This window comes from Notamacropus eugenii, chromosome 1 (assembly GCF_028372415.1).
Source record: "Notamacropus eugenii isolate mMacEug1 chromosome 1, mMacEug1.pri_v2, whole genome shotgun sequence".
Taxonomy (NCBI): domain Eukaryota; kingdom Metazoa; phylum Chordata; class Mammalia; order Diprotodontia; family Macropodidae; genus Notamacropus; species Notamacropus eugenii.
In genome coordinates this window covers 412,815,144-412,920,414 of record NC_092872.1, presented here as the reverse complement: position 1 = coordinate 412,920,414, position 105,271 = coordinate 412,815,144, and the positions used below count along the sequence as shown (strand labels likewise).

At 39.8% G+C, this 105,271-nt stretch overlaps 3 protein-coding genes across 7 annotated transcripts; 2 read left to right on the top strand and 1 right to left on the bottom strand.

Moving 5' to 3' along the window:
- The first annotated feature begins 25,298 nt into the window (after positions 1 to 25,298).
- On the top strand, positions 25,299 to 52,491 carry KIAA1191 (KIAA1191 ortholog). Of its 5 annotated transcripts, XM_072631077.1 has the most exons (9): positions 25,331 to 25,594; positions 26,477 to 26,587; positions 27,353 to 27,436; positions 28,467 to 28,547; positions 30,813 to 31,003; positions 32,995 to 33,112; positions 43,538 to 43,662; positions 49,865 to 50,114; positions 50,994 to 52,491. In XM_072631077.1, the coding sequence occupies exons 4-9, from the start codon at positions 28,508 to 28,510 to the stop codon at positions 51,197 to 51,199; spliced, it is 930 nt and encodes a 309-aa protein (XP_072487178.1). In that variant the 5' UTR covers positions 25,331 to 25,594; positions 26,477 to 26,587; positions 27,353 to 27,436; positions 28,467 to 28,507; the 3' UTR covers positions 51,200 to 52,491. The 5 variants fall into 5 exon arrangements, with proteins under 5 accessions (XP_072487180.1, XP_072487182.1, XP_072487178.1 ...); XM_072631079.1 differs by lacking the exon at positions 28,467 to 28,547 and having other exon boundaries at positions 25,299 to 25,594; XM_072631078.1 differs by lacking the exon at positions 26,477 to 26,587 and having other exon boundaries at positions 25,384 to 25,594.
- Positions 52,492 to 53,503: 1,012 nt separating this feature from the next.
- On the bottom strand, positions 53,504 to 79,882 carry SIMC1 (SUMO interacting motifs containing 1). The gene is made up of 10 exons (XM_072631075.1): positions 79,251 to 79,882; positions 73,316 to 74,122; positions 68,040 to 68,269; positions 67,679 to 67,748; positions 66,093 to 66,247; positions 62,567 to 62,713; positions 58,405 to 58,533; positions 56,761 to 56,917; positions 56,258 to 56,342; positions 53,504 to 53,967 (listed from the first exon to the last, which is right to left on the bottom strand). Exons 1-10 carry the CDS (start codon positions 79,635 to 79,637, stop codon positions 53,720 to 53,722), a joined length of 2,415 nt encoding a protein of 804 aa, XP_072487176.1. The 5' UTR covers positions 79,638 to 79,882; the 3' UTR covers positions 53,504 to 53,719.
- Positions 79,883 to 86,053: 6,171 nt separating this feature from the next.
- Positions 86,054 to 95,737, top strand: LOC140518727 (THO complex subunit 3). The gene is made up of 6 exons (XM_072631076.1): positions 86,054 to 86,477; positions 87,177 to 87,333; positions 88,638 to 88,842; positions 92,412 to 92,573; positions 92,869 to 92,969; positions 94,348 to 95,737. The coding sequence occupies exons 1-6, from the start codon at positions 86,211 to 86,213 to the stop codon at positions 94,509 to 94,511; spliced, it is 1,056 nt and encodes a 351-aa protein (XP_072487177.1). The 5' UTR covers positions 86,054 to 86,210; the 3' UTR covers positions 94,512 to 95,737.
- Positions 95,738 to 105,271: the final 9,534 nt, after the last annotated feature.

Here is a 105,271-nt window from a genome sequence, read left to right as displayed (position 1 = left end):
CTTTCTGAGTGAGGCACAACAGAAAAGTGGGCTAGGGTGCAAGACCTACAAGACAATAACATAGATACTACTTAGAAGAAGGAACCCAAAACAGCTAAGAAGCTTTAATGCCATGACAAATGCAGAGACAAAAGAAGACCTAAATAAGTATAAGATTCATGAATCAAAGAATAAAAGCATAGAAAAAGAAAGGGAAGATAAATAATGACAAGAATAAAGAAAATCTTTTTTATTTTTTTACATTTCTTTTTTCCCCACTTAATAGTATTTTATTTTTTATGTAAAGGCAGTTTTCAATATTCACTTTTATAAGATTTTGAATTCCAAATTTTTTTCTCCCTTCCTCCCTCCCTCCTCTACCCTCATCCCTCCTCAAGATGGCAAGCAATCTGATATAGGCTGTATATGTACAATCATATTAAACGTTTCTACATTAGTCACATTGTGAAAGAAGAATCAGAACAAAAAGGGAAACCACAAGAAAGAAAAAAACTTGAGAAAATAGTATGCTTCTATCTGCATTTACACTACATAGCATTTTCAAACATCATGAGTTTTTTAGAATTGTCTTAGATTAGAAGTTCCCAAAGTGGGTGATACTGCCCCTTGGAGAGTGATGGAACAATCCAAGAGTGTGGTAGTAGCCTTGGTGCAATTGAGTGGCATTGAATAAAAATAAAGGGATGATGGAAGCATAAAGAAATGAAGAGAAGAAAGTTTGGGAAAAAAATGCCATACATGTTTCATCTGCTGTGTAACAGAGTTACAGTCATAGTGATTATATTATTTTCCAGATAAACACACAAAATGCAAATTATAACAGATCGACTGATCAAGTCCACCTACAGGTCTTAACAAGAAAGTATTGGCAAGCAAGCATGTTGTGTTGTGTGTTGTCAGGAAGTCTAGCATGCATTAGCAAGAATATATGTATGTAATGACTTGTTTACAATATGAGACTATAAATAGTACACATTTATAAAATATAATTTAGATTATTTTTGAATTGTGTGATAAGCAGTTACCAATAGTACAAGTGTAATAAGTATTTAAAAATTTTAACACAATATTGTGTCATCCAATTTTCTGTTAATGGTTACATGACACAATATTGCATCATCAAAATTTCAATGCAGGAAAAATCCACATATTTTCAATAAATTATTAAATTTAAGATGCATCTTTTAAAAAGCATATATATTATATATATTTTTTGAAATGACACAAATTTTTTAAAAAACAGTAGTTAAGGTTGAAGAAAGTAGATTTCCAGAGGGGTTCTGAGTAATTTTTTTTTAAAGGCAGCAGTTGGCCAAATAAGTTTGGGAACCTCTGTCTTATATCATTGAGAACATTTAAGTCTATTAGCTGAGAAGAGTTAAGTCTATAAAAGCTGATCCTCACACAATATTGTAGTTACTGTGTACAATGTTCTTCTGGTTCTGCTGGCCTACCCATGAGCAACTTCACTCAGCATCAGTTCATGTAAGTGTTTCCAGGTTTTTCTGAAATCTGTCTGCCATCACTTCTTATAGCACCATAGCATTCTGTTACATTCATATACCAAAACTTGTCCATCCATTCCCCAATTGATGGGCAGCTCCTTAATTTCCAGTTCTTTGCCCCAACAAAAAAGAACTGCTATAAATATTTTTGCACATGTGGGTCCTTTTCCCATTTTTATGATCTCTTTGGGATACAGACCTAGTAGTGGTATTGCTGGGTCAAAGGGTATGCACAGTTTGATAGCCCTTTGTTCATAGTTCCAAATTGCTATCCAAAATGATTAGATTAGTTTACAACTCCACAAAAAATGCATTAGTGTTCCAATTTTCCCATGTCTCCAACATTTGTTATTTTCTTTTTCTGTCATATTAGTCAATTGGATAGATGTAAGGTGGTACCTCTAAGATGTTTTAATTTGCATTTCCCTAATCAATAGTGATTTAGAGCATTTTTTCATATGACTACAAATAGCTTTAATTTCTTTATCTGAAAAATGCCTTTTCATATCCTTTGACTATTTCTCAATTGGGGAATGATTTTTATTCTTACAAATTTAACTAAGTTCTTTATATATTTGAGAAATGAGACCTTTATCAGAAACACTGGCAGTAACAATTTTTTCCTCCCTTTCTGCTTTCTTTCTAATCTTGGTTGCATTGACTTTGTGCAAAATCTTTTTAATTTAATGTAATCAAAATTATCCATTTTGCATTTTGTAATGTTCTCTATCTCTTGTTTGGTCATAAATTCTTCCTTCTCCATAGATCTCACTGGTAAGCTATTCCTTACCCTCCTAATTTTCTTATGGTATCACCCTTCATGTCTAAATTACGTACCCATTTTGATCTAATCTTGATATATGGTGTAAGAGGTTAGTCATCTATGCCTAGTTTCTGCTACGTGATTTTCCAGTTTTCCCAGCAGTTTTTGTCAAATGATGAGTTTGAATTCCATAAACTGGAGTCTTTGGGTTTATCAAACAGTAGATTACTATAGTTGTTGCCTACTGTGTCTTGTGTACCTAACACAGAGGTGGGGAACCTGCAGCTTTGAGACCACATGAGGCCCTCAAGGTCCTCAGGTGTGGCCCTTTGACTAAACCCAACCTTCACAGAACAAATCCAGTCAAAGGATTTCATTCAAAGGACTGCACTTGAGGATTTAGAAAACCACATGTGGCCTCGAGGCCCCAGGCTCCCCACCCCGGATAACCTATTCTATTTTTTAGACAGTACCAAATAGTTTTGATGATTGCTGCTTTATAATATAGTTTTAGATTTGGTGTGACTAGGTCACCTTCCTTTGCATTTATTCATTAATTCCCTTGATGTTCTTGACATTTTGTTCTTCTAGATGAATTTTGTTAATATTTTTTCTAGCTCTATAAAATAATTTTTTGGTACTTTGGTATTGCACTGAATAAGTAAATCAATTTAGGTAGAACTGTCATTTTTATTATATTAGCTTGGCCTACCCATGAGCAACTGATATTTTTACAATAAATTAGATCTGACTTTATTTGCATGAAAAGTGTTTTGTAATTGTGTTCATATAGTTCCTGGCTTTGTCTTGGCAGGTAGACTCCCAAATATTTTATATTGTCTATAGTTATTTTAAATGGATTTTCTCCTTCTATCTCTTGCTGCAGGGCTTTGTTAGTATTATATAGAACTGACAATCATTTATGTGGATTTATTTTATATCCCACAACTTTGCTAAAGATGTTGTTTATTTCAAGTAGTTTTTTAGTTGATTCTCTAGAATTCTCTAAGTATATCATCATATCATCTGCAAAGAGTGATAGTTTTGTTTCCTCGTTGCCTATTCTAATTCCTTCAGTTTCTTTTCCTTCTCTTATTGCTAAAGTTTAAATATCTGGTACAATATTGAGTAACAGTGGTGATAATGAACATCCTTGTTTCACTCTTGATCTTACTGGGAAATCTTCTAGCTTATCCTCATTAGATATAATGCTTGCTGTTGGTCTTCGATAGATGAAACTTAACATTTTAAGGAAAACTCCATTTATTCCTATGATCTCTAGGATTTGTAATAGGAATGGGGGCTGTATTTTGCCAAAAGCTTTTTCTGTATCTATTGAGATAATCATATGATTTTTGTTAGTTTTGTTATTGATATGGTCAATTATGCTGATAGTTTTCTTAATATTGAACTGAAGAAAACAATTCCTTAAAAAATACAATTGACCAAATGAGAAAAAAAAATCCACTGAAGAAAACAATTCCTTAAAAAGTAGAATTGGCTGAGGGGGGCTGACCTACTCTAGGTCTCTCCCCAAAGCACATAAAATACCTGTAAAAAATGATTCCAAACAAATTCCAGAGCAGCAGAAGTCACAAAATAACAGAGTGAAAGAGATTTCCGGCCCAAGACAGCCTGGAAGGCTGATAGAAAGGGTCTCTCACACTGGTTTGGAGCAGAGAGCAGCCCAGCCTTGGCTGAGCAGTGTGGCAAGGATAGAACTGGAGCAGGCTTCAAGGCTCAGTAGCACCCTGGTAGCAGAATCCCAGGTAGCAGCTGTGGTACCCAAATCCCTCAACCCACAAATGCCAAAGACAGCTTCAAAGGTCAGTGAGAAAGTTCTTTCACCTGGTTGAGAAGGGAACGTGGTCTGGCCCCAGCCCCAGGGTGGTGGTCTCTGAGGCAGCAGCATCCATTTTAGGAGCCCTCAGCCTAAAGACCCTGGGGGAATGAAGGAGCTGATCTGGACCTCAGCCCTGAGTGATGGCCCTGGAGTGGAGGAACGCTGACCTGGTGGAGCTGGAAGCAGTTGTGGAGAGAGAACCCTACTTGCAGATCCTGGGCAGAAAAGCTTGTGGTTGTTCCCACACCAGAGCTTAGGCCAGGAGAGAAGTAAACTCCTTTCCCTTGATCGTGCCACCTTGGAGGAACCAAGAACTTACAGGTCCCTAGACTACACCCTCCACTTGACACAGGACACAAAAGTCAAGTAACAGGCTGGGAAAATGTCCAAAAAAGGGAAAAAAATAAGACTATAGAAGGTTACTTTCTTAGTGAACAGGTATTTTCTTCCATCCTTTCAGCTGAGAAAGAATAATGCATAACACCAGAAAAAAGACCAAAGTCAAGGCTTCTGCATCCAAAACCTCCAAAATAAATATACAGCGGTCTCAGGTCATAGAAGAGCTCAAAAAATATTTTGAAAATCAATAAGAGAGGTGAAAGAAAAATTGGGAAGAGAAATGAGAGCAATGCAAGAAAATCATGAAAAGCAAATCAACAGCTTGCTAAAGGAGACCCAAAAAAATGTTGAAGAAAATAATACCTTTAAAAATAGACTCACTCAGATGACAAAAGAGGTCCAAAAAGTCAGTGAGGAGAAGGATGCTTTAAAAAGCAGAATTAGCCAAATGGAAAAGGAGGTTCAAAAACTCACTGAAGAAAATAGTTCTTTAAAAATTAGAATGGAGCAGATGGAAGCTAGTGACTTTATGAGACACCAAGAAATTACAAAACAAAACCAAAAGAATGAAAAAATAGAAGACAATGTGAAATATCTCATTAGAAAAATAATTGACCTGGAAAATAGATCCAGGACAGACAATTTAAAAATGATGGGGCTACCTGAAAGCCATGATGAAAAAAAGAGCCTAGACATCATCTTTCATGAAATTATCAAGGAAAACTCCCCTGATATTCTATAACCAGAGGGTAAAAGAAATACTGAAAGAATCCACTGATCACCTCCTGAAGGAGATCCAAATAGAAAATTTTCTAGGAATATTGTAAAAAAATTCCAGAATTCCCAGGTAAAGGAGAAAATATTGCAAGCAGTCAGAAAGAAACAATTTTAGTACTGTGGAAATACAATCAGGCTAACACAAGATCTAGCAGCTTCTACATTAAGGGATTGAAGGGCTTGGAATATGATATTCCAAAAGTCAAAGGAACTAGGATTAAAACCAAGAATCATCTACCCAGCAAAAGTGAGTATAATACTTCAGGGGAAAAAATGGTCATTCAGTGAAATAGAGGACTTTCAAGCATTCTTGATGAAAAGACCAGAACTGAATAGGAAATTAGACTTTCAAACACAAGAATCAAGAGAAGTATGAAAAGGTAAACAGGAAAGAGAAATCATAAGGGACTTACTAAAGTTGAACTGTTTACATTCCTACAAGGAAAGATAATATTTGTAACTCTTGAGTCTTTTCTCAGTATTTGGGTAGTTGGAGGAATTATATACATATAGACAGAGGGCACAGGGTGAGTTGAATAGAAAGGGATGATATCTAAAAAAAAATAAAATTAAGGAGTGACAGGAATATATTAGGAGGAGAAAGGCAGAATTGGAATGGGGCAAATTATCTCTCATAGAAGAGGCAAGAAAAAGCTTTTCCAATATAGGGGAAAAGGGGGGGGTGAGAGGGAAAAAGTGAAGCTTACTCACATCGCATTTGGTTTAAGGAAGGAATAACATGCACACTCAATTTGGTATGAAAATCTATCTTACACTACAGGAAAGTAGGAGGGAAGGGGATAAGTGCGGTGTGAGGGGGATGATAGAAGGGTTGGCAAATGGGAGGAGGGAACAATTATAAGTAAACACTTTTAGGGAGGGACAAGATCAAAAGAGAGAATAGAATAAATGGGGGGCAGAATAGGATGGAGGGCAATATAGTTAGTCTTATACAACATGACTATTATGGAAGTTTTTTGCATAACTACACATGTATAAAATATAAATTGTTTGCCTTCTCAGTGGGGATGGGTGGGGAGGGAGGAAGAGAGAGAAATTGGAACTCAAAGTTTTAGGAACGAATATTGAGAATTGTTTTTTCATGCAACTGGGAAATAAGAAATACAAGGTAATGGGATATAGAAATCTATCTTGCCCTGCAAGAAAAGAGAAAAGATGGGGGAAAAGGGAAAAAAAGAGGGCAGATTGGGGTATAAGGGGTAATCAGAAAAATTGTGTCTTGGGTTGGGCAGGGGAGAGATGGGGAGAACACTTGCAACTCAAAACCTTGCTGAAATGAAAGTTGAAAGCTAAAAATAAATAAATAAATAAATGGAAAGTCACTTTTACAAACAAATAAAAAAAAAAAGTTGCATTAGCCAAATGGAAAAAGAAGTACAAAACTAACTGACAAAAATAATTCTTTATAAATTAGAATTGGGCAAGTGGAAGCTAATGACTCTATGAGACATCAAGAATCAGTCAAACAAAATCAAAAAATGAGAAAAGAGAAGAAAATATAAAATACCTCATTAGAAAAAGAACTGACTGGAAAATAGATCCAGGAGAGATAATTTAAGAATTATTGGACTACTTGAAAGCCACAATCAAAAAAAGAGCCTAGATAGCATAGTTCAAGAAATTATCAAGGAAAACTGCTCTGATAACCTAGAACCAGAGGACAAAATAGTCATTAAAAGAATCCACTAACCACCTCCTGAAAGAGATCCCAAAATGAAAATTCCAAAGACTATTGCAGCCATATTCCAGAATTATTAGGTCAAGGAGAAAATACTCTAAGCAGTCAGGAAGAAACAATTTAAATATCATGAAGCCTAACAGCTTTTATGTTAGAGGATGGAAGGGTTTGGAATATAATATTCCAGAAGGCAAAGGAGCTTGGATTACAACAAACCATCAGCTACCCAACAAAATTGAGCATAATGAAAAAAGATGGACATTCAATGAAATCAGGGGCTTTAAATCATTCTGATGAAAAGACCAGAGTTAAGCAGTGCAGTAGTAATTTAAATGGAAAGACCTTTCTCATTAATTAATAGGCCCATATGATCTCCTTAAATTGCCTGGAAGCCTGGATCACATGTGATAGGAGGAGCTTGCTGAAGAGGAGGAACAGGAAGTGTGGAGTAGGACCAGGAGGAAGTGAGTGAGGTCAGGTCAGAGGGTGAAGGACACAGGTCAACTGACACATTGTGACAGTTGATGATGAGAAAGCCCTGGCTGGAGGAGGGGAGATCTGAGAATGACTTTGCCCTCTGCCGTGATCATGTTTATTAACTTCTTTGTTACTATGACAGATTTTGCTTTCTGGTGTCTAAATATTTTTCTTCTGCCTTCTATATGGAGAATCTTTTATAATTTGCGATTGAGAACTATGCTGGCATATTCATAGTTACCACCAGTGCTGTGGATATTGCCTTGGCGATACAAACAGAAAATTCAGTCTTCAAATACAAGACTCAAGAGATGCATAAAAAGGTAAACAGGAAAGAAAAAAAAACCCCAAAACATATTATTCAATAAGGTTAAACTGTTTACATCCCTATAGGGGAAGAAGATACTAAGAATCAATTGGAAACTAAATAATCTAATCCTAAAGAATGAGTGGGTCAAAAAATAAATCATAGAGACAATCAATAATTTCATCAAAGAAAGCGGCAATAATGAGACAACATACCCAAACTTATGAGATGCAGCCAAAGCAATTCTGAGGGGACGTTTTACATCCTTAAATGTTTACATCAATAAAGAAAAAGAGGAGGTCATTTAATTGGGCATGCAACTTAAAAAGCTAGAAAAATAGCAAATTAAAAATCCCCAATTAAATACCAAATTAGAAATTCTGAAAATCAAAGGAGACCTCAATAAAACTGAAATTAAGAAAATTATTGAACTAATAAAACTAAGAGCTGATTTTATGAAAAAAACAATAAAATAGATACACCTTTGGTTAATTTGATTTAACAGAAAAGAAAGAAGAAAACCAAATTACCAGTATCAAAAATGGGAAGGGTGAATTCACCACCAATATAGAGGAAATTAAAATAATAATTAGAAACTATCTTGCCCAACTGTACACCAATAAATCTGACAATCTAAGAGAAATGGATGAATCTTTACAAAAATATAAATCACTGAAATTAATGGAAGAGGAAATAAAATACTTTAACTCCATTTCAGAAAAAAAGAAATTGAACAAGCCATCAATGAACTCCCTAAGAAAAAATATCTAACATGACAAAACAGGAAAAAGGAAAATATTAGAGAAGATGTGGGAAAAATGGAACACTAATGCATTGTTGGTGGAGTTGTGAGTTGATCCAAAACATTCTGGACAGCAATTTGGAACTATGCCCAAACTGCTATAAAATTGCACCTACCCTTTGACCCAGCAATACCACTTCTAGGTCTGTAAACCAAAGAGATCATAAAAAAGGGAAAAGGACCCACATGTACAAAAATATTTATGGTAGCTCTTTTTGTGGTGGCAAAGAATTGAAAATTGAGGGGATGTCCATCAGTTGGGGAATGGTTGAACATGTATATAGGAATGTAATGGAATGTTATTGTGCCATAAGAAATGATGAGCATGTAGACTTCAGAAAAACTTGGAAAGACTCACATGAATTGATTCTGAGTGAAAAGAGCAGAACCAGGAGAATATTGTACAAGTAACAACCATATTGCTCAATGACTGACTTTAATAGATTTAGAACTCTTTTCAGCAATGCAAGGATCTAAGACAACTGCAAAAGACTCACAATAGAAAATGCTATCCACATCCTGAGAAAGAATTTAGGAGTCTGAATGCAGGTGGAAGAGTACTATTTGTTCTCTTTTTCTCTTGTGGGTTTGTTTCTTCTTTCTCATGGTTCCTCCCATTAGTTCTAACTCTTCTTTACATCATCACTAATGTGAAAATATGTTTAATGTTAATGTATAAGTAGGGCCTATATCAGATTTCACACCATCTTAGGGAAAGGGGATGAGAGGGTGGGGGAGAAAATTCAAAACTCAAAATTTTATGGAAGTGAATGTTAAAAACCAAAAATGAATAAATTAATTCTTAAAAAAAAAAAAAGAAAAATTTCCATGGCCAGATGGATTTATGAGTGAATTCTACTAAACGTTTAAAGAACAATTAGTTCCAATACTATATAAAGTATTTGGAAAAATAGGTGAAGAAGGAGTCCTACAAAATTCTTTTTATCATACACATGTGGTCCTGATACCTGAAAAGGGGAAGAGCCAAAACAGAGGAAGAAAATTATAGACCAATTTCACTACTGAATATTGATGCAAAATTTTTAAATAATAATATAAATGTTCATGGACTTTGGAGCATATGAAGATGTTCTATTACTGTTTCATGTTCTCTTGCCTTATAGCAAAGAAAATTCCTTTTTTGCCACCACAAAGAGAGCTGCTAGAAACATTTTAGAACATATAGATCCTTTTTCTTTTCCCTAACCATCTTTGGAAATAGATCTAGTAGTGCTATGTGCAAGGTACTAAGGGTACATTGACACAATGAAAAACAATCCTTCCCCTCAAGCAGCTTACATTCTTCTGGGAAATACAACACATGAACAGATAAGTATCTACCTGTGTATTGGTAATAATGAAAGGAGCCTCCTCCTTATATGCTCCAACTGAAACACATCTTATTTGTGGAACTGAGCTGAGCTGAATTCCCCAGGTACTTCTAGGAACACTTACCCAACACTCAAAGCCTTTGACATAATGCAGCAATCCCTTGATCTCCTTGAAGGAAGCAGAAGGAAGCTGCTCCATCAAAGGAAGGATTAGTCCTAAGCAAAATAAACTCCAAGGAGGTGCAAAAATATTTATAGCTCTTTTTGAAATGGCAAAGGATGGGAATCTAAGAGGGTATCCATAAACTGGGAAATGGCTATACAAGTTATTGTCTATTGTATGTAAGTGTGATTGAACATTACCAACTGTTGAGGAATGAAAAGGATGGTTTCAGAAAAACCTGGGGACATTTGTATGAGCTAATCAAGAATAAAGTGAAAAAAACCAGGAGAAGAATTCATACAGTGATGTGTTTTGTCCTTTGTTCTAGAAGAGGACTATGATTGCCATGATTTGCAATTGAATTGGATTTGTACTCTCCAAGTAGTCCTGATGAACATCAGGCCATTGGACCCAGATGGCTCAGGAGAAGAAAGTGGGGTTGGTGACCTTGCACAGCCCTCCCTCACTTAAATCAAAGTCAACTGCAAGTCATGTCATCATCTTGATGTCTTGGTCCTTTTAGAGAAGGAAGGACAAACACAACCTGTGAGTTAGCAGCAGCTCCTCCCCTTTTCCTCCCCTCCCCTCCCATCCCCCTTTCCCTTTTCATTCCTCTCCCCTCCCTCCTCTTTCCTGGTGTTCTACTCAGAGGATGGTACACTCCATGGCCAAAAGTTGCCTTTTTCCCTTTGAGTTTACTGGCTACATTTCTTGCTCAAGATCAAGTCTTAAACCTAATTCATTCTGAGCTCATAGACTAGACAACAAGTCCCCACCCACCTAGCACAGAGTGGATGCAATTGCTAAGTAGTAATTATTTCTCTTATACCCAGGAACCCTGAGGGTCTTCCCTTCCCATTTTGATTTCTTCCCTTTTTTTATTAAAAGGGTCATCCCTTGGTAACTACTTAAAGAAGACTATTGATTGAATGGGTGTGTCTCACTCAAAGTGGGAATATAATAAGACCTTAACCTGAAAGGGCCAGGGTCTCACATTGCATCCTGGACCATCTGCAGTCATCCTGATGAATATCAGGCCCCTACACCCAGATGGCTCAGGAGAAGTAAGTGAGGTTGGTGACTTTGCACAGCCCTCCCTCACTCAAATCAAAGTCAACTGCAAGTCATGTCATCATCTTGTTGTCTTGGTCCCCTTCGAGAAGGAAGGGCAAACACAACAACAAGTAGTTCCATTTGAATCGCAATGTGCTTTTTCAAAACCTGTTTTTTTTCAGAGCTATATTTCAAGAAATCATAAGTGAAACTACATGAGACAAAAGAGTTAATTGTCTGTCTTTTGAAAAAATAGTAGTAGAATAAATAGGGAAGAAAAAAATCTAACCCTCAAATCCCAAGATACCTTGCAACTAAAAATTATATTCCTTTGTTTTTGTTGTCATCCATCAGCATTTATTGTTTAAGTTCAAGAATAGGTTATGAAGGAGGAGGAGTGGGGCCCTCCTGGAGAGGGAAGAAGGGAGGAGACGGGGAGATGAGAGCCTCTCATCTGTGTCTGCTCTAGACAGGGTTGATCTTGATTTCTGAGCCTTGGTCTAGGGCACACAACAAAGCACATGATAACGTGGGGTTCCAGGGGTACAAGTTTAGGAACATATGTGGGGGTCAGAGTTACACATCCAACCAGAGATGGGGGCTAGGATTCTCTTTGGATCAGCAGCACCACTTCCTTTTAGGAACTGAAGCATAGTGATAAGTTGTATCCCACTTATTTCAGCTCTCATAAAGCATTCTTTTAGTTAAAGTCTTTGTGCTAAAGAAGTCTTTCATTGCCTTTCTAACTTTTTGTGCTTTGCTTCTAGTTTCTTTGAACATGCACCCAACTTGTAAGCTACTTGCTCAAGAGCTTCTACTTGCTCCTCTGTTAAAGTGATCTGATCCAGATAAGACTGAAGTAATGCATATTTCTGGTTTAAGTCCTTTAGGTTTCTACTTATGTTTACTGCAATATTTTTTCTAGGCTCTATGGCCTCCTCAGCCATCTCCACCAAGGCATCATGGGCTGGGGAAGGGAAAAAGGAGAAAGGATTGGGGGAAGGATGGAGATGGGGGAGGAAGGGTAGAAGGAAGGGAAGGTAGAAGAGATGGGAGGGAAGGGAAAGGGAGGGGGGAAGGAAGAGGAGAAAAGGGGCCAAAATTTATATTCTTTTGGAGAAAGCATTCACATGTAAGGGTATGACACCCCACATGAATACAGGGACAGAAGGAAGAGGAGAAAGAGAAAGAGTAGCAGGAAAAGAAGAAAAGAAGAAGAAGATGAAGAAGAAGAAGAAGAAAGACCATTTAAATATGCCAAAAAGACATTTCATATTTCATTTTGGATGTAATAGGGAGCCACCGGAGTTTACTGGATTGGGGAGGAGGGAATGGGCACAGTCAGACCTGGACTTTAGGAAGATAATTTTGACAGCTGACTGAAGGATAGATTGGAGCCAGAAGTGACTTAAAATAGGGAAACCAACCAGCAGAATTTTTCAATTATCCTGTGTGATGGGATTTGTGATTTTCATATTAATTCATATGCTATCTGTAATGAATATACGAATAATTTAGATTTCTCAAGAGTTACCTCTCTGGCTCTGGTGTCAGACTTACAACACAACTTGAGATGATTAATCCAGCCCTTGACAATGCTCTCACTATTATTGCATTCTTGTGTCTGTGTACCTTAAGTGAAGTGAATCAAAGATTGTAGAACTTGTTTCCATCACAGAACCATGGTTCTGTGCCTTCAGTGGAGGGTGGTCATGACCTCCCCAAAATTTGAAATGATCAAATAATTGTTGTATTGTCCACCTTGTATTATGAGCTTGTCATGAGAAACCACTTAAGGCCTAGAAAATGATTGTTTGTAATCAACCTTTCCTACCCTTTCCCCTTATGTGATTTATGTATATAAGTTGTGCTTTTACTCCAGCTAAGAGAGCACCCCTCACTCTGAGACTGATTAATTAAACTGCTATTTGATTACTCGCACTCCTGTCTCTAGGCCTGCTTTGTTTGGCTCTGAGAATTTCCAGGTTAGAGACTGGCTCAGTAAAATCCTGGTACGAGGTGGTAAGGGCCTTCACTAGGGTGGTGACAATGTCAGAGGGGAGAAGGGGCCATATGTGAAAGATGTTCCAAAGGTCAAAGAGATAAGCCTGGGCAACAGATTGGATATGGTAGGGTATATGAGAGTAAAGAATCCAGTTAGACCCTTAGGTTTCAAAGCTGGGTGATTGGGAACGTGGCAACACTCTCCACAGTAATAGAAAAGGTTGAAAGAAAGAGTATTTTCAGGGAAAAGATAATGAGTTCAGTTTTCAATATTTTGAGTTTGATGTTTACTGGATATCCATTCCATGATGTCTAATGGGCAGTTAGAGATGTGAAAGTGGAGACTGGGACAAAGGTTAGGGCTAGATAGTGGATTTGAGAATTAACAGCATACAGATGTATAGTGCCAATGAGATATTCACAGCTCTTCCTACAGTGGCTATGAATATGCCTACATAATTGTGAATCACAAAATATAACCAACTCCACATGGAAGACAGAACCAAAACATTTATTTAAACACCAGAAAGCCGAATCCCAACACCATAAAGTCAAATCCATCATAGCAACAAAGAAAAAAAGAGGAGAGTTATAAGATAATAAGTAATGAGGATGGATGGTTCAAGTGAGGGTTTGGAGGCAGTAGGAAAGAAGCCAGTAGATGGAGAGAGATTGAAAATAATTGTGTAAGAGAGAGGGAAGGATAGAGGGGTCAATGTGTTGGATAAGACAGGATAGAATGAGATCACACATGCATGTAGAAGGGTTTGTTTTGGAAGGAAGAGGGCTACCTCTTCATGCGAGACAGGATAAGAAGGGAGATAGTGGCAGAAAATATAGGTGATGTGAAATGAGGAGGAAGGAGAAGAGGCAAGTCTTGGTGAATGGCCTCAATTTTTTCAGTAAATTATAAGGCAACAGGTATCTTCACAACTGAGAGGTTTGGAGAGAAAGGAACCATAGGAGGTCAAGGAGGGATATAAAGGTTTAGAAGGTTTAGAGATTCACCCACTGTTGTGAGTGAGATGGTGAGTTAATTAGGTAGGTAAAACATAAGATGAAGTAAAAGTATTGTCTTTCAACTATGAGGGCTCAGTTGAATTTGTAGTAGACCCAGTCAGCATGGTTTTATGCAACTAATGGGAGTGGGAGTGGGAGTGATCCAAGACTGAGAGTTGCCAGGACAAGATCAGTGATATAAGGACACTGGGGACTCAGAGAAGAGGAAAGTGTAGGGTTGTATTCGTTCATCAAAGAGTCAGCATGGTGAAGGTATGAGTGTTCAGAAGTTCCCAAACTTATTTGGCCTACTTCCCCCTTTAAAAGAAAAACTTACTCAGTGCCCTCCTGGATACTTACTTTCTTTAACCCTTTAATGGTTTTTTGAAATGATGCATCTTAAATTTAATAATTTATTACAAATCTGTGAGGTTTTTCCTGCATTGAAATTTTGATGATGCACTATTGCATCTTGTAATTGTTAATGGAAAATTTGATAATGAAATATTGTGTTAAAACTGTTAAAGGGTTATAACTTGTATTTTTTGTGTTTATTTGGAAAATAAGATCACTATGACTTTAACTCTTTCACAGAACAGATGAAACGTATGAATGGCTTATCAAAATTTTCTTCTCTCTTCTTTCCTTATGCTTCCACCATCCCCCTATTTTTATTCAATGCCCCCCAGGGGGCAGTATCTCTCCCTTTGGCAGTAGCTAATGCAAGTGTAATAACCTGGGAAAAGAATTGAGGGGTTGAGGAATTGGAGACTGTAGTGTGGAGTTGCAAGACAAAGGGAGAGGTAGGACATTACATCATTATCAGATAAGGGGATTTTGAAGAATAGGTAGTGGGAAATGAGAGTTAAGGAACTGGGAAGTTTGGGTCTTTGAGGGAATATCAATGTTTAAGTCTTCTGGAGTGAGGGTTGGAGTTTGCATCTGAAAGAATGACTTTTAACGAGGTACTGAACTCCTTAAAGTAAGAAGGGGAGTATCCCAGAGGTTTGGTAGACAACAGCTACCAGAATTTTGATTGGTTGGTGTGTGTTCGTCTTTCTTTGCCAAAGAAGACCATGCCATCAAAGAAATAATGACATGACTTGCACTTGACTTTGGTTTGAGTGAGGGAGGGTCACAAGCCTCACTTCTCCTCCAGAGCCATCTGAATCCAGGGACCAAATACTCATCAGGATGACTGGAGATGACCCAGGATGAGACAATTAGGATTAAGTGACTTGCCCAAAGTCACACAGCTAGTGAGTGTCAAGTGTCTGAGGTGAGATTTGAACTCAGGTCTTCCTGACTCCTGCACTGGTGCTCTATCCACTGCACCACCTAACTGCCCCTGATTGATAGTAGTCGAGGAAGTGATAAGGGCTGGAAGTGGGGTGTAAGACCCCACAAAGACCAGGGTACCAGGGACAGGTCGTCTGGAGAATTATTCATGGACTCCAGCATTGTTGAAGTCAAGGTAAAGATTTATTATGCTTTTCAAAGGGCAAGAGTTTTTAAAGAACCTGCAACCTTAAAGGCTACAGAGAAAGTCTGTATAGGATATTCTACAGTATCACTTATGCCAAATATATGAACTAGGTGTTTTGGGGTAGGATTAGGGAGTGCTTAGTTCTTAAAGGAACATGCACTTTGGTATCTACTGTGCAGGTATTTTACCCAAAATTCATCAGGAAATAGCCCAAGGGGAGGGCTACCTGGAGATGTGGTTTTAGGCCTCAAATGTCACTAAGTCAACCAGCTTCTCTTGTCAGTGTCTTATTAGTTAAGATTAATATAGTATATTAATACCATACAGGAGTAAAGGTTCGTCTAAGTCTAGGATACATATGATTGGTCAGTGACTAGTAAATGTTGTTATTGACCCAGTACACAGCTGGCTACTATAGCAGGAAGGGAGATAATGGTTGTTGCTAGGGCAGGCTGGGTCCTTGGATTGGGGAGAAACTGCCTGAGATAGTATTTCAGGGCTAGGGAGAAAAGTGATTTTTAAAGAGAAATGTGATTTTAGAATTGGGGCCCAAGTACATGCACCCAAGTACCCAATCAGAAGCACGGAAGAAGCAATAGGAAGCAAAGAGGATTCTCTCTTCCCTTGACCAGTGAGTGGGGGAATGAGTGAAAGTGCAGGCCATCCTGGAAAGGGAGGCCAGGGAGACTGTGTTATCAGGGGGTAGTCAGGTCTTATTGAAAGCCAGTATGTTAAAGATCGCTGAGACTTTAAGAAAGGTAAAGATCAGGAAGAGGCTTTTAGATTTGACGATTCAGAGATCTCTGGTAACTTGGAAAAGAAGAGTTCTAACTGAGTGCAGAGGGTTTAGAAGAGAGAGGAAAGTAAGTAAAGGTGCCAATTTCTCAAGAAGTTTAGCCACTAAAGAAATGATATCTAGTGGAAATAGTAGTGATGTGGATTGGGGTTGCTGGGAACCCCCAAATGGCATTATATAGGGCTGCTCTTGCCTAGAATGAATTCATGCACTCAAACCTTCCAGTCAAATGACATGATTTAGAGTAACATCGATAGTGTGGGCCAGGTTCCCAGTGAACCTAAAACTTAATGGGGGTGAAACTGATGTTTATATGCAAAAGGGACACTGATAGGAATCCGAATGGTTAGTAGTCTGGGGTGAGCAACGTACAACATTGAAGGGAATATCAAATCGGCTAATTAGGTGTTCTACCTGGGATTAAGGTAAGAATATACAAGTAGTATGAGATGGGTCCCAGAGAGAATGTGAAAGGAATGTCAAGTAAGCTGATTAGTTTATCTAGATAGGCTGAGGTGGGCCTAGTGTCTAGGGGGATCTGGGCTGCTGCTGTATGGGAAAATTCAGGGACTAGGTTGCTTTCAAAAAGACATGACCTTTTCCTTTTAGGGGTTCAGGTCCCATCACCCCATCAGCAGAATTACAGGATGTGTTGTTTTTTTTTTTAATGAGTGTTTGAAGGCAGCAGGCAAATAGATAGTAGGGAGAGATTGAGAATTAGATAGTGGGGATGATAGAGGGGGTAGTCTGCTGTAGAAGACTGAATAGGATCAAAGGTGCATGTGTTTGGCAAAGAGAAGGACCACTTCCTCATGTGAACATGTAGTGGGAGAAGACATCTGATCGATGTGAGAGAGAAGAGGTAGTTTTACAGGAATAAGGCCCTTAGTTAGGAGCTGGAGCGAGGCAGTGCCATAGAAAGCTTGAAGACAGGTAAAAATGTTTGAAATAGCCACTGTGATAAGTGGGACAATGAATAGATTAGGAACGTATAAAAAGATTATCTTGTGAAGAAAATTAATATTATGCTGTATCATACTGAAGAGGTTCAGGGGTGAAGGGGGACCCCAAAATACCAACAGTCTGGGTCGTGCTTGAATGAATTCGACTCAAGCCTTCTTAAAGCCAAAGAAAACATAGTTTATTAAAGATTCGCCAAATTGGGTTGCCTCTTAAGGAGCCTAAGCATTTGTAAGGCTTGTATTCCCAAGCGGGCCAGATAGAATCCCAGGTAAATCCCAGCTAGACAGAGTCTGAGCTGGATTGGATCTGAGTGCCTTCATGGAGACAAGACGGAACTTAAATACAGAAGAGAGTATAGGAGGGATGGGGGTGTGTGTGTGTGTGTGTGTGTGTGTGTGTGTGTGTGTGTGTGTGTGTGTGTGTGTGTGTGTGTGTGTGTGTGTGTGTGTGTGTGTGTGTGTGTGTGTGTGTGTGTGTGTGTGTGTGTGTGTGTGTGTGTGTGTGTGTGTGTGTGTGTGTGTGTGTGTGTGTGTGTGTGTGTGTGTGTGTGTGTGTGTGTGTGTGTGTGTGTGTGTGTGTGTGTGTGTGTGGTGTATATGTGTGTGTGTGTGTGTGTGTGTGTCTGTGCGGGTGTGGGTGTGGGTGTGGGTGTGGTAGTCCAGGGTGATGGGAGGAGGGGTTAGGAAGGGTCTTGAGGAGAAGTCCAAGGAGGGTCAAAGGCTGGAAATAGCTGGAGGCTCTCAGGAGATATCAGACAATGGAGTGTTTGGGTGTGAAGCAGGTGTGGCAATCCAGAGACCTAGATAGAGGCAGTATGTGGATGGATACAGATCTTGATGGGAGTGGCCGGCAGCCTGGGGAATGGGGTTTTGATGAGATCAAGGGTGGAGGGTGCAACAGAGACCTGAAATGATAATGAAAAACCCATGGGCTTCCTGAGACTGTTGGAACAAATGGGAAGACTACATTTGAGTAAGAAAGGCCAGATTAAGTGGGAAGATTCAAGGGGAGCTCAAGGAGGCTCCCAGAGTCTGAACCCCATCAATATTACTCTGAAATCCATCCTTTCCCTCATTTTTTCAGCTGCCCCCTTCTCAGTCTAGCTCACTTGGAAGTTCCTAAACGGTATGAGTAATATGACCACTTTTAGGCCCCAAGGGATCTGCTGGAGTTGGGCGTCATCCTACTGGAGGTTTGATTTTATTTACCAGTAAACAGAAACCACCTTGGGCTAGGCCTTCCATAGGGAATGACTTTCCAGTCCTTTTCAAAATTAGGGGTGACTAGCTCTTCAAGGAGAGGCCAGGATGGGGTGTTGGTGGGTGGGGGAGGAGGTTGGATCCTGAATGGGGTGGTTTTATTTTCCTGCAAAGATGACTAGAAGCCGTTGATGCCAATCATGCTTGTCTTTGTTCTAGCTGTACAATAATCCCAGTAATCTTAGTTTTGTTATTTTTCTCCTCCATTTGGCAACACAGGAATTGGAGAAATAGCAGGAGATGGTGGAAGCAATCCAAGGTTTTGAATTTGTCATGCATAATCATTGATGGAAAAGGCAGCAAGAAGTTTGTGACTTTTAGAAGTGAGCCTGTCTAACAAGCCCCCAGCAGTGAGAAACATGCTCACCTTAAACAAAGAATAATACCTGTTGGGAAATCAGGAAAGCCTTCAACAGTCTTTACGTCCATTCCCCCAGAATGGCTGGGTAGCCTCCCCAGTAAGGTTACAGGAAGACTACAACACGTGCAGAAAGATGGGGTTTCTTATACTGTTTCCCTAACTTTGGATCTCCCAAAATACCGTCCCCTGGCCATGTGACTGCATGTTCTCCTCTCTGATAGGCCCTTCCTCACACAGCTCCTTGAGCCTGCACTTTAGTGTCTGTCCTCTAACCTGTCCATGCTAGGTCACAACCCTTATCACCTAGGAATGTGGACAACAGAACTTTCTTACTTCCCACAGATGGGGTACAAGCCTAAGCCAAGACCATCGTCCCTTGGACCAGGAGGGTTTTGGTCCCATTTGTCTGAAGGTTCCTGGAAAGCCTTGCTTTGGGGGACTCCTTGGATTCCCCTTATTTGATTTAGCATTCTCTTGAGGTCCGGTTGGCCCAGTTGGGTGCTCCCTGTCTGTAATCCTTGATCTTATCAGGATCCTATTGTCTGGACTACAGGCCCCTCCCATCAGGATCCTCCTTGGACTTGATCTACATTCCAGGATGACTTCCCTATCAAGACCATCCCTGGGGCCCCCAGACTACTTGACAACACCTGGATTCTTTCCTTGGTCTTTTTCTATATTTAAGTTCTATCTTGCCTCCGTGAAGGCACTCACATTCAATCCAGCTTTGACTGTGTAGCTTAGATTCTATCTGACACTCTTGTTAATACAAGCATTACAAATGCTTAGGCTCCTTAAGAGTCAACCCATTATGGTGAATCTTTAATAAATTTTGTTTTCCTTTGGCTTTAAGAAGGCTTGTGTTGAATTTATTCGATCAGGACCCAGCATGTTGGTATTTTGGGGTCCCTAGTGCCCCAAACCTCAACAGTTTGAATGTAGAAGATATTGTAGAGTTGAATTGATTCACCAGGGGTTCAATATAGAGAAGGGAACAGAGTGTAGCTAAAATCACATGGAATGGCTTGGGCAAAAACTGAAAGGTAGAACCAGTGGAAATCATGGTGGAGAGGAGGAAGAGGAGTGTTAGTGATGTGGATAGAAATAGTACTCTTAGTGTTAAAAGGATTGATTTTGTGAAGCTCTTGGTTTATTTTCTAACCTGGAGGTGCCCTAAAATCTCCCCCTTACCACAAAACTTCCCCTTATCTGGGAGGGAACACACCATAAAATTCCTTGTCCCCACCCTCATCCTGGAGAATGGGATTTCCTTATCTCCCTTATCTTGTTTCCTTCATAGTCCTCACCCAGTGTCTTTATCTTGCCCTAGATCTTCAACCCCTGTAAAGAAACACTAAAGCCATCCTATATAAGTTGGGGAAAGTCCTTTTCCTATATCACTGCCTTTGTTTAGCTCCTTAGTAAACTTCAGGCTCACTGCTTTTGTGTCAATAAAACTCCCAATGCCTACAGAGAAGGTCTGTTAAGGTTCAGGGGTGCTGGGGACCCTGAAATACAGACATGCCAGGTCCTGCTCGAATAAATTCGATTCAAGGCTTCTTAAAACCAAGGAAAAACAAAGTTTATTAAAGATTTGCCACACTGAGTTGTCTCTTAAGGAGCGTAAGCATTTGTAAAGCTTGTATTGACAAGCAGGCCAGATAGAATCTCAGGTAGACAGTCTGGGCTGGATTAAACGTGAGTGCTTTCATGGAGGCTAGATGGAACTTATATACAGAAAGTCCGTGGGAAAGATCTTAGAGGTGGTCTAGTGGTCTGGGAGGAGGGTCTAGTCTTTTTGGCAAGTGTACAGTTGGCATTCGAACAACGTGGCCAGCCCATCAGAGGTGCGCTCTCTGAAATATAGTTTGAATACTTGGCAGTTTAGCTTATGTAAGGACTTCAGTGTGTGGTACCTTATCCTGCCAGGTGATCCTCAGAATCTTCCTAAGACAGTTCAAATGGAAGCAGTTCAGTTTCCTGGCATGGCACTGGTAGACTGTCCATGTTTCACAAGCTTATAACAATGAGGTCAGCACAACAGCTCTGTAGACCTTCAGTTTGATAGTCAGTCTAATACCTCTTCTCTCTCAAACTTTTCTTTTGAGCCTCCCAAACACTGAGCTAGCTCTGGCAATGCATGCATCATCCTCTGTCAATGTGTACATCCCTGGAAAGCACACTACCAAGGTAAATGAACTTAGCCACAGCATTCAAAACTTCTCCATTTGTTGTCATTTATGGTTCCACATATGGATGACGTGGTGGTGGCTGATGGAGCACCTGTATTTTTTTGGTGTTATTAGGCCAAAATTAGCAAAGGCAGCAGAGAATTGATCCATACTTTGTTGCATCTCAGCCTCAGAGGCTACATTGAGTGCACAATCATCTGCAAACAGAAAATCATGCACCAACACTCTCTCCACTTTGGTCTTGGCTTGTAGCCTTTTCAAATTGAAGAACTTACCATCAGTGTGGTAGTTGACCTTGATGCTGTGTTCATCCTCATTGAAAGCATTTGTCAACATGGATGAAAACATCATGCTAAAAAGCATGGGAGCAAGCACACAGCCCTGTTTCATTTCCTTGGTGACTGGGAAGGCATGAGAGCTTTGTCCATTATCCAGAACCTGGGCAAATATGCCATCATGAAATTGATGTACAGTATTGATGAACTTCTCAAGGCAACCAAATTTTGACATAATTTTCCATGAGCCTTTACGACTAACAGTGTCAAAGGCCTTGGTCAGATCTACAAATATTGTATACAGACCTCTCTTCTGCTCCTGGTATTTCTCCTGGAGTTGTCAGGCAGCAAACACCATATTGACTGTTCCTTGGCCCTTTCTGAAGCCACACTGGCTCTCAGGTAGATGATCATCTTCCAGGTGAAGGATCAGCCTATTAAGAAGGACTCTAGCAAGAATTTTGTCAGCAATGACTAAGAGAGAGATCCCCTTGTGATTGTTGCAGGACAACCTATTCCCTTTACCTTTATAGAGATGGATAACGGAGGCATCCTTGAACTCCTGGGGGATAACGTCCTCTTGCCACATAACTTGGAAAATTTCAGTCAACTTTTGTATGAGCAATGGTCCCCCTGCCCTGTAAATCTCAGCTGGAATAGAATCAGCACCAGGTGCTTTGCCACATGAAAGGAGGCCCTTAAAACCTCTTCTTCAGTTGTAAGTTCAGCTAAGGAGGGATTGACTTCAACCTGAGGTAAACAGTCAATGACCTCAGCATTGATTGATGATGGTCTGTTGATAACACTATGGAAGTGTTCATCCCATCTCTCTAAGATCATGTCCTTATCACTAATCAATGTGGCTCCATCAGCATTGAGTAGTTGTGATGCACCATAGGTTTTTGGTCCATAAATAGCTTTCAGGGAATCATAAAAACACTTTGGATTGTTACTAACAGCATAAAACTGGATTTCATTTGCCTTATTTATTGAGCCAGGAATCCTGCATCTCTCTGTTTTACTTGTACTTTGCTTTTGATGAAATTAAATGCTGCCTTCTTGGGGGTGGATGAACTATCCCGCTGGTAAATCCTGTGGAGTTCTCATTTTTCATTTAGCAGCTTCTGAATTTCCCCATCATTTTCATCAAACCAGCCTTGGTGTTTGCAAGTGTTCTGACGCCATATCTGAGAGCTCCCCAGTCCTTCTCTGCTCCACTGTTGCCAACTATGTGTTGGCTCAACTCTCCCTCCAAGTCAGCAGCAAACTGTTCACCCTCAGAGAAGAGCTCTAATTTGTTGACATTAATTCTTCTGGTAGTCATTTTGCTTTGGGGGTGACACTTTTGATGAATGTGAATATTTAGCCTGGAAAGGATAAGTCTGTGATCAGTCCAGCACTCTGCACCACACATTGACTTTATCACTCTCACATCTTGTCTGTCTCTTCTCCTTACAATCACATAATCTATTAGATACCAATGTTTGCTGCGAGGGTGCATCCATGAGGTTTTACTGCACTTAGGTAAACAGAAGACAGTGTTGGTGATGAGAAGGTCATGTGATGCACAAGTCTTTAGCAGTGAATGACCATTGCTATTGCTGTTTCGAACTCCATTCCTCCCCAGGATTCCCTGACAAATCTGGTAGTCTGAGTCTACTCTAGCATTAAAATCACCCAGAATTATAAACTGGTGTAGGGTGTGTTCAGGGAGGACCAGTACTAGTACCAGTACCTTTGATGTGATGGCTGCAGAGCCCTTTTCGGGGCTTTTTCCACCTTTGGTGTCCCCCTGTTCCACCTAACTTTCACCTGTGGCTCCAAGAAGCTGCAGCATGCCCAGCAGCCACACCCCCGGTAAGCCGTTTAGGCCCACAGGCCAAACTGTGATGTACTCAAGGTTGTGAAACAGTTACTGATAATTAGAAGGTATCAGACAATGGAAGATTAAGGTGGGAAGTAATCAAGGCTGGGCCAGGTTAGGTTAAGGGCAATAGACTTGAGTATGAAAGATCAGATTAAATGGGGAGATTCTAGGGGAGTTCAAGGAGGTTCTCAGAGTATGTACCCCATCATTTTCACCCTCCTTTAATCGTTTTGTATTTACTCTTCTGTGTGCCTGTTATAGCTTCTCCACCTGGTAGGCTGAGTGTTTAAGAAGTGGCAGGGAGTGAGCCTCGGACAGACGCACTCTCTGGCTCTTGGCCCAGCCAGTGTTAAGGGTGGCCAAGCGTTGTTACCAATGTAATCAGAGGGGTAATTGTCGGGGTGTGTCCGACCTTTCGTGGCCCCATTGGGGTTCTCTTGGCAAAGGTACCAGAGGGGTTTACCGTTTCCTTCTCCACCTCATTGTACAGATGAGGAAACTGAGGCAGACAGGGTGAAGGGATTTGCCCGGGGTCACACAGTCAGTGTCTGAGGTCGAATTTGAGCTCTGCTCTTCCCAACCCCATCTCCTAGCTGCTTCGGTCTTACACCGTGATATTTGGGGGTCTGGACCACGGCGTTGTACGGGAGAAGTGAGGGGGAAAGAGCGGCGTGGGGAGGGGCTCCCCAATCCGCATCCCGGGCTGGCTCCGGTTACTGGTGGATCCCCAGACAGGAGGTGCTGGTCACACTGTAGGATCGGAATAACCCGTTGGTACCGTGGCTGTCTCTTCTGGGGTCTCCCCGTGAGCACGTGAGGTGACTTGCGGAGATGGCGTGCTGAGAGAGAAACTGCCTGCCTGGGGAGAGTTTTAGGGGGTGGTGATCTCCAAGAACGGGGGATCCTGATGGAGAACAACGGGACTGTGGAAGGAAGTCGAGTCTGGGAAGGACTGGAGGAGGCATTAAGCCGCGTCCCTGCTGGTCCTTGGGTATCCCCGTCACCTCCCCTCTGACCTTCTAACACCGTCCTGGTTCTTGGCTCATCTCTTCCTCCATGTTGATCGCTGCAACTCTTATTTCTGGACAGCTCCATGTATAGGGATGATGATCCAGCTCCGAAGCTCTCCGACGGCTGGAGCCTGGAGGATACAACTGAGCTCAGATTTACTTTCTGAGGTCGGTAGACAGTTATAATGTCACGGCACTTTTGGACATCATCTGGGTCAATCTGTTTGATAGATGTGGACACTGAAACCCAGAGAGGTTAAGTGACTTGCTTGTCACGCACAGCAAAGACAAAATTTACACCTAGTTCCTTCAACTTTTTTTTTTTGTTGCAAATTCATTGTTAGCCTGTAGGTGTCATAGGGGCAGCCAGGTGGTGCAGTGCATAGAGCACCAGGTGCAGGAGTCAGGAGGACCTGAGTTCAGATCTCACCTCAGACACTTGACACTCACTAGCTGGGTGACCTTGGGCAAGTCACTTAACCCCAATTGCCTCATCCTGGGTCATCTCCAGTCATCCTGATAAATATCTGGTCACTGGATTCAGATGACTCTGAAGGAGAAGTGAGGCTGGGGACCTGCACAGTCCTCCCTCACTCAAAGTCAAGTTCAAGTCATGTCATCATTTCTCTGATAACAGAGTCTTCTTTAGCAACAAAGGACGAACACACGTAGTTGAATGGAATGGAATTGAGTTGTTGAGATGGAAAGTGTGGACAAAGGTGTCCTTTGCTTCTTTTTGCATCCCGAGTATTCAGCACATTGTTTAGTACACAGTAAGCGCTTAATAAATGTTTATTGAAGGAACGAATAAATGAAAGTTAAGGATAAAATTTGAGGGGAGGGGTAAGGAGATGGGACTAGAGGGCCAGGCAGGTAGAAGTCGTGACTTTTTACAGCCGCCAGTAAAATCAGACAGCAAGCCTGGGGCGGGGTTTATTTCATTAGGAACTACATTTCCCAGAGGGCTCCGGAGAGACGTCTACACGTTTCCTGCGCCTCCTCCTTTCCCTCTTCTTCCCCTCCCTTCGGAAAGCAGCCGGCCACTTCGCGTCCCGCCCCAAGTCTCGCGATCTCCACGGCTGTTATAAGGCCCGGCTTGCCGACGCCGAGTTGCTTCGCTTTACTTCTCCTGGCTGAGGTCCCTCTGGGTCTTAGCTTGCGTCATGGCCTCGGTTCGCTCGGTGCTTGGGCGCTTAGGGAGTGACGGGGTCCTAGAACCTTGTTAGTCTCCGTTTCCTGTCCGTGGCGGAGCCTCGGGCTGCGGACGGTCTCTTCTCCCCCTCCTTTCCTCCATCCCACCCCCTCCTCACGGAAACCCAGCTGGTAAGAGATCCAGGGCAGGCTGGGGGCGGGGCAGGGAGGGGAGAAGGACTGTCTGGGGAAGGCGTCCGTGTGTGGGGGGGGGTAGGGGTGTGATTCTGGGGGCCTTGTGTTGGGGGTGCTGCGGCGGCTTGGGCCTGGAGGGTTTTGTGTGGCCGTGGGGTCCTGAGGTCCGTGGCTTAACGTTCGTAATGGGAACTGTGTAAATGGGGGATGGAGGCTTTGTGAATGAATTGAGGGACGCTGTGAGGGGTGGCAGGGGGTACGGACGGGCACAGGCCCGAAGGCCCGGTAGGTATGGTGTAAAGGCTCGACCTGGGAAGTGGGATGGGAGAAGAACTGGTGGTCTTGTTCATCGTGCCTAGTTTACCCTCCTTCTTGGGGTGGGGAAGGTAGTCTGTGCTTGGGAGGGATGGGAAGGGCCTTAGGCTTGGAAAAATGAGTGGAATTGAAAGCTTTTTAGTGTGGAAGCCCAGATCCCTCCTTGTAATGTCCCAGACCAGGCCCAGGCCTCTTTTTATTTTTATTTTTAAGGATATCTCAGTACTTCCCTCAACTAATCCCTATGGTACATCCACACTAGGGCAGTTTTAATTACTGGTGGCTCATATGGTTGGAATGGCCTTGGAGGTAACGTGGCCTTTTTGTAGTTCTTGAATCATTGTTAAGTCCAGAGTCATTATTTTGAGATTCAGTGATTCATTCATCTGTTTTAATGGGTTCTGTGGTAGAACTGTGTTAGAGCATTTTTCAAAGACTGTTGTAACTATAAGTAAACAAACTATAGTGTTTACAGAATTTGTGTTTTTTGGGGGATGTGATGTCAGAATGGGGTTGTTTTTTGTGAGAGAACTTAGTAAAGGAATTTGTTTTGCTTAATTCTAGTCTGTCGATCCTCTGCATCACCGCTGTTTGGAATTCTTTGCTAGTCCATCACTATTTGCAGAAAGTTCCCTTTTGACAGCTTTCTTATCTGCATAACTTCCATAGACTTTGGTAAGCAGATGTTCACTTTAACTATTTACAGCGTTCTCTTTTAATGTGGAGGAGAACCATTGAAGTTAGACCTTAGACTTAGCTTAGTTCAGGGGCCCATAGTTTCCTCTGGGAGATGGTCTTCATGAGTTAACCTTGGCTAAAATATCACCTTTACAGCCATCTCAAAGGTGATAAGCTTCTCCGAACCAAATCAGGGCAGGGCAGCAGATGTCAGTCACTGGACAGGTACTGCCTGGAATAGCTTAGAGTAGGAATTGTTAATGGACAGATTTCAGGGGTGCATGAACTTGGAAACTTTAAACATTTCCATAATTGTATCACATTGCAGTTGGCTTTCTTTGATTCTGTGTATTTTATCCAATTAAAACATACAGAGAAAAGATTCGTAGACATAATCAGATTGCCAGAAGGATCTGTCTATTGATGCAAAAATTTAAGAATCCAGGTTTGGGCTACATGAGAGATGACCTTTCAGAATGAGTACATTGATTAGCATCAGTCTGCCGTGGCTTTTGTTACTTAAGAACTCAAGAATCACACCATTACCATGATCAGGCATCAAAGGAGGGCTTTGATTTTTAATTATTTCTAGTAGATGTCTTACCATTTTTTCAGGGAATTATCTGTAAATGATGTGTTTACATTGTGTTATTCTCAAACTAAACTGTGTTTGTAGAAGTATCAAGTAATTTTTGTACTATTTCTTGTTTTCCCAGCTTTCAGTATATGAAAATGTACTTTATTATTTTTATTTGGTGACAGGGAATCAGAGTTCTGGATATCTATCTAGAGAAACACCTGGATCACAGTCTTTCATGGCATCATCCAGAGAGCCAGATGTGCCTGGTAATTTCAGTTTTTTCTAGTAAAGTCATACTTTATCTGTTCAGTCATTTGAAGTAGTATGAAAGGAATAGCTTCATTTGAAGCTGAAGTTCTATTTGTAAACTGTTTTTAGATTTAACATTGGTATTTAAAAAATCATCTTAGCCATAGAAAAAGTGGCTATTCTGATTTATATTCTCTCACAGACTCACAGAATGTTACAGCAGGAGGAGACCTTGGAGATTGCCAGTCCAAATCCCTCCTTTTTAAAATAAGGAAACAGAGGCCCAGGCAGGGGCATTACCTGCCTAAGGCTACATAGCTGGTGACTAGCAGAAGTCATCAAGAACCTAGATTATTGACTTTCAGCTGTTATTTTCCACTACACCAGGAAACCTTCCTTCCTTCATTTATATTTGCATTAGGGAACACCAGTCCCTGTCCTCGGCCTTCTGTACTCTTTAGAAAAGGGGGAAACCCAGGGTCTGAGAGCTTGTATTTTGCTAGTCTCCTATGAGTTTTTGAATATAGAATAAGCGTTGGTGAGGACTGAGGTCAGAACTGAGGGAATGAGGCATGGAGAACATTGAAACAACTTGTCATTAGCAATAATCTGGATTTGGTTAGAGGCAGTGAAGTACACCTGTTCATAGTCAGGAAGATGGATGAAGTGAACTCTTAAAGTAGACCCTTTGCATCCGTTAGTAGGGAGATCTTAGAGGTTTTAATCTGACATGGGGAGAGAGGAAGAATTTTTTGTCAGCTAAATTTAAGATTTATGGCTGTCAAAATTTGATCCATAAAGATTCATTTAGAAGTATAGCATTTGCTAATTCCGAAATGAGTATTATTAAACAGTCATTCATAATCAAATTCACAAATGCATTTTTTGGCCTAATGGTGACGGAAAAATTTATGCTATTCTGATTGGTTATGAATTAGCTACTTTAGTTGATGATTGGATTTTTCATTGTTGCAATTTCTGCATCTATGCTAGACCAGTAATTAAATTCTTGGATCCTAGTGTCAACATCTTTCCCTTTGTTATCAGGTCAGCAGGTATAATTAAGTGCCTGCTATGTGCTTGATCCTATGCCACTAGACCTGTCCAACTGGGGAGATACAAAGAAAGGTAAAAAACGGATCCTGCTGTCCAGGATCTCACAGATAGCAATGGGGGAGACAACACAAAAATAACTATCTCCAAACGTGATATATGCAGAATAAATTGTCAATAATAAACTGAGGAAAGGTACAACTTTAAAAGGGATTGGGAAAGCCTTGTAGAAAGTAGGAATTTAGGTAGCACTTTAAGGAAGCCAAGAAGGTGGAGATGAGGAAAGATAGAATTCCAGACATGGGGGACAACCAGTGAAAATGCATTTGGGAAATGGAGTGTCTTGTGAGAGAAACAACAAGGAGTTCAATGTCACTGGATGAGAGAGGGGAAAGAGAGAGAGAGAGTGAATGAATGAATGTGAGTGAGTGTCTTGGGGTGGGGTATAAGGTTTAAAAAGACTGGAAATACAGGTATTATATAGATTTTGAATGCCAAACAGAATTTTATATTTGATCTTGTAAGTTATAGGGAGCCACTAGAGATATTAAAGGGAGTTTAGTGGTGTATATGCTGACAGTACCCTGTTAATTGTTTTGCTTTTAGTGCTAAATTTAATTGTTTTTGAATATAAGATAGCATGGGGCAGCTAGGTGGTACAGTGGATAGAGAGCTTGCTGAACCTGGAGTCAGGAAGACTCATCTTCCTGAGTTCAAATCTGGCCTCAGACACTTATTAGCTATATGACCGTGGGCAAGTCACTTCACCCTTCATGTCTCAGTTTCTTCATCTCAATGAGCTAGAAAAAGAAATGGTAAATCATTGCCAAGAAAACCCTGAATGAGGTCATGAAAAGTCAGACATGACTGAAAAAGACTGAACAGCAAATAAGTTAGCATTGTCAAGTAGTATCAAAGACTGTTAAATAAACATTTGGGTTATAATGTCTTTTACAATTCACTCCAAAGTTTACCTAACAGTGCATCATAATATCGTAGTGCTGGCAGGGACCTTACAAGTCATCTAGTTCAAATCTTTTGTTTTACATGAGCATTATTTCCCTAGTATGGAATCAGCTCAAAATTCAGCTTGGATTGGTTGCATGTTTTTCACTCTTGCCACTGATTCCCATAATTCCCTCAATGACCACTTCCTCTGTGGATACCCTGATTTATATATTTTCATAGAATCAAGTTGTTAGAACTGGAGGAAGCTTAAAGTTCATTTGGTCCAATCTCTTACTCCTAGACATAGAGAAACTGAGGCACTTCTCTTCTAGCCCTTATTATTACTGATTAATAACTGTTGCAGTTATTATGCTCTGTAAACTGAAAAGCAAGTAGTATCCTGTACTTGGAAATCTGTTCACTTTCCAAATGCTTATTGGGTATCTAGGTGTCTTGTTCAGTATAAGATCAAAGTTAACCAGTCATTAGGCAAATTCATCTTTTAATCTAGAATTTAAGCAAACAATCTTAATTTGAAGAGCAGGTTAATTAAATGAACCTTGTATTCCTGGTTAGAAAACTTATTTGAAACCCTACTGAAGCATGAAAGAGGAAGCTTTCAGGTGGGAGTAACCTTGGAATTAGGTAACAGTGTTGTTGCCTTTTATCTCAGCCTTGCAAAGTTCAAATCTAGCAAAAGATTCCTCCAATTTGTGTTGGATCAGTTTGAAATGTGACAGCTTTTACCAAAAGAAGTGAATTTGGAATGGTATTGAAATGTGTTCTCAACAATTAAAACTAGACAGTGCAGTGTTATAGTTGAAAAAGGTTCTGATACAGACCATGCTAAATACTTATAGGTGAATAGAAATATTCACCAAAAGCAGGTGTCAATTTTTAGTAATTCTTAATATGGCTTTGATAGCCTTAGGGAAAGAAATACTTATTATGGGAGTTGGGAAATCACCTGCATTTAGGTATAGTGATCTTTGATGAGGACATTTTATGTTACCTGTCACGACTTTTGATAAGTTTTTTTCTTGTGGACATCCTACCATATAACGTTATGGGATTTAGAGTTGGAAGGGACCTTAGAGGTCATCTAGTCTAATTCTCATTTATGGATGAGGAACCAGGGGCCCAGAGAGAGGAAGGGGACTTGTGTTAGGATATTTAAGTAATATCAGAGTTCCTATAAATCCTCTAAACCCCCTTTGTCTTTACACTCTGGTGTTGCTGCTTTGTGGCAACATTTTGATTTTCCGTTTTTCTTTCCTCTGCTTTGACAGTAGGGAGAATCAATATATTAAATTTCTTCAAAATGGAATCTGCCTATACGTTAACCAATGTACTACTACATGTGATCCTTATTATGGACATCTCTGTTCTTAGCTATTGAGCACAGTACAGGTGGGCTTCTAGGCAAGATGTCTTTGCCAATTGGAATGCATCGTCGGGCATTCAGTTATGATGATGTCCTGGAGGATCCCACACCGATGACTCCACCTTCATCTGACATGTGCAGTAAGGTTCTGTGGAAAAAGCCGGTCATCCCAGATCGGAAGTACCAACAGCTTTCCAAGGTATTTAATAGCTGTTGTTTTATGTAAAACTTATAGTATACCTCTGTCCTTTTAAGAATGGGAGAAATTTGAGGGTTAGAACAATTGGGAAGTGATATCATAACATTTAGGGCAAACTTGAAGCATGGAGCATCTATTGTGTGCAGAACACCACCAGGCACAGGAGATAAAAAATTTAGTTAAGAAGCATTCCTTTAGGGCTACTAGTCTGTTTGATAGCTAAGACTTATACACATTATTGTAATACAGTATCACGTCATGAGTACATTAGAGAGGTGCAAAACAAAGTTCTCTTTGGTCTGAGGGGGGAAATTGGTCTCAACCATGGGGAATCAGGAAGCCTTCCTGGAAGAAGTGACATTGAAGTGAACTTTAAATAACTAGGAACTTAAGTTAAAAGGTTTAAAGTAGCTAATTGTATGCTTGGGACAAAATTTGAGCAAAGGCACAAAGGCAATAGAGTATAGGTAATGTTTAGGGAATAGAAAGTAGTAGAAGCATATTACAAAGAGGTAAGAGTTGAGAAAGGTGAGGTGGTTCCAATTGTGGGTGACCTTGAATGGCAGGCATGGGAGTTTGGACTTTGGTTGGTAAACCATGGGGAGGTGCTGAAGAGGGTGGGCCAGACTCATTTTTCTAAAGTCAGTTGGTGAAACTGGGGTTTTACCATCTCTTCCAGGTTAGCTTTTTCCTTTCTATTTGTTATGTATCAGTAAGTCTTATTAAATCCAGAAAGGTTGCTTTCAGCCTGGGCAAGTGTTGCCTTTGCATTTCAAGGGTGAATAATTGGACTAAGGAGGTAACTATTGGAGTCTGACCTGATCACAAAGAAGCTGTTTTGGATTAAACAAGTTTTGTGCTAAAGATACAAGAAGTACAAGAAATTCTGCTTATTGGATGTCAGCTGCTTTTCCAGACTCTTACAAAAAGTGAGAGATATATGGAAACAGAACAAAAAAGTATGTCTGAGGATAGCTTACCTCTTTGCTTCTTGAGTAGAAATCAAGCATTTTGAAGACAAGGTCACGGCTTGATGATTGCACATGAGGGGATGGGGAAGATGCAGTATAGAGTCACTCAGTTTGGTAATGACATCTTTAACTTTCAGTCCTTTGAGAATGAGAACTGCTTTGGAGTACCTGTTACCTGCTTTTCTGCCTTTCCTCCCTTCATCTTTGTCTTCTGGAGGTTTGTATGGAGGGAGAGAATCAGCCCCCTATTCTCTTCCTACCATTCTCCCAAAGATTTGAGCATTGAGATAGGCACTTAGAATATGGATATCTTCTGCCATTAACTTTATCCTTTAAGGATGAGAAGACCATAGGATTTAGAGCTGGAAGGAATTTTAGGTATCACTTTGTACAGCCTCCTTGTCTATAGGTGGGCTTAGGTGGTTTTGCCCAATAAGGAGACAGACATGGAAATAGTTTTCTGATTCCCAGGATACTGTTCTTAGCCTTTTAATTGAGTCCTTCACCTAAAAATCTTAAATTAATGTTCTTAATGATTTGAGTATACGGTTTTATAGGTCACCCAAGCCTATAATATACTTCTAATTATGCTTTTTGTAATCAATGGGCCTCTCTCAAAATTTTTTAATCATTGGATGTGGGCAAGTTAGCTGATCTTCTTTGGCTGTTTTCTTACCACCTGCACACAGTGCAAATTGTCCATTGATAGAATTTCCTCAATATCCTCTCCCACCTTCCTTGCAATTCATTTCCAAAAATTATGGAAATTCTTAAGATACAGAACTTAACATGGTCAGAATGTGTATATGTATATTTACAGTTGACTTAAATTTCTAAAATGCTGATATTCCAATTAAAGATTTAAAATTACAAGTACATTTGTTTAAGACTCTGTTCTGGTTCTGTTTTTGTATTTATGAAGTAGAAGGAGGTACATTTTAGTAAACCTTGCAAACAGAATTTGTGACTTCATTTTCTTCCTTGTCCATTTCAAAGTGTTTCCTCACCCTTCCTGCACAGGTTGAGGAAGGAGAAAATAGTTTCTCCACAACCCCCTCAGCTTCCAGTGACCAAATGAACAAGGCCCCAGTGGTGAAGGCCAAGGCTACGCACGTCATCATGAATTCTCTAATTGCAAGTAAGCAAGTGCTCTTAACATTTTGTAAGAGTTTAGTTGGGGAAATGGGGGTGGTAGGTGGAGGTCAAAATACCTGAAATGAGGTTCAGGTGCTACTCCCCAGTGCTTACACTTTTCCTAATTTGGTTGTTACAGAAGGAAAACAGTTATATTCTATAGAAGGCTAACTTTGAGTTAGCATCTTCTAAACTTAGTTTCTAGCATCTTAGCTGATGTACTCAGATGTTTGTGTTTGCAGTCTAGCCAGTATATCTATTTTTAGAAAATATTTCTTTGAATTTAATTTTTCTTTTAGGAGAAAAAGGATATTTTAAAATTGTGTCCCCTCTTGTCTATTAGGCATAGATAAATAGTTGAGTCATGGGACCATGGGATTTAGAATTGGAAATCATCCTAACCCTTTCATATTATGGGTTTAGGAAACTGAGGCACAGGGAGGGGGAGTAATTTGCCTAAAATCGCACAAGTAATAAGCAGGGAGACTGGGATTGGATCTAGTTTCTTTGATTTCAAATTTAGTTTTCATGCTGGTGGTTGGGGAGGTAGATTTATGCTAAAGCTATTAATTACTGAGTACATACTGATGTTTTATCTCTATGGTTTGCAGAGCAGCCTAGTTGGAGGTCCTAGCTTTTTAAGAAGTTCAAACCTAGAGATGGCTTGCTTTTTATATTTTCATTAAGATAGTTATAGAGGGTAGGTTTAGTTGCTTGGGAGAAGTCAATAATTATTGGACTGGAACTTCGCTCTTCTGTTTTTGATGTTTATTTGCATAGACTTGGTTTAGAGCTTTGTCAGCTGCTTTTTTGAAGTAGGAGTAAGGTACAACAGAATGCTTCCTACTCACTGATTTGCACAATATCATTTCTCTGGTCTCTTTCCAAGGTCAGAAACCCTTGTTTAAACAGGTTAGGAAAACCACCATTGGAATGGTAGCAGGACTTAGCAGTGGTTGGAAAATTATCTAAAGAGCCAAAATCCAGTATCCAGAGGCCATGTTAGCTTCTTAGATCATGCACATTGACTCAGGCCTAAAGTCCTTGCAAATCAGTGATTACTTTTTGTAAACTTGTGAAGGCTGTTCCAGTGTTGGTGGAAGAACGGTAGCAGTTTAGCACAGTGTGTGTAGTATGTATCTAGTAAATAAAGTTCTGATGTGGGCATTGTGAAGTGTGTACAGTGCCAGGACTGGTAAAGGAGACCTTGCTAATTATTACTGATACGCTTTCTGAAATTTAGTGAATAGGATTTTTGACTGAAAGTAGCCTTGGAGCTTATCCAGTCTAACCCTGGTAGTTTATAGCCTAGAAATCTGAAGTTAAATAACTTCCCCAAAGCCTCTTAGGGAACTTGAATTTGAACCCCAGTCTTGTGACTCCAATATTCTTTCTACTATCCCATGGTGCTTTGATAAGAATGACAGAAGTTTTGACTAGTATCTCTCAAACTTTTCCATGGAACCTTGGTGTCCTCTGCAGTGTGAATATAAGGAGTTGAATGAGCCATACTAACAAGGCATTTAAAAGCTTTTTGGCCAGAGCAGGGCCTTTTGAGTGTTTAGGCTTTTAGTCTGCCTCCTATTGTTATCCTGTACTCTAACTTTTGTGCCCAGTCCCACTGAGTCTGTTGTTCATCCACCTACCCTTGTAATCCAACCATGAAAAATTATCCAGCCCTATTATACATATGCATGTACATGCACAGCCCAATCCCCTGAAATGTTGTTAGACCATAGCATTCCAGTGCTGTCAATGTTGGCAAAGATACTGGAGTGCCATTTCCTTCTCCAGTAGTTTAAAGCAGCCAGTGGTTAAGTGACTTGCCTAGGGTCACACATCTAGTAAGTGTCTATGAGTCAAGTCTTCTGACTCCAGGCCCAGGACCCTATTCCCTGAGCTGCCTAACTAGCTGCCTGTTAAAAGGTGAGGTACTAAATTGCAAAATACTACAACCAATGCCTGTCCTCTGTAGGAGACAGTTAATATAGTGTACCAGCTTCTTGGGTGGCTCATGGATTTGATTGTGGACCTGTGCTTGCCTCCCATTGCTGTATTTCAAGCACACAAGTGCTTTGTGACCAAATTACTTTGGAAAGCATTGACCTAGGCCAGTGCCCTCCTTCTGCAGAATGGAAAATTGAGACCCAAAGAATTAAAGTGACTTGCTGAAGATCACAGATTGGGGCTCCAGATAGTGTGAAAGGAGTTTTAATTTTTAGAAAGATAGTCCAGGATCAATCACCACATTACTATGAACCTGGGTTTCCTACATTTAAAATATCAAACAGTCTTATTGTTTCTTTGTTTGAAAGGACAAAAAGGTTCTTGTTAGTTATTAAATTGGGGTACAACCAATTACAAAGTTTATGTGAAAATAGAAAGTCAGATTTAGTGGGTTTTGTTTGCAAAATAGACTAGTTAGTGCTTTAGCAGCCTTGATTGTGTGTTCTTCCAAGTCTGGGAATACTAACTACATTCATGACTAATGTCATGGAATATTTAGTCTAATAGAGAATACAAATGTTGAACCTGGTTGAAAAATTGGAGTCAGCTGGCTAGTTTTTCTTAGACACTGCTTTTGGGAGAATGTGTCAGGATGTTTCAGGAAGACTTGGATTTTAGCTAGTCATATTATTGAATCTGGCAACTAACATGCATCCTTTGGAATGTGACAGAAATCCTTGCTACTTGAAGTATTACAATACTTAACCTTGGTGAGGACTGTTTATATATTAGATTGTTCTCTTGCACTACTGAAATTGTTCTTGTTAATCCAATCAAAATGTTCTTGTTTTCATATATACTTGACACTAGTTGTGTACTTGGCTTTTTGGGGGGGGGGGGAGGGTTTTGTTTTTGGACCATACCTGTGATTCTGTCTAGGTGGGAACTGCTGGTATGGAAGGTTCCTCCACTGATTTCGGGTTACTAACTTCCACACCTCAAGAGTCTTAAAGAATTGCTTGCTCAGAGGCTCAGTGACTTGCTCATGGTGAAGTGGTCGGTGTCTGTTATAGCTAAGAGTTGAACCCTGGTTGTTTGACACCAAGGCCAGAGAAAAACATGTAGTAGGTGATAGATTTATTTATATATTAGAATCATGATTTTGAACTGAAAACAACCTTAAACGATAATCTTGTTCACCCCCTTCAAATTATATATAAGGAAATGAAGACCCTGAGGAGCAAAGGGATTTCTTCAGGGTTGTAGTCACTCAATTAATAAGCATTTATTCAGTACCTTCTGTGTGCCAGACACTGTCCTAAGCTCTGGAGATGCAACGAAAGTTAAGATAGTCTCTACTCTCAAGGTGTTCACAGTCTTATGGGACAGACAACATACAGATGATGTACAAACTATATATAGGAAAGTTACAAATAATCAACAGAGGGAAGGCTTTAAGGGGGGTCAGAATTAACTTCTGTGGAGGTAGAATTTTAACTGGAACTTGAAAGAAGATAGGGAAGCCAAGATGTAGAGATCTGGGGAGAGAACATTCCAGGCACTGGAGACAGCCAGTGAAAATTCCTGGTGTCAGGAGATGAAGTGTCTTGTTTGAGGAATAGCAAAGAGGCCATTGGCATTGATTTTAGAGTACTTGGAAATGAAAGGTCTAAAAAGATTGATAAAAGCAGCTAGGGTATAAAGGACTTGGAATTTTGTATGTGATTTGTATATGGTAGTGGAAATAGGGAGCCACTGGAGTCCATTGATTGGGTTGGGCATGAGGAGGTAGCTAGCATGCCCTGTGACATGGTCAAGCCTAGGTTTTAGGAAGATCACTTTGGTAGATGACACTTGGGGCAGACTGACAAACCAGCAATTGGACTATGCACCAGATTGATGGCATTGTTGGAGTACAAACGGGGCATATTCAAAAGATATTATGAAAGTAAAATTGACAGGTATGGGAGTGAGAGAGTGAAGAATCCATTGTAAAAGGAGAGAAAAGGAAAAAAACTCATAACAAATAAGCACAATGAATCTACACAACAGCCATGACACTCCTGTCTGTGTCCCTTTTTGCAGTTCATCGTCTTTGAGTTCATCATTATAGATTCTCTGGAAACATGATTGATCATTGCATTGATCAAATGCTTTTAAAAATATTGATATCTTTTGTTCATAGGTCATCTAAATTTCTTCCAGTATCTTCTTCCTCCCAGACATAACAAACAAGTATGGGAAGAGGAAAAAACTCCAGCAAAAACTGTTTAAGAGTTATTAAGTCTTTTCAAAGTTATTTTTCTTTTTAATGTGGCCCTCTTTATCAGTTTGTTAAAGATGACAAAAAGAGAAATAAGAAATGTTGGGGGTGATGTGGGAAAACAAGCAAGTTAATATACTGTTGGTGGAACAGTGACTTGGTATAGCCATTCTGGAAGGTATTTTGGAACTATGCTCCCAAAGGTATTAAAATGTGCATTCCCTTTGACCCAGTGATACCACTACCAGTACTTTACCTCTAAAGATCAAAGAAGTATATCCTATATGTACAAAAATATTTATAGCTGCTGTTTATGTGATGGCAAAGAACTGGAAATAAAGGGGGTGCCCACAAGTGGAGGGAAATGACTAAACAAATTATTTAAATGTATAGAATATTTTTGTTAAAAGACATGAAGAAGGGAATGGTTTCAGAGAAATCTGGAAATATTTGTATGAACTGATGCAGAGAGAAGTGAGCAAAACCAGAAGGAACAGGGAGTAAGCATTTATATGGTGCCTAGTCTGTGCCAGGCACTGACTGCTAAGCACTTTGCAATTATCTGTTTGATCTTTATAATAGTCCTGGGAAGTGGGGGCTATTATTATCTATCCTATTTTACAGTTTAGGATACTAAGACAAACAGAAGAAGTTAAGTGATTTGCCCACGGTCATACAGCTAGTTAGTGTCTGAGGCTGGATTTAAACTTAGTTCTTTCTGACTTCAGGCCCAGCATTGCTTCACCTAGTTACCTCTAAGAATTGTTTTAGGGAGAACAATATAACTACAACTTTGGAAGATTTAAGAACTTAAAACAATTGATGTCTTAAAAATGATCAAGCATAATACAACACATATTCCTATTAGAAACAATAAAGACCATAGGAATAAATGGAGCTTATCTTAAAATAAGTAATTTATCTAAAATCATCAACAAGCATTATCTATAATATTAAGCTAGAAGCTTTCCAAATTTTTATCATAGGTGTGAAGCAAGAGTGCCCATTATTACCTATGTCATTCAGTATTGAACTGAGAATGCTAACTGTAGCAATAAAGAAAAAGAATTTGAAGGAATTAGAATAGGCAACGAGGAAACAAAACTTTATTATTCTTTGCAGGTGATATGACTGTTTACTTAGAGAATCAACTGAAAAACTAGTGGACAACTAGTTAACAATTTTAGCAAAGTTTAGCAAAATAAACCTATGTAATTCATCAGCATTTTTATGTTTTACCAACAAAGTCCAGCAGCACGAGATAGAAATTCCATTTAAAATAACTGTAGACAACAAAATACTTGGAAGTCTATTTGCGTAGACAAATTTCAGTCGTATCTAAACAACTTGAAAAATATTAATTGCCCATGGGTAGGCTGAGCCAATATAATAAAACAGTAATTCTACCTGAATTAATCTGTTTAGTGCCATACCAATCAAACTACCAAAAATTATTTTATAGAGCTAGAACAAATAACAAAATTCATCTGGAAGAATGAAACGTCAAGGGAATAAATGAAAAAAAAAAACATGAACAACGGTAATCTAGCTGTACCAGATCTCAAAACAATTTGGTACTAGCTAAGAAATAAAAGAGGTGGATCAGTGTGTGTTCGTCCTTCATTCGTTGCTGAAGAAGACCATGCTATCAGAGAAATAATGACATGACTTGCACTTGACTTTGTTTTGAGTGAGGGAGGGCTGTGCAGGTCACCAGCCTCACTTCTCCTTCAGAGCCATCTGAATCCAGTGAGCAGATATTTATCAGGATGAGGCAATTGGGGTTAAGTGACTTGCCCAAGGTCACACAGCTAGTGAGTGTCAGGTGTCTGAGGTGAGATTTGAACTCAGGTCCTCCTGACTTTTGCACTGGTTCTCTATGCACTGCACCACCTAGCTGCCCCTGGTGGATCAGTACAATAGATTAGGTACACAATAACATTATAGTAAATGACCATAGTAATCTGGTACATGATAAACCCAAAGATCCAAGCTTTTGGAACAGAAACTCATTATTAGACAAACTGTTGGGAAAACTGGAAAACTGTATGGCAGAAACTAGGTATAGACCACCATCTCACACAGTAGGCCAAAAAAGGTCAAAATGGATTCATGATTTATCTTAGACATAAAGGGTGGTACCATAAGCAAATTAGGAGAGCATAGAATAGTTTGTGTCAGATCTATGGATAAGGGAAGAGTTTATGACCAAGCATGATATGGAGTACATTATGAAGTATAACACTGATAAATTCTGATTATATAAAAGTAAAAAGCATAAACAAAACCACTGAAATGAAAATTAGAAGGAAAGCAGAAAAGTGGGGTGGGGGGAATTTTACAAGTGTCTCTGATAAAGGCCTCATTTCCCAATATATAGAAAACAGACAAATTTCTAAGAATACAAACCACTCCCCAACTGAAATATGAACAGTTTTCAGACAAAAAAACCAAAGCTATCTGTACTCATGAAAAAATGCACTAAATCACTATGCTTAGAGAAATGCAATTCTGAGGTACCCACCTTACACCTTCTGACTAATATGACAAAAGGGAAAATGATAAATGTTGGAGGGAATATGGGAAAACTGGGACACTAATGCATTGTTGGTGAATTTGTGAACTAATCTAGTCATTCAGGAGAGTAATTTGCAAATATGCCCAAAGGGCAGTCAAAACTACCCACTGTTAGGTAAAACAATGCCACTGTTAGGTCTGTAGCCCAAAGAGATTTTAAAAAAAGGGAAAAGGATCTGTATGTTCAAAAATATAACAGCTATTTTTGTGGTAGCTAAGAATTGGAAATTGAGGGAACCCTCATCAGTTGGGGAATGACTGTGGTATATGATTTTGATGGAATATTATTGTGATATAAGAAATGACAGCCATAATGATTTCAGAAGAACCTGGAAAGCCCTACATGAACTGATGCAGCAAAATGAAGGGAGCAGAGCCAGAACATTGTACACAGTAACAGCAGTGTTGTAGCTATTCTCAGCAATACAGTGATCCTAGATGATCTCAAAGGACTTGTGATGCAACATTCTGTCTCCAGAGAAAAAACTGGTATTATCTGAATATGGACTGAAGCACATTATTTTTCTTTGTTAAGAGTCTTGTACAAAATTAATATGGTAATGTTTTACATGATTGTGCACGTATAACCTATATTGAATTGCAGAGAGGGCAGCTAGAGAGGGATAGATAGAATTGGAAACTCAAACTTAAAAAAAATTGTTAAAAATTGTTGTTAACATGTAACTGGGGAAAAATAAAATTATTATTAAAAAAATAATCAACCATAATTCTAGAAGACCAGTCATGAAACATAAGCATGCTCCTCACCTCCCCACAGAGGCATTGGATTAAATGTGTAGAATGAGACACATTTTTGGATATGGCCAATGGGAGAGATTTGATCACTTGGCTCTGCCCATTTCTTATAAGGGTTTTGTTTTTCTTTTTTTTCCCTAACAGGGGAAGGATATGGCAGGAAGAGAAGATAGATGCTTAATTGAGAAATAAATTATTTAAAAGTTGCTATCCTTTTATAAATTGTTCTCCTTGTTTTCTCTTTCTGTATCAGTTTATACTAAGGATTCTCTAAAATCGCTTTCATAGTTTCTTGCAGGATGATAGTTTTCCAGCAGTTTATATACCACATTTTGTTCAATCATTTCTCACTTGTTTAAAACGCAATCTAAGAGCATTTCCTGAAATAGTTTTGGCTTTTCTTTCCCGTGTTTAGCCATTCTGCCCAGAGGTAGAAGCCTCCTTTTCAAACTCCTTTTCCCTACTAACCTGCCCTTCCCCTATTTGCTCTGGTTGTGTTTTCTGTATTTCTGCACCCAACTCTTTTTGTGTATGTGAGTTTAGCCTTCTTTTGTTTCAGATAAGAGTTAGGTTGTTCAGATAAGAGTGAGGTTCACTTGATGCCTCTTTTCCCTTCTTCCTCTCTTCATGTTGGTATACCCTTTCATGGATCTGAATTTTGAGAAATAACAAATTTTACCCTTTTGGTATTCTTTTTACCTTACCTTTCCCCTCTTCGTACCTTTATAGACACAGTCTAGCCACAGAACCTCATTTTTTTCTTATTTTCCTATTCACTCTCTTAATACCTTAACACCTTAAGGTTCTGAAGGGATACTTGTTTCTTTCCCTCTTTAGAATAGTAGTATTACATCATTATATAAGTTTTCATTGCTTAAGTAACTTTTCTTTCTGTGTTTCTCTGGATTCCTATGTTTGTATTTCAAAGTTCTACTTAGTTTTGATCTTTCCGCCAGAATGCTTGAAGGTCCTCAGTTCCATTTAAAAGTCCATCTTCCCCCTAAGCCCTCCCCTTCCCCTCTCCAGTCATAGGTTTGCAGGGTAGGGTCTTGGTTGTAATCCTTTCTCTTTTGCATTTTGCAGTATTCAAAGATTTCATATTTTTAGTGAAACTGCTAGGTCTTGTGTGAACCTGAATATGACCCTTAGATACCTGAACCGTTTTCTTTCTGGATGCTTGCAGTATTTTTGCTTTGTGGGAGCTCTGGATTTTGTCAGTGATGTTTCTGGGATTTCTCCTTTTGGGCAAACTTACTATGTGCCAGGGACTGGTCCTAAGCACTGGGTATACAAATACAAGCAAAAAAGACACTCCCTGACTTCAAGAAGCTTATATTCTCATAGGGAAAGACAACATACAAAAGGGAGATGGAAAGGGTAGTGGGACAGATACCTTTGGAAGGATGGTGTCAAAGTCTGCAATTCAGTGGCTGAGCATCAGTTTTCATTTATGATTTCTTTAGCTATGGTGTCTGCTCCAACTGCACCCCCCAAATCATGGTTTTCAGAGAGTCCAATGATTGATTCCTAAAAAAATCTCCTTGACTTGTTTTCCAGACCAGTTTTTGCTATCAGCTTTTATATTTTATTCTGTTTTCTTGGTTTTTGATTTTGTCTTAATATTTTTTGATATCCCATGGAGTCAAGGAAGTCCCTTTGGTTTATTTTAGGTTTCAGGGGGTCCATTTCTTGGATACTTTCTCTTTTTATTCTTCCAGTTCTTTCCCTTAGGAGCTTTAATTTCATTTTATATCTTCATTTCTCCTAGGTATTTATGCAGTCCTTGTAGAAAATCCATTTTCTTTTCTTTGATTCATCATTGTTTACAGTTGTTACAGAGTTACTGTCTTTGGGGATCTCTAGATTTGTCATAATTTTTGATACTGTTTGGTGTTTTATTTTCTCATCTGTCCAACTTTAGTGCCTGAACTGAGGTTTTAGTCTCCACTTCCTATTGTTTCTTAGTCTTGCTTTGAAAATCCCTGGAGTCTTGTACTCATCTCCTATGGGGTAGGCCCTCCTGGATCTTTTAGTTTCACAGTGTTCTTAAGGTCCCTCATTGTTGTCTCAGGACAGAGTGTTGGGAACTTCAGTCTCTGGCTGTGTAAGGTTTTTGTATGAGGTTTTCAAATTTAGTGGGGCGTTCTCAGGAGAGACTTCTGTTCTTGCTGCCCAGGACATAGCCCTGTCTGTCTTTAGTTCTGCGAGAAGGCTGTGGCACCTTGGTGCTGGAGAAGATCCCTCTTTCCTGTTACCCTTGGGTTTCTGGCTGATCTCTAGGATGGAAGAAGTCACTTAGAATAGTTTCTCCTAGGATTTCTTTTTGTTTTTTCATTATTTAAATTTTATTTCCTTTTTTTAAATTTCATATGACCTAGTAAATACCTAGTAAAATTCACTTTTATCCCAACGTTCATACTAACATCACTCTGAAAATCCTGCTGTGATATCATATTTATTTACCCTCCTCATTAGATTATTCAGTCTGGTTTTGCTGGGAGCCTCCTATTCATGAAGCCTTATTGGTAGCTGCTGAAGAAGCCCTTTCTTTTTTAAAAAAATAATTTATTTTCAATTTTCCACAATCACTTCCATAAATCTTAGATTTTCCCTCCCTCCCCCATTTCCTCCCCATATGGGTTCTACACATGCATTCCTAGATTTTATTTTTTCTCTAGAAACTACCTCACTGCTTTTGAGGTTATTGGTATTAAATTATTTTTAATTTCTTTATTGATAATAGTGGAAAGACTGGGGCAGGTTGACTTATCCTCAGTTCTAGAACTTTTTTCATTAATCACTCTTCCAGTGTGCAACTACATTTTCATGGCTAATGTGTGGGGTACCTTTCTATTTATGTGTGTGTAAACTTGTCTTCAATTTCAGAGCAGACACAAGAAAGCATCCAGCGCTTTGAGCAGCAGGCAGGGTTGACAGACGCTGGATACACTCCCCATAAAGGCCTCACCACAGAAGAAACCAAGTACCACCGTGTAGCAGAGGCAGTCCATGTGAGTACATAACAGCATGAACAATTTAGAAATTGTCACTTGCCTTTCTTCTCATCTCTACTTCCTGGTGTCCCTCAAGTCCCACCTAAAATCCCACCTCCTACAAAGAAGTGCTTTCACTCAGTAATTATTTTGTTTTTCCTGTATAGATCTTGTTTGTATGTACAGTGTTGTTTGATGTTGTCTCCCTCATTAGATTATTTAACATAAAAAAATACAGCATGTTATTTCATATAACAAACTCTCATTTTTAGATTGTTTTAGTTTTTGACTCATAGCTACCTTGTGAGGAAGGTGGAAAATAATCATTCCCATGTTATGTAATATAGTATCCCAGCATTTATTCTGCAGAATGCAGATTGACTTGAAGTCAATGGAGGATCATCTTTTTCGGGCCAAATTTGTTGACGTGTCACAGTATCTATTGCCGCTTTCTCATCTCTTTCTAAATGAAATTGTTTTTTAACCCTATGTCATATTATGTGACTTGGTACAAAGATTAAATGTTCACATCTAGTTTGTTATCATTTTGATGCGGTGGATTCACAGGACTGCTACGCAATTCAAAGTAACTGGATACGTTATTAAAATCTCAGGTAGATAACATTTGTTGGACTTTTGAGTTTTCTATAATACTTGATAAAGGAGAGGTAATTTATATATAGAGCTCAGTGGTGATTTGCTGGCACAGTGTTTAGGAATGGGACTAAGGAAAATGGAAGGTTTTCCTTTGAAAAAAAGAAATGCTGTTACATTTTTGTAAAAAAAAAAAAAATTATTCCTTTCATGTTTGAGCTGAAAGGTCTCCATGCAAGCCTTGTCTAGTAATACAAGGGCTTAAATAGTAATCTCATTTGATCTTCACTACAAATATATTCTGGTATTCTTTAACTCTTAGTTATTAGACTCTTTGGAAATGCCCCCAGATTGCCAGGTAAGATGGCATCAGTCAAGTAAAGGAGCCTGTCCTTGCTTGACTTCAAACTGATTGTCTAGAGCAGAGGGTAGGGAACTTTTTTTCCTCACTGAGTACCACTGGTGCAGATGAGAAATTAATTTAGAACTAAGTATAAATAAAAATGCCCAGCATGCCCCACTAGAAATCTTTTTAATTCATCCACTTTAAAAATGCAGATTAATTGATGAATTTCTATCTTATATTATGACTATCCAAGGGGCATTAATTCCATTGATTCCTACTCTCATTGTATTATGGAGGTGACCCTGGGGTTTCAAATGTAGTGCTAGAGAACTACAAATTGGCAGGTCAAATGAAGGTTGAAGGGCTTCAGGTACAGAGTTGGCAACATTTTTGTCTCTTGTTCATCCTTGTTTTTTAAATAGAAAATACTGCATTCCTGGTCTCCTACACCCCTTTACCCCCACCCTTCTACCCTCTTTCTGGTACTGGCTATGTTTTCTTTCATTCCCCATATAAACTAGGAGAGAATAGACTTATTACTGTTCCTCACTGTTCCTTAAGACTCTCAACCACCATCACTCACAACATCCATCAACATCATCATATCCCTTTCCTAACTTCAGTTGTCATCTCAAGATGTTTTAAACCTGCTTCTAGTAATCTTCACTAGTAGACTTATTAATTTTCCCTCAAACAACTTCTCCCAGCACCGTCAGCCTCCTCGTTTGCCTTAGTAGTTCTACATTAGATCTCACTATGACCTATAACTGTACTACCTCTGTCCTACCAGAACTCCAAAAATTTTTCTCTGTGATCATATCCGTAATCCATAGGGTTTAAGCACATTAGGTCTCAATTAATTTTCTTTTGTCTTGTAGTATTTATTTGTAGATATATTCATCTCGTCTGAACTTTTGTGAAGGATGTAGCAATAGAATACCAATTAGCAGATTTGCCATAACAGCAGACCTGTTATCCAATTCTGAGTCATGGAATGGGGGCAGACCGAGAAGAGGACCTGTGCCAGGGATTTAAGTACCAGGTGTCAAGTGGTCATGGCTTTTAGGCTTTGTAGAGCAAGAAGGAAAGCTCAGTAGTAAGATATAGCTAAGGGTCTCTAACCCTTGGAATGGAGCTGGGTCTCAGTTCTGGCCTCCAGCCTAGTTTGAAACCTGCATCCAAATAAAGAAAGCAGAAATCCCAAACCAAAGGGAGCCTGCAGTTCTGTCATTCCAAACCAGCAGAACTTTCCAGTTGGCTGATAGAGGTCAAGTTTGGCATTCTACTGGAACTTGTGGCAGGGGCAAGTTAAGAAAAAGGCTGGAAGAATGAACAGAATAAAAATAAAGCTATTATGAAGACAGATGCTAAAGACACAAATCTAGAAGAGAATGACTCTAGGTATCTAAAAGAAAATCCTCAAAGAACAATACAGTTTACAAGTTCAACTAGAATCCCTGGATAAATTAAGGGATAAATTAAGGAAGAATATAAAAAAGAGATAGAAAATGTTTTATAAATGAAGTGAGAATTCTAGAGTGAAAAAAATAAGACATGCAAATATAATGGAATACTATTTTACTGTAAGAAATGAAGGGTACTATTTCAGAAAAACTTGAGAAGAATTGATGCAGGAGTGAAGTGAGCAGAATCAGGAGAACATTTTGTGTAATATCAACAGTATTATAAAGATAACTTGGAATTAGGGATTCTGTTCACAATGACCAATCATTGCAGAGGACTCCTGATGAAACTGTTACTCACCTCCTGATGGGGAATGGACTTACTGCAGTTTGAGGACATTTTTCTATTTTGATATGACCAGTGTGGGAATTTATTTTGCTTGACTGTTTTCTTTCTCAGTGGGGGTAAGAGAAGGTGGGAGTTAATAGTTGACTAATAAAATAACAATCACTAAATAACAAAAGTTTGTTGATTGTCTAATGCATTTCAAGGTTTCCTGTAGATCTCTTGAGATCTGAAAGATACAAGGTGCACAGAATCTGTCTCACTGTGACTTTTCAAAACATCTGTTGGTCTATCTTATCTATTTATCCATCTATACATCCAGCTATCCACTAATGAATTGAGCATCCCATTGCATGTCAGTCTAGGCAGTGTGCAGTAGCATTTTTTGCTAGCTGGATTGCTAGACTTTCTATTGAGTGACTATGGATCTTGTTGACATTGTAGCAGTTTGTATGGAATACGTCTTTTTGGACTTTGTGCAGGATATCCTCTGTGACAGTGGTGCACACCTTTGGTGAGCATTTATTTCCCTGTTCTATGACTTGCATGGATACAGAGGATCATTGAGCACAACTGTCTGATTGCAGCCATCATGGAATCCTTATGTAATGTACATTTTAAGTACATAGGATATCTGCAGTGAGAAATCAAATGGCTGTGCCTTATTCTACTTCTAAACCAACTCATTTTTCTGATTCAAAGCTGGTACTCTTTGGATAGTTGGTGAAGTTTTGGCTTTAGCAGTTTTTTTTTTTTTTTTGTGATTTTATTGGTATAGGGGAATCTCCTACTTGTGCAGTTCAGCCAATTCTCTGCAACTTTTAGGCTTCAAAGATTGTCTAGTGTCTTAAGTGACTGGTTACTTAGCCAGTATATGTCAGAAGTGGAACAGAAAGTGTTTTGGGCCTTTCTCTCTGTCTTTTTGATAGCTTTCTATCCATTATGACAAGTTGCCTTTTTATAACATTAAGTTCTTAGCCAGTTTGTAGGACTGGGTGAACTGGCATCTTGGCCTGAAATTAAATATTTTACCCGTGACCCTTGTCCCAGCTTAGCTGTTATGTCCACTTACTTCCCTTCTTGTGAGTAGTACTTTGTTCCCTGCAATTGCCTCTTTATAGTTGTGTAACCTATTACTCATACAGTTTTTCCTAGTTAATCATGAGATCACCTAAAGTGGCATTTTGTGCTTGTAATGCATAGGATCTGGAACTGGAAGGGACCTTGGAGATTGCTAAACCCAACTTCATTACTTTACAGATTAGAAAGCTGAGACCCAGAGAGGTTAAGGAACTTGCTTGAAGTTACATATGTAGTAAGCACAGCCACAATCTGAACATAGCTGCTTGACCTCCAAATCCAGTGCCTTTTGTCACTTTACATGAATTGGAAATTGGTGCTTTTGCTTAATTTTAATTTGCTTAATTTTGCTTAATTTTGAACTCATTTTTAAATATATTCACTGAGTCTTCCTCTTTACATTAGGGCCAGGCTGTAATCACTTTTGTTTTCTTTATTTTTAAAAATTTTTCCCTAATTACACATAAAAACAACTATCATTCGTTTTTTATAATTTTGATTTCCAAATTCCCCCCCCCCCCCCCATTGAGAAGGCAAGCAATTTGATGCGGGTTGTACATGTGTAGTCATGCAAAATATATTTCCATATTAGTCATGTTGTGAGAAAAAAATAATAACCCTGTGAGTCAGGTCATACAAACGTTAGCCTCATTTTAGAGCAAACTGATTTGCCTGAATTCAAACAGATTGTAAACAGGAATCCATTCCAGGCTTCATGACTTCAAGTCCAGGACTCTTTAATATACCACGTTGCCTTTTGCATTTGTATTTCTTTAATAAATGTTCTCAGGAAGTGCTTTCCAAGAATCCTTTTCACTTTGGCTTAGATGGCATTTTCTTTTATTCAAATACTTTCCTGTCTAGAAGTATACATTTTTACTTAGTCTCCTAAATTGTGATATGTAACCCTGCACCTCCATTCTTGGTTATCATCCCCCTGTCCACTCTTGACACTTTTCATTTGGTTCATCAAGTTCATTGGGCACTTTACTTCCAGATACTTGTCTTTGTCCTTAAGATGTCTTAGCATTTTATCAATATCAAGTATTCTGTTTTGAACACAGCTCTCACCTCCCCTCCCTCATCCACATATTTCTGTAGCTGCATGTATATGCAGCTGCAAAGTAGAGAAACTTAGTATTTGCTCTCAGACTTCGGATAATTGCTTCTGTGGCAGTACCAGGACTTTTATTTTATAGACTTAAATCTTAACATTTCTTATTGTTTAATGTGTAACATTGACTTTGCAAAAAATGACTTTCATGCCTCATAAATTCTGGATTAACTGATTGGCATACGTAATGACAACTTACTTTTGTAGTGCTTTTAAGACTTAAAAAAAATTTCTATTTTAAAAAATTACTGATATCTTTTGTTTTACATAGTTTAAATTTCCCATTGTATTGCTCTACATTTTCCTCCCAGATAAGCCATATAACCAGTATTTTCTTTATTTAAAAAAAAACCAAGATGAGAAAATACCCCTTCTTCGCTCCTCTTTCAGGTTTTTAAAATGATTTATTATGTTTTCTGATGTTTCCTTCCTCTTCTTTTTCTTCCCTTTAGAAAATCATTTTTTGTGAGATGGCTCTGAGGCAGGAAGAGGAGGGATGCTAGGGAAAATTCTGGTGATGTTAAAAGATGCCAAGAAAAATTTTATTTTAAAAAGAGAAAGAAAATCAGCAAAACTGATCAATATATTGAAAAATTCTGACAACATATAGTGTTCCAAGGATGTGCCTCTTTGCAAAGGAGTGGAGACAGACGTCTTCTCACTAGTTTTTCTTTGGGGCCACTCTTGTTCTTTTTTAATTTTACAACATTCGTTTTGATTGACTTGGTTCTTTCAATTAATATTGTTTTCTTGGCTCTGCTTACTTCATTTTGTATCACCTCATCACAGATTCGATTCTTTACAAAAACGTGGAAGATGATGCAAGCATTAACATCCCTATTTTATGGATAAGTAGTAGAGGCTCAGAGGCAGAACATGTAGCATAAAAAGCACCATATTTGAAGTCAGTCCTGGAGTCAAATCTTAGCCTCTACTCCTCATTGCTTGTGTGACTCTGGGCAAATTATTTAATGTTTCGTAGCCTTAGTTTCTCATCTGTTTAGAGTGGGGAGTAAGTAGTTGGATTGTACGACCTGAGTTACCTTTCAGCTCTGAATCTTAGGGTCCTGCGAAGGAGAAATGATCTGCCCAAAGTAAATGGCAAAGCTGGGATTGGAACTCAGGTTCTTTGCCTTGCGGTTAAGTGCTCTTTTCCTTGCTCCATCAACTTCAAGATGAGTATGGTGTGGGGAGTAAGCAAAGAAAGATGCTTTATTCCAGACCATAATTTCCCATGTGGACTTGAATTAAGCTGTTAGCTTATACTTCTTTAATAAGGCTTATAAGTAGGTGTAAATTTTTTTCAAAGGATTGTGTTTTTTTCCTCTTTCAAACAGAAATTGAAGTTACAAAATGGAGAAATGACAAAAGAAGATAGACTGATTGCTTCAACCCAGTCTTCTCCAAGTAATACACCCCATTCTTCTCCCAAGCAAAAGCCCAGAGGCTGGTTTACTCATGGATCTTCTACTTCCTTACCTGGCCTAGATGTCAGCAGCATGGACTCTGGAAATGGAGATAGAGACAAACCCTCATCTGAAAAATGGAGCCTTTTTGGACCAAGAACTCTTCAGAAATCTGACACTGGTACTGTGTTGAGGGGGTCACTTTTAAGAGCTTTTCTGTGATAAGAAAGGAAACCTACATAGTTGGCTGTCTGGATGGTTTCCATTCTAGCCCTGCTCAAAGTTTATTACCATTGGCAGTAAAATTAATTAACTTAATAACTGCCAATTACATAGTACTTAAGATTTGCAAAGCAGTACAAGTTTCTTATGTGACTACTTAAGACCAAAGGGCCATAGAATTAAGAGCTAGAAGGAAATCTTCCAGGGATAATCTAACCAGGGGTAGGGAATCAGAGGCCACATGGCCCCTTAGCTGCTCAAGTATGGCCTTTTTGATTGAATCCAAACTTCAGAGAACAAATCCCCTTAATAAAAGAATAGGTTCCCTCAGGTTCCTCACCCCTGATTCTGAACTTGCTTACTTTCTTTTATGTACTGACAAACTGTGGTTGATAGTGTCACTTACCCAAGATTGCACATTGTAATAGGAATATTAAAATCCTTCCAGGACACTAGTGGGGATAGGAGTGGTATAAGTATCGTTTAACACATAGGGAGTAGGTAGGAGATAATGTAGTCTTAACCTTAACCTAGTGTGTTACTTAATATTTAAATGCAGTCATAAAGGGACACTTAAGAGAAAAAAAAAAGAGTATTTCCTTATGCTAGTACTTTCTGGTGTAGTTACCTTCCCCTTCCTGCCAAGAAGCACTTTTTCCTCTTAGTTCTGAGGTGATGGGTAGTCACCAAGCTGTATAAATGATCACAAAGGACTTAAGTTTCTTTGAAACTTTCTAAGATGGTTTCTGAATTAGTTTTCTAAATCAAACTTTGACTGCATTTATAGCTATAAGTTGTTTTTGTCCTAAGATCATTTCCATTTCTGTGTTTTACTCAGGTTTCAGTGTCCAGTCCTACAGAGGTACTCAGAAGCCATCACCAATGGAGCTCATTCGGGTTCAGGCTACTAGAACTGGAGAAGACCCAGCAACCTTCAAGCCACCTAAGATGGACCTTCCAGTGATGGAAGGGAAGAAACAACCTCCACGAACCCATAACATCAAACCAAGAGACATGAATGTGTTGACTCCTACAGGGTTCTAAAGTTTCTTTTTCTTGTGAGCAAAGTTGTTTTCCCTGGTGAACTCACTGTTACGTAGAGAGAGTATCTTAGACTTTTCTTTCTCTTCCTCATCCACCTTGCACTTGACATAGGAAAGATGTCATCCATTTACAGTTCTACTGAGGATAATATTCCTGGGGAGGCAGTGATTGTTTCTTTAAATATTTTTTGCAAAGCTTGAATCATTCTAATGCAGAAAGTTAATTCTGTAACATCTCAAAGTTAGTCTGAATGATTTCTCAAAGTACAGTTGACTACAGCCAATTACTGATCTACAGAACTAGACTGCAGGGGCAAGGGAAATAATTAAAATCTAGTAGACTTTGTTCTGCATATTTTATACAAGATAATTATCTGTTTGGTGCTTCTTTTCTTTGGTAAAGAAGATTCCTATTTTCCATCTTAGTTGTTGGTAGTAACAGCTTCTTAGAGAACACTGTTAACTCCAGAATCAAGGCACTGGTTCAGGAGCCCTGTTTCCTGCTTTCTTCTTGGCCTAGAGGGGCAGTAGTTTAACAGGAAAAGTCTGTTGGAAGTTTGTTGTCTTCTGTTTTGTGACATTATGTAAAAGATATTTAAAAGGTATTAGTCTTTTGGTTAAGGGCTTGAAGCAGAAGATTTGGTCTGCTATGTCCTACCAGTGAACTTTTCTTTTCAGAAAGGATTGTGGCTGGTTGCTGAGTGGTGAAATCATTGCTGCCTCCAGTAGATGAATAAGTGGTCTTTATTCACTTTAGCAATAGGTAGCACGCTAAGCTCATAGAGACTAAGAACTGATTCTGTTAAATTCCTAAGGGAGATTCGTGCAATGTTTTGTGCTGTAGAACAGCTGAAATAACTTATTTTTTTAAAAACTGAAGTAAGCTCAATATAGTCTTTAGTGATTTGAGGTAAATCATCCTGTGACTTTTAACTTCCTCCCCAAGTATTGGCCTGAATCCTATCTTATTAGAAAAGGATGAGCTGCTGGGAGAAATAATAAAAGCTTTTGTCTTTGAGAACTTAAAACTGAACCCTGTCCCCTTATTCTCCCTCCAACAGATTGACTGAAATAATTTTATTACCTTTTTACATCTCTGTACTCATTGTTGGAAGCTGATTTCATCACTATCTCCTACTTACTGGTTTTGTTTTGTGGCATGCTCCCTTCGATGCTGTTTCAGAGGAAGAAACACAGTATCCAAGAACACTTGGGCCCTTTTATTTCATGTGTATATACTATTCCTTTTAAATGTGCTGAACTTGATTTGAGAATAAAATTCTCTGGATTGTAGGTTTCTGAAAGGGGAAAAAAAATTTCCTTGTGCCAAATAGTGGGGAACATAGGCTTTATATCTGGAGGACCTTAAATTTGATCCAACCCTGTCTCATTTAAGAAATAATTTGCCCATAGTCCTGGGAATTGAATCTTTTATTCTCTATGGTTCTTTGGCTTATAAATGCCACTGTTGCGGCTCAGGGATGGACTGATCAGTCCATCTGACCTAGCTGATTCTGAAGAAGCTCAGCACTTAAAAGTGTTTTTGTTTTTGGCAGAGAGGCACATCAATTCATGTGGTCACTTGGATGGAGCATGGATATATCTTGAAGCTATACAGATAGAATTAAAGGAGGCTGGAACCTAGAATTTGTTTACTCTGCTCTTACCCACTGGTGTGGCCAGGAAGGGTCCTAGTTAATTTTTGAAACAAAACTTCAAAACCTTTATAATTTAATCTATTTTTTTTTCTACTGCCCACCATAGTGGCTAGTCTTCATGAGATGTATCAGACTTCATGATTACATGTCTTCAGATGGCAGAGTCCAATAAGGAGGCCCACATGTATCCTTCTGCCCTAAGCAGGGCCTGGATGTTTGTATTCTCAGAACTCCATTGGGATTGAATGCTTCTCTTGACTGTAATCTATAGATCTGCTCACTGCCTTTTCTTGTAGTCTTAGGGCAGTATAGATTATAAAGATGAAACAATTTATTCAGGGGAGTATATAATTTAGAGTTAGAACCTCAGATCACATCATCCATTCCACTCATCTTGTGGGAGGAAACAGGCCTGCAGAGGGGAAATGTCTTGTTTGAAGTCACAAAAGTAACAAGCAGCAGAGCCATGTTCCTCTGATTCTGAAGGAAACACTCTTTTCATGTTATCTCCTTTTCCCCCTGATGTGGCAGATGAGGGAATAAAACTAGCAAGGTTTAAATGAGGATTTACATCCCCAAGAAACCAACTCAGAGACCACACCTAGCAGGAAGAAAGCTTTAGCATAGAAAATTCCTTAAAAAAAAAATTACACGTGAGAATTTATTATAAAATACATATAATTTGTATATCAAAATCACATTTTGGAGAGTGGCTATGATGAATTCACTGTTAGGTGAGAAAATAATTGTTACAAAATTAGACAGGATAGGTTGCAGTGATCTACTACTAACTCCTTTTTCTGCAAAAGCCACTAAGGTAACTAGTTGTTGACTTGGGAAGTTGAGAGTTCTCAGCCATCGTACTACTGGAGCCTATTTTCTGGCATGAAGTTCCTATTGGTTGCACAGAGGATAAGTAGTTTGAGCAAGAATACCTTCTCCTGGAGCTGGGGTTCTAGGGGCTCCCCAAGCTCTCGGGCTAGTCGGACTTGGAAAGCCTCAAACTCCACTTCCACATCCAGTGAAGTGATATCATCGCCTTCCTGCAGATGGGGCCTAATCCTTTTGATAAGCAGTTCCTTCCTTTCAATGACCGAAGTCCTCAAGTGCTCTGGAAAGAGAAATAATTCAGAGTGTGAACTATCCAGGACGTCAGAGATGTGGAATATCTCTCCAGGACATAAATATTCTCTGGCCTTCAAATTTCCAAAATTTGGCCTAATCCTAAGGGATCACAAAGGAAGCTGGATCATTTGAGTTTAAGGTGCCACCTAACTTTAAATTCTATGCAAACAGCCTTAGAGATCATTGGGTAACGCTTTTTTTCTGAAAGAAAAACCAAGACTCAGGAAGCAGAATAATTTGCTTAATGTTACACAGAAACAGATTCTTCCACTAGATTATTGGACTTGGTCTGGCCCAAGTTCTCTTTGGTTTCTCAAGACCATCAGAAGTTAGGAGGAGTGTACACAGAGAGAAGTTCTAACCAAAGTTTTTCTTCTGCCTTCTCTTGAACTGTGGTGGTGGCAAAGCATAGCATTTGTTTTCACTTGGCTTTCATAAAGGCATGGTGCAAGATCATTCATCTCATGGCACCTGTGTACCTAGACTGGTGTAGATGAACAATACGATACAATAAAGTATAACTTTCCTCAGGTAACCTAGAACATACAGATTAAATAGTATGTGTCTGCCTTAGTCAAACACAAAGGCCCTCAAATGTGCCAGGCAATGTGCTAGGGATACAAAAAGAGGCAAGACAGTTCCCACCCTCAAAGAGCTCATAGACATAATGGTGGAGACAATATGCAAACAAATATACAGAACTATACAGGCCACAATTAACAGAAAGTACCAGAATTAAGAGAAGTTGGGAAAGGCTTCCTGCAAAAGATTAGATCAGGAGGAAGAACATGCCAGTCATGAGAAACAACCAGAGATGGAGTGTCTTGTTCATAGAACAGCCGGGCGGCTAGTGTCCCTGAATTGAAGCGTCCGCGTTGGTAAGGTGTAAGAAGATTGGGAAGGTATGTTATGAATGGCTTTGAATGCCAGAGGATTTTCTATTGGACCCAATGGAATCCATTTCATCAGTGGAATTTATTGGGGGCAAGGTGAGCTGTCATATGATCGGACCTGTGCTTTAAGAAAATCATTTTAGTGCCTGAATGGAAGATGGATTGGAGTGAAGGTAGGCTTGAGGTTATTGTAACAGTTTAGGCATGAAGTGATGAGGGCCAACATTATTCAACACTGCCAAAGAAGAGAAAGGTGGTATTAAAGAGATGTTGCAAAGGCCTTGCCAACAGACTTGTATGGATATGGGAAGTGAGAGTGAGGAATCCAGGATGACTCCCAAGTTTGTGGGCCTGTGGGACTGAGAATATGGTATGCCCTGTACAGTAATAGGGAAAGGGAGCGTTGGGTGGGAGAGAGGGAGGAATAGGGAGTGTTTTAGGGTAAAATAATGAGTTCCATTTTGGAGGTGTTTAGTTGGATTGGATATCCAGTTCAAGACATCTCTGAAAGGCAGTTTGAGATGAGAGACTGGAGTTCAGCAGTGAGGCTAGTTGTCTTTTCCTCTATCTTCCTTAAATCCTTGAAAACTATGGAACCTCTTACTTGCAGCTGAAACCTATTTCATTTAATCACTCACTGATAAGTTGTAGTCCCCATGATGAGTTTGTGTGCTTAGAAAAAACATGAAAGAGGTGGGGCTTGAATAAACAAAGAGGAAACATTTCCAGGCAGGGAAAAGGTACTTGTTCTTTCAACAAATATTTTTATTAAGCACATGTATAGGTCTTGGGGAGATAAAAAGCTTAAACTCACAAGTGTGGCCCTTTAAAGTTTGTAAGGTGCTTTCCTTGTAGTAATCCTATGAAGTACAAATGTTCTCTTCATTTTTACTTAAGGAAATCAAAGCAAAGAAGTGACTTCCCCAGTGTCATACAGCTAAAACATTTTAAAGCCAGGTCTTCTGAGTCCAAGACTGTTCTATGCTTTGCTCTACATTAATCTTTCCACTGAGGCCAGCTTTGATAGAGGACTCACTAGAGAGAAGGGCAGGATTTGCTCAAACTGGCAAGGCTAAAACTTGTTTGTAAAACAGTGACAGTCTTGGGGGAGGACAAAAACATGTTTTGAAGGTCAGGCCTTGGTCAGTTCCTTCCCTTTTCTTAGTCTTGTTTCCTTATCTGTAAAACAGGAGTAGGAAGGAGGGAGGAAAGACTAGATGGCCTTTAAGATCCTTTTTAGAAGTAAAGCTGTTAATTGAAGTCCATATCCTTTATATCCTGAATGGTTCATATTAATAATGCCCAGAGTCCGCTTCCCTGCCTAGCTGCCCTTATAAGTTTTTGTGCCTCCCACAACCTCTATGTACCAAATGGGCAGCTTACCTGTTAATACATGCTGATAACTAGATAGGAGAAATTGCAGATGTTCAACCAGCTCATCCCAACTCTGCCACTGGCATGTATCAGACTGAAGGAAATAATTAAGAGCAATTAATTACAATCCCTTGTGATTCAGTGCTTCCTATTTTTCAAAGTACTCAAAGTTTTGAGGGACAAAGGGGACAGGGTTGAGGGTGGATGGGAAACATGCAAAGGGCTACCATATGGAGGGGGAATTAGACTTGGATTGGCTCCAGAACTAGAACCAATGGTTAAATGTTATAGGAATGCAGATTTTGGCTCAGTAGGTAAAATTAGCTGTCCAACAAGCCTCATCACTGGACAAATACCAGGCCATGTGGTAGTGGGATACTTCAGGCAGGAGTTAAATTTGGTGACCTCTGAGGTTGCTACTTCACATTATCTTAGGCAACAGTCAAGCAGTCCAGTGTCTAGGCAATAACTGGAATGAGGGGTTAGAAAGAGTTAGAGGGATCACTAGGTACCTGATTCTTGAGCAGTGATGTTGAATGATTGAGGAAATAGAGGGTCTGGGCGAGAGAAAGTGGTAGGGAAGTAGGCTCTTCACAGCTATGGAGGAATAGAACCTCTAGTACTTTGCAGCGCAAGAGATGACTCTCCATTGTTTTAAAGAAGATTTCCCTGCAAAGGGGGATTGAGAGAAAAGAAGAAAGGGAAGACAGGAGAAGAGGGTATATGAGACTGTAAAAAAAAACATAACCAAATCAGGGACAACCTGAAAACAGGATAACAATAGGCCTGGCCTATTACCCCTAAGCTACCCACCATCTTAATTCAGTTCACAGGGGCACCTTGATCTCAGAAGCTACTGGATTGGATGCTCTAAAGGTACAGGAAATTATGTCATTCATTTGTGTATGCCTAACAAAAATACAGACACCTCTATACAAGATGGCACTTACATAGTGAATCAAGTGAAACTACTGTCAGCCAATAAAGGACCTAAGTTTCAATTAGTTTTTAATATAATCGAGATGGGTGACAGTGGGCATGAGAGAGATGATGTCCTCTGTCCTGGTTATCCTGCATCTGGAGCACTGTATTTAGTTCTGAAAGTCTGGAAAGACAAGGTGGAATATCTAATGTGAATTCAAATTCTTCCTCCAAACTTCCTTCAAGGTCACTGCCATTCTTCTAGTCCTCCCAAGTGACATCCTTCTTACCACCTCTCTTAAGTGGCTACTTCCCTGGTGCAGGCCCTCACTGTCTCATGCTGGATTACTGCAAGAGCCTGCTCTGCTTATCACAAGTCTCTCCCCCCTCCAGTTCACACAACTGTAAAGGTGATGTTCCTGGAACCCGCTTCTACATATCCCTCTCAATGAATTTCAGTGGCTCCCTTTCACTTCCAGGATCAAATATAAACTCCTATTTGGCATTCAATGGCCTTCACAACTCTTCCTTCTTCCCCTATCTTTAGTCTTCTCCGTGCCCCACCATGTATTAACTCTGTGACCCAGTGACATTGGTTGCCTTGCTATTTCTCAAACAAAACATTACATCTCCTGACTCTTCGCCAATTCCCCCTATCTGGAATATTCTCTCTCATTTCTGCCCCTTGGTTTCCTTCAAGTCTGAACTAAAATCCCTCTTTCTCTACAGAAAGCCTTTCCTGATCTCTGTGAATTCTACTGCCTTCCTTCTGTTGAGTCTTTCCAATTTATCCTGTTGACATTGGCGTTTGTATCCAGTTGTTTGCATATCTCCCCCATTAAACTGTGAGCTAGTGGAAGGGACTAGTTCCCTCCCAACTCTGTTGGTGGAATAAGTCAGAAGTGGCATATGGAGTGGAAACAGGACCTACAATAAGGAAATGTGGCTTTAGGCATGTTCTGTCACTTATAGCTATATGACCTTAAGACTAATTACTTCCCCTTTGGGCCTCTGTTTTCTCATCTGTGAAGATGAGAGTAGTTAATACTTTGTATTATTATTTGTATTGCACTGCACAGAGCTTTTGGGGAAAGAAGTTTTTATAAAGCATAAAAGACTACAGAAATACTCGTTTTTAATATGAATTTTTCCTTTCTAGAATGCATAAGGAAATCAATCTGAGAAAAGTAAGGTTCCAGAAATATCTAAAAGAATAAATAAAGAAAAATTCTTACCTCTGGCTCCTTTCAGGAATGGTAAGAACGAATTCAAACATCATCTTTGCAATTTTATTTGAGCTGCAGGTTGGGGTCCTGTCCACCTCAACAGCCAGAGACAGCATTCTCTGGAGATGTAAAATTACCCTGGGTTCAAAGTACAGGGCAATTAGGAGATACGTAAGGGCACAATTTGGAGGCTTTAGTAATTAGTCTTAAACTCAACTTAGTCATCTTTGTTCCTAAATCTGCTCTTTCAGATTTCACTATTCCTGTCTATGGCATCATGATTCACGTAGTCTCCCATGTTCAAAACCTTGAAATAATAAAAATTCACATTCACTCTAAAGTTTACAAAATATTTTACTCACAGCAACCCTGGGATGTAGGTAGTGAAAAAAATTATCACCATTTCATAGATAAGGCAACAGTGACTCATAGAGGTAAATAACCTTATCAGAGTCACACAGCTAGTAAGTGTCAAGAGTTAGTTGAACTAAGATATTCTATTATGCTGTAATGACCCTTCTTTCTAACTCTTCAGTTATTAAATTCTTTTCATTATGCATCTTCCATATTTGACCTATCCACTAGCCACCCTTGTTATCTCAACTAACTTCCTAATTGGTCTTCACCACTACTACACCCTACTCCCTCCTATTCCCTATCCCATCCACATATTTTTATATATTGCAGACTAATTCCTTCATTATCTTCATGTCTACTCAAAATATGTTCAGTGGCTTCCCATTTCTTCCTAAGACAAGTTCAAATACTTCTGTTTTTCTTTCACAGGGAAAGATAGGGAGAGGTAGCATGCTAGTGGAAAGAGCTGGACCAGACAAACATGGGTTAAAGTCCTGATTTTAAAGAGCTACTTTTTGGCTCTTTGATTATAAACAAGAAGCCTCAGTTTCCTCATCTGTAAAAAAAAAAAAAAACATCATTTCAGTGGGTTGTTTTGAGCAAAGAGTATACCCTCAAGTGAGAGAGCAATTTTATTCAAGGTCCTTCACGTAATCCTTTCCAGCTCTAATTTCTATGAAGTCAATATTCTAGTCAAAATTCTAGGTTTATTCTGTCCCCTAAAAAACAAAACAAAAACCTTAAAAAAAGGTTTACCTTATATAGCTTATATACCTTTTAGCCTCATACAGGCCCCTATTCTTAACATGTCCTCTCCCTAAACTCAAAACTCTCCAAATCTAGCAATCACCTTACTACATTGCCTCTCAGCAAATTTTTAAATGTCAGCATATTCATTTGAAGTTCTCTCCTCAGTTAATATGTATGACATGGAAAGAAAGTGGGGTGGGATGAATAAGTGAAGTCTTTACAGGTAACATAAATGATTAAAAGTACATGAAGCTACATGAAAATGATTGAAAATTTATCAAAGTGCAGTAGAGCCAAGATAGCAGAGTAGCAGGAATTCCTTTCCAAAACTCCTTTAGACAGATCAGGAAAACATAGCCTAATGGGAAATTCTAGGAAAAGCAAATTTGTCCAGCTCAGGTTGGCATGGAGAGACAAGAGGTCTGTGGGTTGAGAATGGGGCTATGAACAGGGCAGAAGCCACTGAGACATGTCAACTTGAAGGACTTGTGCAAGGTGTAGGAACTGGCAGCTCTAGAACACTACGCATGGCTGGGTCACTGATGCACGCAGACTGCAGTTTCATCACAGCAAGCTTCTCAGGTGGCTGATAAAAACAAGGTACAGTAGCATCTACTGTTGCTCAGATGCAAGCCCAAGTCAGGAACTTACAGAGCTGAGACCATGGGGGCAGCAAACAGATCAGATCATTTGGGGAACATTAAACTTTTGGATGTACAGTTTGTGCTGACTCTGACCCTCCCAAGAAAGCAGCTTCGGGACCAGTCTAGCCTTTCTCTCCATAAGTGCTCAGGAACAGACCTGCAAATCAAGGCTGAAGTCAGAAGGTAGTCTGGAAGAATGAGCAAAGAAAAAGAAAAGGCTATTATAGTGACAGGAACACTTATGACAAACTCAGATGAAAAGAATGACTCAAACTTCTACAAGCAAAACCTCAAAGAAAAACATAGCTTGGAAACGAATTCCTAGAAACAAGGAAACAGGAGTTAAATGTTTTTATAAATGAAATGAGTGCTAGAGGAAATATCTTGGAAAAGAAAGGAGAGCTATGGAAAAAATTGGAAAGAGGATTAAGGATTAGGACTGCCCAAGCAATAAACTCCCTGAAAATTAGAATGGACCAAGAAGAAGCCAATGACTCCACGAGACAACAAGAAACATTAAAACAAAGTCAAAAGACTGAAAACTGGGGACAAAAATGTAAGATGTCTCACAGCAAAAATAACTGACCTGGAAAAAACAGGGAGGAGAAAAACTGGACTACCTAAAAGCTGTGGCAAAAAAAAAAAAAGACATCCTATTTTTAAGAAATCTTAAAATGTACCAGATTTTCTAGAACAAGGAGGCAAAGTCACTGGTCACCTGAAAGAGCCCCAAAATGAAAACACTATAACCAAAATGCAGAGCTTCCAGGTCAAACAAAAAATATGGCAAGTGGATAGAAAGGGAGAATTCAAGCATAGAGGAAACCAGTTAGAATCATACATGATTTATTATTAAGGAACACAGCTTGGAATATGATATTCCAAAGGAAAAGGATATAGGCTTACAGCCAAAAATTAACCTATCCAGAAAAAATTTGTATCATCATATGGGAAAAAATGAATTTTTAAGGAAATAGAAGACTTCTAAGTATTCCTGATGAAAAAAGCACAGCTGTGGAAAAACCATTCAAACACAAGAGTAAAAAGAAACAAAAAGGCAAACACAAATGAACAATCATAAGGGACACATTATCTCACATAATCAGGGTGCAAGAACAGATAACTAACAAGGAGAAGGGGGTGAGGGGCGGATATTCAAATTTCTTATCTCCACTGGTTAAAAGACATAAACACACACAGTTGGGTACAGAAATACATTTCACTCAGGGAAAGAGGGAGAGTGTAGAAATGGGAAAAAGATTAAAAATTAAGCAAAACAAACTAAACATAATTTTGATATGAGAATCTGAGTACCCATCAACTATGGAACTGCTAAAAAAGGTGGTATGTGGTATGTGATAGAATATTACTAGGGTGTAAGAAATCTGGGAATCTTGTACGTACTGAGTCAGAGTTAAGTGAACAATTCATACAATGACAATGTGGTACAAACAACTTGAGAGTATGGGGAACTCTGATTAACTTAAGGACCAAAGAATCTAAAGGACAAAACATACCACCAAGCTCCTAAGGTAAAAGATTCAGTGAAGAATAAAACGTATGTGCGTATGTGTGTCATTCTTTGGAGGTGGGGGAAGAAGGAAAATTAGAATGCTACTTATAGGGAAGCAGGAGTCCTAAAGAATAGTTCTCTCTACAAGTACTCATGGTGGTAGAGTGGAAATAACTCCTGACTTCAAGTCAGGAGACCTATGTTTGTATCCTAGAGGGATCTAGAAGGGTTAGAAAACCCTTTCTGGCTGTGACCCTGGGCAAGTCACTGCAAGTCTTTTAGTCTCAGTTTCTTCATTTGTACAATAATGATAATACTGACATTAGGCAGTATTATCTACCTGATCTTTGAAAACTTTAAAGAGTGATGGGAATGTGAATTAATAGTGCTCTTGTTCAAGAGCTGGTAGCTGTAGCACCTTTCTATTGCTCCCCAAAACCAGGCCTACCTTAACCACAGAACTGAATGGTTTTATAAAGAAAGTCTTTCTGGGAAGCAAATTGTATTGTGGGAAGACACAAATCACAACTGGATCATAGGATTTAAAGGGGGAAGAAAACACTTAGAACTAAGAACTAATTTTACAGAGGAGGAGATGGAGGCCTGGGGAAGTAAAGAAACTTGCCCCATGTTACAAACAGAGCTATTTAATAAGAGAGTTAGACTTTGAATTTCACTTTTCTGACTCCAACTCCCTGGTCTTTTCACCATGCTACCCCGCCTCACTGAGGACAAACTGTGCTTCCTGCTTGAATAGAAACATACTGAAAGATTGTATATGGGATGATTTGGGTAATTTAAAGGGTCACAAAAAAAAATCATCAGTCTCCTACTGTGAGAGAAAGCACAAGCTCTCAACAATATCTCCCCACTGTCTCAGGAAAGGTGGCGCCTTTCTTTCCCTTACAATTGACTCTTGCTCTTTCCAGGGTTTTCAAGTTGGTGGGGGTGGATGTCCTTGTCCTGTGGGCTTCCTGGGAAGGATTGTTGATGGCCTTCCTTCTGATCAAACCCATCCCCAGTCACAGCTTCGACCAGCCAGTGGATGATATCCCTGCAATAGAAAGAAAAGCAATCCCTTAGCAAATGATGTGGCTTCTTATTGGGTTTGCACATTAGGAGAACTGCTTGTGAGGATCTTAATGACTTAAGATCATTTAGTTGCTGTGTAACCTTAGGTAATTTACTTTGCCCTAGAGGATGAAATATGAATCACAGAATTCCTGAATTGGAAGAGAGCAAAGACCACCTGACTAGTTAACCAAAGATCCTTTCTATAACATTCCCAGTGAGTAGTCATTCATCCTCTGCCTCATTCTGAAAAAAGGGGGGACTGAGGACCAATTTAGTTTTGCTACACAATTTTGCCTAGGACAATAATTAGCTAATAATAATTATATATAATCATACAATTATATATAATTAATAATAATAAGCTAATATACTTAGGTACATTAATAACACTAATATTTATAATTAATAATACTAATATACTTGTTAAGCTTCTGAAGAGGCAACAATGGTGTCAAACTCAAAGAGAAACAGGCCCTTGAGCCACATACTGACTTAGCAAACCATAAATTAAAATTATCTATGTTTTTATTTGTTTTGTTAAACAGTTACATTTAAATCTGGTTTGGTCACTACCTGGAGTTTTATAGCAGGCTAGGGAACTTTACTTCTGGTGTAAAGGCACTGGAGTCAGGAAAACCTGCTTCTGACACATACTAGCTGGCAAGTCATGTAATATCTCAGTTCCAAAGGCAACTCTCTAAGGTTGTAAGTTGCCAATATTCATTGCTAGATGGGCTCCCTTGCTGAGTGATCCCTATGCTAATGAAACTGCAGGTTAAAACAAAAGTGGCTGCTAGCTACGGGTTTGTGGAGATTCAAAGATAAATAAGGCAGGTTTTCCTTGTCCTGAAACACTTTATACATCAACAAATGAATGCATTTATTATCAGGTACCTAAAGATCTCTATGTGGGGAGGCACCTGAGCAGTCTAGAGGCAACCCATTCTACTTTTGGAAAGCTCTCAAGTTAGAAATACTGATGGGGAGAGGGCAAGAAGGGAGGCTGAGATGTAGGATATAAAAATATAATTCTGTATGGATGTAGATCACAACTTCAGTATACAAATAAAAAAAATTATGTGAAATAGAAAAACATCAATAGACTCAAGAATCAGGAGATTTGTGTTGGAATCCCAGCTCTGCCATCTAACTCTGGGTAATTCAATTTCCTAAGCCTACTTAGGCTTAATCTGAAAATATTACCTACCTCATGTCAGAGGGTGGCTGAAAAAAACATACTGTATATTGTAAAGTACAATATAAATAGGAGCTATTGTTGTTAATATTGTAAGAACATGATAAACTAATCAGATTGTCAGTGTCATTAAGTAGCACTACATTTTAAAAAAGATTGCTAGATGTGTAGTCAGTGAGTTCAAACTGATGCTTTGATCATGAACCTCAGTTTCCTCATAACGGAGATAATACTAACTCTCAGTACTAACTCACCTCATATACCTGTGAGAGTTAACCAAGATATGCAATGTGCTTTGCAAACCTTAAAGTATATAAATGTCAGCTAGTTTACAAAATTAGTCCGTAGTCACTTATGAGAGAAATGGCATGGCACAGAAGACTTCATTAAGCTATGAAAAATTAAGAACTGTGGTGGGATGACAGTGAAATGCTAAGAAATAAGGGAACTAAAGTTCAGAGAGTGAATTGTTCATGGTCATACAACTAAGGTGATAAAATCAACATTCATACCCAGGTCCCCTTTCCATTCCAGGAACTTTTTCTGTTATGTTAAAATTAGATTTGGACCAGAAGACCTCAAAGGGCTCTTCCAACTCTGAAACTTTATACTAGGTATTTTTTAATTAAACATAATTTGTAATTAAATATAATACATATGTTATCATGTATAAAATATATAAAATTATATGAATATAATTAAATATAAGGATGGACTTTCTGATAAACACCTGCCAAACAGTGTAATGAAGGGCCTTATGAGGCAGTGAGTTCCCCATTCCTAAAGTATTATCACCTATACAGGATATTTTAGAGTGGATATACTGAGCATCAGTTTGGACTTTTAAGGCCTTTTCCAACTCTGAGATTTCCAAATTACTTTTATTCCATTTGTACTGATTACCAAAATGAGTTTGGATGTATGGTGCAAGACTATATTTTAAAGTATGCTGTCAGCTACTACTAAAATTATATTCAAAATGTGCTAACTTCTAAGTCCTAATCTCTTGTCAGTCTTCAGCATATTAGCAACCACACTAGCACAAAGAGTGGGCTGCTAGCATAGGTTCTTTGATCTGCTTTTCTAAAAGAAACACAGCTTTAAAGGGGTCAACAATCTTACTTGAATAACAGATAAGTAGAAAGGAGAATAGAAAACACAAGCAGAGAAATTAGAGATTCAACAGAAAGGGCTCCAACTATCTGAACAAAGTAATACAACCACCTGTATATACCACCAGACTGGGAAAGCACCACCACCACAACTATTCAGATGTTGGTGCGCTGTTAACAACTACTCAGAGTCCCATCCAGGGAAGCAAAAGGTCCTTCTCATGAGTGAGCCCCCAAAGCCAAACTCACTTGGCCCCTGATTGGCTCAGACCCAGTCGGCATGAAACCTACGTAACTCAGAACAGCTGTAAACTATCAGAGTTCAAAGGAGATCAGTCCTTCAGATGCTCACAATTTAGCCTGAGCCTGGGAAACTGACCTCAGGCAGGTATGCAACAAGAGTGCTAAAAATTGTATGTCTTTTGAAATTGAGAACTCTGCTCAGCATTATGGGCTTATGTACAAAGGAAATGACATGATTACATGTTTATCTAGCAGAGGGGCAGATATAAACAAAAGATATTTGGTATGTTCCTGAGATGACATTTCCATCTACAACATCCAAAGAATGAACTTGCAAAGACTCAAATCAATCTTGTTGCTACTAAACATTGTTGTTGAAGTAAAGTGAAATTGTTATGATCCCTTACATGAAGGTCCTAGAAGGGAAGGGAAGGGATTCAATTTCATAGAAAGCCTGTGTGTTATACTCTTAACTTTCCTCTGGTTCATCCAGTAAGTTACGTGGGATCTGGTGTGTGGGATCCTGTCATCATAACACTTCTTTTTAGTACTGAGGAATGAGACCATATCCTGGAAAAGAACTAGTTTTTCTTAGATTACTCACATCTGCAAAGGGAAAGGAAGCAGATCTGACTATGTGATTGAACAACTATGGATTTATTCTCTAGAAGGAAGTAATTCCCTCTGTGCAAAATTGGTTCCATGAATTCAGAGGCCTATACAAATTAAGTTTCTTCTCAGTGACTGCTCTCTTCTAGCCTACTCTCCTATCCTAATGGCTGCTTCTAAACCACAATGTGGCTAGTTACCTGATGTTAAGGGGTTGCTTATCACAGGAAAGCATAGTACATGCAATGGACTGTTGCAAGTGATGCTGCTGACGCCTCAGGACCTGCTGAAAATCGTCTTCCAGGGTCTGCACTGCATAGCGCAAAAAGAATATTCGGCCAGGCAGCTCTTCCTCCTGTGGGGAAAGCATGTGGTGACATGGGAAGAGAGCTCTTTCTTGCTTATCAGATGAAAAAAATGAATCATAAACCAGGGCTCCCCACTAGCCTCCAAGCTGTCTAAGGTCAGGGTAAGTTACCTGTAGTAGACCAAACCAGACATCATCAGCTAAACCACACATGTAGCAGAGCTTTGCTCTTCACTGAGCAGCCTGTGGGCCCTGTGATTTCATTGATATGAGGAACTTCATCCACCAATGCACACTGATAACTTACAGACTGGGGGCACTGAGAAGTGATCACAAAGTTACTATGTGGCAAAAGTAGGATCTAAATCCAATTCTTCCTGACTGAGGACAATTCTTTATCAGGTAGGGCCTTATTTTAAAAAAAACAGAGGCAGAAAAAATCAAAAAGCTCCTTGTTTATAAAAAAAAGTCTCTAATTTTAATTAGTGTTAAACACTCCCTCCACTACTATACATCACAGCACCTCACAGCGTAGACAGTTTCTTGAGTTGCTGTAGTTAAAAAAAAAAACTGTACTCAAACCAGTCTTTCTCTGTGCTTATACTTGAAGCCTTCCTGCCTTGACAGAAGAACCAGAACTTTGCTACTAACATAGCTCTGGAGAGGCTGGGGTGAAAGTCACATTAGGAGATGGCACCAGAGAACTTTATTAAAGAGACCAGTGAGGCTACTGTTAATGGCCTCCTATCCTTTAAAGCTTCAGGAACCACTTTCTTGACTCCAGCTTTTCTCAGCTCAACTTCTTTTCATCTTTCTTCCAACCACTCAGGCAGACCTTTTATTACAGCTGTTGATAACAAAACTCTGTCTAGCGATATTACTAAGTTTTGGGCTCTATATCAGGACATATCCATGGGAAAGGTAAACAATGGTGTGGAATTGGGGTAGATTCCCCAGGGTGTGACTTTGCTCCCTTGTATATGACAAGGCTGTTCTAGCAGACCACCTTGTTTACAAACCTAGAGGATACTATCCTCCTTATTTAAGGACTTTGGATTTAGTGGCCTCTTGATTGGGAGTCAGTGTACTCAGTGCTCAGCCTCAAAATCCACAAAGCACAACATGGACCAGAGCCCACAGGCCACAAGAAAAAACTTATAAGTTCTCATCCTGCTCTGACATTCTGTGCTTCATTTCATGGCTCTGCATAAGCCTAATAAAGAAATTTAGGGGCCAGGGAATTGTCTAACCAGGCTAACATGAAAAAGTCAAAGGATTTTAGATTTTAGAGTCAAAAGTAAGCTTAGATGTCATATTAATCCCAGACCCTCATTCTTTAGAAAAGGAAACTAAGTTCTAGTGAGATTAAATGACCTGTCTAAGGTCACACAGCTAACAGGTAGAGGTGGGACTTGAACTCAGGTCCTCTAAGTCAAATACTCTGTGTACTAAAACAATTCCACAAGAGTTGTCACATACCTGTTTTTCCATCACATAAGTGAGGAGCTTCCAGTCCCACTGCACAGAGGCAACACTGGCAGGATGTAGCCTAAAAATCACAAGTAATGTTCATTAGAGTTCTGGAGAAGAGAACTTCCTTGACAGAAGAGGCCTAGAAGATAATGTGAGGAAAGGATCAGCTTCTTTACTTATTCTCAGGGCTCTCCCATTGACCTCCAATAAATACTTACCATCACATTTCCCCAATTTTACCCTCCCTGGATCTAAAAGCACATCACTATCCAAACAGGACAGTTGTATCAACAAATTCAATGCAAAACCAAGTACTAAATTTTGGGCCCCTGGAAAACATGTTAAGATAATCTGCAAAAGTTCCTACTGTTGAATTTTCATTAGAAGCATGTAGGCCTCTTTCATGACAGCCATACTTCCGGAACCTAGTAGGATATTCTTGATGACATGGGATACAATCTCCTTGGGTGGGTAATGTTGGGGGGACACAAAATCCATGAGGAATTGCAAAGTCTCTTGTGGGACGTTTTCTTCAATGGTGCTGAACACCATTCGAAGTCTTCGCTGGGGAATGGGTTCTCTCTTTTGTTTCTTGTTCTGTAGAGATAACGGAAAATGACAGTGTGGGTGGTTTTCAGGGTAGAGAAAAACAACAGTCAAGACATTCTGAAGAAAGTAAAGGCCTATTTAAAAGTCATCTTCCAATAGACATAATCCTAAACTGTAAAAACCAATAGTTTGTACAACCCACGGGAAAACTGTAACTTCAATATCCCCATTAGGGAAGTCAACAGTAGAGAAGTGATTAAGGTTTGATGACTGTTTAGAAGGTTCTATGTTTCTAGCCAGTGAAGACTTCCCACTAACCATCTAAGGAAGGAAGAAAATAAGCATCTGTTAAGTGTCTCCTACGTGTGAGGAATGGTGTTAGACGCTTTGCAAATATTATCTCATAGGTCATATATATACACATACACATACATACTTAGAATTCAAGTTTTAAAAAATTTACATTTCTATACGAACATATCATTTTAAAAGTGCTTTCTGAAATACCACCCTGAGAAGTAGATTGTGTAAGCATCTTTATCCTCATTCTGTAGAAGAAGAAAACTTAAAGTGGGGGGAACTGGTGATAGGGAGAGAGCTGATGGGTAGTGAGTGATGAAAATCAAAAATAAAAGCATTGCTGAATATATATAAACAGAAAATAAATGGGAAAAATCTTTCTATCAACTTTCCCTGATAAGGTTTGGTAAGTAAGTTATATAAGCAACCAACTTATATCAAAAGATATAAAGAAGGTTTTTTAAAAAATTTGCAAACTATTAGGAACCATATGAAAGGATATTCCCAATTATTAAGAGAAAGGCAAATAAAAATAACACTGAGGTTTCATCTCATACCTCCCAAAACATAGCAAAGATGATAAAAGATTGAAACAGTAAATGTTTGAGGGGTTGTGGGAAGAGAGGCACACTAGTGGGGGGAGATATCAGTTCCATCATTTGGGAAAGCAATTTGGAATTATTCAAGTAGGACAAGAGATCCCATTACCAGGCTTATGCCCAAAGTAGGTCGCTGGTAAGATGAAAATGTCCTGATACACAAAAATATTCATAGCAGCCCTTTTTGTGGTACCAAAGAACTGAAAACAAAGTGATATGATCATCAATTGGGGAATGAATAAATCAATTGTGGCACGAGTGTAATGGAATATTACTTAACTATAAGAAATGACAAATATGATGAATACAGAGAAGCAGGGAAAGGTCTACATAAAGAAATATACATGGTAAAGCAAATGGAGTCAAGAAAACAGCATACACAATAACAACACTGTAAATGGACAGGACCCCCTCCCTCCAACAAAAACCAAAAGTGAATGGTGCAGAACAAGGATGGTTCAAAAGAAGACACAGGAGAAGATAACCTTACTCCATCCTTTGGCAGTGGTGAGGGGTCTAAAAGTTTATGTAAATGCACATATTTTCACAATTTTTTGGTGTACTGATCAGTTACACTGATTTTTCCCTTTTTCCTTTGGTTTTAAAAATATTTTTATAAAGAATGGCTCTCTGAGAAGGGTATGGAAGTGATACTAAGGAAAATTATAGTAATATTAAAAAAAGAACATCAATGAACACTTATTTTAAAAAGACAGGAGAAAAGAAGTTCAGGTAGGGGCAGGGATAAGCAGTTTTGTTACTGTTGTGTTAAACTCAGTATACACTAAAAAACCACACAACACGAGTTCAAAGTTCCATATGTAATATTCTATTTCTGTTCTTTATAAAAATGCTTTGATTAAAATGTTCATGGTTGATTCTTAAGTTCATAATAAAACAATTAAAAAACAAAATAAGAGAAAACTTCAAGAAGTACCTAGCCCAGAGTCACATAGCTACTAGTGGTTGAGCTAGAAATCAAACCCAGGTATCTGTTTCTAAGTTTAGTATTCCTTTCAATAGACTAAGAAGAGATCAATCAGTCACCATGCATCTAGTAAGCACCTAAGTACCAGGCATTATGAACAAAAAACCCAAAATAGTACCTTCTGCCAAAGAGTTCTATTTCATTGGTATAGAGTATTGGATTATATTGTCAATCAAGAGACACAGTTGGAAGTTTTTCTGCTTCTGATTTCTGGCATAGCCAGAGAAGTTACTAAGTCTTTTTCTCTGCACTCATTTCGACCCATAAATGGAAGTAATTGTTTACCACATTCTGTGATATCCCTATACTAAAGTTAAAGGTGATAAAGAAAAAAGTCAACTAGGAATTATTTAAAGCTTAAGGGAAAAATTAAAAGAGGGCCAGAAAAGGTTAATAATAGCAAATGTTTATATGACACAAATATTTACCATTTAAGAAGACACTTTTCATAATGAAAATGATCCACACATACAGATTTAGAACTAGGACATCAGAGGCCCTCTAGTGCAGCCCTTCCATTTTATAAATGAGGAAACTGGGGCCTAGGGAAAAAAGTGACTTGCCCAAAACCACTCAGTTACAAAGCACAGAAGTTCAAATTTGAACCCAGGTCTTTTGACTTCAGAACCACTGCTCTTCTCATTGTACCATATAAACAGTATAAATGACTATCCTTATTTTACAGAAGAGGGCACAGGCTCATAAAAATACCACAGGTACATGGCCTAGGGAACACAGCTATTGAATCACAAAGCCATGACTCAAATTCAAGTATTTTAATGCTACAGCCAATGCTATTTCCCCCATACTGGGGTGCTTTTCTTATGGTTACGTTCACTGACTGAACAGTGACTTCTGTGGAGAAGAAACAAGAATCAAACGAAGGAAACATCCTAGGCTTATTAAAAAACAAAATCCAGGCAAAGTGCATTCATTATCCTCCTATGATTGATTGAAGCAATAGGGCCCAAGGTCAAAAAGAGCTGGGGTGATAAGTATCCTCAGAGAAGCTGTGAGAGTCCTTCTCCTACAAAGTTATGATCCTTTAAAAATGCAGAATGTAGGCTGTCTGAGGGCAAGGACTACTTTTCATTTTGGCCTTGTAGCTCTATTGCTTAGAATAGGGCCTGGCACGTAAGTGCTTAACAAATGCTTGCAAGATTTGAAGATCTTGAAGATTTTTTTGTAAGCCACTCTGTGGTAGGCCTAAATTGCTAGAAACTTCAAAATAATTTAAGAATAAATCAAAAAAAGGCTCTTAATTATGTAAGTAAATGTTGAAAACTAAAAATAAATTAACTTAAAGAAAAAAGAGTAAGGCTCTTAAGGTACTTTACCTCCTTCTCTTCTTTTCATGTTACCTTCTGCTTCCGCACTCTAACCTCCATTGTCCCATTACCCAATTCCCAGCAGGAGCTGGATGCCGGATTGTTCCATCCCTGACTTCTCCCAGTTATCCCAGAATTCCATCCCACTTTGATTTCTGGACCCACTGGCCTCTTTGTCAGGGATCATCTGGCCTGACACTTTCTCACGGTACTTCAGGCCTAGCCATTTCTCCTACTACTTTCCCTGTAAAACTCTAAGTATCACCTGACTTTTCTATTGGCCCAGCATGAATCCTACTTTTTGAGTTGCTAATCCACATTACAGTGTGAGCTCCTTGAGGGCAGGAACGCATTCCCTTTTCTATTTTTATTCCCAGTGTTTAGCAAGGGCTTAATAAAATGCTTTTCCATTACCACCCATTAGCAGAGAAGGAGGTCTATAGGTGTGGAATAATCCATATACTGTAAGACTTGACTTTGCTGAACTGTTTTGTTTTTTTTTAAATAAACACTGTTACAAGAAATGGTGGTTCACTGAGTGGAAGAGGGGAGAGGGATCTATGTTAGGAAATAAAGGTTACAGAACAATGCAAAGTATCAATTTTTTAAAAATTTTAAAGATTACAAAAAAAATACAATCTAAGTAGTACCTGCATCAAAAATCCTATAAATGGATCACTTTCCTCCCATCAGTTTCCTAGATAGCTTTCTTTCCCCCCATGAACAATGGTAAATCTACACTGAATACATAACTCTGGTCGCTGAGGATTCAGGGACACTCTCAACCCCCAATACCTGACAGAGAACTAGGGACAACTGAAGCAAGACTGAGCCAAGATACATAAAAGGCAAAGATAAATGATGACGTGGAATTTGAGGTCAGTCAGGACATTGGGAAAGAGAAAACAGATACCTAGGACAGAATCATTATGAATTCCTTAATCCTGCTCAGTTGCACTGGCCCAGTCATTTTAATTAATGAAGAAGTAGAAACCAAGTTATTTAAACCTTGTATCTCTCCTTTCCCCCAGCACTGATCATGGTCTGTACATAAAGGTAAATAATAAACATTTGTTCAGTCGAATTTTCAGGCCATCTGAATTTTTCTATCATTTTACTGAATGCTGGGATCAGCTAGTAGAAGGAATGAAAACAACTTCACATCAATGCACCACAAGTTTCTAGTGACCAAATTCAGTAATTATTAATTACCTATTCTGTGAAGTGCACCATACTTGGTGCAGGGTAAGAAACAAAGAACAGACATGACAGGGCCCAATCTTCATGCAGTCAGTGTACAGTCTAAAACAGGACAAAAAACGTGAGTACACCAAGAGAGGTGTAGATTATGTACCAAATATTTGGCACTGAAGTGACAAGGTGGAAAATGTGGTTACTAATTGGTCTGTCTTTACCAGCAGGGTGGAACTAACTAGCTATGAAGGTCCAAGTAGCTAGTCTGTCCACAAGAGGCTACTCATCTTTCTGAAGTTTATCAAGTGCTTTCCTTACAGTAACCTCTTAAGGTAAATAGTATTAAGCATTATCTCCATTTTACAAAGTTGATAACTTATTGTCAGGTGACTTGCCTTCATGGCCACTAAAATTTCCTCCTGAAAACTCACATCTTGCTTTAGAAGAAGCTAAAACAACAACAGTGATGTTTGTACAAACAAGAGATTTAGGTGCAAACAGGTACATCAAAGGACAGGAGGCTCATCTATAACGGACAACATCATTATTCCCACCCTCAAACTCATACTTCAATTATGCTGCCCATAACTGAGGCCATAGTCAACCACATCCATTTCCTCCTCTCTTGGCATTAATGGGCTCACACAATGGTTATATTGGTTGGAAGGTACATCTGCACCATTACCTCTGTGACTTCTTTGTCCTGTATTAGTGCCTGGAAGAAGAGGTGATGCACTGGAGGTCTAAGGAAATATCTTAATCTGTGCAGACAGGGTTTCCTGGGTAAGTCCACGACAGGCTCTGAGGTGGTAGCCACTGGCACGGGCTTCTCTGCCTTGGCTTGGATATCCAGGGCAGAAACCCAGGGAACCCACTCTGTGGAGGAACATTGTGGAAGGGGAGAGGAGTCCTTCTGGATCAGACTAGTGCTATCAACAGAGTTACTCTTATTCTGCCAGTCATTAGGGCATGAGTCAGAAGAGCCTTCTGGTAAACAGGGCACTGATGTGTCCTGGGTACTGCTGTCACTGCTGCTGTTTGGTGAGAGTGAGAAAACATCTGAAGAGATCTGTAAACTTGCCAAAGAGCCTAGATCACTGTTGAAGGTAGTTGTACTACAGTTCTGCTCCGAGCTACACACAGAATCCTCACCACTGGATACTGGAGAGAGGCAATCTTCCAATTCAGTGTCCTGAATTAGGTCCTGAGCAGAAGTTGGACTATCACACACTTCCTTCTTCAGGAACTGAGAGCCTTTGTCAGTCTGCTGTGCTGCCTTACATTTGATAGGACAGTTGTCACCTGCCACAGAATGGGAATGCTTCTTTGGGGAACAAAAGATGGGGTCCAGATCTAGGTTCATACTGTTCTCACAAGCATAAGCAGAGTTAAAGAGACTCTCCTCCTTCTCCACCTCTGTCAGATCTATGATGCTGAATCCACTGGGGGTCTTCACTACCAGGTCAGTGTCTTTGGTTAAGTCAATGAAATCCTGTTGGGGAAGGTGAGGAAAACAAAATATTAGTTAAACTAATGATTCTAAACTTTCTTAGTGAAGAACACTAGAAAACATGTTCTTGGTCACTGTGGTGAATTCCTTCTACAACAGCACCTTGCACAAAACTGTAAGGCCACCTCCAGTCAACCTGTTGAATATCTGGTCACTCCAGAGAAGAAAGTGAGGTTGGTGACACTGCACAGTCCTTCCTCACTTAAATCCAATTCACTTGCAAGTCATGGCATCATCTTCTTGGTCACGGTCCTTTTGGAAAATGAAGGACAAACAACAGCAGCAACAAAAAATGTTTGTTGAACTGAACTTTCTTCTTTACCCCAATAGAGAAATGATCCATTTGTGGATGTAATTCTACCAGTTGTATAAAATATTAAAACACTGCAGAACTCTTGGAAAAAAGAGATACATACACTAAAGAGCCTGACCTAATGAACCACATGGGAATAACCAAGTACATGAAGAATATCAATTGCCCAGATTAATTAAAAAAGTTGGAATGGACAATGAGTTGTGCCTAGAATTAAACATAATGAGAACAGGACAGACTGTTCTTCAGAAATTATGAAGTCAAAAAATATTAACAAAATCCATTTGGAGGAAAAAAAGGTCAAGAATTTTGAAGAAACTAATGAAAAAAATGTAAAGGAAGAAGATCCAGCAGTACCAAACATTAAACTTATTTTAAGGCAGAAAATATCAAAACTATCTGGAATTGTCTAAGACAGGAGTGGGGAAAAAAAAGAAATTATGAAGTCCTTTCAATGACTCAACTTCTACAAAGCCCTATTATTATCAATAGCAGTTATGTGTCTTTAAGACAGGAAAGACAACATGGTCTTACACAATCTTCAAAAAATTAAAAATGTGTATATCACAGAAAGCAAAGGAAGGGATATGGGACGTATTTCAAACAAATAAGGAACTTCAGAAACCAGATGTCAAGGACATTATTAGGAAAATGTATGATCAGATTACAGAAGACCAGCAAGGTGCCCCCTGGTTCTAAATCTATGATTTTAGGAACATTAGCAAGGAAATTAGAATTTTATTAGGTCACAAAAAAAGGATAATGGGCACAATAATTTGAAAGAAATAAAATTAACAAAAACATGGCAAGATGAAATTAGGAAGAGTTCGAGTGTAATAAAGCAAACTTCAGACAAGATGATGATGAAACTTAAGAGACTGTAAAACACAAACAAAGCACTTAGACTCAAAATAGATTGACTTAAATGGAAAGCAAAATAGTAAAACAGAAAAATCAGAAAAGCAACCCAGGAAATCACACAACTGGAAAACATTTAGTATTTATGTAGGTAAAACTAACAGATTAGGCAAGTAAAAAAAAGAAAGAAAATTTAAGTTCTAGGTTTCATGAAAAATGAAGAAAAGAATGACTATTATACTTCAGAAAATCATCTAGGGGGCAGCTAGGTGGCACAGTGGATAGAACACTGACCCTTGAGTCAGGAGGACCTGGGTTCATAGCCACTTGATGCTGGCTAAATCACTCAAGCCCAACTGCCTCGAAAAAAAAAATCATCTAGGAAAATTTCCCAGAAATACTGAAAAAAGGCAAAGATTATAAATAAACATAGCTTGCAAGAAACTTCAGATTTACCTCACTTAGATACATCAATGTCAAGCTTCAAAACTTCCATGACTAGTAGATGATTTTATAAGCAGGGAAAGGAAAATGCATAACATAAAAAACAAGAAAAAACTATCAATTTGAATTACATAAGATTTCAAAAATAAAAATCACAGAACTTGGAACATGATATACTAAAAGAGTACTGAAGAAAAGGTTAATTGCTACATTTAAGCATTTTTTAAAATGTAAAAGTCATTTAAGAATTTTAGTCTGAAAAAGTTGTGGTAGCTTTTAAAAGAAAACTCTAAAGTAGCCTTTACTATGCATAATAAGGAACAACACAGAGAATGAGATAAATTTTTACAACACACACACATGCGTACGTGTATACATACGTGTGTGTGTATATATATATGTATATGTTTGTTTTACATTGGCAAAAGTCCACCTTCTTTCCTTCCTACTCCAACCCTACTCCGTCCTTCAATCTCCCAGGCAATTGAGAATGAAAGAAAAACAAAATCTCTGTTATAAACATGTACAGTCAAGCAAAACAAATGTCCAAACAAAATATGACTCATTCTCCACTCTGAATTCTTCCCCTCTGTATTAGGAGATGGGTAGCATGGTTCATCATTGACCTTCTCTAACAACTCTGGTTGGTCATTGTGCTCATCAGAGTTCCTAATTTTTTCAAAGTTGTTTGTCTTTACCTCATTGCTATCACAATATAAATTGTTCTCCTGGTTCTTTTCACTTCACTGTATTAGTTCTTCACTCTGCATCATTTCATATAAGTCTTCCTGGGTTTTTTGGAAAACATCCCCTTCATAATTTTTTCCAGTACAATAGTAGCATTCTATCACATTTATATACTATATTTTGGCAATTTCCCACCTCATGGGCACTCCCTCAGATTCCTATTCTTTGCCATCTCCAAAAAAAAGTTGTAATTATTTTTTTTATATCTTTAGAGTTTATTTTGTTTAGGATTAATCCCTTCCTTAATCTGACTTCACTCTAATTTGCCCTTCTACCCTTCCCCTCCTATTTCCCTACTGAGTGAAATGAATTTCTGTATCTAAGTGTGTGTGTGTGTGTGTGTGTGTGTGTGTGTGTGTCTGTATGTGTGTATTTCCTTTTTTTTTTTCATCAGTTCAGATGAGAGTCAGCTTCAAGATGTCATCTAATCTAATAATTAGCAGGACTGGGCAGAGTTGCCCTCTATGATATACCTAGTAAGGGGTCATCCAACTGTCCCTGAAGCCATCCAGTAAAAGGAATTATTGCCTTAAACAGTAGCTCATTAAAGTTTTGGACACAACTCTTAATTTCTGGGAAATTATTCCTTCTACGAACCTGGAATCTATTAACTTTGGATATGCCAAATTTGAAATACCTGTAAGTCATGTAGTCAGAAATGTCCAACAGGCAGTTGGTGATCCTGCAGCTCAGGAGCGGGACTATGGCAAGATATGCTGATCTAAGAGCCATATGTATAGAGATGATAATTAAAACTACCTAATAAGGTCACCAGAAAAGAAAGTATAGAGAGAGGGTCCAGGATAAAGTCTTGGGGCAAATCAGTTTGATTTCGATATTTGTACATGTGAGATAAAGATGATAATCCAGCAAAGAAGGCTGAGAACAAAAAATGACCAGACATTTAAGGGGAGAATCAAGAGAACATAATGTCACAAAAACACAGAGATAAAAGAATATATCCAGGAGAAGCTGGTCAATAGTGCCAGATGCTACAGAGAAATCAAGAAGATTGAGAACTGAGAAAGGGTTAGGTTTAACATTTAAGAGCTAAATACAGGATGCTAAACTGAGAGGACAATTAGATCTAGTGGTTTGTTTTAAGGATGAGAGAAGCTTGCCATACCAATCAAACTAAGAAAAATTATTTTATGGAACTAGAAAAAATAATAACAAAATTCATCTGGAAGAACAAAAGGTCAATATCAAGGGAATGAACTCAACAAATATCTCTATTAAAGGCCTCATTTCTCAATTATACAGAGAACTGAGTCAAATTTATAAGAATCCAAGTTATTCCCCAACTGATAAATGGTCAAAGGATATGAATAGAAAATTTTCAGAAGAAATCAAAGCTGTCTATGGCCATCTGAATAAATGCTCTAAATGACTACTGATTAGATAAGTGCAAATTAAAAGGTACCACCTTACACTTACGAGACTGGCTAATACGACAGAAAAAAAAATGAAAAAGATTGGAAAGGACACTAATGCACTGTTGGTGCAGCTGTGAACTGATCTAACCATTCTGGAGAGCAACTGGCAGTTATGAACAAATTACGAACTATGTGTAGCCTTTGTTTCAGCAATACCACGAGTAGGCATATCTCAAAAATATTTTTAAAAAGGGGGAAAGGACCTATTTGTACAAAAATATTTACAGCAGCTCTTTTTGTGGCTGCAAAGAATTGGAAATTGACCGGATGCCCATCCGCTGGGAAACGGCTGAACAAGCTGTGATACATGATTGTAATGGAATACTATTGTGCCATAAGAAATGCTGAGCACGCTGACTTCAGAAACACCTAGAAAGATTTACACAGACTGATGCAAAGCCAAGCCAGCAGAAGCAGGAGAACGTTGTACCCAGTAACAGCAATGCCATACCATCAGCAGCTGTTCTCAGCAGTACCACGATCTAAGCCACTTCCAAAGGACTCCAGGCGAAAAATGCTATTTACCTCTAAAGAACATCTGAAGGAATCTGAAGGCAGACTGAGGCACACTATTTTTCACTTTATGTCTTCATCTGATCACCTGTTCCAGACCCTTTCATTTTATAGATAAGTGAGGCCTAGAAAAGTTTCCACTATGGTATCCTGTCCAAACCTATCAAAAATTAAAACGCTGCTACATTATTTTGATCTTTTGCTGAGATGTGGCCTTGGAAACAGAACTAGCCACTTCTCTGGACCTTCCAAAGGGGCCAGCAATCAGCCTTCTGGTTTATAAAAGGTCAGTTGGGTGGGCCTCTCCTGCGACCCAGGATCTGACTTATGAGGCTCCCATGGTGTTAAGCAGGCAGCCAGGTGTGGCAGCGGTCAGGGGCCGAGCACAAATCGCCCACCAGCTGGGTGACCCTGGGCACGTCACTTAACCCTACTGGCCTCAGTTTTTTCCTCTGTCAAGTGAGTTGAAGAAAGGGCAATCCATCATCCATCCAGACAACGACTGAACTACACGGTGCGTCCCGGCTTCGCAGAGCTGGGCGGAGACGCTCAACACCTCAGCTAACAGCTAACAGTGGGAGGGGGAGGGCCTTCATTTCTTCAGAAAGTCTCCAGGTTACCATGGAGAAAGGAGGCAGGGGGAGAAGGGAAGGAAGAAGGGAGGGGAGGAGGGGGAGAGGGGCTACCTCCTGGCTCTCAAGGAACTCACAGTCCAAACAAGAGACGTATTAATTAAAAGGAGGACAACAGAAGGATAAAGGGAGGAAGGGGGAGGTGGAGGGAGAGGGCACGGACTCACCACCACAGCTTGGCCACTGCACGCGGCTTGGGCCCCTCGGCTCCCGCCTCCGCGTCGCGGCCGAGTCCGCCGGGCTCCGCAGGCTCGACCAGCGCCGAGGCTTCGGCCGGGACTGCAGGGCTCGTCATCGCTGTCATCCGAAATCACAATGGGTTCCGTCATGGGATCGGCTTCTGAGGCGCGAGGGGAAGCGAGGGGCCCCGCTCCGCAGCGCCTCCGGCTGCGGCTGCGGCCATCCCGGCCTAGCCGGGGCCTCGCCGTCGCCTCCGCCCCTTCCCGCTCATATCCCTGTCCCAATTTCGGCTGCAGCGGGAGCCAGGGCCGCGGCCGGCGAGGGGGGCCCCGGGGCGCGCTCTGAGGAGGACAAGGAGGCCCCGCTCGAGTCATGGGTCCTCCCGGAGGGCCTGGGCTCGGACTGGGCCCCGAGGCTGGGGGGGAGAGGGAGAGCGCTGCGGGGCGAGGGCAGGGCCCCTCCACGCCCGCCAGCCCGCTCTCCTCGGGGCTTCTCGGGCCCCGGGCCTCCCTGATTACTCCTCCAGGTCGAGGGGCGGGAGGGCATGGGGAGGCGGAGCCTGGGCACGCGCTCAGCCCGGGGACGCGAGGAGACGGGGAGGGGGGAGCCTCGAAGCGGGCAGTGTTTTGGCGGGCGGGGCGGCGGCTGGCGGCGGCGCCTCTGACCCCTCCCACTCCACACCTAGAGCGCCCCGGAGGAGGGCATTTCCTGGGTAGTTATCCTTCGAAAGGGGAAATGAAACCGCCCCGGGGAGTGAAAGTTGGAAGGAGCGGACGAGGACTTCGAGGCCGGGTGGGGTGGTGGGTGGGGCTGCTGCTGACCCAGCGCCCCAGCTCTCGCTAAGCACCAGGGGCTCGTTTCAAGGCATTTTTTCAGTGCTTTTCGGGGCACCCTGCTGAGTTCTGAGGCTGAAAAGGCAAAAACACTTCCCTAACCCCCAGCACAAAAGATTAACAAACAAGATGAATTGAAAATAATAAAGGGAATGAAGCAATTCCTGTTCTCTCCGGAGAGACTATACGTACACATCAGTCAGTCATTTATTAAGCTCCTCCTGTGTGCTAGGCATTGTGCCAAGCACGGATATAAGAAGAAGCAAGAGTCCTTAGGGCTCTCGAGGAGCGTCAGTCTAGTAGGGGAGACAACACTTAAACACATACAAAGCAAGCGATATGTAGGATAAATGGGAAATAGGTCATACAGGGAAGGCCCTAAAATTAGGAGGGGCTGCGGAAGGCTTCCAGGGAAGATGGAATTTTAGTTGGGACTGAAGACAAAGAGGTCAGGTGAGTTGGCTAGAGCAGAGGAGGGAAGAGAAAATGCTGGGAACTGGGGAGTGTCTTCTTTGTGGAATTACCAGGGTTAACTGATTTGCCCAGTGTCATACCTAGGAAGTGTCCGAGGCCTAGTTATGAACTCAGGAAGATGAGTTTTCCTGACTCCAGACCTGGCACTCTTGTCTACCTGGCCATCCAGCTGCCTCAGGGGACATAGTAGATGGTGGTTAAGTTTAGCCTTATTAGGATGGTAGGGATTCCACTAGCTGAGATGAGGAGGAAATTCATGGTAGGCATGGGTACAGCCAGTGCCAAGGCTGAGATGGGAAATAGAATTTCCTGTACTGGCAACAAACAGAAGGCAGGCTAGTGTGGCCAGAATGTAGAGTGCCCCGGTGAGAATAATGTAAATTCAGTCTGAAAAAAATAGGTTGATGTCAGATCTTGAAGGGCTTAAAATGCCAAATTTTCCCTTAAAGGCAAAAGGAGACTACAAAGGCTTCTTGAGCAGGAGAGGGATAGAGTCAAAACTAAGATTCAGAAGTACCAATTTGGCAATTGTGTAGATTCAGGAAAACCAATACGGCAACTATTATTATAGTAAATTGACATATAATTGAGAGCCTGAATTAGGGTTGGTGCCTGATTGAATGCAGGTACAACAGATGTTGTGAATGCAGAATGGATAAAAACAACAATTGATTAGATATAGGGGGGTGAAGGAGAAAAGAGAAGAAGATGACTGAGTTTGAGAACATGGGAAGGATGATGGTATGTTCTGTTCATAATATATGGTTTTTCTAGTCCAATATTCCTGTAAATATGTTTTTCCTGTTTAGGATCTTTGCAACTGTAAATGTCGGTCTTCTTCTATGAACATAATAGAATTATTATTTTCTAGAGAGTAGAAGACATGCATGCATAGATAGATTGGTTAACTAAAGCCTTTTTCTCTTTAACATTAGACTCTTTGTGAAAATTCCATTCATCCCACATGTAGAATCCAATGAGCTGTAGCTATTTTCTTTAGCACCTTTTTGTGTCTCTTTTGCCAAGCTTTTAATTCTCTTTTCATAATTTTTTTGCATCACTCATTTCTTTCCCCAATTTTTCCTTTACCATTTTTATCTCTTTTTTTAGCCTTTCCAGGAATTCTTATTGGTCTTGTGTCCAGTTTATATATTTTTTCTTTGAGCTTTCTTTGTAGTTGTTTTCATGTTGTTGTCTTCTAAATTTGTATTTCTATCTTCTGTGTCACCATAGTAGTTTTTTAGGGTCAGATTTTGTTTGCTCATTTTTCTAGTTTATGTCTTGACTTAGCTTTATTTTAAAGTTGGGCTCTGTTTCTAGCATGGGATTGGGGGCGCTGTCCCAAGCTTCAGGCTTTTTCCCCACTGCTGTTTTCAGAGTTAGTTCTGTGGGCTAAGTTCCAAGGTAGTGTGATCTAGGAAGAAGTGTGGTCACTGCTCTCCTCATCTGTGCTCTAGTCTTTACCCAGGAAGGGTCTCTGCTCTCCTGCAGCCACAAGCACCAGTGCTTTTCTTTGCCCTGGAACTTCGACCAGGAACTGTCTAAATGCAACATGGTTCTGCATCCAGTGCCAGATCAGGGTCCCCTGTAATTTCTTTCTGAGCAGTTGCCCAATGCCCTTTCTGTCTTTGAGTGGTGACAACTCCCCAAATTGCTGCTGTAGATCTGTTGTCTCCATTTCCTCCAAGGTCAACAGCTGATGTCACTATGGCCAGCCTTTCTACCTCAGTGTCACAGACCTCTCCTTCTTACTTCCTATCAGGGTAGGGAACCTGCAGCCTTGAGGCCACACTTGAGTTCCCCATTTCTGTCTAAGTTGTTTTGGGCTGGAAAAATGTTTCTCCCAAAACCTTTTAACCATCTTTTAACCATCTAAAATTCCTACCTTTTTTCTTTGTTGAGTTTTATGTATTTCTACACCAAACTATTTGTGTATGTGCTTCTGGCTGCTGTTTCAGGGAGGGAGTGGAGAAGGAGGGGGAGGGAGGGGAAAAAGATAATGCTGTAGGAGGTCCTGTACTTTACTGTGTGTCTGGCACTAAGGATACAAATACAATAAAAATGAAAGTGTCTTTGTCCTCAAGGTACTTAGATTCTAATGGGGGAAGACGACTCATAAAAATAGCTGAAAAATGGGGATAAGATGGAAGGGAGGTAGCTCCCCCAGAAAAGGGAGTCTGAAGAGTAAGCAGCACATCTGGAAACGGAGTGAAGCATGATCAGTGTGGGCCTAATGGAGTGCTTAGGTGCATGTTCTTGGATCCCAGTTCTAAAAATCACATTTCTCTCTAAAAATCACATTTCTCTCTAGGCTCAAAACACTATCCCAGGCAGTTTCTCTCCAGCTCAAAGTACAGGACCTCCTACAGCCATCTCTCCTACAGGGAAGCAGCTCCTGTGGAGAGAGGAACAGCCCTCCCCACCAACTGCCAGACAGGGCCATATACAGGGGAGGCATTCGATCTACCTGAAGCAGCAAAATATCCTGAGGGAGATACAGGGGGTAGCTTATACAGAGTACCACCTTGATCACCCTGTCCCCCCAGATCCAGATGGTCATAGCCCAGAACCTTTAGGCAAAGAACATAGGAACGTATCCCAAGTTTCTCTCCAGCCGGCCCTAGTAAAACTGTTATCTCTCTTCTTGATACAGTAGCCAGCCATACCTATAGAACTTATTAGTCTGAACCAGCTGTGTATTGGCTGAATGGGCTATGCGCTGGGTCATAATGACATTTACTACTCACTGACCAATCATATGTATCCTAGACTTAAACATACTTATACTCCCTTACGTTTATCTTGTCTAACAAGACAGTGATGAGAGCAGCCTGATATTCCTTAGTCAGCCCTGACCTTTAGTTGACTTAGTGGTATTTCAGGCCTAAAACCACACCTCCATGTAGCCCCTCCCCGCCTTGGGCTATTTCCTGATGAACTCTGAGTAAAATACCTGCTCAGTAGATACAAAAAGTACATATTCCTTTAAGAACTAACCACTCCTTAACCACTCCCTAATCCTGCCCAGAATCACCTAGTTAGCATATTTGGTACATGTTTTACTATAGAATATCCTAGATAAACATTACCTGTATCCCTCTAAGGTTACAGGTTCTCTAAGAATTCTTGTCCTTTGAAAAGCGTAATAAATCTTTACCTTGACCTCAAGAATGCTTGAGTCAGCGAATTCATCCCAGGAGACCTGCCCTTGTACTCTGGTGTCTGTGGGGGGGGTCTCATCCCCAGCCCTCTCCCCCATCCAACTATCATCAGGCCTATGCCTAATATGAAGGCTCCCAGGATGGAAATCACCAGTAGTATAGGGAGGCTGAGGTGGAGAAGGAATGTTCTAGGATTGGAAGGCCTTAAACACTGAGAGAATTTGTAGAGTGAGAAGGCAACTGAGCCATGGTGGCAAAGTACAGAGAGTTGAAAACATTGTAGGGAGGTGAATCATCCATTGGAACCAAGGAATCAATAAATCATTTATTTATTAAGCATCTACTACATAATCTGAACTGGGCTAACTATTAAGGATCAAAGGACAAAAATGAAATTGTTGGATTCCTGCCTTCGAGGCATATATATTTGTAACATGCATTCCTAAACCTCGGACATTTTGCAACCTCTGCATATGCAAAAGAATATTCTAATACTGGAATGGTGACAGGATACCAAATGCTGGCAGGAGTAGTTGATTTTTGATGGAAGAGCTTTGGGGAAGAAATATATTCTTTCAGAGACACTCATTGATTTAGAAATTCTCTGGAACCCCTCCAATTTGGAGAGAAAGATCCTCAACATATCCAAAGTCTCTGAGAAGGCAAGGTGGAAACTGGGGTGAGATCCTTCTAGGTGAGATCAGGATTTCTCTCTCTTGGTTCAAGCTGAAATATTATCTTGCATCCATCAGAAGAAATCATGTGCTTTTGGGTATTTTCTTGCTCATTCTATATTTGTATTACCACCATTTTTGTTGTTGTTGTTTTGCTTACTTGCTATTCAATATTTCTTTGCATAACCAGTCTTTCTGTTGTGGGGGAAGGAGCCAAGCTGACTTGGGTAAGTTTGGGGATACCTTTTCTCTTAAGTATTAGTGACCAAGGAAGTGGCTTTTCTTTTGAAGTTACTGTACCTTGTACAGCAACATTTAGGCAGGCAGATAGATATACTATTGGTTCTTATCATTCATAGTAATTATAGCCTAGAGTTACCGTGCACAAAGAATTAGCAAATACTGAACCATGGTTCCTAGAGACAATACATGGTTGGATTCCGAGAGCCTCTGATCACATCATTTGCTTTAGCACTTTCCAGAGCTGCCTCACAGATTAGCTGAATTTCCATTTCCTTGATCTATTATTGATTCACGCAGAATAACCTAAAGGAAGCTTCTCTAATACTTGTCTTTTCTCTGTGATGCAAACCTTCCTGTCCCATTAACTCTTTAGCACCATCCCTGGGAGCCATTTTAAACAGTGGGATCACCAGCAAACGACACAAAAATTCGGAAACAAAAAGCGAGGTTTAACAGATCGCAAGAAGGATGATTGTTTGTAATATGAAATTGAAACAAGAAGGCAGAGGGTCTCCAGAAGGTTGTTGGATCTCAGCTGGAAACGTGGGCATAGGGTGACTCAAAGTTTTGCCTGTCTGGGTTACAAATATATTTTAGCAAGTAGGTGAAATTGCAAATATGAAATCTGTAAATAATGGAGATCATATATATTTGTAGTCCGTTACTCCTCTCAGGGACTGGGGAGAAAAGTTTACCCAAACCCATGGCCCTTCTGCTCCTCTCACGGTAGGTGTTAGTCTCTCTCGGACAGGACTGGGCAAGATTCGGGAGATAACGACCGAAGCCTCTGGAGAGACTGCATTTTGCTTGAAGGTGCTATGATTATAGTACTCATTATTTATTAATGCGCCCGGGAAGCAGCCGTCAACCGCACGGCCAGTCCAAGCTGAGAAGCTCGGCCGCTTCCCCCGCAAGCCGCTACTTGCGCCCCGCCCCCGTTCGCGGCCTCCGCCTGCAGGGCCCCCGTTCCCGGCCTCCGTCTGCAGGGCCCCTGTTCCCGGCCTCCGCCTGCAGGGCCTCCGTCGGCCAAGTGCGATCAACGCCCTTCGGTTTCCAGGCTGCTTCCAGGCTATTCGCTTCCGCTCAACAATGGCGCAAAAACACAAGATAGGAGGGAAAATTTAACACTATCAGAAGCAGGGCTTGAGGAGACCCGGAAGGATGGTCAACAGGAAAAAGGAGTCCCAGGAAAGAGGATGGGATTTGTAGTTTTTAAGCCCTTTACCGTCCCTCCAGAGGCCACTGGGGTGGTGTGAATGCGCCTGCGCCACTCGGTTCCCCAAGCTTCCGGAACGGGCGCCTGCCCCCGGAGGAGTGCGCTTGCGCATTTCTGGCGGCGGCCGTTCCTCGCTCCTTCCTCCGGGATGGGGAGGGGGGGGATGAGTGCGCTTGCGCATCTGCGGCCGGAGGTCCGGCCTCCTTGCTTCTCCCCGCCACACCCCGTCGTGGGCCGGGCGGGGCTACTGCGCTTGCGTGTCTGCGCCGTGGTCTCCTGCGAGGCGCGTGGGTGGCGGTTGTCTGCTGTCTCTAGTGCGCTCGGGGCCCGGCTGTGAGCGCGCGGGATGGCGAGCGCGTCTGCCCTGGCGGGGAGCTCTGCGCTGGGGCTGGGCGCTGCTGGCGGGGCCGGGCCCTGGGGGAGCTCTGCGGGGACCCCGTCCCGCTACGTGGCCGGGATGCAGGAGGTGTTCCGGAGCCACAGCAAGACTCGCGAGTTCCCGGCGCACAGCGCCAAGGTGCACTCGGTGGCGTGGAGCTGTGACGGGCGCCGCCTGGCCTCGGGCTCCTTCGACAAGACGGCCAGCGTCTTCCTGCTGGAGAAGGACCGCCTGGTGCGCTCGGCCCCGGGGGGAGGCTGGAGTGCAGGCGTGGGGGGCGTGAGGGGCTCCTGGCCTGGGGCGGCACCGCGGAAGGCCAGACTGGGCCGCTCGGTTTTCCGACGACGTTCCACCTGCCAGCCTCGTGCCTCTGCACCCGCTGTGTCCCCTCCCCGCTCGGGTTCCATTTAGGCCCTGGCCAGGTTTCAGCTCACACGAAGCTTTCCTTGTCCCACTCCCCTCCCCCATTAGTACTGGGCTTTTCTTCACAAGTTGTGCTGGTTCGTGAACTGGTCCTTGGAGCCCCTTCCCTCCGCGTGAAAGTTTGAGACAATTTTCACTCCTGCAAATCCCTGTTGCTCTAGGAGGTGGTTAATAAACATATGTATATATGTATTTTTGAGCTGAATTGAAATATCTGGAGATTTTGGGAGTTGGAAGTGATGGGGGACTTACATAGAGGATGGAGGAGAGAGGGAACGTTGGGGCCCTGGGCAGTGTAGGGGTTTGGGATGTGAGGGTGGGAGGACAAGGGGGTGGGGGAGCTGGACAGAAGTGAGGAGGCTGAAGTGGGGCACCTTGGAAGGGCTCTGGGCACGGAGAAGGGGGGTGGTGGTGGCTGCCCAGGGACCCTCCACTGCCCCAACTCCCACCATTCCCACGTGGCCCACGGCAGTATTTGTGTGCGAGTTAACGATGCCACCCTCGTTGTAGGTAAAAGAAAACAACTACCGAGGTCATGGGGACAGCGTGGATCAGCTTTGTTGGCACCCGAGTAATCCAGACCTGTTTGTCACTGCATCTGGGGACAAAACCATTCGAATCTGGGACGTTAGAACTACAAAATGCATTGCCACCGTGAATACTAAAGGTGATTCTCAAGAGGGAGGAAGGGCCTGTGCTGGTGTACTAGAGTACATAGTGTTTATGTGGCAACTGGAGTAAAGACGTGGAGTAAAGTCCCAGTTTTGACATTTAACCAGCTCAGTGACCTGGAGAAACGTAGCTGTAAAATGGTTACAGCTCTTTTCACCCCAACATCGCAGGTCTACCTTTGGTAAGGCATACATGAGAGCTACTATTTTCATGCAAATTATTCACCAAAGTGATTGCTAAAAGCATTGTTTCTGTCTGTGCATCCATCCATCTATATCTGTCTCACTACTGCTCTAGTGGAAGGAACACTGGATTTCGAAGTCACCCAACTTGGGTTCAAATTCCAGGTCTATTGCTTGTTCCCTGGCAAAAAATTGGATAAATTATTTGATCTTTCTGGGCCTGTTTTCTTATCTGTAAAATGAGAATGATAATTGCACAACCTGCTTTAGAAAATGCAGCATGGAGGCTAGAAAGAAGAGTTCAGATATGGTCTCTGAGACATAGGGCTATGTCACCTGGGACAAGTCACTTAACTTTTCAGTGCTCTGGACCCACGGTATCAAATTCAGATAGGATCCTTGCAGGGGCCATCTTGATTTAGAAAATCATTGATTAACATGCATTTTAAAAATTTTGTTAAACTTTTCTCAGTTACAATTTAATCTGTTTGGGCAGAGGGTTTGACACCTGCTGCAGCCAGGTCTCTTAAAGCAGTAAATGGCAAAGGAGACACTGACCTGGTTTTGTAGAGGGAATCTTCACCTCTCTTCACTCCTTCCCACCATGTTCCTTATACCAGTGAAATGACAGGTTCAGTCCTTAAACCTGTCTCCCTTAAAAGTTGGTTGTGAGGAAAGTGCTTTGCAAACCTTGAGTCACTGTAGAAATAGAAATGAGTTTTGATTTGCCATGTTGAACAAAGAAGTCATTGGGTTTAGAATCCTTAGCAGCTTCTGTGATATGTTCCTGACTAATACCAAGCTTACTAGTTAATGCAATATTCCAAGAAAAGTTTTAACCTTGTGTTGTAATAACCCAAAATGCACTTATATATTACAAATTACCTTCAGTAAACCTTAGATGCGATAGTGCAGAGATTACTGTCTTCCTTTTGTTGACTGAATCTTGGAGGCTGTGATGTGCCTAGGATCACAGAGGTAGTAAATATAATTGGTATTTGGACCCAGGTCCTCCATCTTCATGTGCTTTGTCCTTTCCATCACAGTCCAGCTGCTCTTTAGGCAATGTCTTTGCTGGATCTTGGTGAAGTCAGTTTGCGTATTTTTTCCTTTCTAGGGGAGAATATTAACATTTGCTGGAGTCCCGATGGGCAGACCATTGCTGTGGGGAACAAAGATGATGTGGTAACTTTCATTGATGCAAAAACCCACCGTTCCAAAGCAGAGGAGCAGTTTAGATTTGAAGTAAACGAAATCTCCTGGAACAATGATAACAATATGTTCTTCCTGACAAATGGCAATGGTTGTATCAACATTCTCAGGTAATGAGTATCAGCCAACTAGGGGTAATTTTTCTCCTCTTTATAGTTGCCATAGACTTGGAGAATATTAGAGCAGGTAGAGACTTTGGAACCTAGAATGTCTTATTGAATTGCTTAATCCACATTTAAGGTTATGCTTGTTAGGTTTGTGTTTTCCTATTTTTTTTTTTTTACTGATTTTTAGCCTCACCTTTTAAGTCAGTACTTTGTTCCTATGATTACTTTTGCTGCTACCTTGATGCTAGTTTTCCCAGAGAGTCTTCCTCTTTTCCCATTTAGCTGTCCAGTGGAAAAGGGACTGTAGAAATCATGTAGTCCAACGTCGTTTTTATGGATTAGGAAATTTAAGACTCAGGGAAGTGATTTGCTCTAGGTCACACTCTTGGTTAGGGATTGAACTGAGGATTCATACCCAGTGCTCTTTCCATTGTACCATGTTGCTGAACTCATTGGATGCAGAACTAGAAACATAAATCCCTGCAATAATTAGGCTTGCAATGAGTGCTATAGTGAGAGATATTTTGGCTGTACTCCCTCTTATGGGTTTCATTAAAATAGCCATTACTTGGGGAAAGACTGTGTTCATCACAGTGACTCATTTGGAGATTTACAGAGAGAAGGCAGCAGGGTGTAGTAAGAGCAGTTGAAAGAGTACTAGGTTAGATCCTGATGACTTGAATTGGTGTTCCCACTCTGCCTAGTTAACAGTTGTATTGCCTTGGACAGTTCACTAAGCCGATTCACTAAAGCCTCAGTTTCTTACTCTGTGCAATGAAGGGGTTTAGTCCTTTTCATTTTGCGTCTTGCATTTTGGTTGTTTTTTTTAAGAATTCATGATGTGAAGACATTCTTACTTATTATCATAACTTAGATTTATGTTGTACTTTATAGTTTGTAAAATACTTTTCTTGAAACAACCCTGGGAGGGGTAGGCCTAATGTCCCCATTATCATCCCAGATTTGACATGTTTAAAACAGGTTCAGAATGGTGCAGGGTCACATGGTTACTATGTAAGTGAATGTGTTGCATCTTGAATCTAGCCTTTCTGCCCGATTGTATTTCTCAGTCTACTCTTTTACTAAATACTTAAGCACTTACTGTGCCAATTGTAATGATCTAGGTTCTAAGAAAGATAACATATAGAATAAGTACTGATCCTTGTTCTCAGTGAGTTAGAGGCTAGGAAGTTAAATGAGATATCAGCACAGTCATATAAGTGCCATGTGAATGAACAGAGTATGAGGAGGAAGGAATGATAGCTTCATGTTGATAGCACAAAAGAAGTAAATCCTAAATGCCAGGTGAAGTTCAGGGAAGTCCTGTAGGTAGAGATGTGGCTATGGTGATAGCTACATTTACCATGTGGAAGAAGCAAAGACGGATCTAACACTGGCAGCGATAGCTTGAGCGAGTCACTTCCCTGTGGCGTTCTGTTCTTCTCTTTTGTTAAGTGAGGGGTTTGGATTAGATGTAGGTTGGTCTTTGTAGAGCTGGCAGGGATCTAGTCCTTTTATTTTACGGATGAGAAAACAGGCCCAGAGCAATTTAAGTGACTTGCTCAAAGTAGCACAAATAATAAGTAGCAGACCTAGGATTTGAACTGAGGTCCTTTGACTTCAGATCCAGTGCTGTTTCTTCTGTACCATGATGAAGTCTCTTTTAACTTTTGTATTTTATGATGCTGTGTCTTGTATTTCCCTGTTGGTCTTGAGAGTAGCACTGTCCAAAAGTCACTTGGTTTCACAACCTAGGTTTCTCCCTTGATTGTCCTTCCTGCTTTTCCCCTTTTTCTTTCCTTCTCTTCCCCTCCACTCTCATAAATTTCCAAGTTCTGTTGCTTTGGCATTTATAAAAATCTTTTGCACTCACTGTACACTCCATCTGAGAAACTTTAAATTTTTAAAATTACATTTTTTTGCAGCCTGTTGTATTTACCTCACCAACATTTCTCTATTCCCTCTCCCCCTCCTTAAGAGCCACCCCTTTTAATGAAAAGTTCAAAAGGAGAAAAAAGTTCAACAAAACTAACCAACATATTGAAAAAGCCTACATTATGTAAAGTTTTTCATATCCATAGTCCCCCACGTCTACAAAGAAGTAGTGGGGTAGTGCTTTCTCATATTTCTTCTTTGGGGCCAGGCTTGTCCATTATAATTTTGAAGATTCATTTTCTATTGTTTTCCTGCAAATACTTGAGGATCTGAAATTCTCAGTTCATAAGCATTTATTAAGTATTTATTCCATGCTAAGCACTATGCTAAATACTGGAGATAGAAAGAAAGGCCAACATAGCCTTCAAGGAGCTCACATTTTAATGGGAGAAAAGCAAATTATTATTTACTAGATGTATAAAAGAGATGAAAGGCATTCAGAGAGACAAGGCAGTCATTAGCAGCTAGAGGGAGTGGGAAAGGCCTCCTGCAGAAAGTGGGATATAGTTGAGTCATGAAAGAAAGTAGAGAAGCCAGTAGGTGGAGGTTGGAGGGTTGCAGTTATGGGGAGAACCAGTGCAAAAGAAGCGAGCTGGTAGATGGGGTGTCATGGTCGAGGAACAGCAAGTAGACTAGTATAGATGGTTTGTAATTAAAATTCCCTTGTCTTTTCACTCACACCATTGTAATTCAGTTTTCATTTTCTCTTGCTTGAATTCTGTTAGTGGCATCAATTGAGGAAAGTAGGCAATACAGTGAATAGATCTGGATTTGGAGTCAGGAGAACCTGAGTTCAAATCTTGTCTCAGATGCTAGCTGTGTGACAATTAACCTTTTTTAGCTTCAGTTTCCTCATTTGCGAAATGAGGACAATGATATACATCCCTCCTGGGGTGGTTGTGAAGATAAACTGAGGTATTTATAAAATGTGATATAAAGTAGAATGTGTTAAGGTTTAATGAGAGATGGAGACAAAGTATGTTGAGAAAATGGGAGGAAGAGAGAAGTCATATTCAGCTCACATTTACACAATTACTTTATAGTTTTAAAAATGCTTTCCTTTAAACAATCCTAAGTGAGAGGTAATCAGTCAACAAGCATTTATCTTGTACCTACTGTGTGTTGGGCACTGGGGATGCAAAGGCAGATATGAAATAACCCCTACCTTCAAGGACCTTACCGTGCATTTTATTGCAGAGACACACTTGGACATTTGAATAGTATGTAAAATAAATATAAATTAATTTTGTAGGGGCAGGAAAGGCACTAGTAAGTAGAGGAATGAGGAGCATCTTCATTTAGCAGGTGATGCCTGAAATAAGCTTTGAGAGAGAAAGCATTTATGAAGTATTTACTATGTGCCAGAGGGGATTCTAAGAAGTGGAGGTGAAGAGGGAATTGATTTCAGTTCTGGGAGGTGGTAGGGGAGATATTAAAGGGATAGATATTATGAATGTTTACAGTTGAAGAGAATATAGATCAGAAAGACCAAATGTAATTGGTCCGGTTGCCCTACAGTCAATTGCAATTTGGGTCCCTTCCCAGTCCAGTGCCTTTGCTAGAAATCCCAGAATGTCAGTGGGTTGCACTTTGAGTGTGTGGATCCATGTGCCTTGTCCTGTGTTTTTTCTTTCTAGCTATCCTGAGCTGAAGCCTGTGCAGTCCATCAATGCCCATCCTTCCAATTGCATCTGTATCAAATTTGACCCCACAGGGAAGTACTTTGCCACAGGAAGTGCTGATGCACTGGTTAGCCTTTGGGATGTTGACGAATTAGTGTGTGTGAGATGTTTTTCCAGGTCAGTAGCACTTCCTGTGCTTCATCCCTTGTGCCTATATTTACAGATAGCTCCCCCACCTTTGTGCCATTCTCCTTTGTTCTCTATATTTCTTAGATGGGGTTCACATAGTGTGCTAGAGGCTTTTTGGTTTTATAGCATTTGTGTAATATTTTGTGGCTATGAACTCAGGCTGTCCATCTGTTGTTACTGTGAGACTAGCCCATTTCCTTTTCCAGTCACATATACGTGTGTTATACATGAAAGAATTTTATTTTATCATGAACAAAAGTTCTTCCTTCTCCCCATGCTACAGGTTGGATTGGCCAGTGAGAACCCTCAGCTTTAGCCATGATGGGAAGATGCTTGCGTCAGCATCTGAAGATCACTTTATTGACATTGCTGAAGTGGAGACAGGTAAAAAAGTTCCATGTAAGAAGATTAGCATCATGTCCAGTGACAGCTGGAAAGACCTTAGGTCTGTGTTCTAGCTTTCATTTTTAGAGATGATAAAACTGATGTGAAATAACTTGTCCAGGGTATCACAGCTTGTATCACAGCTGACACTGCAGGGTTTTCTAAAATTAAGAATCCAAGAATCACTTTCTGAATGGGCTGTATTCTCTAAATGTCCCTCTACTCCAATAGTTTTACCTTTTATAAAAACAAATTTGTGGTGGTGGTGAGGTAGATTTTGTCCCTTTACGTCTAGAGTTGCATTTTGTATCTAATTTTTAATAATATGTAGATGCCTTTCACTTCTTCTAAAGCCTGAAAATGTTTAATATTTTTACATAAAAGATTTTATAAAATTACCTTTGACACCATTTAGAGTAGTATTGATGAGTATGGAGATTTAGTGTTCTTCTGGAAGATGATCAAATCCTCAGTCAAAGATATCTCAAAAAAAGTTAGAATAAAGCATTTTGACAACCCTTTGAAGTGCTAATACACTGATGAATAGCCACTAGCTTAAACTTCATACTAATTTAGTATTCTATCTGGAGAGAGAAAGCTGATCTCAAGAAATAAAATTGAGCAAAGCTTTGCGGCAACTTGATTTTATACTACTTGATTCATTTGAATTTGAGGGAATGACCAAAAAAACACTGGAAGATTTTTTTTTTATTCATCCTTATTTTTGATCTGGGTGAAAACCCAAAATGAAAGTTATCCCTTTCTGATGTGCAGATCAACTTGTCAAATTCCCCATCTGCAAAATGAGGAATGATACATGTAATGCCTACTTAATAGGATTATGAGGGAAACATTTTGTAAGTGGTAAGGCCTTATATTTGCGCTTTTATTTACACTCACTTCAATCCTTTTAATATTTTCAGAATTGATTTCAAAGAATTTTACTTCTTCAAGTCCTATTTTTTGGTGCACTTGTTTCAAAGGAGAGAAAACTTACTTTGTGTCCCATCTTGTTTTTTATTCTTGCAAGTTTTTGTTAATGGAATAACACCCTCAGAATCACCCAGTCCAGTCTGTATTTTGGAAACAGTGGGGTGGAGTGGAAAGAGTAAAAGATTTTTTCAGGAGCCTTGAGTTTAGATCCTAACTAGTGTTTCTGAGCTTTGTGACCTTGAGCAGGGAGAGATTTTCACCACTCTAAACCTTAGTTTTTTTATCTTTAAAAGGAGGATAATCGTCTTATGTTACTTAGCTCACAGGGTGATTGTGAAGAAGTACTTTTTAGTTCTTCAGATGCTATAGAAATGTGAAATTTCATTTCTAATCAATCTGTATGTGAACATATCTGACTTTTGCTTTCTCTGTATGTTGATTGTAGGTGATAAGCTCTGGGAGGTGCAGTGTGAATCTCCGACCTTCACGGTGGCCTGGCATCCCAAAAGACCCCTGTTGGCATTTGCTTGTGATGACAAAGATGGCAAATATGACAGCAGCCGGGAAGCAGGGACTGTGAAGTTATTTGGGCTTCCTAATGACTCTTAAAGTGAGACTGGAAGATCCAGTTTGCAGAGGGGAGTACTGATTCAGAAGAGAGGCTGGGATAAAGGCCTGGGAAAATCAGGCATCATTTTGTCTAGTTTATTTGGTCTGTTTTTCTCTGAGTTCATTGTCCCCCATCCCCAAACATCTTAGTAGAAAAAGAAAGTTATTTCCACATCTGTCAGTTTGAATACAGTAGCACATCATTGGCATTATTTTGTGTGAGTGTTGGAGTGTTAACAGTTTCCATTGTAGCTATCTATTAATGGCAAAGAGCACTGAATTTAGAGTCAGAGTGGTTGAATAAAGATTGGATTTGAAATTGGAGGCCTCTATTCACAGCTTAGTTCTGCTACCACCTAGAACTTTGCCTCTCTGGGGCCTAGTTTTCTCACTGTTAAAATGAGGGATTTAGATTATTTAAATCCTGTTATCTTTCATTCCCTTGAAGTCTTATACTTCAAGAATCCTAGGAGTTTCTTTGGGTAACTGAATAGTCTAACCAGTTATCTCATTTTTTATTGCTTTTAATTTTGAGATGTTGTAAAGCTACATTTTTGTAACTTGTTGACTGTAAATGTTTGTTGGTCTTGGGAGGTGACAGCTTAGTTTTTTTTTAATATCACTAAGCACTTTATTTAAAGATGATACATATAGAACAAGCTCTTTTTTTTTCTTTTTTTGACAGCTTTACTTCTTGATCAAAGATGCAGGTCCATGTTAGTAGCTTTGAATGGAATAGAGATGAAAAAGTGGTGCCTTAGTACTGTATTCCTGAAAATAATAGCTCCTTTCTCTGTAAAGAGAGGGGTTTGGATTAGATGACTTCTAAATTCCTGTGGTCTATTTTTTATAGCACTTGATTTGCACAATAATTTCCTCACAATAACCCAGAGTGGAGGATGGAGAAGTTGTTTTTCCCATTTTATAGGTGATGAAGCTCTGTAATAGAGAGGCTAAGTAATTTACCCAAGTGTCACATGATCAGTCAAGTAGGTATTTCTGCTTGAGTAGCTGTAGGTGGTATAGCATGGTTTCAAGGTCCAAGGTGGTATCTCATTTGGATATCTCCATATATGATGTATCTTGAAGCTCTCCTCTGCTCATGCTCATTCTACTTGTGAGGCTAGGGTTGGTGAAATGGAATGTCACATTTTGTGGAAAGTATTTTTTAAGAATAAATTTGGTATTTCATCTTTTAATAAAAGTTAAATTTTTGTGTATTCTTACGTTTTTAGTAAGGTGGTATTGGACTTTTGTGTTCGTGTTTTCTTTTTCAGAGATGCGTAAATATGATTATGGGTAACCTTGCTCTTTCCTACTTTGAATTCTAGTTTGAACTTCTCTGTGAAGGTGAAGCTGAGCAGTGATCATTTAAGTGATCGTTTGCTACCTTATCATAATGCTGGTTCATATTTCTTTAAGGAAAGTTTTCAAAGTGCTCTGAGGGATGCAGGTTGTTATCTGTTTTACACGGTGGGTCTATTTCACCCTGGCCAGGAAGTTTCCAGTGGAGTACTCTAGGGATCTGTATTTGGTTCTGTACTTAGCAAAACATGTTATATCTATAAAAATTTTTTATCACCTAGATTTTCTTTGGTATCCTCCCCCATCCTCTTATAGAGAGCCAGCTACGAGTTGGAAAAAGATTGAAAAAAAAAACCAGAAAAATTCAGCAAAACTGATCAAACATTGAAAAAATTCTGACATGTTATTTCATACCTTTAGATACAGCCCTGCAAAAGAATGAAAGATATCCACTCCTAATATTGTGAGTTAGAGATATAGATGACATTTATTAAATTTGCCGAGGACACAGAGTTGGAAGAGATAGTAATCAGGATGAAAAAGATGTTAATGGGCAAGATTATTGAAATGACTAATAAGTTGAAATTTAAAAAGGATAAATATAAAGTTAACACTTGGAATCAAAATGAATATAAGATGGGGGAAGCATTATTCTGAAGAAGTTTGAAAAAGATGTGGGGGGATCTAATTGAACATGAATGAGACAGGTGACATAGCAGCCAGAAAAGCTAAAATACTTTGGGCTCCATTGAGAAGCAATGGGAGGCCTTCAGTAATAGAGTTTGGACAACACTCCCAAGTACTCCAGTGCTCCCTGTTCAGTTTTGGGCATCATACTTATAAAAGTGCAAGAATTGTAGCTGGAAAGGATGTAGTGGAGGGCATCCAGGCTGGTGCCTGCTCTATGAGGACTGGGTGAAAGGAACTGGTCATGTAGCTTGGAGAGGTGACTATTTAAAGGATGGTTTGGGGGAGGGGTACTGCAAGGTTGTAATAGGTGTCTTAAGTGTTTAAGTAGCTTTTATGTAAAAGAGATTATTAGACTTGTTTTATTTGGCCCTGATGGGTGGAATAAGGAGCAGTCCCTTCATGACTCCACCTGTACTGCTTGAGAGGCAGAATTGTAGATTGGAAAGAATGATGAATTTGGAGTCAGGGCTTGGGTTCTAAATAGTTCTCTGCACTTACTATGTGACCTGTGTGATGTGTCCTTTCACCACTTGGGCCTCAGTTTTTCTTCTCTATAAAATGAGGTTAGATAGCCCCTGAGGTCCTTTTCAGTGCTGAATGTGTGATCCCATAGCAAATTTAGATGATATATATTTATGAAGTATATTTTAATTAGAAGTTTTAAGTGGGGGGCATGAGTTTGACTGGATAGATGGCTGCTGAGGTCCTATCAGAATTATCTTATTCTACCTGGCTTGGAGAAAAAAATCAGTAATTAACCCATGCTCATGGCAGGATAGTGAGAGTCAGGGCTAGGACTTAGAATCCTTGAATGTCCTAGCTAGAAGACACTTCTGAGATTATCTATTTGATCCTCTTCAGCTTTACGGATGCCTTGCTCCTGCTTATGGGAGTCTCATTGTTGGCTGAGCCAGGATTGGAACTTTGGGTCTTTTAAAGCCTTTCCCTCCAATGCTGTCTTCTACTCCGTGCTGCTTTGCCTCGTGTTTGCTGATAATGGCATTTTAAAACACTTTTCATATCCATGACTTCTTTTGAGTCTTGTTGGGGGTAACTTTTACTCTTAATTAACAGATGAGGAAACCAGTTGAAGAAGAGGAACTAGTATGCCTGCTTTCACACAGCTAGTTAGTAGCAAAGTGTAAACTAGAATCTGTCTTGAAACTCATAGATCAATCAATGTTCTTGCCACTGCTCTACACTGCCTTATGGCCACACAGTGTTCTGAAGTGGAAAGACCACTGAGTTAAGAGTCCTAAAATTTACAGACCTTCCTTTTCATTCCTGGCTCTACCCCTGTCAATTTTTGTGATTTTGGCAAATTATTTCCCTTTTCTAAGCACAAATTTCCTTGCTGGTAAAATGTGGATGATCATTGTTTCTCTTACTATATTACAGAGGTTTTGTGAGGAAAGTGCTTTGTAGTCCTTGATTCCATAGAGAAACAGGACCTAGTAGGAGGGGATTCCCTTCTTTAGTCATATACCAGTGGAAGAATGGATTTTGCAGAAGCAAATTGACTTGACCATTCATAGTTACTTTTTTTTTTGTTAATAATTTTTTTTATTATTTTCTCTGTTTTCAGTGTTCAACAATCACTTCCATGTATCTTAGGTGTTTTCCCCTCCCTCCCGCTCTTTCCTCCCATCTCCCTACTCCCTCCCTGAGATGGCATACAATTTTATATAGGTTCTACACATAACGTTCCTATTAAATACATTTTCACCTTAGTCATGTTGCAGAGAAGAATTAAAATGAATGGGAGAAATCATAAAACAAAGCAAAACATAATAAGAAAATGATCTAGTTCATTCTGTGATCTAATTCCATAGTTCTTTCTTTGGATGTGGAAGGCATTTTGCCTTAAGAGACCATTGGGAATTTTTAAAGTCCTTGCATTGCAATGAAGTACTAAATCTACCAGAAAAATTCTTTGCACGCTGTGGTTATTGCTGTGTACAAAGTTTCTCTGGTTCTGCTCCTTTCCTTCAGCATCAGTTCATATAAGTCTTTCCAGGCCTCTCTGCAGTCTTCTTGTTCATCATTTCTTATAGTGCAATAGTATTTCATTACCTTCGTGTACCACAGTTTATTCAGCCATTCCCCAATTGGTAGGCATCCCCTTGATTTCCAGTTTTTGGCCACCACAAAAAGAACTGCTATAAATATTTTAGTAGATGTGGGACCCTTTCCCATTTTTATGATCTCTTTGGGATACAGTCCTAGAAGCAGTATTGCTGGGCCAGAGGGTATGTACATTTTTGTAGCCCTTTGGACAGAGTTCTAAATTGCTCTCTAGAATGGTTGGATCAGCTTACAGCTCCACCAACAATGAATTAGTGTTCCAACTCTTCCCATATCTTCTCCAACATTTATCATCTTCCTGTTTTGTCATGTTAGCCAATATGATAGGTATGATGTGATATATCTCAGAGTTGTTTTGATTTGCATCTCTCTAATCAATAGTGGTTTAGAGCATTTTTTCATATGACTATAGATAGGTTTAATTTCTTCCTCTGAAAACTGCCTGTTCATATTCTTTGACCATTTATGAACTGGGGAATGACTTGTATTCTTGTACATTTGACTCAGTTCTCTATATATTTTAGAAATGAGAACTTTATCACAGACACTAGTTGCAAAAATTCTTTCCCAGTTTTCTGCTTCCCTCCTAAGATTGGTTGCATTGGGTTTGGTTGTGCAAAGCCTTTTCAATTTAATGTAATCAAAATTGTCCATTTTGCACTTCATAATGTTTTCTGTCTCTTGTTTAGTCAATAATTCTTCCCTTCTCCATAAATCTGATAAATACACTATTCCTTGCTCCACTGATTTGTTTATGGTATCAATCTTCATGCCTAGATCATGTACCCATTTGGACTTTATTCTTGTGTGTGGTGTCAGGTTATTGGTGTATGCCTAGTTTCCATCACAATGTTATCCAGTTTTCCCAGCAATTTTTGTTGAACAGTGAGTTCTTAACCCAGAAGCTGGGGTCCTTGGGTTTATCAAACAATAGATTGCTATATTCATTGACAAATGTGTCTTGAGTACCTAACCTATTCCACTGGTCTACCCTTCTGTTTCTTAGCCAGTACCAAGTGGTTTTGATAACTGCTGCTTTATAATACAATTTGAGATCTGGTAGAGCTAGGTCATCTTCCCTAGCTTTTCTTTTCATCAGTACCCTTGATATTCTGGACCTTTTGTTCTTCCAGATGAATTTTGATACTATTTTTTCTAGCCCTAGAAAGTAATTATCTGCTAGTTTGATTGGTATGGCACTGAATAAGCAAATTAATTTAGGTAGAATTGTCATTTTTATTATATTGGCTCAGCCTACCCACAAGCAACTGATGTTTTTCTACTTATTAAAATCTGACTTTATTTGTGCTAAAAGTGTTTTGTAATTGTGTTCATATAGTCCCTGGGTTTGTTTTGGCAGGTAGACTCCCAAATATTTTATAGTGTCTGCTGTAGCTCTAAATGGTATTTCTCTTTCTATCTCTTACTCTTGGGCTTTGTTAATAGTATATAGAAATGCAGAAGATTTGTGTGGGCTTATTTTGTAACCTGCAACTTTGCCAAAGTTGTTTATTATTTCAAGTAGTTTTTTACTTGATTCTCTGGGATTATCTAAGTATATCATCTTCAAAGGGTGATAACTTAGTTTCTTCTTTGCGTATTCTAATTCCTTCAATTTCTTTTTCTTTTCTTATTGCTACAGCTAACATTTTTAGTACCATATTGAATAATAGTGGTGATACTGGACATCCTTCTTTCACCCCTGATCTAATTGGAAATGCATCTAGCTTATCTCCATTACATATAATGCTTTCTAAAGGTTTTAGGTAGTTACTGCTTATTATTTTATTGAAAGTTCCCTTCTTTCCTATGCTCTCCAGTGTTGTATTTTGGCAAAAACTTTTTTTGCATCTATGGAGATAATCATGTGGTTTCTGTTAGGTTTGTTGTTGATATGATCAATAATAGTTTTCCTCATATTGGGCCATCCCTGCATTTCTGGTATAAATCCTACTTGATCATAATGTATTATTCTTGTGATAAATTGCTGTATTCTTTTTGCTGAAATCTTATTTAAAATTTTGGCATCTATATTCATTAGAGCAATTTGTCTATAATTTTCTTTCTCTGTTTTGTCTTTTCCTGGTTTAGGTATCAAAACCATATTTGTACCATAAAAAATTTGGGAGGACTCCTTCCCCAATTTTCCCAAATAGTCTATATAGTACTGGAATTAACTGTTCTTTAAATGTTCAATAGAATTCACTTGTGAATCCATCAGGCCCTGGAGATTTTTTGCTAGGGAGTTCATTGATGGCTTATTCAATTTTTTTTCCTGAGATGGGATTATTTAAGTATTCACATTCCTCTTTTGTTAATCTGGGCAATTTATATTTTTTAAAATAATCGTCCATCCCATTTAGATTGTCAAATTTATGGGCTTACATTTGGACAAATTAATTTCTAATTATTGTTTTAATTTCCTCCTCATTGGAGGTGAGTTTACCCTTTTCATTTTTTATATTGGTAATTTGGTCAATTTGATTAAAAAAAGAAAGAAAACCAAAGGTTTATAAATTTTATTGTTTTTTTTTCATAAAACCAACTCAGTTTTATTTGTTCAATAGTTTTCTTAATTTCAATTTTATTAATCTGTCCTTTGGTTTTCAGTATTTTTAATTTGGTATTTATTTGGGGATTTTCAATTTGTTCTTTTTCTACCTTTTCTAGCTGCATGCCCAATTCACTGATCTCTTCTTTCTCTATTTTATTCATGTAGGCATGGGCATCTAGGTGGTGCAGTGGATAGAGCACCAGTGCAGGAGTCAGGAGGACCTGAGTTCAGATCTCACCTCAGACACTTGACACTCACTAGCTGTGTGACCTTGGGCAAGTCACTTAACCCCAATTGCCTCATCCTGGGTCATCTCCAGTCATCCTGATGATTATCTGGTCCCTGGATTCATATGGCTCTGGAGGAGAAGTGAGGCTGGTGACCTGCACAGCCCTCCCTCACTCAAAACAAAGTCACGTGCATGTCATGTCATCATTTTTCTGATGTCATGGCCTTCTTAGGCAATGAAGGATGAGCACACATGCACACATATAGGCATTCAAAGATATAAAACTTCTCCTGAGAACTGCTTTTGTAGTATCCCATAAGCTTTGGTAGGTTGTCTCATTATTGTCATTTTCTTGAATGAAGTTGTTGATTGTTTTTATGATTTGTTGTTTAACCCACTCATTCTTTAAGATTAGAATATTTAGTTTCCAATTAATTTTTGGTCTATCTTTCCATGGCTTTTTATTACATATAATTTTTATTGCATTATGATCTGAGGAGGATGCATTCACTATCTCTGCCTTTCCGCACTGGATTGTGAGGTTTTTATGCACTACTACATGGTCAATTTTTATACATGTGCCATGTACCACTTAGAAAAAGGTATATTCCTTTCTATCCCCATTCAGTTTTCTCTAGAGATGTTTCATATCTACCTTATCCAGAGTTTTATTCACCTCCTTAACTTCTTTTTTATTTTGAGGTTAGATTTATCAAGTTCAGAGAGGGGGAGGTTGAGGTCCCCAGTAGCATAGTTTTGCCATCTATTTCTTTCTATAACTCCCTTAACTTCTCCTCTAAGAATCTGGATGCTATACCACTTGGAGCATATATGTTTAGTAATGATGTTGCTTCATTGTCTATGGTGCCTTTTAGGAGAATGTAGTTTCCTTCCTTATCTCTTTTGATTAGATCTTTTTCTGTTTTTGCTTTGTTTGAGATTAGAATTGTATCCCTGCTTTTTTTACATCAGATGAAGCACAATATATTCTGCTCCAACCTTTTACCTTTACCCTGCATGTATCTCCCTGTTTCAAATGTATTTCTTGTAAACAACATATTGTTGGATTATGGTTTTTAATCCATTCTTCTATCCTTCAATAATTCTTAGTTTTTCTCTCCTGGATCTATTTTCCAAGTCATTTGTTTTTCCAGTTAGATATTTTATATTTTCTTCTATCTTTTCATTCTTTAGATTTTATTTGACTGATTCTTGATGTCTCATAGAGTCATTAGCTTCTACTTGCCCAATTCTAATTTTTATCAGATTGTTTTCTTCAGTTAACTTTTGCATCTCCTTTTCCATCTGTCCAGTTATTCTTTATAAGGATTTATTTTCTCCAGTTAGTTTTTGTACTTCCTCTTCCATTTGTCCAATTTTCCCAGTTAGGTTTTGTGCTTCCTTTTCCATTTGTCTAATTTTCCTTTTTAAAGAGCTGTTCTCTTCAGTGAATTCTTTTTTCATACTTTTAAAATCATTGGTCATTTTTCTTCTGTTTCTCTAATTTGGCTTTTAAAATCCTTCTTCACCTCTTCCAAAAGTGCTGTTTGTGTTTGTGACCAGTTCATAGTCCCTTCTGAAGTTTCAGATGGGAGTACAGTCTCAATGCTACCTCTTTGATATTCATATTTTCGTCCTTGTCCCCATAGAAAGATTCTATGGTATTTTCTTTCCTCCTTTGGTTTTTACTCATGATGATGATAGTCACTCTTTTCCTGGCTTTTAAAGTAGATCTCTGCTTCTAGGAACTGTGGCTTGGACTTGAGGCTTTGTGTGTTGTGGCCTCTGGTTCTTTCAGCTAGAAGCTAAAGTGCTACAGCTTATATGGTGCTGAGCTGGCTTCTGTGAGAAAGGAGAGGCCTGGTGAAGTCTTTTTGTGTTTTCCTGGATTTACCCTGGAGCTAGCTTGTTAAGTGTAGGGGAGGGGTGGTCTGGCCACAGGAGGTCTCCTCTGCTGAGCTAGAGCATAGGCAAGCTCAGTGGTTGTTGATCCCAGTTGCCCTAGTGTCTTCCCAATTCCCCTGGGGTGCTGAGGCATGCCTGGGGTCCTGGTATTGGTGGTTGTGGGGCTCCTCCCCCTGGGACTCTGGATCTCCTCCCAGTTTGCTGAGGTGGGGCTGTTTGGGACAGCTCTGGTCCCTATGCTGGTCCCCTACAGCTACAGCAAGAGGGACCCTCCTTAGCGATTTTCCTAGCCTCATGTGCTAAGAGACTGTTTGCCCCTTCTGCTGATCCCACTGTTCCAGGATTTTTCTGGGAAGATATTTTATGGTTCTTTCAAGGTCAGTAAGGGGAGGGGGGGAGAGAGCATTTACCAATCACTCTGCCATTTTGGCTCCCGGAAGTTCAAGTAGGTGACTTATAGACATTTAATCTGTGGGCCCATAGTCTCAGGAGCAGCTGCTGCAGATGCTTGGAGCTCTGCAGCTCTTACTTGCTTGATTCCGCTGGACTGCCGTCCTGGCCATAGCTACTCTTGAAATGCATAGTGAGAACCCCCAAAGAAACTTGTCAGGTCTGTCAGATTTTGCACTTTACTAGGAATGTTTTGGGTTATCAACCTTTGAAGTTGATTTGAAAAACCCAACGAATGATGTTCAATTGTATCTTACTCTTTTGTGACCTCATGGACTATACCTGTCTATTTTTAGTTTTCAACATTCACTTCCATAAGTTTTAAATTTTCTCTGCCTCCCTCCTCTCTCCACTCCCGAAGATTGCATGAAATCTGATCCAGGTTCTACATGTACATTCTCTTTCAATATATTTTCACATTTGTCATGTTATATAGAAGAATTTGAATAAAAGTAAGTAACCGTGGGAAAGAAATACAAAAAAAAAAGAGCAAATACTATGCTTCAATCTGCATTGAGATGTCGTAATTCTTTCTCTGGATGTGGATGGCATTTTCTGTCATGAGTCTTATGGAGTTGTCTTAGGTCCTTGTATTGCCTGGGGTTTTTTTGATAATAGTATGAGTGATTTTCTATTTCCTTCTCCAGTGGATCTTTTTTGTCAGTCAATCAGAGGTTAAGTGACTTGCCCAGGGTTCACACAACTAGGAAGTTTCTGAGGCTAGATTTGAACTTGGATCTCCCTGACTCCAGGCCTAGTGTTCTATCCACTGAGCCACAAGCTGTGAACTAATGTTATCTTCACTCAAAAATGGGTGTGAAGTGAAGGTTATAAGTGGCAAATCAGATTGTACTGGATTGGGCCCTTGTTTAAGAGGCCATCACCCAAAGGAGTGGACTACAAATTTTATAATTTAATGTCTTATAATATGCCTGTTTTAATGCCAGAGAATTTTCTTCATGGGATGTCAGAATGATGTTTTTAAACCTGATATCAAGATGCACAAAAATCAGGTCTCAGCTTAGATGCTAAGTCTGGGTTGGTGGAGACCTGTGTAGTATCATAGCCATCATTGCTTCAACAATAATGATAGAACAAGAAGAAAACATTCCTAAACTGTTGAAGGTTCATAAAATACTTTCCTTACTTTAATTCTTTGAATTAATTAATTAATACTTTAATTCTTTGAATTAAAAATGGGCAATCCCCTTCCATTGAGATGGACTTCTTTCTTATCTGACTCTTTGAAACGTTCTTGGTTCAGGTGCCATTTTCTCTAGGAAATTTTGAGAGTAACCCTCCTCTTCCTCTGACTAAAAGTATTCTTTCTGAAATTTTCCTAGGATACTTAATCAGATCTTCTGACCCTATCACACAGTATAATTATTTGAATATGATAATAAATTTGAAGTGCCTACTATGTGCCAGGAAAGGCATCAAGGTGGTGCAGTGGATGGAATATTGAGCCTGGAGTCAGGAAATGTCATCTTCCTGAGCTCAAATCTGGCCTTGAACACTAACTATGAGACCCTAGGCAAGTCA

Excerpts from the sequence above, each read along its gene's own strand:
- KIAA1191 (XM_072631077.1), top strand. The coding sequence starts at position 28,508 with ATGCCACTAGACCTGTCCAACTGGGGAGATACAAAGAAAG. Across the intron at positions 31,004-32,994 it reads AGTACCAACAGCTTTCCAAG|GTTGAGGAAGGAGAAAATAG; the intron begins GTATTTAATAGC and ends CTTCCTGCACAG. Across the intron at positions 50,115-50,993 it reads TCTTCAGAAATCTGACACTG|GTTTCAGTGTCCAGTCCTAC; the intron begins GTACTGTGTTGA and ends TGTTTTACTCAG.
- SIMC1 (XM_072631075.1), bottom strand. The coding sequence starts at position 79,637 with ATGACTCGAGCGGGGCCTCCTTGTCCTCCTCAGAGCGCGCCCCGGGGC. Across the intron at positions 66,248-67,678 it reads CTTATGTGATGGAAAAACAG|GAGGAAGAGCTGCCTGGCCG; the intron begins GTATGTGACAAC and ends CTTTCCCCACAG. Across the intron at positions 56,918-58,404 it reads ATTCCTGAAAGGAGCCAGAG|GGAAATCTTCTTTAAAACAA; the intron begins GTAAGAATTTTT and ends CCCCCTTTGCAG.
- LOC140518727 (XM_072631076.1), top strand. The coding sequence starts at position 86,211 with ATGGCGAGCGCGTCTGCCCTGGCGGGGAGCTCTGCGCTGGGGCTGGGC. Across the intron at positions 87,334-88,637 it reads TGCCACCGTGAATACTAAAG|GGGAGAATATTAACATTTGC; the intron begins GTGATTCTCAAG and ends TTTCCTTTCTAG. Across the intron at positions 92,574-92,868 it reads TGTGTGAGATGTTTTTCCAG|GTTGGATTGGCCAGTGAGAA; the intron begins GTCAGTAGCACT and ends CCCATGCTACAG.